The sequence below is a fragment of the Carcharodon carcharias genome, chromosome 9, assembly GCF_017639515.1.
Source record: "Carcharodon carcharias isolate sCarCar2 chromosome 9, sCarCar2.pri, whole genome shotgun sequence".
Taxonomy (NCBI): domain Eukaryota; kingdom Metazoa; phylum Chordata; class Chondrichthyes; order Lamniformes; family Lamnidae; genus Carcharodon; species Carcharodon carcharias.
In genome coordinates this window covers 130,781,834-130,926,012 of record NC_054475.1, presented here as the reverse complement: position 1 = coordinate 130,926,012, position 144,179 = coordinate 130,781,834, and the positions used below count along the sequence as shown (strand labels likewise).

General features: G+C 42.8%; 1 protein-coding gene across 1 annotated transcript; it reads left to right on the top strand.

Moving 5' to 3' along the window:
- The first annotated feature begins 31,483 nt into the window (after positions 1–31,483).
- On the top strand, positions 31,484–140,382 carry stard8 (StAR-related lipid transfer (START) domain containing 8). Its single transcript, XM_041195250.1, has 14 exons — positions 31,484–31,856; positions 89,141–89,212; positions 92,424–92,505; positions 97,403–97,466; positions 100,284–101,611; positions 111,760–111,933; positions 114,384–114,543; positions 116,358–116,556; positions 119,708–119,918; positions 121,746–121,860; positions 123,025–123,246; positions 125,234–125,451; positions 132,457–132,633; positions 134,305–140,382. Exons 1-14 carry the CDS (start codon positions 31,754–31,756, stop codon positions 134,420–134,422), a joined length of 3,243 nt encoding a protein of 1,080 aa, XP_041051184.1. The 5' UTR covers positions 31,484–31,753; the 3' UTR covers positions 134,423–140,382.
- Positions 140,383–144,179: the final 3,797 nt, after the last annotated feature.

Sequence of the window (144,179 nt, the reverse complement as noted above, 5' to 3'; positions counted from 1 at the left end):
TTCAAGAAAGGTGCGGCTTTTGAATGTGTTTGGTTTTCGGATTAACAGATAAAGGATACTTGACCCGTATAATCATATCATGTCTTGCTATCATCTCTAAAACCTAAGTACTTGTATTGCCTCATACCAGATAACATCAAAATCAATCAACATTATATCCTCTTTAAACTCCAATATCTTTCCTTCTTAGCTTTTGACCTTCCATTTGTTGCTGTACTTCTAAAGCTATTGATCTGCTCAAGCACTTGTGCACTTCTAACTCTTATGCCTTTATGTTAAACATTTACTCTTTCCCCCTAGGATAGACATATGTTTTGTTCCCTCAAGTACAAGGCATGCAGACTTGAGTGTATCTGGTGCACAACTGGTTCAGCTAGCCATCACCAGATGTGGCTGGACCACATCAAGCACAATCAGGCCTCACTCCCAAAACTGCCCACTAATTTACAATTATTCTGGACAGAGAAGGTCACTCTGGCTTTTTTCTTCACTTCCAACCATCTCCTTAAACCATTTTTCCTGCCTCCTCCATCCTGCCCTCCAACAAGAGTTGCGATGAGTGCATGGACTTTTTTGTCATTATGATTGAGACCATCTGATCAACTGTCTCAGCTGTTTTCTCTCCAAAGGAGGATTTCCTCCTCTTCTAATCCTGATCCCATGGCCTGAATTTCACGCTTGGATGTGTGTGCCAAGTCAGCAGGAGCTGAAGCGGATGTGGAATCCGCTCCCGGCAGTGGTCGTGTTGCAAACGGGATTGCACACTGGATGGCCAATTAAGGTCTGCCCAGCGGAAATGTCTTCTCAATGGATGGAAAGGGTTGGGCAGGGACGGGAGCCTGCTGAGTGACAAGTCCAATGGCGACCCGATGGGTGCTTAAAAACCGGCAGAGGCAGCTCCCTGAAGGCTGCCAGGGGAGAATCTTTGCAATCTGTCCAGGAAACCATTTCATTTGAACAATGGCCTCACCAGCAGCAGGAGATGTCAGGCGGGACGGCAAGTTGAGTGGGCACTCGGCCCCCCGTTTCTTGGACGAGGAGGTCGGTGTCAGGCGGGGCACTCTATTGCTCAGGGATGGCAGGAGGAGGCCACAGCACCTGACCAACAAATCCTGGGAGGAGGTGGCAGCCAAGGCTAACAGCCATGACTTTGTGCGGTGCATATGGGTGCAGTGCCGTAAATGGTTCAATGATTTGCTGCACTCAGCAAGGGTGAGTACCAAGTTAGCATTGATCAGTGTGGTGAAGTGTTAAAGGCTGGCCGTCCTCCCATTGAGCTCAGGGGTGTTAGAGTCTGAGTGCCAACTATCACTGACACTGGTGCCAGCCAAGGGAGTGAATCCTGGCTGCTTGGCCTCAGTGTCTTGTGGGTTGAGGGCCACGACTTGGATGTGCCCTGCAAGAGTGGGGGGGGGGGGCTTTGCCAGGCTGCAATGGTGCTGCAGGTAGAAAGTGGACAAATCCATGCCCCTCTGTCATTTCAGGAGAAGGGAAGCTATAACAACAGAGAGAGATCAAGGGCATGTGGATGTCCCCTCAAATCTCCTCAGTCTGACGAGGTACGAGATGGATACCTTGGATCTGGAGTGCTGCCACCCACCTTTGTCAGCTGGTCATGGAGATGCAGGGTCTCTGACGAAGGTAAGAGAGATGAGAGTGCTGGATTGTGCAAACATTCCTGTGTAGTCTCATCTTTAATGGGAGCCTCAAACCTGGAGTTCCCATTGATCATTGGAAGATGATGGCACCATGATGCAGATCTCTATTGTCTTACCAGGGCGCCTGGCATGCTCAGTGACAGTGTGATGACTTTAACTAATGACATGTCCTTGTTCTGTCTTAGAATTGCCAACTCGTCCATAAGCATAGGGACCCGAAGATCCACCTTTGGCGCCAAAGGCCACGGGGCTTTAAATGCACCTGTGTCACACCCCTTCTCTGAACCAGGCACCAGCGCAGATACGAGCACCTCAGTGGGCATTAGATCATCGGCTAGAAAGTCGGTGCACAGCAGTGAGGGCACTTCACACTTGCTTGAGGAGCAGGTGGAGGCAGAGAAAGCCCAGGGTGCTGGCAGTCGGAGGACGGCTAGAGACCAAGCGATGCTGATTCGAAGGCAGGTAATGAGCCTCTGGAGTTGTCCATTAGGCTGCAGATGCTGGATGTCCAGCAGGATGTGAGGGAGGATCTGGCAGAGATCCATGAGCGTATGCGTGTCATGGTCTCTGTTGTGGAGGAGTCCGTATGCAGCACGAGCATGGCATTGACCCTGATCACCAAGTGCACTGCCTCCTCCATTGAGAGAGTGGCGACTCTCATGGAGAGGCAACTCTAGGAACAGAATCAGATGTTCCTAGGGTTGCGCTCGGACCTGCAAGCCCTCACACAGGCGCTGACCTCACGAGGTCAGTGCCAGTATGGGAGCTGGATGAGGCACCCAGTATCCCAGCTAGGTGCCTGCCCGTCAATGGCAAGCAGGGAGGTCTGGAGTGACTCATATTGGCACATGAGCTGATTGTCGCTTCTGCGGGCTCCTCTCAGGGCGCTCTGGATGATGGCAATAGCTCCTCCACCCCTCTGTCAGTGATCGTGTCATCTTATGAGGTTGCGGTGGCTGGGGAGATGCCAACTGTGGCACTGGCCACTCCCTCCCAGGTGGGGCCAGCGCAGGCTCCACTGGCCAGAGGACGACTGCCAAGGTCATCAAGGCCAACAGGACAGCGCAGTGAGAAACTTGCCTCCAATGCTGCTGCCAGCGAGGGGTGGGGGGGCAACAAGATGCAGCACTTGCAAACCTAAGTTGAAGGCACCATGAGCACAAGAGGGACTGGTCACGAGTGATCTTCTATTCTGCCATGTTATGTTAATATGTTTACTGGTGTGACCATTAACACCATACGTTGTTATGTTTATTGAATTGAATGTCCACATGATACAAATTTGCTTTTGTCTTAGTGGCCTGAGTACGTTTCACTTGTTTTGTAGGAGCAGGGCACACCAGTGTCTCATACTGAACATGAGTGACTCTAAACTTTATTGCACAGGCACTGGGTGCACTTTGGGTTCAAATGAAAGGGTCATTTCAGACATCCGGGATGGAGGTGGCAGCCCTGGCATGAGGTAGCAGCAGATCTTTGGCAGCCTAGCTGAAGGAGTGTTGGATCAAGGCATCCCTGCCTCCCTGAAGGATCCAGAGGCCTGCCTCCACGTCCTTGCCATGCTCCTCATTATGCTCCTCTACTGACTCACCATTGGATTCATCATCTGTGGCCTGTCGAGCTGCCTCAGGATCCTGTTCCTCCATTGGGTCCCCCCTTGCCAGTGCCAGATTGTGAAGAGCGCAGCATGCGACAACTAACAGTGACACCTGCTCTGGGGAGTATTGTAGTGCACCCACTAAACGGTCCAGGCATTGGAAGCGTGTCTTGAGAAGACCCATGGTTCTTTCTATCACCACCTTTGTGGAGACATGACTCGTATTGTAACGCTCTGCCTCTGTTCTTGGGTGGCGGAGAGGCGTCACAAGCCACCTTTTCAACAAATAGGCCTTGTCACCCAGCAGCCATCCATCCAGTTGAGCTGGAGCAGTAAATGGCCTTGGCACCTGTGAGTACCTGAGGATGTAAGTGTCATGGGAGCTGCACAGACTGCAGAATCTGCGTCTTGTTGTCACACACTATCTGGACGTTCATCGAGTGGAAGCCCTTCCTGTTGACGAAGGCACCCGGCTGACCCGCTGGTGCTTTGATTGCCACATGTGTGCAGTCTATTGCACCCTGGATGCGGGGCAACCCAGAATCCTTTGGCTCGCTCAGCCTGGCTGGCCTTGTCCATACGAAAATGAATAAATGTCATTACCCGCCTGTTCAGAGCATCAGTCACCAGCTAGATGCAACTGTGGACAGCTGATTGGGACATTCCACTGACCCCTGGAAAGAGCCAGAGGCACAGACTTTGAGGGCCATTGTGACCTTCAGAGCCACTGACATTGGCTGTCTACCCACACAGTTGGAGGTGATCTCAGGCCCAATCATCTGAGAAATGGAGGTCACTGTCTCCCTGAAGGAGGGGACCCTCCTTCGGCATTGCCTCGGACACATTGAGGTAGCTGCATCACTGCCTGTAGACCCTGGCAGTAGGATAGTGGCATCTTCTGCGGCCCTTTCCGCCTTGGAGTACCTGCTGGCCCTGCGACCCTTGGGCCAGCACCTCTCCTCCCATAGGTTGAACCCCTGGAGGTTGCACTGGGACACCTGGCCTCCCCCTCCATTTTGCCCCTCTCTTCCTCCTCACAGGAGGTGCCATCAGTGGAGAGCAGAATCTCCATTACCAGGATAACAGAAGGCTGTCTGATACCTGGAAGGGTCCATATGGTCAAAACCCCCACGGGCCTTGGAGGCACCAATGAGTCCTGAACTGAAGCCTAGAAATACTAATACTGAAGATCAGAACAGAGACGAAGCTGTCAAGTTCAAATAAGCAGCCATCAGCAAACTTTCTCCTAAACTCCTCTCTACTCACAATGGCAATGCTGCTGACCCTTTTTATCTTGCTCTTGGATGAGGTTTCATTAAAAGTTGGCTGCCTGCCTGTCTGTTTTGCCCGTGTGACGAGTATGCTGACTTGAAGATTGCTCGCATGCAGGATGACATTGGGACACTTGCCCGACCTCATCTCGCGCTATTTCATGTCCGTTTGGGCCGGGCACACACCTGCCTGGGAGATGTAAAATTCTGGCCTATGTCTTTCTTTAGTTTCTCTCCTGTCTCCTCATGTCCTTTCCTCGCTTATCTTATCCATGAGACCCATCTCCTGCTCCCTTCACCACATTCCCACTAAACTCATGATCACCTAACTTCCATTCCCAATGCCCCCACCCCGGTGGCTGACATTGTAAATAGCACTCTCTCCTCAGGGCCTTCTTAGAGTTACAGGGACTAGTGTAGGATATATCAATATTGCAGTCTGGGATATTCTCCCCCCTATACATAAATAACTGAATAACTGAAATATATTCATTTTAAAATTATATTTCCTTAATATGTTACCTGTTTTATTTGTATTAATTAACTACATTTTTTTTTCAGATGCTGCCATGGATAGTGAATAGAATTAGATCTGGTAAGCATCTTTCACAGCTATTACACAGTGTGTTCCATTAAACTGCATGGTAGTAGCCAGCTTTGTTACTGATGAACTGTGGACCTGTCAGCGAGATCTGTACATGTTGTTGGAATTTCTACATGGTGTTAGTAAGATATTTGTAGTTCTGGTGAGTTGTTTTAGTGTCGGCAGTGTTCAATATTTCTAAGCATTGTACCTTTGAATGGATGGTTGGCATTGCAGCTCAGCACCATAAAAGGGGCACGTGAATATTAAATTCTGTGAAATTTATAAAGCAAGACAGAGATATGTGGACCTAGATATCAACACCAGAACAATTGCCCCCACCCCAACTTTGCTTCTCCGTCTCCTGAAAGTTGCTGGATTGCACAGACACCAACATCTCTGCCTCATATAATCTTAGTATACAGAATTTAGATGTTATAGCTGCACTCCTCCACTTATGACCTATTTAGCAAATGTAGATGTCAGGTGAGGACAAGATCAGCAACAACTATGATTGCCAAATGGTAGAATACCCTGCTAATATTTGCTGTCTAAATTTATAAATAAAAAATGGCCACTTAAGTGGGCTATTGGAAGGCACCTGATCAGTGTGATACCTGACCTCAGCGTGAGCCGGTGTGCTCAGAAGACGGGGAGCAGGAAAATTGACTGAAAAAGGAGGAAAGACAAAGAGGTCAGGTGCTTACACAACTAGAGATAGAGGGAAAGGAGTGGGTGGAGAGACATTTATGACTATATTACTACTCAATCTCCCACGATGTTTCACAAAGTGACTCAAGTCCAAATATAATCTACAGGTGAAGTAGGACTAGAGGCTGGAGTTTAATGGGACCGGAGTGTGTAAACATAATTCAGTTTCCTGTCTTCCTTTTTTCAAAGATGTTTGGATTTCATGTTGTCATTCATAATTCTAGCAACTGTTACAGGAATTTGTGAAGCAGAGTCAGTTGAGCTGTAAGGGTTTCTCTACAGTACAGTGCTACTGTAAGTGATTAGGTGCAATTACAGTATGACAAGTTATATAGGAAGATTCCATTATTAATGTAGATATAGAAATTTATTGTGGGAAAACTTGCATGCAAGTGAGAGGTTTAAATATTATTGGTTGATCTCCCATGGTGCTGCACATTGTGAGTCGAGACCAAATATGGTCTTCAGTAGAAGTGGGGTAGGCCAGAGGAGAGTGCTCAAATGTTAGACTTTTAATATATTTTAAAAACATGGAACATCATCTTAATTGTGGCTGTCCAAGATGGATTTCAAGCAATGTATTCAACAAAAGTTTCCAATGTTCAGTGATATTCTGTCTAATCCATGGCGAGAGAATGTTCTTTCATCCAATGGGATATAGTACTTGAAACCCTCCTTGTGCAAAACAGAACAGTAATTTCTATTTACAGTCCTCACTATAAGGAGCATTCATGCTTACCACAGGCGCTGTCTATATTGTGCAAATAACACTAAACATTTGCCAGCACCATAGGATTCAGTTACAAAGGCGCTGCTTATAAACATGCCAGATTTTTAGACAATTCAGTAAGTATTTAGTCTGTACTTAACTGATCTAAAAGGCTTTGTTGATTTCAGGAAAGGTTGGGTCTCAAAGTGGTTCAATTAGCTTTTTGCTTCTGGTTAAATAGTAATTACCTTAATGATGAGATTTTGGGTACAATTGCTAACAAGTAGGAAAGGTGATTGCTCAGTGAGATTTTCGGTTCTTTAAAACTATGTTAGTTATTCACCTTTTTGGAAATCACATTGCACCAAAGTGTTGATTTAAATGTTGGGGAGTGTATAGTGAAGCAAATTGAATTGGGTGTAGTGAAAACAGAAAATGCTGGAAAAACCCAGCAGGTCTGGCAGCACCTGTGGAGAGAAATACAGAGTAAACATTTTGAGTCCAATATGACTCTTCCCTTCAATTGGCCAAAGATTGGCATCTGTGATGCTGGGCAGGGCTGAGAAGAGAAATCATGGGCTTTGGTGCTTCTCCTGTTCTGGGCACCTTATCCCGCCCCGCCCACCCTTTAACCTTCCCTGTCACAGCCTTTGAGTGTCCAGATTTGGGAACCATAGTTACAGTCAAACTGTTTGATATAGATTTAGCAAAATTTCTAGGGAAGAATTTTCCCCCGTCGGGGGGGGGGTTTGTGCAGGGGAGGCCCCCGATCAGGTCCGCAACGCTATTTTACATGGTGGGCCAATTAAGGCCCGCCCAATGTGATGCACCAAGCGCTGTGCGCTCCCTGTGCGGGTGAGGGGGATTCCCTGAGTCAGAGCCTGTGGTCTTTAGCGCGTGCGTGTGAAAGAGCCCAGAAATCTCCATGAGGCATCTCTGTGCCTCAGGGAGATCAGTTCAAGTTCAGAAAAATTTAATAAAGGAAAAAGAATATTAAGGACATGTCCCCTCATGTGAAACTGTCACATGACTGGGACATGTCCATTAATTTTTCCAAATTTTTTAATTTAATTAATAAACCCTTCATGAAACCTCATCCTGCCCGTGGCTGAGATTTCATGAAAAATGTGAAGGCCGCCTGGGCTCTTTGCCTGCCCGCCAACCTTAAAAGTTGGATGGGCAGCTTTCTTAACAACTTTAATTACTTTCTTAATGGCCTTAATAGGCCCCTGACAGTTCATGCTGGGCATTTGTAAATGTGGTTAGCTTCAGTTTAAAATGAGAAAATATTTATCACTCAGTGCAAAGTGTAATTTTTCCTTTAACCAAGTCCACTTGTGTGACAATCTAAATGTCACCCCGCGTAATTTTACACATCGGTGAGTGGGCCCCGCCCCTGCTTGCCAACCGGAAAATTCTCCTACTAGGTCTTTGTACTTCAAGTCTCCATTCATAAAGCTTATCAAAAACTCAGGTTTCAGTATGATACACTTTATAACGATGGTTTTGTCAGATAATTACACACAATTTGGTTGTTCATTTTATGCAACCAGCTCTGCTTTTATGAACTAGGCCTTATGCAATATCCGGATAGCAACATCCAAAAGACTTCAACCTCAAGCACCGCAAACAACAATCCTATATACAGATGAGAATATATTGAGTTAACAGTGACATATTCTATTGGCGCATGGTTCCTGGTTTAACTTCCAAATTTAGAAATAGCAAATCTTCCAGTAAATTAGCATAAACCTATTCACCTACAATCTTGTGCTATTTCTATCCACGCAAGTGGGCTTTGTTAAAGGAAAGATTACACTTTGCACTGAGTGATACATATTTTCTCATTTTAAATTGAAGCTAACCATGTTTACAAATGCCCAGCATACAGCATATGAGAGCAAAATACCGCAGATGCTGGAAATGTGAAATATAAACAGAAAAGGCTGGAAATACTCAGCAGGCCATGTTGCATCTGTGGAGAGAGAAACAGAGTCAATGCTTCAGATCCACAATCTGCACTTGTTCTGATGAAGTGTCACTGACCTCTGTTTCTCTCTGCACAGACGCTACCAGACTTACTGAGCATTTCTAACACTTCACGTTTCTATTTGAGTAAAAATAACCCCTTTTGCTAGCCCTCCAAAAAAGCAGTTGGACTTCTTGTGAGCCTCTCATTCCTCTTCAGCAAGAAACCCAGCAGCAGCTGCCTGAGATCTGGTTTGGCACGACATTAAACATGAATTTTAAAAAAAAATTAAGGCATGAGGATAACATAACAATATAAAAGCAATAAATTGATCATTTAAAAAAATGAATAATTAATATAAATGACCTCCAAAAGTGCCAAACAGAAAAGCTAATGAATAAAACATTTTTTGCTTTTTCATTAAGAAGCAGAGCTAGTGACAGTTAAGCCCCAAGTCCTGGTCACCAGGGAAGGGGGCGGAGACTGGGTCTGAACTAAGGATTTGGGTTTCACTAACATCGACCTTGCATTCACCACTGGTAGCACATACTCCGAGCTGGCCTCGGTGGAATTCTTATGAAAGTGGGGCCGGAAGCGGGTTGTCCTAGAGTCTGGGTTTTCCTCCTTGCCTGGCCCAATGGGTGGATAGGTTTTTGGGGACAGAGGAAGAGGAGGTGGGGGAATGGAGTGGGAGAGGGCGTGTATGCGTCCCCGCACCGAGCAGTGTGTTTGTGTTGGTATGTGTATCTGGATCACTCTCTCACACACACACTCTCTCACTCACACTCTCTCTCACTCTCTCATGCATGCACACTCAGTCACTCACTGCTACTCTCTCTCTCTCTCTCTCTCTCTCTCTCTATATCTCTCTCGCTCACGCATAGGACAGAATTTTCCCCCTATTGGAGGTGGGGGGAGCGTGGTTTCAGGAGCGGGCATGTGCAGGCACACCTCCGATTGGCGCCCCCAATTGGGGCCTTGCTGCCATTTTATGTGGGCGGGCCAATTAAGGCTAAGTGCTGCCTCAGGGAGATCGATGCCAAATTCAAAAATGTTACAAATAGAAAAATAAAATTTCCCTGACATGTCCCCTCATATGACACTTTTATTAAATTTTTAAAAACCTACATGAAACCTCATCCTGCCCGTGGATGAGGTTTCATTCTTTTTCTGAAGCCCGCCACGGCTCCTGGCCTGCCTGCCAACATTAGGGTTGGACGGGCAGGTCTTTTAACTAGTGCAATTATTTTTTAAATGGCCTCAATTGGCCCTTGACAGGTCAGCGGGTGCACAGCTGATCCAGCTGTAGCCCCGCCAACCTGAAAATTGAAATGAGGCGGGGTGACATCGGAGGTTTTGCTCGACATCATCCTGCGTCATTTTACACATCAGCGAGCGGGTCCTGCCCCCGCACACCAACCGGGAAATCCTGCCCATAATCTCTCTCGCCCACACTCATTCTCTCTCTCTTCCACACTCATTCTCTCTCTCTTCCACATTCATTCTCTCTCTCGCAAACAGTCTCTCTTGCTCACACCCACACTCATTCTTTCTCGCCCACACTCATTCTCTCTCACACACACACACACACTCACTCACTAACTCACTTGCTCACTCTCACACACATACTCACTCTCACTCTTACTCATTCTTAGAAGTTTTAGTGAAAAAAATCCAAACTTCCCAAGTTTCTCTTCCTCGCTTTGCTTTCTCATCCTTCATAATATCTTGGTGAATCTACAATACCCCTTTTCTATTACTTTTACATCCTTTCTATTTAAGGGTGTTCAACACTACCCAGGCTATGTCCTGCTACAGTCTTTCACAACTGGCACTTACTCATCCCCCCGTCCTGGAGGTTTGGAAATTTTCTCGTTGAGGTGGTGTTCAGGATGGCTGTGAGGATGGCAAGATGCACTTCCTCTCGGCCCTGACTAACACTCCAGCTGCTCTGGGTCTCAGTGTTGCTGGAACTGCCGCTCCTTCTGGCCTCCCCGGCCCGCTCGGGCCATCTTTACGCTTGCAGTCCTTTAGTGGGCTGGCGCCTGCGTGGGAAGGTAAGAACATGGCCAAGGTTAGACTACATCACCCAGAGTGCAACCTGGCTGTAAAAAAATGGCCGCATTACCTTGGGCTTTTGCTCCAATAACCACTTCTTCAACAAAGCTTTGTCTTAGAGCGGAGTGCCTACCATGTACTTGTCTACGCAGGCAGGTGGCCACTTGAGAGATGGGATGATGCTGTCTGAGCCTGAGCCCTCTGATGGCACAAGCCCCAGTGATTAGCACTGTGTGCACCCTCCTTTCCTGGGGTCTGATGCTTGGGACCTCAGGAGAAGGCCGAGATGGATCATCCATTTGACACTTCTGGCTGAAGATAGTTGTAAATGCTTCAGCAATCAAGAATAAAATACTTCACATGCTAGAAATCGTATATGAAAATCGAAAATGCTGTAAATGACGGCATCTATGGAGAGAAACAGGGGGTGGAATTTAATGCCCTCCCCCAGTTTAATGTCCATCACCGGGTTTGGTGGTGGGGGAAATTTAATTGAGCGGGAAGGTGCTGGGTGAGGAGCCACCTTCCCACTTCTACCGCAATTAAATTTGGGGCAGGAAGGCCCATGGACAGCCTTCCTGCCCTGCTGCCAATTGAGGCCCTTAAATGGGCAATTAATACCCTCTTAAGGTTCTTATCCTGCTGTGGCTGGAATTCATCCAGTACTCATCCGGGGTCTCACTATGTAGAAAGCCTGAAAAGCAAACCCTGTCAGGGTTGCTTGCTGCTTTTCCGGGGTGGGGTGGGGGCGGGGGCGGGGGAGGGGGTTGGTAGGTTGGGGGGTGGGGGGGTGGGGGGGGTGGCGGGGGGGGGGGGGGGGGGGGTTGGTGGGGGATGGGGTGGGGGGGGTGGGTGGGTGATGGGTGTGGTTGGTGGGGGATGGGGGGGGTCCCTCGTTAAAAGGTGTTCAGTGTCTGATGGAGGGACCAGCATCTGAAATGGGTGGGCCCACTGAGAGCACACCCTGTGCCCTTGCTGCTGACCCACCTTCCCTGTGACCCCCACCTCATGGCCCCCATCTTACCTTATCTCACCTGTGGCCTGGGTCCCTTGGCAACTCTAGGCCTCTGGTGTGTGTATTGCTGGCAGTAGTCACAGCTCCTCCAGTGGTGTTGCCTGTTTTGATAGCTGCTGGCTGCTGATGTCATCTCTTGAGGGTGGTGGGGAGGGGGGCAGGATGTTCACCCCAGGGTCCTTGATCTCAGGGAAGGCCTGTTGAAGCCCAGTTAAGTGCCTGATAGGCACTTAATTCAGTGGGCTTTCCCAAAAGTAGGCCACACCAGGCTCTCACCGGCTCTCCACCTTCATTAAATACTGTCAGAGTTAACATTTCAGGTCCTGTTTCTCACTCCACAGATGCTGCTGGACCTTATGTATTTCAAGCATTATCTATTTTTATTGCAAATGATTCATTTGCATTGATGTGCTAGGTTCCCCCATCATTTAGGATGGCGATATTTGTGAATTCTCCCCTTCTGGTTAGTTGTTTAATTGTCCACCATCATTCATGACTTGACATGGCAGAGTTTTGATCTGATCCATTGGATGTGGGATTGCTTAGCTCTGTCTATTGCATGCTGCTTTTGCTGTTTGGCATGCATGTAGTCCTATCCTGTAGCTTCACCAGGTTTGCACCTCATTTTTAGTTGTGCCGGTTGCGCTTCTGGCAAGTTTTCCTGAACTTCTCGATGAAGCAGGGTTGATCCCTGGCTTAATGGTAATGGTACAGTGGGGATACACAGGGTCTTGACGTTACAGATTGTGGTTGAATATAATTTTACTGCTGCTGGTGGCCCACAGTGCCTCATGGAAATCCAGTTTTGAATTGCTACATCTGTTCATAAGATCCCAAGAAATAGGAGCAGGAGTAGGCCATTCAATAAGATCATGGCTGATCTGATTGTTACCTTAACTCAAATTTCCCACCTGTCCCCCATAACCTTTGACTCCCTGGTTGATCAAAAATCTGTCTAACTCAGCCTTGAATATGTTTAATAACCCAACCTCCACTGCTCTATGGAAGAGAATTCCAAAGATGAATGACCCGCTGAGAGAAGAAAATCCTCCTTATCTCTGTCTTTAAAGGGAAACCCCTTATTTTTAAACTGTGTCCTCTAGTTCTAGAGTCCCCCACGAGAAGAAACATCTTCTCAGTTGTTCTGAATCCATCCCATTTAGCACTGTGGTAGTGCCACACAACATGATGGATGATACAAAAACAAAAATAGCTGGAAAAACTCAGCAGGTCTAACAGCATCTGTGGAGAGGAAGACAGAGTTAACGTTTCGAGTCCGTATGACTCTATCAGAACTGAAGAGAATTAGAAATGAGGTGAAATATAAGCTGTTTAAGGGGGATGGGACAGGTAAAGCTGGATAGAGGGCCAGTGATATGTGGAGGCAAAGGAGAGATTGCCAAAAATGTCATAGACAGAAGGGCAAAGGGATATTGACAGTGCTGACATTAGCTAAAGGAGGTGCTAATGGTGACATTATGGGTAGAAAGCAGGACAAGCAAGTGACAGATGGCCCTAGTGGAGGTGGAGTGGGGGGAAGGGATCAAAATTGGCTAAAAGGTGGAGATAAAACAATGGATGGAAATAAATTTAAAAATAATAATAGAAATAGGTGGGAAAAGAAAAATATATTTTAAAAAATATATAATAATTATTAGAAAAAAGGGGATTGGAAAGGGGATAGGGATGGAGGATAGAGTTCATGATCGGAATTTGTTGAACTCAATGTTAAGTCCAGAAGGCTGTAAAGTGCCTAATTGGAAAATGAGGTGCTGATCCTCCAGTTTGCGTTGAGCTTCACTGGAACATTGCAGCAGGCCAAGGATGAACATGTGGGCATGAAAGCAGGGTGGTGTGTTGAAATGGCAAGCGACAGGAAGGTCTGGGTCATGCTTGCGGACAGACCGAAGGTGTTCCGCAAAATGGTTACTCAGTCTGTGTTTGGTCTCTCCAGTGTAGAGGAGATTGCATTGGCAGCAGCGAATGCAGTAGACTAAATTGAGGGAAGTGCAAATGAAGTGATGCTTCACTTGAAAGAGAGTGTTTGGGCCCTTGGACAGTGAGGAGGGTGAAGTAAAGGGGCAGGTGTTGCACCTTCTGTGTTTGCATGGGAAGGTGCCGTGGGAGGGGGTTGTGCTGTAGGGAGTGATGGAGGAGTGGACCAGGGTGTCCCGGAGGGAACAGTCCCTACGGAAAGCCAACAAGGGGTGAAGGGAAGATATGATTGGTGGTGGCATCATGCTGGAATTGGAAGAAATGGCGGAGGATGATCCTTTGAATGCGGAGGCTGGTGGGGTGATAAGTGAGGACAAGGTGATTCTATCATGGTTCTGGGAGGGGGGGGGGGGCGGGGGGGGGGGTGGGGGGGGTTGGGGGGGAGAGGAAAGTGTGAGGATGGATGCACAGGAGTTGGGCCGGACACAGGGGTTGAGGGCCCTGTCAACCACCGTGGATGGAAAACCTTGGTTAAGGAAGAAGGAAGACATGTCAGAAGAACTGCTTTGGAAAGTGGCATCATCAGAACAGATGTGATGGAGGCAAAGGAACTGAGAGAATGGGATGGAGTCCTTATAGGAAGCAGGGTGTGAGTTGTAGGGCGATTGGATGTCCATGGTTAAGAGGAGGCAGTTGGGGCCAGGGAACTGGAAATTGTTGATATGATGTAGGGTGTCAGAGGAATCATGGATGTAGGTGGCAAGAGACTGGACAAGGGGAGAGAGAATGGAGTCAAGATAGCAAGAAATTAGTTCCGTGGGGCAGGAATAGGCTGACACGATCGGTCTGCTGGGACAGTCCTGTTTGTGGATTTTGGGTAGGAGGTAGATGCGGGCCATCCGAGGTTGGGAGACCGAGGTTGGAAGCTGTGGAGGGAAGACCTCCAGAAGAGATGAGGTCAGTGACAGTCCTGGAAACAATGGCTTGATGTTCAGTGTGGGGTCATGGTCCAGGGGGAGGTAGGAGGAACTGACTGCGAGCTGGCACTCAGCCTCTGCGAGGTAGAGGTCAGTGCACCAGACAACAACAGCACCACCCTTGTCAGCAGGTTTGATGACAAAGTCAAGGTTGGACCTGAGAGAACAGAGTGCGGCAAGTTCAGAAAGAGACAGGTTGGAGTGAGAGGAGCAGAGAAATTGAGACGACTGATGTCACACTGACAGTTCTGAATGAAAAGATCAAGAGCAGGTAAGAATCCAGAGGGAGGGGTCCAGATGGAGGGAAAATATTGGAGGTGGGTAAAAGGATTCATTGAATGGGGGGAGGACTCCTGCCCAAAGAAGTGAGCACGGAGACGAAGATGGCAGAAGAAGAGTTCAGCATCGTGCCGAGCCCGGATGGATGGTATCCTCAGTGTGAAGATTAGGTCTTCACAAGGACTGTGTCACTTCTACCAATACTGTCATGGACAGATACATCTGCGACAGGTAAATTGCTGAGCGAAAGGTCAACTACATGTTTCCCTCTTGTTGGGCCCCTCACCACCAGCAGCAGGCCCAGTTTGGCAGATATTTCCTTCAGGACTCAGTCAGCTCGGTCAGTAATGCTGCTACCAAACCACTCTTAGTAATGAACATTGAAGTCACCAACCCAAAGTACGTTCTGTGCTCCTGCTCCCCTTGGTACTTCTTCCAAATGGTGTTCAACATGGAGGCTGAGGGAGTGTTGCAGATGGTAATTAGCAGGGGGTTTCCTTGCCAATGTTTGACCTGATGCCATGGGATTCATGGGGTCCGGAGTCAATGTTGTGGACATCTAGGGCAACTCCCTCCTCACTGTACACCACTGTGCTGCCACCTCTGCTAAGTCTGACCTACCATACCCAGGGATGGTGATGACACGTCTGAGTCATTGGCTGTAAGGTAAGATTTAGTGACTACCGTTATATCAGGCTGGCTGTGGGGCTGCTCTCCCAGTTTTGGCACAAGCCCCCAGATATTAGTAATGAGGATTTTGCAGAGTCAACAGAGCTGTGTATGCCATTGTCGTTTCCGGTGCCAGATCAATGCCAGGTGGTCCATCAGTTTTTATTCCGAAAAATGTGAAAATGAAGCATAGACATCGGTATAGAACTGTTGGATTGAATGGCCTGTTTCTGTGCTGTAAAACTTCATGAATTTACATAATCCTCTTCCTTCTTAGGGAATTTAACCTGTTCATTGGCAAACATTTGCATTGCATAAGGACAATTATAGTTGGATTTTCATCAGCTATATTGACCAGCTGTAACAAAATGAAATAGAGAAGTCTGCTGCTCAACTTCCACCCAGTAAGCACCACCAGAAAGCTTTCTCCCCCCCACGGCTGCTAGCTGAGAACTCAGCTTCTTGGTCAATGATCACCCTGTCACACTTAAATGACAGCTGGGAAGACTGTGGGTTTAGGAAAACTCGCTTATTTCCCCACTTCCTGCTTGAAGTACTGACAACCATACTTTCAGATGATGGGAGTACATTGGTGGGACAGCAACAGTTTGCCTCTTAATTTCCCATTGGAGGAAGAGGGTCGATTAATGGACTCTTCTCCCTCACTGCCACACCCTTTTGGATGTTGCTATTCTTTCTGGCACTGTGGTGAATGTTCCACTGCAGTGTTTTGCTCACTCAGCATGGTGGTGAGGCTCTTGGTATCTCTCCCTATAGTAAATAAGCTATAACCCAGGAAGCTGGGTCAGGGTCATAGTGGGGTTGGAGTAGTGAGTAGAACACACCGTGGAAGAAAATCCAGCCATGAGCATTATATATCTAGTGTCTGCATCTTTGAAGTGCCAGAAGAATTGGCCTGAGTTCCCATGCTCCTTCCGAAATGGTTCCAATGAAGTTATTCAAATAGTTAAAAGGAATGAAAAAGAAAGGAACAGCAGGAAATTAAATCAAAGCCTATTTCTCTCTTACTGCAGTGTGTTAGGATAGGATGGAAAAGATATGTTGAGAAATGGCAAGACAAGACAGGAAATGATAGACAGAGTTTGGGAAACTACAGGAACCTAACATAATATGAGAATACTATAGCAAGAATCTAAAGTCGACTGGTATAATGGGCATTCCAACAGATACAAACCAGCAAAAGGCATAGTGCATTACATCTTAATTTACATAAACTAAATGCATACTCATTGACACATAATAAAATACCAACATGACTGTGAGCCCACAATATATCTTTGCCTAAAAGTACAACAAGCTTGCTCTGTTGGATTATTCTTAGGCAAGTAACCATATTATTTCATAAAACATATGTTACTTCAGCTGGGAATCCCATCAATAACAGAAATTCACCTAGCATCAAACACATCGGGAGACTTCATCAGGAAAAGAGGTGAAGTCGAGGTGTTGGAGGGAGTGCCCAAACCCCCAAACAACTCATCTACCCAACACTTGAAGCACCACCTGCATGTGGCAGAGTTTGTAGATCATGGATTGGACTTATCAGTTATTTCAGAACCTATTGAATCTGAGTAGAAACAGGTCATCCTCGATCCCAAGGAAATGCCTAAGAAGAAGGACCATATTATTTTACAAAACATTTATTACTTCAACTACGAATCCCATCAATAACCGGAATTCATCTGTCAGAGACAGCATAATCCTATAGAATTTAACTGAATCGGAGTGGAAACAGGTCATCCTTGATCCCGAGAAACTGCCTAAGAAGAAGGACCGTATTATTTCACAGAACATATATTACTTCAGCTGTGAATCCCATCAATAACAGGAATTCAACTGACTGATCAACATAGTGCTGTAGAATTTAACTGAAGCAAAATGCAACTTTAAAGTACAACAAAATAATGAGCCATTGGCTTGCGACCACACCTGAGATTTCAGCAACTTGCTGTAATTTGTTTTTTTAAACTTTTCGATAATCTTCTCGCATGCTAAAGAAATAAATGATGATTATCCATGTAATCCTCCCTCAGAATGCTACATAAGTATTAGGTTGGAGTCTGCTTTTGTTCAGTATTGACTTTTATTGTGCTGATTGATGTCCCTGGTGTCAAGTAGGATTTCTCTGTCTTACATTTCCTGTTTGCAACTCTCCCTCTCTACCAATGAGTTAACCAGACAAGACAACCAAGAACACTTCGCTGGTGATGTAATAAATTGTAAAATTGAACCCAAATCTCACAAAATGATGTCAGCTCTACAACACAAGGGCGGCAATTTTCTGGCCCCGTTGGCATCAGGCGTCATGGCAGGTGGGAGGGGACAATATGGCAAGAAGGCCAAAAATTGGTTTCACACCATCTTGAAACCTGTTTTCAATCATTCGCTCCACCCATCAATGGCAGGTTGCCTTTTCTGTCGCAGCACGTTGGGAACCTAATTTCAATACTTTAGCATCTCATTATAAGCTCTGCTTGCCGGAATCATCCTCCCCACGTTGGATCATCCAGGCAAGTGCCGACTTTGCTCGGGACTTTGAGGTTTGTTTTCCTATCTCGCTTTAGGAGCACTCATGGTCATCAGCGCCAAGCTTTGTAGGCAGCACCACATCACGGGGTTCACGGGCAGGTCACTACCTACCAAACCAACTGTAAGCTGGGGGTGGCTTTTCAATGGTTGTAGGGCTAGGGTTTGCTGGGGGAAGGGGGAGAAGTGGCCTCAGGCAAGGGAAGAGGCTGCAGGGCGAGGCTGTACTGGGAAATGACGGTATCCCAGGGTGTGTGTGGGGCCACATGTTGATCTGTGCAATTGGCCTCAAGGTGATGAGGGGTAAGGAGGCAGTCTCCAGAGGAGATGAGGTCTGATGGAGATGTGAGCGTGTGTGTGAAAGAGTGAGTGGTTATGTCCCTTGAGCTGGTAATGAGTGAGATACCAGTGTATGTGTGATGGCCTTGTGAGTGTGAGAGTTTAGAGTGATGAGGTGGTTGCCTAACCCTGGTGACACGGATGAGCTCATTCATCCTCTTTTTGCACTGGATGGCCAATCTCTTCTGTGCAGCATTGGCACTGATCACCACTGCCACTGCCTCTCAAGCCGGAGTGGTGAGATTGCTGGAGCTCCTATGGCCAGAGTGGGTTGTGATCTGTGCTAACAGCAGGTAATGGGTTTTAAACTTGGGTTTTCTTGTGGTGGTGCACTTACCAGTGAGCCAATTTGGGGGTTATCCATGGTCTGTCATTTAGAAGAGTAATATTCCCTTCCACCAATGCATAACATCAGTTATTGTCTCTCAAGAAATTAAACATATGTTTTAGCAGAAGGCAAGTGCTCTTCTCCATGGACTTCACACAGATTTGTCTACATAACAACAGTCACTGCATTTCAAAGTAATTCAATTAGTATGAAGTGATGCTTTGAGATTTTTCTGAAGGACCTGCTAAAGTGCTAAATGAAAGTAAATCGTCTGATGATGTGATAATGTCGATATACTAATGATTTTAGAATTCCAATGTATTTGCAAACAGAAATTACACGTAAATCACAATGAAAAGAAACCCAGAATTGGGGCACTACTCCAACTTAGTTCTTCCTGCTATCTCAAACCCATGGAACTCTTTCCACATGGAGTAAATATCTGGATGGGAAGATGAATTAAGTTGAAAAGTGTTCATCGTGATGCTATTATTTAAACTATAGGATTTTCTTTTTAGGGCTATGAATAAAGATAGGAGAAGTGCCCTTCATTTTCTGGATTTATCTTGTGGCTTCTGTTACACTGCTCTTCCTGCTACAATTTATAGCTTTTCAAAATCCAGCCATTAATAAACACTGCTTCTTGAATCACCTTATTTTCGCTTTCATCCTTTTAACTTTGATCATGGCTTGCTCTTTACAATTGAAAAACACATCCACCAAACCAATGATTCCCTCCTTGGCTTGACATGGTTAAATCCAGAGTTACCCCCCAGCAAAAAATGTGAAAAACACAGCATTATAATAATGTGTGGTCTGTCTGGAGGCTGGAAGGAAGGAGACAGGAATGATAAGTATTGCAGGAAGTGTGTGCAGTTTCATGTAACAGTCCTTTCATTTGTGGCCTCTGGAAATCTCAATGATGGCTTATGGATGCTACCTGACTTCAGACTGCTGGGAAATAACTTGCAATTTTGTGACATGGACGCCGCAGTTAACCAATGAATAAGGTCACTGAGTGGATGGAGTTCAGTAGCCATGAGTGAAATGCTATCTTCTTGCCAGAGTTACCAAGAATCCCTCGTGCTCTGTTCACTTAGTTGATGCTTACTAGGGAGTTAAATTGAACAAAATCAATGCCCAGATTTGAGAAAAAAGTCAATTTGTGCAGGCTTCCACTGAACAGCCCAATGCAGTGAAGGCCCAGTTACCTTATACACTAAAATATGATCTTAGTGTATAACACAAAGACCCCAATTTTAATTCCTTCACCCTGCATGGCAGAAATCGGGCAGAGAGACAGTTATGGACAGCAACTTATTCCTGTGATCCTACTGCCTTTCTTATGGGCCCAAAATTAATCTGTTCTTTTGAGCAGGCGAGCAGTACACCTGCAAGAAGGTAAAGTGGTCCTGCTTTAAATATGGCAATTGGGGACTGATGTTGCCATTGTGGCCCTAATGGCAACTTTATTCCATGACCTGAACAGAGGGTTAAGGGAAGGTTTTTCCATCAGGCAAAACCTCTCAGGAGATGATTCCTGGGCAAAAAGAGGTCTAGAAAAGTAAGTTTAAAACTTTAAAAAAAATCTTCTTTGTGAGCCATGAGGGCTCCTCCAGGCCTCACAAGGAAACCTTGAGTCTCCCTTGCGTTGGGTTTCTCCTGGCCTCTCCCGATTGCCGTCTATCACCTACCTGACTGACAGGGAACTTACCCGTGCAGCCCAGGCAGTGGCCTCCTGCCAGCCAAATTCCCACTCCTGCCCACTTGTCAGGTTTGAATGGAAGCCCAGCTAAAGTCATGGAAATGAGCTCCAGCCATCTCCATGGTTTCTAGGGACCTGCCTACTTGAAGGCTCATGTGCACCATTCACATCTCCCCCCGCACCCCCCCCCCCCCAATTAAAATTGGGGTGATATTGTCTCTGATTAGTATTTAGGAACATAGAAATTTCCAATTGAGAAAAAGACTGAGATCTTGGTAGATACTTGATACAACAATAATAGAGTTGCTGACTAATCATAGCAATGGATTTCTATCAATTAATCTACAACACACCTAGAAATGAGGCAATGAAAACTTCAGTGGTGGAAAGCTGTAGGAACCAGTGATCCAAAGTCACCTGTTCCTCTAAGTCTTGCTACATTTACCATTATCATTCTTCACACTACTCATACACTGTATCCCAAAATACTATTTTCTGAAGGAAATTTATCTAATTCACATTTGAATGAATCAATACTGTCTGATTCTGCCTCTTCTATCACTATCAATGGTTTCTCTTCCTGCCTCTGGTGTCCCCCAAGGATCTATCCTTGTCCCTTCTCTTATTTTTCAACTATATCCTGCCACTTGGCGACATCATCTGAAAAGATAACATCAGTTTCTGCATGTACATTGGCAATACCAGCTCTGTCTTACTATACCTCCCTTGACTCTTTCACTATCTCTCAATTATCAGATTTTCTGACATCCAGTACTGGATGGATAGAAATTTCCCTCAATTCAACATCGGGAAGACTGAAACTATTGTTTTCAGTCCCCACCACAAACTCCATTCCCTCACCATTAATTCCATCTGTCTGAGGCTGAACCAGACAATTTGCAACCTGGGTGTCATATTTGATCCTGAGATAAGCTTTCAACCAGATATCTGTGCCATCACTAAGACCACCTGTTTCCACTTCTGCAATATCACTTGTCTCCACCCCTGCCTCAACTCTTCTGTTGCTGCTGAAACCTTAACCCTTGCCTATGTTACCTCCAGACTTGGCTGTTCTAATGCACTCCTCACTGGCCCTCTCTAAACTTCAGGCCATCCAGAACTCTGCTGCCTGTGTCCTAACTTGCACCAAGTGCAGGTCACCCATGACCCTTGTGCTCACTGGCCTGCACTGGTTCCCAATTAAACAATTCCTCAATTTTTAAAACTCTCATCCTTGTTTTCAAATCCATTCATATACTGGCCCCTCTCTGTGTAATCTCTTCCAGCCCTACAACCTTCCAGGGTACTGGCACATTTCTAATTCTGGCTCCTTGACCATCTCTGGGCCTGAATTTTACACTTGTTGGGCACGTGCAATCGGCAGGCCTGGGAGCGGATGGGAAATGGGCCCCCGACTACAATCGGCTCCCAACCGCGATTTCACATTGGCCGGCCAATTAACAACCAGCCGGCATGAAACATGTGCTGAGAAAGGCTCAGCACTGCTGATGGGGGCGGGAAGACGGCAGACGCCGATGTCACCACAGGTGCTGGTGAACGCTTCCAGTGAGCTCCCTGAAGGCAGACAGCTGCCCCAGGAAGCTGCAGACCTCCACAGAATAAACGAAACAGCAAAAATGCAGAAAAATATGTCCATGCAGCGCAATCAAGCACCTGAAAGCGTATCGTAATTAAAAAAGACCCTCCCCAGATATCTCTTTTTATTTTATTTCCCCATGGAGATGTCACCTGCCCTGGATCGAGGTTCCAGTAAAAATATAAAGGCCGCCTGGCTGATTGGCACATGCGCCAACCGTAAAAGTGGATGGGCCATGAAAAATCGCTTTCAATTGCCTGCAATGTGAGAGCCACATCGACTACTAAATTATCATTGCTTATTACTCCTTCATGATGCAATATTATAGACAAAATAAAATCACATATTATACTGAAAAATAAAAACATGTGTAAATTAAAAAAATACAGCATTTAAGAAATAATAACCGGATAAAAATATAAGGAATTAAAAATATACCTATGCAAAATACTTTTTAAAAGCTGAATAATGCAAAGCTTACTTAAGTTGCAATATTGTACATTGCTAAATTCCTGCGTTTGGTTAATTAAATAACTTTTATAATTTCAAACTTACTTTATTTTAAAAGAAAAATGTAACTTTCTACTTGTTACCTCCTGCCTGCCACCAATCCTGCACCCTCATCCTCCTGCTCCCTGAACCTCCTGCTCCCTGAACCTCCTGCTTCCTGACCCTCCTGCTCCGTGATCCTCCTGCTTCCTGAATCTCCTGCTTCTTGATCCTCCTGCTTCCTGAACCTCCTGCTCCCTCATCCTCCTTGTCACTGCAGACCCTCCTCCTCCGCAACCCTCAGCATTGTGGTCTCTCCCCCTTCCCGGCCTTCGAGGTGTTGCCTCTTACCCCTCTCTGACCCATCCTCTCTCAGAACCTCCCACTACCTGACTCACCCTTTTGCCACTTCCCTCTCCTGGACCTGGGTTCCCATTCAAGATCCCACTGCAACTGGGAGGTCGGGGAGCAGCGAGAGACTGTTGCAAAGTGGCACCAGGCCAGTCATATGGGAAAAGATCTTAAAACAAATATCGCGATGCTCAATGAGATTACAGGAAAAGGAGGGTTGGGGAGCCGCACTTATTGAGGATGGGAGCCGCCACTGGCTCGAGGCCTTGCAACAAAGAACACTGATCCAGTTCCTTTAGAATCCTAAAAACAGCAATTATCTCACCACTCAATCACTTCCTTTCCAGTGAGCAAATTACACAATTGTAATTATAATTTAATCGCTCAATTCCCTCAATCATTCTGCTTGCAGTCTTCTGTTTTCTTTCAATAGTGCCAATATTCTTGTTGTAATGTTGTAATCAGAAATGTGCAGAATATTTTAAATGTACTTGCTCCAGCTGACATCTATGTTTCTGAATAGGGAGGGGAAAACAATCCCAGCTTCAAAGTGTATAAAAATGGACACACTGAGCTGAATTTTACACTCCCCACCCACGGGTTTGACAGTGGTGGGGAGCAGGGATGTGGGCATGTAAAATCCAGTCGGTGGACTTCCCATTGCCTACCAGCCCGACCCAAGCTGCTTGCCTGCTCGTCCTTGTGTCTATTGAGACTCTTAAGTGGTCAATTAATCACAATTGAGGGCCCCAATCTGCTGCTGGTATTTTACCTGTGGCAGGGGGGGCCAGTGCCATGTGGAAGCCCAGCAGTGTTAGCCTCACTGGCTGTTGGGCAAAGGAGGAGGAACTATTTTGCAGGGCTCCCGGACTTATTGGAGGCAACCCCCACCCCCACCAAGGTAAAACCCCCTTTAACTCACCTCATTGGCCTCTTGAAACTGGTTCCCAGCCCCCTCGCCCGGATCCCAAACCCTGGACTTACCTGTGCTCCTTGATGTGGTAGGACTGCCTGTAGCCCCAGACATGGCCATCTGATTATCTGGACGCTATCTAAGGCAGAACTTCCTCCTGAGAATGGGAGCAGAGATCTCACCTTAAAGCAATTAACACTGCTCCTGGAGTTAAATTTCTGTGGCGCAGCCATTGGGATCATGGGCAGGCTCCCCGCTGACTTTTTAGCCTGGAGCAGGAGGGTGGGGACCGCAGCGCCCCTTAAAATCCAGCCCCATGTGAAGACAGATGAAGACTATAGGCTTGTTCTGAGTGTTCCTCATGGTTGAATAGCCTCCTGGCATTCACTGCAAGGCTCATGCAGGAAGACCAGACACTTGAATCAGGGACCATTAGGCTGCCAGCTTCAATAAAACAAAACCGCATCAACAGTCAACACCTTCAGGGTGAAAACAGCTAAGAAATTAACCAAAAACACCACTCTAAGGAGCCTTGGACACTCATATTGTTATTGTTCATGAGTTGCTGGCTCCATTTATATAGTGTGCTGGAACCTAAACAGTACATGATTGGCAAAAGAACCAAAGGCAACATAAGGAATCACCTTTAAAAGTGGCAAGTGTTTATAATCTGGAAAGGGCGGTGGAGGCAGATTCAACCATGGCTTTCTAAAGGGAATTAGTAAATGAAGAAAAAATATTTGCTGGGCTGAAAGACAGGATGAGTGTGACTAGCTGGATTGTTTTTTTGCAGAGAACTGGCTTGGGCTTGATGGGCTGAATGGTCTCTTTCTGTGCTGTAAGCATTCCAAGTGATCCAGAAGCAGCGCAGGCTTGTGGAACATCTGCACCAGTTGTATGCTAGGCTCATTAAAGTCTCAATTATGAAATAAATGGTGCAAGTTGAGATCCCAACACTTCAGTGGCTCAGTGTTGATAAAAAATGCTCGCTGTAAGGAAGGCCTCTTCCCTTCAGAGGCCCTTGGTTTGAAAGCTATATGATCCATTTTGGTGTATCAGTTTGCAAGTCACTATTTCTCAGTTTTATGGTGCTATTGGAGAAAGAAAGGCATTAAAACTCCTTGTAGTGTTCTGGATAGCTTCTTAAAGATGTACTGCAGCTGCAAAAAATGCCTGTTTATCCAATGAATTAATTTGCTTACTTGTGAGGATCTATGGGTACCAAGGTGAACATTCTCGTATTTTGTAGGAGCAAGTGGAGACAATCAGAGGAGCCATGATAAATATCTAAAGAAGCACCGACAGGACTCATTGACACCCCTTCAACTGTGTGTACAATGCCAGCCTTTCATATCTTGAAATGTGCTAAAATGCTTGCATTTTCTTTTATTCTTTCATGGGATTTGAACATTGCTGGCTAGGCTAGCATTTATTGCCCATCCCTAATTGCTCTTGAGAAGATGGTGGTGAGCTGCCTTCTTGAACTGCTGCAGTCCATGTGGTGTAGGTACATCCACAGTGTTGTTAGGGTGGGAGTTCCAGGATTTTGACCCAGTGATAGTGAAGGACCAGTGATACCGTTCCAAGTCAGGATGGTACATGGCTTGAAGGGAAACTTGCAGGTGGTGGTGTTCCCATGCACCTGCTGCTCTTGTGGTTCTAGGTGGTAGAGATTGTGGGTTTGGAAGGTGCTGCCTAAGGAGCCTTGATGAGTTGCTGCAGTGCATCTTGTAGATGGTACACACTGCTGCTACTATGCTTCGGTGGTAGAGGGAGTGGGTGCTGATGGTGGTGGATGGGGTGCCAGTCAAGAGGGCTGCTTTATCTTGGATGGTGTTGAGCTTCTTGAGTGTTGTTGGAGCTGCACTCATCCAGACAAGTGGAGAGTATTCCATCACACTCCCCAGCTTGTGCCTTGTAGATGGTGAACAGGCTTTGGGGAGTCAGGAGGTGAGTTACTCGCCGCAGAATTCCCAGCCTCTGGCCTGCCTTTGTAGCCACAATATTTATATGCTTGTCCAGTTCAGTTTCTGGTCAATGGTAACCCCCCAGGATGCTGATAGTGGGGGATTCAGTGATGGTAATGCCATTGAATGTCCAGCAAGATGTTTAAATTCTCTGTTACATATGAACAAACATACAAGCATACGAATTAGGAGTAGTAGGCCACTCAGCCCCTTGAGCCTGCTCCTCCATTGAATAAGATCATGGCTGATCTGACTGTAACCTCCCACCTACCCACAAAAACCTTTCCCCCCTTGCTTATCAAAAACCTATCTATCTCTGCCTTGAAAACATTCAAAGGCTCTGCCTTTTGAGGGAGGGAGTTCCAAAGACTCACTGCCCTCTTACAGAAAAAAAAATCTTCTCATCTCTGTCTTAAATGGGTAACCCCTAGTTCTAGATTCACCCACAAGAGGAAACATCCTCTCCACATCTACCCTGTCAAGACCCCACAGGATCTTTTCTGTTTCATTCAAGTCACCGCTTACTCTTCTAAACTCCAGCGAATACAAGCCTAGCCTATCCAATTTTTCCTCACAAGACAACCTGCCCATTCCTGGTATTAGTTTAGTAAACCACCTCTGAACTGCTTATAATGGTGTGGTCTCACCAATGCTCTGTATAACTGAAGGATAACCCCCTACTTTTATATTCAATTCCCCTCATAATAAACAATAACATTCTATTAGCTTTCCTAATTACTTGCTATACCTGCATATTAGCCTTTTGTGATTTATGCACTAGGACACCTACATCCCACTGAATCTCAGAGCTCTACAATCTCTCACCATTTAGTTAATATGCTTCTTTTTTTATTCTTCCTGCCAAAATGGACAATTATCACACTTTCATCTCTGGCACTTGTGTGGCACGAATGTTGCTTGCTACTTATCAGCCCAAGCCTGTGTGTTGCATATAGGTACAGACTGTTTCAGTATCTGAGGAGTTGCGAATGGTGCTGAACATTATGCAAACATCCCCACTTCTGACCTGTTGATGGAGGGAAGGTCATTGAAGATGTTTGGGCCTAGGACACTATCCTGAGGAACTCCTGCAGCGATGTCCTGTGATTGAGACGATTGACCTCGAACAACTGTAACCATCTTTCTTCGTGCTAGGAATGACAAACTGGAGATTAAGAGATTTGGAGATTAAGATTCCTGAAGAAGGCCAGAAAATGAATTATTCATATTCCTGCAACTTCCTCACTTTAGTTGTGGCCATTTCTTTAACTAGTAGTTCCAAGCATTCTGTGGAAGTACTGCATTGTTGGAGGTGCTATCCTGTGCGTCATATAATACAATGAGGCCCCATCTGGTGGTTAAAGGTTCTACAGAGCAAGTTAAGAGTATTAGGAAACTCTGGTGTCCTGGCGAGGATTTTTTTTAAGGGTGAACTAATGTACTATATGTTTCCTATTTAAAGTTTCCAGGCCCATTTAAGATCTGTGGCTTCTCTCTGGAATCTTGGTGCCCTCCTCAGTCAGGTTCTTTACAATTGGCAAGACTATTTATGACTCGAGTCACAGGGTCATGACTGTCCACTCAGCATCTGTAGTTTTAATATCTCATTGGCTGATTGGCTGTCCTTTAATCCTGATAAAGATCTTTCAACTAAAAGAAAACTTGTTTAATTAAATTATTAACTGAAAAGAAGAGGAATAATGTAACAGCTTCAGGAATTCTAAATTCCTTAGTTTTGACAGAAACAGGAGGAATGAATTGAAGGGAACAGCTAAAAAACACCATGTTAATCTTAAGTGTTCACTGAGAAAAGGAGAACAAACATGTTTACCTCAAGTACAGGAAGTGCCTGGTTCTAACCTTGTACAAAACACTCCAGAGAGCAATTGAGTTGGTCTGACATGGAAGTTTGAGTTTCTTCAATTTAATTATAGTACCTATCACATGCTGACTTAATCCTTTACATGATATTGCTGAACCACTTACTAATTATCGTGAACAATTTGAAGAGAGAGTAAATGCATCAGATGCTGTAGGATTGATTAATACAAAATAGTTTTATCCTTGGTCTGAGCTAATTTAGTTGATCTCACTTGGGGCATAACAATTGCCCAAAGCACCTATGGACGAAAGAGGGGAAAAGCAGCCAGTATTCCCACATTAATGCTAGAAAGGGGCATATATCTCAACATTGGGTGAGGGCAGAATTGGATTCAACTATAATGGCCTCCATTGGCAACTAGGCTGCCAACAGTCACTGCCAAGATTGCCACAAGAAGAAAATGAGATTGGAGGGCTGGCAGAGTTCTTATTGAATCAGTTCCTTAAGGAATGGAGAGGCTAAGTAAATTCCTTTCAATACAGAAATTCAAAAGGGCCCAGTTGGCCAATATGACTGTTAAATATTGGGAAGGAGGTAAATGCAGATTGCAAGTGTAAGATTTCTCTTCGAGTATTGCTGGAATTCATACCATTTTCTCACACCTCAGTTGAGTCTAGTTTGACTGCTTTGCTTCCTGTTAGCCGTCAACACACTGGAAATGATACAGTTTTTAGGAAGAAATGCTGCATATTTTAATTAGTTAGTGAAATCAAACCTGGGTCATTAACTGTGGCAAATGGAGTGAAGACTAAACAAAACACTAAAGAACAGTGGGGACTTCACCTACTGAGTGAGAGTGAATTAATTCACCCAGTGCACTGTTTAGCTTTTCAGAGGACTTTTCCTTTGTGCTTTTATTGACCTTTGCAAGGATTGGCTTGTGTTTCTGTCAAAACTAAGGAATTTAGAATTCCTGAAGCTGTTACATTATTCCTCTTCTTTTCAGTTAATAATTTAATTAAACAAGTTTTCTTTTAGTTGAAAGATCTTTATCAGGATTAAAGGACAGCCAATCAGCCAATGAGATATTAAAACTACAGATGCTGAGTGGACAGTCATGACCCTGTGACTCGAGTCATAAAGAGCTTGTTGAAGCACGTTCTAAATTGAAACTTGAAAATTTACAAAACATTTTTGAAATTTTCCTCTCTGGCAAGCTGCACTTATAACCATGCCTTGTGTTCATGCACTTGCCATCAATATCACTGTGAATCTGGCCAACAGGCAGTATAATTCAGGTAAGATGGAAGTCCATTTCTTATTGAAGTAATGACTTAATATGTTGCTGCCAGAGCGAGCAAGAGTTTGCTTAGAAAGAAATGAAGAAGGCCTCCTTTTGATGAAAGCCACTGAAAACTAATGGCTTCATTAGCACTGTTAAGGGGCTGGTCAGAACTCAGTGGCTTCACATCTTGTGCTTCATTTGGAGACCTGATTGGCAATTGATGAGAATATGCCAGTGCATAAACAATCAGTTGAGCCAGTGCTGGGATTTAAACTTGTGAACCTCTGTTGTGGATTGCCAAAGGGCCCCAAAAGAAAATGTTGTAACACTGATTTCTGCTTCCTGGAGCCTCTCTTATGACAATGAAAGAAGCTTGGAAGAGATTGCTAAAAGACCCTTACAATTGCAGAAATTTTGAAGACCCACATGCTGGGCAAAAGATAACAGTAATAACATAGAAGGCAGGAGGATGGCATTATGTGAATTGCTCATTCAGAGAGTTGGTGCCGATACAATTGGCTGAATGGCCTTCTGCACTATAAAAATTTTCCGATTCTAGTGGTTTAAACTCAATGCATTCACCTTTTGTCACTGAAGCTACCCAGCTGCAGTGCCATTAGTAACTGATGTAACTTATCTAGCTTTCCCATATGCAGTTAAGGGGAAGTTAGATAAGTGCATGAGGGAAAAAGCAGTAGAAGGATATGCTGATAGAATTAGATAAAAAGGGGTGGGAGGAGGTTTGGACAGTGCAAAAATGTTGGCATAGGCCACTTGGGCCAAATGATCTGTTTCTGTCCTGTTGACTCATTACTTAGAATTAGTTATATTTGTTCCTTTGAAATGGTGAAATACCCTGATGCAGATTTATGAGCCATGTTAGTGCCAATGGATCAGTGGGCTATGCACAATTGGTGTGATATTGAAGACAGAAAGTCTAATAGATCTCATTCCTGATTTGTCTGGAGTTACAACATCTCTGTTGGAACAGTAAGGAAGTGTCAGCTGGAGTATTTGATTGCAATCTATTCTAGTGAGTTCTATTGGAGGGAGTTGAGGTAATGGTGGTGAGGGAGGCAAATCGAGCAAATTAACTTTTAAACACAAGCTTTTTTTTTATGAAAAAAATACTGGACAGTTTTGTAGGGAGAGGAATCATATGTCACCTTCATGACAATGGCATTTTGTGCAAATGACATGATGAAGAGTTTGGTGCATCATTGAAATAATGTTTGCAAACACCTGAATAATTATTTATCAAATATTTTTTCTTGGTGAATATATGCATTAATAATTCCATAAATGAATGCATCACAGTGCAATACTGAAGCATATGGATAAGGTTCAATCTCTATTGTCTGCTAAATTAGCCAATCAAATCCAGGGGTTCAGTAAATATGTTACAAATTGGTTAGTGGGCTGAAGAGGAGTAAAAATCAGTCTGTGTTTGGATTGCTATCAACTGGAGGGTTTAGTGAACACAATGAGTTCAGGTGTGATTTTTTTTTTCCATATATTGAATAACCTGCCATTATTTACTATCTAGATGCGGTTATGAAGATTGGGTCAGCTTTTTGGTGACTAAGGATGTACTCCTTAGCAATTGATGGGGGAAGGAAGAAAACTGTATTCAAAAAAAATATTATTTGATGACATGTGGGCATTGCTGGCTAGGCCAGCATTTGTTGCCCATCCCTAATTGCCCTTGAGAAGGTGGTGGTAATCCACCTTCTTGAAACCACTGCAGTCTATGTGGTGCAGGTATACTCACAGTGCTGTTAGGGAGGGATACAAAATTAAAAAAAACTAATAAAGTTTGTTCACTCCAGATTACTGTGTCAGACACTGGGTTCTTTGAATTTGAGATAAAAACCCAGAGTACAAACATTAGTGATATATAATATGTAGTAAAATGTCGATCTTAAGACAGGCAATATGGCAAACACATGATTTGAAAGTTGCCACATATCTGATTTGATGTAGGCTTTGGATGTTACTTGAGATTAGGGCACAGTCCAATAATGGTTAATGAAATTGAATTAAAGTTGACTCTGTGGCCCTGGGTTAGAGGGGGAACGATTAATTAAGACTTTCATTTTTAATTACTACTCAATAATTATTGCTAGACTTTGTGGATGTCAGAATTGAACTCGCTGTGATGTTCCTCCCATGGTAGAATATCCTAATGACGACCATATCTAGGCCCCCATGTGAAGAATGGTCACTTGGTTGAGACATTGCAGTGCTGTTGACACTCGGGGAACCCATAAAACAGAATTTGGAGGAAAGTGAGGGATAATACCACAATTTAATTAGAAGATAGCTCATGCCAAAATAAGCAGTGAGCATGGGGTGATTGCTTTTATGCAGAGTATTAAGTTTCGATGGATTTCTGTCCCAAAGGAATCCACATCTTCAGGATAGTAGGAGGAAAATGTTTTAAAAGACTCACTGTGGAAAGAAATTTAAATAGTGAAATAGGGCAAGAGTGGGTGTGAGAATAATGGGACAGCAGTTTCAAAGAGCCGGCATAGACGCCATAGGTCGAACAGCTTCCTTTCTGTGCTATACGAATCTATTGGATAGATGATAACGTCGGGACAGATGGGTACAGTAATTCGTTTTGGTAATCCCGCCCCCCGCTCAGGGATGTGTAGGAGGCTAAGGTTGATAAATAATCCATGATCTCATTTGTGACTGACTTCAAACCTGTGGCTTTGCTGCAAACTTCCCGCAGCTGCAGGGGGAAAAAAACCCCGTTTGTGCCAATAAGAGTGAAGTGAGCAGGACAGAGTGAGTAGACCACAGTGACTCAGCCCCTCCCCGCCAACCCACCTCGTGATTGAGAGAAATCCTCGCTCTGTGCCCAGGGTTCCTGGGCTCGGAGGATGCCAAGCGCTGCCCTTGGCAGGGGATTCGCACGTACACCAGGCACACGTCCCACTCGCAGCCGACTCGGAGGTTGTGATCTCGGCGACGATGGATGGTTGCGAGCCGCCGATTGTCCCCAAGAGGTCACGGAGCTTCCACTTTAAGAGCTTCAGGACATTCCTCAATAAAATGAGCGACCGACGGGCAATAGGTGAGAACAGATATATTTCTTCCTAAAACTTGTTTTTGTTATAAAACGAACCGATTGGGTATATGTAACACACGCAATTATATATAATATACACAATAGTAAGTCTCAGGGAATTATGTATTGGATAGGAGTATATATGTGAATTTTTAGGTGTTTCTGAGTATCTTTTTCTGGGTGGAACGTTATGTTGTATGTGGAGAGTTAGATATAAATAAGGCACATCCGATGCTTTAGTCCCACGTCCTCAGCCAAACCCCACGAATTTCTACATTTACTATATACAATGCTGCTCGAATATTGTAATCTTGCACAAATAGTTCTGAGGGCAGTGAACAGCCAGCTTCTGTGCGTACCTGACAACATCACTGTATAAAACATGCAGGGCTGTGATATTAGCAACAAATCTCTTTATAAGATGGTAAATCAGTGCCAATTTTGCCATATGGTGGTGGCACATGATTATTTCCCAACACATACCCCATCTTTCCATTCATGCTTTTTAAAGTATTTTTTAAAAATTCAAATTTGTAAACTAGAATAATCTTAAGTGAAACTGAGCGGCTTTGTAAAAATGAGCGTGATTTGAAATGTACCCTCTGAGTGCCTGCACAAGCAGAGATTTCTCACAATGAAAGTTCAATTAATCGTATTTTCATTTTCATTGATCACTTATTGTCGAGCATTCACAAAATGGAGAGTGCCACTGAGCTGAAAACTGCTTGCATGATGTTCACTGCAGATATTATAAAAATAATAAAATGTTTGAAACATTTTGAATGTTCTCAAACGAATTTTCTGTTGGGCTGACTGGCCTCACATAGGGCAGCACCTTGACTGTTGCATTTGGCTTAGGCAGCCCTATAGGGAGGGGAAAATCAACCACAGTGGATCATCATCTGGTGACCCCCTCAGAGATTTGTAATGATGTTGCCTACCTCATGGACATCCGATGACGTGGACATTCTATGTTGAATATTCTACCTACACTATATCTTTACTCGCATGTGAATAATTGCAAGCATTGGGTATCTGAACCACATCTTTTATTTCTGTATTAATGCCACATATTACTCTAGAAAATCATTGAATCATTACGGCACAGAAGGAGGCCATTCAACTCATCAAGTCCATGCCAGCAGTAAATTTGACCATTTAAGAATTAGTGTGGTGTCAGTTTTCACATTAGATGACATTAGGACACATTCCAAATGTCTGGTGAGTTAATGTGCATGTGGAACAAGATATAGTTCTTTTTTCCAATGGGTCAGACAGGACGTTAACATTATCTGTTTTTCTGAGAATAACACAATGAATATTGCTGAAAAGAGAGACATGTTGCTGAAGCTTTTCATCTTTCATGCATCAGGACAAATGCAAGAATGCCAAATTTCAAATCATCAAAGCAATTTATACTCCAGGAGAAAAATGTGCTGATTGGTTGGCAAGTTGATTCCGATTGGCCAAGGCATTGCCATGGAGAAAGCAGCAAGGAACTGTAGACTCCCCATGCTGCTGGGTAATTCAAAATAGGCCTATGGGTCACTAAGTTGTGTGTTCAAGCTCCACATCATAGACCTGAGCACAAAATCAAGGCTGACACTAGTGCAGAGCTGAAGGAATGCTGCATTGTAGGAAGTGCTGTCTTATAGATACGTTAAACTGAGACCTCTCTGCTTTCTAAAGTGAAAGTAAAAAATTCCCATGACACTATTTCAAAGAAGAGTAATGGAGTATCCCTAGTATCCTGGCCAATATTTATCCCTCAATCAATATAATGAAAACAGATTACGTTACTGTTGGAGAAGTTTGCGGTGTCAAATTGGCTGCTGCATTTCCTACATTACAGCAGTGACTATACTTCAATGGTTCTAAAGTGTTTTGGGATGTTCCAAGGTTGTGAAAGGTGCTGCATAAATGCAAGTCTTTGATGATCAGGTTCACTTTGAAACATAAATACTGAAGGGGAGAAGGGGTGGCGAGGTGCGAGAGATACAGGCCTGGATATTCTCTCCATCCCATCTACAAGTGAATGGTCAAGTTTTAAGTGTGGGCAGAGAGTGGATTGGTCTTGTACTACACTGAGTCTCTGGCCAAACATTGACTTGTTGAATTTTACTGGCTTCTGGGAAGAGTGCTACTATTTCCCAAGATTTACCAGAAATAAAGCAGAGAAGATGCAAATGAATGGTAGGATATTGTTGTGACTTCATTTCATGCTATTTCTCACTATCCCACCCCAAACTTCTTTACAGAGCATCCTAATGTGGAAAAACCAGACCAAATCTCAGAATTTAAATTTCAATGGAAGATGTTAGTGACAAACTTAAATGTTTATGTTAGTGAGGTTATTGACCTATCTCAAGAAGAGGATTTATCTGGGGAGATATTTTATTGCTCCTGATATTTAAGCACTTTATCTTGTGCCTCATTAATACTGAGACCTAAAACTGTGCATTCAGGGTGGAAAGTTTTTAAATTAGTTTCCACTGTCTCATTAAGAAAATGCTTCTTTGAGTTGCCAGCAAGCATTATATTATCCTTGGGCAGTTCTCTGTATATGGCCTCTTTCATCATAATGAGGAGGAGCAATAGGGCCAGAGAAGATTCTGACAATATCAAAGGGGATTGAGGAGGGTAAAGTGTTATCTAGCCTGTATAGAGCACAGAACTCCTGTCCTCCAGCTGTATGAGAACAATGCTGAGGAGATTCAAATGCTCAAAGGTGTGCTTCAAGAATTATGCAGATCTGAAGCTATCTTCCAGGAATTCTATTGTTTTTTACATGACGATGAAATTTTACATAACAGGATCCTTCCTGTCCAATGCAGGAGATCTCTGCAACATTGCAGTCTGTGGTCCACCATTGCAATTGGCAGGTGACTGATACACACTTCATCTCAATCTCCATGGATGCTGTTATCACTGTACAGTAAAATACTTTTTCAAAGAAGTAGGATTTCAAAAATGGAAGGCAGTGTGGACAGCACACATGGCTATCAAATCACAAATAAAAGATACATTGACTTACATCAATAGGAAGGAATACCAGTCTCTAAATATACAGCTAGTTTGTAACCACAGGCAAATTATCCTATGTGTCATCATGAGGCACTCTGGCAGTTACAGTGATGTATTTATGTTGAGTCAGCCCTCTGTGCTGGTTCTTTTTCCCAATCAAAAGAAGATCAACAGATGGCTTCAGAATGATAAGGAGCATCCTCTGCAAACCTGGTTCAAAATTTTTTGCAGTAACACTGAAAGCACAATTCCCATCTGGATTAAGTCTGATGGTGCTGCACAGTATACTCCAGCATTAGTATCAATGATAGGTATTGCCTTCTGTATCTGGTATCCAGCAGGTTGAGGTGCATAATCTATTGCAGGAAAGGGAGGAAAATGGGGCAGTGGATGTTTTTTGAACATAATGAGAACAATCCAAAGGACTTTCCAGTGCTTGTCCCAAGAAGTGTCAGAAGTACTCTTTTAAAAGTGCAATTTCATGAAAATAAGTATTGAATATTCATGGATATATCCACACCCCAATATCAATACTTGACTCCGTGTCTCTACAACATTGAAAAGGTCAACTTTTTGTGGAATTTCCTGGCATTACATCATCATCCTTTTTCAGAATACTCAATGTTGTTAAGAAGTTGAAGTGGAAAAATTATTTCCTTAACTCCCCAGTCTGCTCTATGCTACTTCCCCTTTCTGCCTCCAGATGGCTCAAAAACATTCACTGACTGTCAACTTCTTGTAGTTGTCACTTGAGTGACTGAAATGGACAGGATGACCAGCTGTTCTTTGTGCATCTAACCCTTATGGGACTGAAGTGGATGATTTGGGAGCCTCTGTCTTGAGAAGGACAAACTGCTGGTTCCATCTCCAAATCAGACAAGGGGTGCAACTGGATCATGCTGTTGCCACGTAGCATCAGGAGACTTTACAGTGACTTGATGGATTTGAATTTTTGGCAGGCTACTAATGGTTAAGTTCTCCAGCAGAGGTGTGATTGCCAGAAGGCAGACTGAGTAGCCTGAATTGAGCAACCTTCACCAATATTCTTTGTAATGTGAGCACCCAAGGCCTCCATGATATCAGTATGAGCTACATTGCTGGAAGCAGACATTGTCCCAGGGGCCTTCTTCATGGGGCAACCTCTGCAGATCTTTGAGCTGTCACCCTTGCCAGGGATTAAGGACATAGCATGTCAGTCAGATTCTCTGTGATTGCATATGGGTTCAATGCTCTCGAAGTATTCTTTATTTAAAAGCACAGCCCAGAAAATCAATGTCCTATAGCTTCTCAGCCAAGCTCTGATGCTTCCAGTCAAAGGCGCCACCATTTTTTCTCTTTTCTCCTCCTCTCTGTTTTTTCCTGTCCAATTGTGAATTATGCATCACATTTTGTGTTTCTTTCCTCCTCACTAGTTTAAAAGCCCCTGGTGCTTGCACCTTGCACTTGAAAGCAATGGAATGAATGGTAATGTGGCTCATTGTGTTCTGATAGGTTGGTAGCTAGAGGTGGGAGTGCTTCACATCATCAGCCACACATGGACACATTTTATCAATGCAGTACAATCAGAGTATGCTGGCAGAAGGCACATTTTGTCTGCTGAAGGTTTAGAGAGCAGAAATGTTTCATCTATGCACAAACATGTTTCTAACACTGGTCTTTTTTATTTGCTCATGGGATGTGGATATTTCTGGTAAAATCACCTTTTATTTTAATCATCCTTGATAAGGTGGCGGTGAGCTGTCTTCTTGAACCGCTGCAGTCCATGTCATGTAGGTATACTCACAGTGCTGTTAGATAGGGAGTACCAGACTTGGAGATATGGTTTTCTATTTCATCATTTGGGTCATTAGTAAGTATGGTGAATATTTTAGGTCCCAATGCACCACCAGTCATATCCTGCCAATTAGAGTGGTCGCCCATTATCCATACTCTCTGTCTTCTGCTGTTCAGCCAATTTTCTAACCTGGTCAATAATTTGTCCTCAATTCCGTGAACTTCTATGTCAGCTAAACAGTCTCTTATGAGGCCCTTGTCTTTATAGGTAGTAGAGGTCCCAGGTTTGGGAGCTTTTGAAGAAGTTTTGAGAGTTATTGCAGTGTATTTCGTATATGGTACATGCTGCAGCCACAGTGCCTCAGTAGTGAAGGGAGTGAATGTTTAAGGTGGCAGATGTGATGCCAATCAAGTGGGCTGATTTGTCCTGGATTGTGTTGAACTTCTTGAGTATTGTTGGAGCTGCACTCATTCATTGGTTCTGGTCAATGGTAACCCCAGGATCTTGATTGTGGATAATTCCACAAAGATAATATTGTTAATGGTTAAGTGGAGGTGTTTAGATCCTCTTATTGGAGATAGTTATTGCCTGTGGCTTGTGTGGCATAAATGTTACCTGCCAATCCTCAGCCCAAACCTGAGCATTGTTCAGGCCTTACATGTGAGCATAGGCTGTTTCATTATCTAGTAGTTACAAATGGAATTCAATGCTGCAATCATAAATGAACATCCCCATTTCCTCATACTGGAAGAAAGCCCTTGGATGTAGCAGCTGAAGATAGTTTGACTTAGGACACTGTTTTGAGGAACTCCAGCAGCAATGCACCTGGGCTGAGATGATGATTGGTGCGCAACAACCACAACCACTGTTCTTTGTGCCAGCTATGACACCAGCCAATGGAGAGTTTTCCCTCTGATTTCCATTGACTTCAATTTTACTAGGTCTCCTTGTTGTCACACCTGGTCAAATGCTAACTTGATGTTAAGGGCAGTCACTCTCACTTCTGCCCATTCAGCTCTTTTCTCCATGTTTCAACAGAGATTGTAATGAGGTCTAGAGCCGAATAGTCCTAGCGGAACCCTAATTGAGCAGATTATTGCTGGATACCTCTTGATAACACTGTCAAAGACACCTTCCATCACTCTGCTGATGATTGGGAGTAGGCTGTTGGGGTGGTAATTGGCCGGATTGAAATTGTCCTGCATTTTGTGGATCAACCTTTTCAACCTCTTTGTCTCCAACTCTGGTCAATGGATTTCTTATGATGATAAGTCCCTTCACCTCACTGGGTCAACTTCTCAAAATTCCTATGGATTAATTTTGCATTATTTGGTGACTTCTCCTGCAACACAAATATAGCCTAAGTTATAAGGTACTCTCATTCATCTCATCGGAATTTTGAAAGATACCCATTGACTATATGTAAACTTCAAGCCTGTGATCGTGATACTCATAGGGCCCAGAATGGTAGTTTAATGTGTGAAAGTGTGTCGGATGCTGGTGGTTATGCATTATCCAGCTGGGATGAATCTTGGTGTTTTATTACTGGCAGCACATGTAACACTGACACTGTGCTAAGATGCCAATGTACAAGAGCTGTTTGGACTACCTTTTTAATGAGATGGGTCATGCATCTACTTTGCCTATTCTAGGTAAGCAATTACTTTTTTGGTACTGAGTCGTTGATTTTGGTTGTGGAGGTGACACACTGCTTCTTTTTCCAATATGTCCACACTGTGTCTCTTGCCCTATGTGCCAAAAAAACTGTACCTGCCTTTTCCTCATTGCTTGTTTGTTATGTTAGTGAGGTTCATTGCTCTATTCTCTACAGGTTTTACCATCACTTTTCACCTGCCGTCCCTTCTGTAAGTTATCAAAGGCCTATAAAACTTGTAGCAACATCTGAGCCCCCACTGCCACTGAGGGAGCCTTCTAGTATTTATATCGTAGCACTGAACCTGGGAAATGTGCTAATGTCAGTGATGTGATCAATTACATGCACATGCACATAGGTTGTACTGATGGAATAGGGAATTGAGAAATTGAAGTCATAGTGCTTATGTGACTGCAAAACAGAACAAAATTGAATTCATTGCTACAAATATGCTTTTCTCAAGTTATACCATGGGTGCATTTTGACTCTGAAGTGGGTTTCTGGTGAGTTGATTTTCCATCTAGTAGAGGCAACAGGAGTTCAGTGATTTTAATTGCCAGCTATTCCTAATTCTCCTGGTCCCACAAAGGGAAGTTTTATACTTATCAATAAGGCCTCTTCTGTCTTTGCACCAGCTGCAGATCTGCATTCCCTAGCAGGAAAGCCACTTTCTCTTTGAAGCCCTGGTTAAAGTTGCATTGTGGTATTGATATAATAGGACCCCAATTTTCATAAATTTATGAGGTCTCATCTGCTTCAGGCATGTGGCTCATCTGCCTGCAAAAAATCTGCATGTTAAAATGGTCCAGATATGAGTGGGTAAGTAGCCTTTTTTTAGCTCCCAACTGTCAGGTAGGTTGAAAATTGACTTCTAATGCAGTCCATTATAACACTCTGTTATACCTGCCACCTTATTGCAGAATCCAGTTAAGGCACCTTTGTTACACCCATCCTCATTGTAAATCTGTCACTTATAACACTCTCTCCGTTATGTACTCCACCCTTATTATTTGCCTGTCAGTTGTAATTATTTTGTTAAATCCACACTCATAGGCTTATGACTTATGCCTCATTCTATTGTTGTCATTATAAGACTCTCAGTTTTTGCATTTGTACCTCACTCTATCAGGCTGTCGGTTCTGCCAATTTTTGTCATAATACCCTCAATATAATACTCTTCAGTTACATGGTACCCACCATATAAGGCTGCCTGTTGTGACACTCTTCATGCTACTCTCCAAAACAGTTTCACCATTATAAAGTTATTAGGCATTGGCTGCTTTTTCAGGTTCTATTAATGTTCACTTACCAGATCTGATCAAATAGATGAGTGATTTTTTTTTGTGATTGTTGAAACCCAGATTCTAAAGGTGAACAGTCAGCATTGTAAGTTCACCGACTGGACCATCTAGTCCCATTGTAAAATGTTATAGAAATAGCTTGCTTTCTATCCATTCTTCTCTGTTTCTTTTTTGATTAGGAATGGAAACATTTGGGAATTTTTCTTTTTGCACAGAATATTTTTTAATGGCTCCTTCTGATGACCTCATCTGTGGTGACAGCAGTAACTGAGATGTGGGGCAAAGTTTTAGCTCACTCAAAACCATAAATTTACGCATAGTTAAATTCAGTTCCCTAGAGACACACTAAAATGCACAAATCTGAAGCAATGGCAGGCCTAAAGCAGACTAGTGAATGTTTCATAATTCACTGTGGACTGTGCTATATCCTGTGTGCAAGTATGTTTCCTATTATGATGCATGACGAGCACCACACCTGTTTTTCAGCATCCAGTCTTTTATATATTCACACACGAAAGACTTAACTAAAATCGTAGACTTCAAGGGCTGGATATTCGCTACTGAGATGAGTACCTTGTGTCAGGGAAATTTCCCACCTTGGTGAACCTCTCTTGGGAAAAAGTGCCCCCAATGTGTGGTGTTTGCTCTGGGGAAGCAGGTGCCGAGTACTGAGATGGGCTGTTTAAAAGCCCACCTCCATTCTCTGGGACTTCACCCCAATTGTTTTGTTAAATATTAGGCCCCCTAGCCCTCACCCCTCCACTCCCCCACTAACTTCCCATACCATTCCCATGCCCTCCATGCCAACTCATGCTCCACACCCATCCCCCATGGCCCTTGTAGCCTCCATGCCAACTCATAACAGTGACCCACCCCCATGCCCTCTTTCAGCTCCATTCCAACTTAATGCCAACCCATGCCCCCTTCACTTCATCCTTTGTCCTTGGACCCACCATGACAACTCATCCAGTATCCACCATGGGCTGACGTCAGCAGCCAAGTTGAGATGAAATAAAATTAAGATCTCAATATCTATTACAGCTTTTACAACAATAAAAAACTCCTATTCATGAAAGTGCATTAAAAACTTTAAAAGCCCCTCAAGTGTTTAATCTCCTATTAAAACAAACAGGCTTGTATTCATGATCCTAAACCAAAGACAGCTAATCATTTAAAAGCCTCTGTTGAGTTTTCAATCAAACTGTGAATTTACAACTCTTCTGGGATAAATGTAAGTTGTAGAAAGCAGTCAACTATTAATAAGATACAATTATAGTCCTTGGGATAATGTCAACAAACAGCTATTGTAACTGCTAGACCAGGTTTTTCAATTCTTATTAACACAGGCAGGCTGTTTTTTATTTTTAAAGGAGTGGGGATTTAAATAACTTGACAACTGGACAGTTCTACATATTTTATCTGCCCTTCATGAGCATTTATGTCTCTTCCATAACTTCCTGACTTCCACCCTGTGCAATGAAGCCCTTGCTACAGTGAAAATGGGATCTGCTTGAACTCAGCACTAAGTTCAAATTACCCTGCTGAGTTTGGTTTTCCCTCATGAGTAAATTATGTCTGCCCCCAATCCCCTACTGGCAAAAATGGGACTTGTCAGAAATGGGGATGGGACTTCCAGCTCTGGGTTCTGTGTTCCATTTTTAAAGGGCCACGGAGCTTCCATGAATTCACAAAAATCCAGTCCCAAGTTTCTGTGATGGTTCAGCTAGTAAATATACCTAGGCAAAATTTTACAGTCCCCCAAAGGCAGATTTGCAGGCTGCGGGGGTCTGTAAAATTCCCTTGGTGGCCTTCCTGCCAGATTTTAAGGCTGGTGAGAGGGGGAAGGGGGAGGGAGGCAAAGCCAGGCAGGTTAACTTGCTTAGCCCTCAGGTTGGAAGGTGGCGAATCTCCCTCAAGGGCCCACTTTCCACATCAAGTGCTGCCTCAAGGTCTGCCCTCCCTGGTGTGCCCTCCTCCCCAGCCTCTCCATTAAGATCCCCACCCCTTCTGAGCCTCACCTCCCCTTCCCACTGTGAGATCCCTTGCACTTACCTGGTCCTGAACTCAGATTTAGACTCTGGGGATTGCTTGTAGTCCCAGATGTGGCCACTGCTCCAGGTGGCACTTTTGTGATTACAGAATGGCTGGCCATTCAAATTGACTGGAGCTCTCTGAGACGAGACATCCGCCCAAGTGAGGGGCTGAAGTCTTGCATCAGCCAGTTAATGCTTCATGGAGTGCTGAGTCTGGAAACCCCGCCACCTGTTAAATTCTGCCCCTAGTGAGACACTGATTAATTATGAGCAGGGAAGATTCCAAATTTGAGATCTTAATTTGTGCTGAGTTGCATGGTTGCATGATACAGTTGGCCTCAGTGCCCTTTGGTGAGGGATAGAAAGAAAAAGTAGCTGTGGTCCCTGCTCTTGATCAGTCTCCAGTACTTCCTTTTAAAAGCAGGAGTCATGTTTTCCACTATAGGGCTTGCTGTAATTCTACCCAGGTATAATTCCTGCTGATACTCACTGGTAAGAATGACCATTTTGCTGAACTAGCATAGAGCTGTTACGCCCAGTTGAAATATATCCTAGCAAGAGCCAGGATCTTTAAGAGAAAATTGAGAAAAAGTGCAGAGCCAGTTCTTTATTTTCTCCCTCACCACGAGTTGTTCTTCCCCTTTAAGTAGAAAACAATGTGAGTGATATAGTCCCTGATCAGTTCCCTTTTAATGTTTAGTTTCAGTTCTTTTAGCTACGTTTGGTGTTTTGGTTTCAGTAATCTGATAACTGCCAGGCCAGACTCTGATTATGTCCAATGGTTTCAGTCAAAGCCTTACTCAAATCAAACATTAACCTTTCACACGGTGGATGTTTTTATCTCTCACTTGATCTGGAAGGATAAGTAGTAAATAGAGATTAGAAAACACACACAACTATCTTGAAAGAAAGTGGATAGATGTTGGTCTGCATTTCTTAGACTCTTTAAATAATGCACTGCTATGGTGGGGAAATTTTTGGACATGCTCCGTTCTCCTGAAGTAGTCTGCTGCCAAAACTCTCCTGCAACACTGATGTGTTAGTTTTTTGGGCTTAGTGTCAGGACAGCAAGGATACTTCTTTCAAAAACTTTTCATCATGATATGCCACACAATTAAAAAGACTCCAACCCTTCCTTCCCTCCTTGTCCCTTTATCCTTTATCGTATTACATCTGTAATTTCAGCCTTTTGATCCCATTGATCATCTCATTCAGCACCTTCCCTCCATTTTCAAGCTCAGTGAGACTATCCTCACTTGGTTTCATTTTTATCTACTGTATTCAATTGTAACCATAGGATCTCCAGGAATGGCTTCTCTTCCTGTCCTATAACATAAACTCTGGAGTTTCCCAAAGATATATCTTTGGCTCCCTCCTGTTCCTTAACTACATGCACCCCTTGGCAACACCATCCGTAGATATGGGGTCAGCTTTCACATGTTTGCCAACAACATCCTGCTTTACCTTTCTCAACCCCTTCACTTCCTGCCAGCTGTCTGACTACTTGCCTGTCCTGGATGACACAAAGATAGGTAGGAAAGTAAGTTGTGAAGAGGATGTAAGGTGGCAACAAAGTGACATTGATAGGTGGTGAGTGGGCAAAGATTTGGCAAATGGAGCATACAAATTGTCCATTTTCGCCGGAAGAATAAAAAAGAAGCATATTATTATCTAAATGGTGAGAGGTTGCAGAGCTCTGAGAAACAGAGGGATCTGGGTGCCTTAAGGCATGCATCACAAAAAGGCTAGTATAAAGGTACAGCTAGTAACTAGGAAAGCTAATAGAATGTGACAGTTGATTCTGAGGGGAATTGATCCCAAAAGTTGGGAGAATATGCTTCAGTCATACAGAGCACTGGTGAGACTGCATCTGGAGTACTGTGTATAGTACTGGTCTCTATTTAAAGAAGGATGTAAATTCATTCGAAGCAGCTCAGAGAATGTTTGCTAGACTATTAGCTGGAATGGGCAGGTTGTCTAATGAAGATAGGCTGGACAGGTTAGGCTTGTATCCACTGGAGTTTAGAAGAGTAAGAGGTGACTTGATTGAAACCTTTTAGATCCTGAGGGGCCTTGATGGGGTGGATGTACAGAGGATGTTTCCTCTTGTGGGGGAATCTAAAACTAGGGGTCACTGCTGTTCATTTAAGACAGAGATGAGGGGAAATTTTTTTTTCTCAGAGGGTCTTGAATCTTTGGAACTCTCTTTCTCAAAAGGCAGAGAAGCAGAGTTTTTGAACATTTTTAAGGCAGAGCTAGATAGGTTCTTGATAAACAAGGGAATGAAAGTTATTGAGGGTAGGTGGGAATGTGGAGTTGAGGTTACAATCAGATGAGCCATGATTCTTATTGAATAGCGGAGCAGGCTTGAGGGGCTGAGTGGCCTACTCCTGCTCCTAAATTTGTATGTTTGTATGAGCCACAGTTTATTCTTGGGATGACTGAAGTTATCATCTTTGGTTTTGAAGAAGAGTCTTATTGGACTTGAAACTTTAACTCTGTTTCTCTCTCCACAGATGCTGCCAGACTGGCCGAGTTTTTCCAGCACTTTCTGTTTTTGTTTTTGATCTCCAGCATCCATAGTATTTTGCTTTTAATATCATCTTTGGACACAACTTCTGTACCTTTACCATTGAATCTATTCCCCTAACTAGCCACAGTTTTAGGTTAGGGCAGACTGTTTCACACTAAGATTAGCTCCCAACTCTATATTCCCTCCATCACAAACATAATGTATACTTCTACTGATGCAACACAGCTTGCATCAGCTCCTGCCTTAGCCCATCTGCTATTGAATCATTTTCCAAGCCTTTGCCTCTTTCATACTAAGCTATTCCAATGTTCTCCTGAACAGCATTCCATCCTTCAGGTCTGTTATCTTCGACTCAACCACTTTCAACTAAGTTGAAGCTGACGGAATGGGAGGGCCAATGTGCAATTGTTTAAAAAATTGGCTTAAGGACAGAAAGGAGCAAGTCATGGTAGAGGGTTGTTTTTCACACTGGAGGTGGTAGACAGTGGTGTTACCCAAGGGACAGTGCTGGGACCACTATTTTTTGGCTATAAAAATAAATGACTTGGATCTTGGATATGGAGTAAAATTTCAAAATTTGCCGATGAAACCAAATTTGGAGGAGTGGCAAACAGTGAGGATGATAAGAATTGTCAGCAACAGGCCATAGATAGGCTAGCAGAATGGGCAAACAATTGGCAGATGAAATCTAATACAGAGAACTGTGAGAGGATGCATTTTGGCAGAAGGGATAGAGAGAGGTAATATAGAGTTAATGACACAATTCTAAAAAGTGCACAAGAACAGAGGGACCTGGGAATGCATATACATCAATCTTTGAAGGTGGCAGGACATATTGAGAGAGTGGATAGCAAAGCATATGGGATCTTGGGCTTCATAAATAGAAGCATTCAGTACAAAAGCAGGGAAGTTATGCTGAACCTTTTATATTGTTCTGGTTAGGCTCCAGCTAGAGTATTGCATCCAGTTCTGGTCACTGCACTTTAGAAACATATGAAGATACTTAAGAGGGTGAAGAAGAGATTTACCAGAATGGTTCCAGAAATGGGTGATTTTTAGTTACAAAGTTAGGTTGAAATAACTGACTCATTTCGGGGATGAGGGGCTTATCTTATGAAGAAAGGTTGAGCGTATACCCATTGGAGTTTAGAAGAATGAGCAGTTATCTCATTGAAACATCTAAGATCCTGAGGGGATTTGATAGGGTAGATACCAGGAGGGACACTAGAACTAGGAGACATAATTTAAGAATAAGAGGTCTCCTTTTTAAGACAAAGATTAGGACAAATGTTTTCTCTCAGACGGTGGTTATTCTGTGGAATTCTCTTCCCCGGAAAGCAGTAGAGGCTGGTCATTACATCTATTCAAGGCTGAGTTGGATAGACTTTTGACAAACAAGGGAGTCAAGGGTTATGAGGATAAGACAGGAGAATGAAGTTGAGACTGCAATCAGGTTAGCCATAATTTTCTTGATTGGTGGAGCAGACTCGAAGGGCCAAATGGCCTAATCCTGCTCCTATGCCCAATGTTGTTCTGCTTGGAGCAAAGGAGATTGAGGGGAGATTTGAAAGAAGTGTACAAGATTACGATAGACTTAGATAAGGCAGACAAGGAAAAACTCTTCCCATTAGCTGATAGTACAAGGACTAGGGGACATTCATTTAAGATTCTGGGCAAGAGATGCAGGGGGAATGTGAGGAAGAGCTTTTTTACACAGTGAGTGGTCATGACCCAGAACTCGTTGCCCATGAGGGTGGTGGATGCAAAAACAATCAATGATTTCAAAAGGAAATTGAATGGGCATTTGAAGGGAATATGCTTGCATGGCTATAGGGACTGAGTGGAGGAGTGAGACTGACTGGATTGCTCCATGGGGAGCCGGGATGGACTCAATGGAAAGAAAGGTCTCTTTCTGTGCCATAAGTGACTCTATGACTCATTCTGTCTCCTGCCAAATCCTACTCATTCATAATTCCTTTCTTTTTGACCAGCATTTAGCTCCTTATCTTACAATGTATCCAGTTTAAAATTCTCATCCTCATGCTTAAATCCCCTCAGGGTAAGGGAAGTACCAGGGAATCAAACACTTTCCCTTTTGGACAGTGGGGTGCACTGTTAACTAACTCACCTGTCAGGAAGCAATTGGCATTAGGTTTTGCATTCTACATAATTTCACTCTCCAGTGAACTCAACGGAGAGAACTATTGGGTGGGATTTGAATCTGGCATTCCATCCAATCCTGTAGTTTCTTGCCTGGTTAGTTAAATTAAAATTGCTCCCCTAGTGTCAGCAAGAAACACAGAACATGTTTAGCATGGAGTGTATGCAGAGTAAAGCTCCTTCTATACTTTGCCATCAAGCACTTTGTCAGACTAGGTACCATTTAGAGGCTCCACTGTGCCAGTTTTTCCTTAGAAAAGCATCCCATTCTGCAAGGTAGCTGTATACTTCGGGACTATGGCACCTTGGAATGCATTGAGACTGCCCAACATCCATTTTCCATTATATTCTTTGATCTAGCAGAGAGGGAAAACTTCCTGTCTGGGCTGGATTCAAGGTCCCAGAAAGGATAAGAAATAGCCCATCTCATCCTCCAGTTTTCACTGAATAAGTTGTAAATTTATAAGTTATTGGATCCAATGGGCCTTTTTTAAAAAAATTCCATTCTTTACTCTGTTTAGTATGTACTAATTCCACCCTTAACAAATAACCACTGCTGCCCAGTTGCACCCCCAAGTGGCTGGAGGTGACTTTTGGTAGGTGCTAAGAGTTTGATTCCTATACATCCAGTTCTTTAGAATAACATTATAAATAGAGATGCTTCCTTATGGGTTGCTTAATTGCAAGAAGAAAGTAGCTTAATTTTGTGAACCTTTGACCAACGTTTCATGAAAAATAGGTTAAAATATCAAAAATAGGTTAACCTAAGAAGGTTGTAGTGCACAGTAGTTGGTAGATGAGCATGTCACAGACAAGTATGTTCCTGCTCTGGGTGTATTTCATTACTTGCAATGAAGCACTTGACTTGAGGTTATGCCATTGGAAAATGTACTGCAATGTAAGCTATAAAAATACATTGCACATGAGGTGGGCTGAGGGAAGGCAGAGGTGAAGTTGGTCTCCTCTCAAGAAGTCATACGGACTTCAAATGTAAACTCTGTTTCTCTCTGCACAGATGCTGCTAGACCTGCTGAGTTTTTCCAGCATTTTCTGTTTTTATTTCAGATTTCCAGCATCCGCAGTATTTTGCCTTTATTTTGATCTCCTCTTTGTTTTTCCTTAAGACTTTATGGATGCTTCTGTCACCCTGGCCTGCTTATACATGCGCGTGCGCGCACACACACACACAAGCACAACTGACAACCTTAAGAAAATAGACATTTTAATGTAAATTTTGTGTTCACCAATGTGATATTTGGGTGTGTAAACAGGATCTGTTCTGTTTTGAGCATCCATTGTCAACATCACGCACATTGAGGTACAACATGGGCTAGAGTTGCTTCTTTTCGAAGAATATGCCTCAGCCTCCATTTCTGAAGAGCACCTACTATTCCATCATAAAACAAAAACAGAATTACTTGGAAAAACTCAGCAGGTCTGGCAGCATCGGCGGAGAAGAAAAGAGTTGATGTTTCGAGTCCTCATGCCCCTTCGACAGAACTTGAGTTCGAGTCCAAGAAATGTCGAAGGGTCATGAGGACTCGAAACGTCAACTCTTTTCTTCTCTGCTGATGCTGCCAGACCTGCTGAGTTTTTCCAGGTAATTCTGTTTTTGTTTTATGATGGAATAGTAGGTGCTCTTCAGAAATGGAGGCTGAGGCATATTCTTCGAAAAGAAGCAACTCTAGCCCATGTTGTACTATTCCATCATGTCTATTTCCAGCACCAGTCATTTTGGTGCCTGCTTGAGTGAGGTATCAAATTAAGAATAGGTTTGCACTGTGAGCCCGTGCCCATGTTGACAATTTGTTGAGAATGTCTAAACTCATTTCACATGGAATTTTTAAGGCCAAAAGAAAATTGAATGGCTGTGATGAGGAGGGGTTGGATTCCCATAAGATACTTGCAAAAAAATTTCCCTATCTGAGAATGAGGGAGGCTTTAAATCTAGACAGCTACAGCTGTCTGCTTTAGTTGAGGACCATAGCCTCGATGAATTTAACCTGACTCATAGTCAAATTTGATTTGAATTGTGATTTTTTTTTTGTCCAATTATTCTCCTTTTTTCTGAAGATGTTGACCTTTATTAGGTTCCGGCCAACCTCCTGCACCTCAACCAAGTGGGCAGTTTTTCATATGTGAGTGTAGATGGACTATCCAAATTTAGGAAACATCACAGCTGAGCCCAATTCTGTTCACAAGCAAGATTCACATGCACCTCCAGCAGGGATAGCAACTGGGAGCAATAAGCATGGCTAATTTTCAATATACTAGTGCAGATGAGCAAGTAGTACTCATGCTGATACAGCTGTGCTCTGACTTTGACCATAAATTGAACTTAAGACATTCTTAATATATTAATACTACACTGGGTGGTCTCTGAGCAATTGGGTAAGTATTCAGCTTTAACGTGAATCAGTATCAAATGAGTAGGAGAGGGGAAAGTGCGTTGCATGTTTTCTTTTTGAGTCAATCACAGAACAGAACCCTTCCTCTCTCTTGCTCCATCAAATTGGCATGTCCTTTACTCTGTGCTAGGGCTGTGCCCAACAATGAGGCTCTCAGATTGAAGGAATGAGCAGGCGGTCGTCATCTTTGGCTTCGCACACTGTGGCCCCTGTTCCGGGATTCTGTCGATATTCAATTCACAGGCTGTCTCTTTCCAATTTCCTGTGAGAAGTTTAGCTCATGAGTGGGCTCTTTGATTTCAATTTCTTTGCAGTCAAAAGGTCGCCAGAAGAGAATGCTATTTACGCCTGCATGAAAGAGAGACAGCAATATATTTAAAAAAAAAACTATTTGACCAATGTTCACTGTTTCACAATAACTAGCTTGCAATCTGTGATGTCATTACTTGTTTCTTGAAAGTACTTACAATAAGCCACTAATTTGAATGAAATAAATTAATCTGGCAGTGTGGGTGAAGGATTTTGGCTCATTTCCTATCTGATATTAATTGTATGATCTATTACTCTAAGGGCCTTTGAATCATTGCAAGGTCTACCATATGGTTAAAAATGAGCCTGTTCCTCCATTTTGCCAGCAATTTTTTTGCCTTGATTCTCCCCAGTACTAAAATTCTTGTCATTCAGCTGCTTGAGTGCTGACATTGTTCTTTGATAGAAATTACTCCTAATTATGTTATTGAGAAAGGTTTCTACCATAGAGATGAGTAGTTGACCAATTACTTTACAGACTAGTAGTTGACCTATTGTAAACTGTGGTGTCATTGCAAGGCACAAGGGAATGAATGTCTCTTTTGATAAAAATTTGAAATTACACATTTGCATCATTTTTGTGTAAATATATATATATATATAAAATATCTCCATATTGAAGAGTTGTCAAAGGATTAACCTTTTGAAAATAATGTTTTTATTGTCCATGACAGTGAAAGTGATTATATTTTACTATTACGGTATTATAGAATGACAGGCAATGAAATTGCTTTTATTTAAAACCATTTTATGGTCTCTGTTTTAAAATATTAATTGATAGGATTGGGTGTTGCTGTCTAGGCCAGCATTTATTGCCCACCCCTAATTGCCCTTGAAAAGGTGGTGGTGAGCTGCCTTCTTGAACCGCTGCAGTGCACATGGTATAGGTACACCCACAGTGTTGTCAGCCTCTGACTTGCTCTTGTAGCCACAGTATTTATATAGCTAGTCCAGTTCAGGTTCTAGTCAATGGTAACCACCAAAATGTTGATTGTGGGGGATTCAGTGATGGTAATGCCATTGAATGTAAAGGTGCGATGGTTAGATCCTCTCTTGTTGGAGATGGCCATTGCCTGGCACTTGTGCAGTGCGAATGTCACTTGTCACCCAAGCCTGGATATTGCCCAGTTCTTGCTGCATTTAGACATGGACTGCTTCAGTATTTAATGAGTCACAAATGGTGCTGAACATTGTGCAATCTTCAGCAAGCATGCTCGCTTCTGACCTTATGATGGAAGGAAGGTCATTGATGCAGTTAAAAATGGTTAGGCTGAGGACACTACCCTGAGGAACTCCTGAAGTGATGTCCTGGAACTGAAATTATTGACCTGCAACAACCACAACCATCTTCCTTTGTGCTAGGTATGATTCCAACCAGCAGAGTTTTCCCCTGGTTTCCCATTGACTCTAGTTTTGCTAGGGTTTGTTGATGCCACACTGGGTCAAATGCTGCCTTGATGTCAAGGGCAGTCACTCTCATCTCACCTCGGGAGTTCAGCTCTTTTGTCCTTGTTTGACCCAAGGCTGTAATGAGGTCAGAAGCTGAGTGACCCTGGCAGAACCCAAATTGAGCGTCAGTGAGCAGGTTATTCTTAAACAAATGCCGCTTGACAGCACTGTTGATGACCCCTTCCATTACTTTATTGATGATCGAGAGTAGGCTGATGGGGTGGTAATTGGCCGGGTTGGATTTTTCCTTTTTGTGTATAGGACATACCTGGACAATTTCCTACATTGCTATATAGGTGACAGTGTTTTAGCTGTACTGACAGCTTGGCTCGGGGCATGGCAAGTTCTGAACCACAAGTCTTAAGTACTATTGCTGAAATATTGTCAGGGCCGATAGCCTATGCAGCATCCAGTGCCTTCAGTCATTTCTTGATATCACGTGGACTGAATCAAAATGGCTGAATACTGGCATCTGTGATGCTAGGGACCTCCAGAGGAGGCTGAGATGGATCATCCACTCGGCATTTCTGGCCGAAGATTATAGCAAATGCTTCAGCCTTATCTTTTACAGTGATGTGCTGGGCTCCTCCATCATTGAAGATGGGGGATATACGTGGAGCCGCCTCCTCCAGTGAGTTGTTTAATTGTCCACCACCGTTCACAGCTAGATGTGGCAGGACTGCAGAGCTTAGATCTGATTCGTCGGTTGTGGAATCACTTTACTGTCTATCACTTTCTGCTTATGCTACTTGGTGTGCAAGTAGTCCTGTGTAATAGCTTCACTGGGTTGACACCTGATTTTTAGCTATGCCTGGTGCTGCTCCTGGCATGCCCTCCTGCACTCTTCATTGAACCAGGGTTGATCCCCTGGCTTGACGGTAATGATAGAGTGGGGGATATGCCAGGCCATGAGGTTACAGATTGTGGTTGTGTACGATCCTGCTGCTCCTGATGGCTCACAGCACCTCATGGATGCCCAGTCTTGATTTGCTACATCTGTTTGAAATCTATCCCATTTAGCATGGTGGTAGTGCCTCACAACATGATGGGGGGTATCCTCAATGTGAAGGCAGGACTTTGTCTCCACAATGACTGCGGTGGTCACTCCTACTGACACTGTCATGGACAGATGCATCTGCGGCAGGCAGGTTGGTAAGGATGAGGTCAAGCAAATTTTAACCTTGTGTTGGTTCCCTCACCACCTGCCACTGTCCCAGTCTAGCAGCTATGTCATTTAGGACTCGGCCAGCTCGTTCAGTAGTGGTGCTACCGAGCCACCTTTGGTGATGGACATTGAAGTCCCCCACCCAGAGTACTTTCTGTGCCCTTGCCACCCACAGTGCTTCCTCCAAGTGGTGTTCAATCTGGAGGAGCACTGATTTATCAGCTGAGGTGGGTTGGGGCTGTGGTGGTTTGGGGGTGGGGCGTGGTAATGAGCAGAAGGTTTCCTTGCCCATGTTTGACCTGATGTCATGAGACTTCATGGGGGCTGGAGTCGATGTTGGGGACTCCCAAAGCAACTCCCTCCTGACTGTATACCATTGAGCCGCCACCTCATCTGGTTCTGTCCTACCGGTGTGGCAGGACATACCCTGGGATGGTGGTGTTGGTGTCTGGGACATGATCTGTAAGGTATGATTCTGTGAGTATGACTATGTAAGGCTGTTGCTTGACTATCCTCTGAGACAGCTCTCCCAATTTTGGTACAAGCTCCCAGTTGTTAGTAAGGATGACTTTGCAGGGTCAACAGGGCTGGTTTTGCCGTTGTTGTTTCCAGTACCTAGGTCAATGCTGCGTGGTGTCCAGTTTCTTTCCTTTTTATTGACTTTTTAGCAGTTTGATACAACTGAGTGGCTTGCTAGGCCATTTCAGAGGGCAGTTACTGCAGATCTGGAGTCGCATGTAGGCCAGACCAAGTGAGGACAGCAGATTTCCTTCCCTAAAGGGCATCAGTGAACCAGATTTTTTAATATGACAATCAAAAATGGTGTCATGGTCATCATTTAAATATTTTAATTCTTTTGAATTCAAAAGGACCAGATGTTGTGGTGAGATTCGAATACAGGTCCCTGGATTATCAGTCCAGTGACAATGCCACTTTGCCACCACATATTATGCTTTCAGTTTGTGAATTCTCTTTTCCATCTCTTATCCATTCTGCTGGTATGGTTGCCAGCTCCCTCAAAGAGAAATCTGTCAATTTTATGACTTGCTTTTCTCATTGTTATTCTCAATGATCCGGCAAAGAATTTCCTTTCATAGAGTCGTTCAGTTTAGCCAACCTCAAGATTTATTACAGTCATGTTTGTTGGACTCTGCGTTATGCATGTCAATGAGACTTATGGTTTTGATCGTATTCCTTTTATCATTGTTGAGGTGTTTTCTTATAAGTCTACTTATTTATTTGCTGTATTTTCAATTTCTCTTATACCTTAGTGCATTTTTCCTCCTCCTTGGATATTTGCTTGTGTTTACCAAACCCCTGTTGCTCTATTTCCATTGTATGGCTACATTCTAAATCTGTGTGAAGCGCTGCTAACTCTTAAGATATCTTGAAGTTTTAACTTTTGGGCCTACACAAGGAGATGCAAAAGGGGACTTGAAGTGAAAAAAAGCAATGAACATATCTATCAGAAGTTGCCCGTATTGAGAGAGAGTTTGCTGACAAAATGAAGAATAGCTGCCAGATATATTTTGACTGGCGTCAAGATTAGTTATCAGCTATATGGAATGCTGACATGGCCTCAAAGTAATTTTTATTGAATTCAAAAGGCTTTCTTGTTTAGATTTTGCTGAGAGACGACTTTTATGATTGGAAATTATTGCCCAATGGATGAGGTGGTGCTAGGCTCTAAGGTAGGAAATTGGAGGAAGTGGGAACACTTTTTAAAGTTCAAGTTAACATTACACAATCATGCCAGTTTTACTATCCAGAGTAAAAGAGTTTTTAGAAAATATATTTTAATTAAAAGACAAAATACTGGTTAATCAAACTTTGAATTGTAGTTTGCATGTGTTTTTCCTTTTGCATTGATCGTTTTTGGTATGTATTTAGGGTTTTTACTGCTCTAGATACATTAATTAGTATTCACAAATACTGTACGCTGACTGTTGACTTCAATTTTTTAGAAAACTCAGCAGACTTTGGGGTTAATTACTTGTCTGGGACAGTGTTTCCTTTGTATTGAACTCCCAGTGTTTTTATTTATTTTTATTTACTCTCTCTAAGGGTTGATTTCCGAGCTTAGAGCATGGACTGGGGTTGCAAGTGGCCTTAGGATGTGTTACCGCCCTTTAGCAACTGCAGATTGTGTATTTATAGATTGGTTTTTGTTTCAAGCTGTACAAAGTTTTTAGTTTGTTGTATTGTTAAATTTCCATTGAAGTTGGTTTCATGACAATATTGGCTGGTGCAGCCCTGTAAATTACATGATTTACACCAACTATATTACTTATGATAACTTTGACATTTAAAAAATGCTTATCAAGGCAAGAGTGTTCAACACCAACAAAGACTCCAGGTCAAATGCAGGATGGGTTGGGTTCAATGTAAAGTTCTCCCTATACTGTCCCCTTGAACATTGACTGCTCTTGTGATGAGTTACATGTGGAGGGTTCTTTTACATTACCATGCCAATGTACCTAAACCCAAGGCTAAAAATACACCCTTTCACACAGCACCAATATGATATTTCAATTTCTCACACTAGTCATTACTATCCAAGATTTCCAGGTTAGTATTAATCAATGCAAAATGATGTGATCTTATACCCATCCAGGAACTGGGCAAAATTGAACCAAAAAATATTTCGTTTGAGTTAGCAGAGAGAGGAATAAGCCTGTCTCCAATAAATTCCACCACTGAGTCTGAACAATTCCTTCCTCTGCCATTTGCTCTAGGGGGACAGAAATCTGCAGCGCACCATGGCCTGCCCGGTCACCACCAATTCAATCCAACGCTAATTAATAACACTAACTAATCACTATACCAGCATCTGGCCAGTCTCAGCCGAGCCTAACCTTGCCTCATAATCAATGTCCTTTCCTCCAGCTCTGCAGCCCGAGGTGATATTGCCTCCCCTGGTTGGAGCACTGGTCATGTGGTCTGTAGGCCGATATGATATTTCTGTCATGTGGCCTCTGCTGATGCTCAGTCAGGCTTTTCCATGGCTGGGGGATCAGGTTCCTGGCATAGGGAAGGTCAGATGGTGTCTGAATGAGGGCTGTGATTGGCTGACAGCTGTTCCCTAACATTGGGAGTATCAGGTGGTAACCAAACACAAGCTGTGATTGGCTAGCAGTCAGTCTTGGCCATCTGGAGGGTCAGGTAGCACCTGAGCATGGGCTGTGACTGGCTGGCAGCCAGTCCTTGCTGCCACTGCTGAGAGCTGACATGCTCCCAGAATGCTTTGTTTGGCCACCAGGAGATTAAGGCCATTCCAGGCGGGTTGACAACCCTCATAGTATGGAATGGTGACAGTGGACACCAGATTGTCGCAGAGTCAGGCGGTGGGTGGGACCTGGATTGAGAAGTTTCCCCCCATTTCTTACCGTTTCCATTTTTGTCGACAAGTTAAGGGGGTGGGGTGTGAATCACACAAGCAGAAAACCTGAACTCAGCAAGACTATTTAAAGTCAGTGTTGAGTTCAAAGAGACCCTTTTTTTTTTGCTATTCCAAGGGCCTTGACCTGCAGCATGGGAATTAAAAATTTATGAAGTATATGTAAATGCTCTTGAAAGGTAGATAATTTCTGTTTAAATGTCATGATCTGAAATTATTTAAATCACCATTGCTTTAAAAATGAAAAGAAAAGCTCAGGTTGAAGCTGTTAGAGTTACAAAAAACCCCAGATGGTGGACTGCTTTGAATGACAGACTACCTTGATGTAATTTAGAAAAAAACATTGCCATCTGTTCCTGCAGTTGCAATAGAGTTCACTGCTGATGTTTCCCAAGAACCGTTATTACAGCTGAGGTTATTAGGAATGCTTAGCTGAGTTTCAAAAGCTCCAAAAGCACGGATCTCAGTGGCAGGGGCTGAGTTCACACTTTGATAGTTTAAAGAGGCTATTCAAGAATTTATGGTCTTTGATGTGCTACTGAATAGAAGTTTGTTTTTGAATCACATCAAACACTTGAGAGGATTTAAAATTTTTGAATGGGTTTCATGAATGAGAATTTTTTCCTGTATCAAGTATATATGAACTTTAGATAGTAAAAAATTTAATTTTTTTTCATCTCCATGTGGCTACTTAGGTCTGCCTATGGTGGATACTGAGTGGGTGGCAATGGAAATGGCTTGGTGGCATGGAGGGGGCATTTGGTGTGGGGGCTGAGGACTATATGGCCTAACTGCTTTGAATACAACTGGGAAATGGTCCTAAAAAACCGAGGTGAGGCTTCTAATCAGCCTGCCTTGGCAATAGCCTGCTCCATGACCACTATGAGCTGCTTCTGGGGTTAGTGGGCTGACTTAATACTTGGAGCAAAACTTTAGTGTAACCGGGTCCTTTTAACCAAGGTGTGTCCTGACTCGAGGTACCCACACCAGTGGTGAACATCCAGCCCTGGATCTCCTAAAGGGTATTTATATTTAACTGATATTTATAGGACTTAGATTTGTTTAAGCCCTGGATGTTTAGTGGTGACAGTTAGTTTCCAGATTCTATCAGAGCTTTCTGGTAGAAAGTCTAATCTGTTTCCCTCTCATTATGGATGCTGAGAGATAACAAAATGGCAGAGCCCATTTCTAGCTGTCTTCTCCACTTGAAGGTCCCTGATACAAATTGTGGGTCCATGCTCAGTTGGCTGATTGGAAGGAGTGGCAGTTGGGGGATAACAGTTGTCCTGAATGCAGCAAGACTAGAAATACTGAGAGCGAAATTCGGTTTTGTTGTTGGCTGAAAAAAATCAATAGCAGGTTGTTTACCTGATTTTTTTCCTTTCATTGACTGATGAAGTTGAATCTATCCCCCTCGCTATCTCTGTTCTTGATCTACATTAGAAACATAGGGGTGCTGATTCCAAAATAGTACATGTCCCGAAATGCCTGCATGATTCTTTGACTGGAACTGAATGATTGCTTGATAGGGGATTTAATATGCCTTATTCAACTTTTTGGAAATATGTAGGCGATGGCTATTTTCTTCCAATTCTTGATTGGACAAAGACTATCCTGAGACAGGATACAATTACACACCTAGAAATATAATGGCAGATTATTGGCAGGATTTAGCACCGAGGTGGGTGAAGATGAAAATTTGGGCAGCCAAATTTGCCGGCACCATCCCACCTCCAGGCCATTTTCTCAGAGGTGGGATGAGGGGCAGCAGGGCTATCCACCAAGTGGTGGGTAGCCAATTAAGGGGCTAAAGTGGCCACTTAAGGCTTTGTCAGAGACCAACTGGCATTTTCCAGTTAGTCTCCAGACCCCCTGAGGCCTTGGGTATTAGGCCATTTGCCAATCTCCACAATGGTGACCTGGCTGCTGAGGAGATTTTTAATTAAAAGGTTCAAAATGCTGAAGAGAGAGCACTTCAAAATGGAGGTATCCATTATCTCTGTTACCTGAGCTGCAGATTTCACCTTCTCAAGTGCTTGGGGGCCTCCCATTGGACCTCCATCTTTTCGAGCCCACCCATTGTGCCTAATTAGCCAATTTGAGGAAAATCACTGCTGGGTGACTGTTCCCCACACATTGCTGGTTTATGACCCCCATTTGACCATGACGTTGAGGTCACCACCCAAAAGTCCAAATCCTTACTGAGATGTTTAAATGGTGAATCTCTTTCCAGGGACAGAATATGGGCACCATATTGTTTTTAATTTGCTTTATATATCCGTGGCTGCTGTACTGTGAACCTCCATAACATTAACTTTTCCAGAATTCAAGAGAAAATAATTTTAAACATATGAGTCAATTTTAAAAAATCATCTCCTGGAGTGTGCAGTGGTGTCCTGTTGGATGAAGCTAAATTACCTGCAGAAATCATACTATAAGTGGCTTATTATATCAATAAATTTCTGTGATTGCTTTACTGGAAAAAGAGCCAAAAGAGAGATGAGAATTTATTTTATGCCTAGAGTTGTTGTGTTCTGGAATGGAATTGGATAATTATTTGAAAAGAGACACATTTGCAGAGCAAGGGGTAAAATGTAGGGGAGCAGGATTAGCTGGATAATTCTGTCAAAGTGCCAGCACAGACATGATGGGCCAAATAACCTCCTTCTCTGCTGTAAGATTCTATAATTCTAAGTCACATTTATAATTTATTTGGGGTCAGTAAGAGTTCTTTCCTCTTTAAGGGGAGTTATCCCTAAAATCTCATAGCTATTAATTTATATGGACATGGATGAAGTTTTCTGTGTGTATTTGAATCTGTATTGTCAGTGCAGAAGCAATAGAATAAGATTACATAGAAGTTGAACTGTCTTAACTGGGTGCTATGCAAGTATGAGTTCTGAAAACTAGACTACTTCCCTTCAACCACCCAGTATGTATGATCTCATGGAATTCAGCTTAGCCTCAACCATAGCCAATTCTGCAATAGAACAGGTTGCTGTTTATACACTAAGATTAGGGTTACTCACCTGTAACTGAATTCAACATAGTAAAGTCTACCTTCTCTCCAATTATGCAGAATGGCCATTCAGTCAGCAGGGTAAGGATTATTTACCGTGTAATGGAAATGTTATTGAGCAAGGTAACGGTTGTTCATTGTGTAACTGTATAAAGCTGTTGTTCAGAATGACGGCTGGCCACTAACTGTTCACAGTTGTTGCTAAAAGGATGATTGGCCTTGTGGCTACATGGCATTATTCAGTATTTATTCAACAGGGTAAGGGTTCATGTGAATTTGTACTGGGCGTTATTAGAAAGGGAATCTTTTCATTAAAGGTCCTTTTGGAGTTTGTTGCATATTAACCTAACTCTTTCAAACTTCAATGTTTCTTATTTTCAAATGATAGCCTCTCTGCTAATCCCTGCATTCCATTAGTAATTAATAAGTTATGTATTCCAACTAAAAATGAGAGTCATTGAACTCAGTTGGGTGCCCAGTGTAACTAGTGATCTTGTATTAAACTGGGGGAAAAAAGTTAATCCTCATTAGTCAGATCCTAAGTTTCTAATAGTACATACAGCTTTGTCCAGACGTCTTTGATATGTACAGTGCTGTCTAGACTGTTAGTTCTCCTGACTCATATGGTACTGTTCCAATACTTGTATTCAGTGTATGCTTGAATTAAATTGTTGAGCTGGTTCATGAATTGGAACTATTGGTATAAACCCAGTGGGTGTCAGGTACTCCAGTTATAAAAACTAGTAACCATCAATTCACTGCTTTTCAGAATCTGCAACTGGAAATAGAACACATTCCGGATTTCCATTTCAACCACTTACCCCAGAATTTTCGAGATTTTGTCAGAGTTGCTTGTGCGATTAGCAAAGTAGATTGAAACCATTTTTGTTGTGGAAATAGATCATAGTTCATCCACAAAATGTATGCATGAGTATAAATTGACTTGAACATCCTCTGTAATCTAGGAGAGAGCCAAATAACTTGGGTAATCCCTTTCACATTTAGTCTTTCCATTATCTCTCTAGCTTCCCTTTACTCCCCTCCCTCCCCTCTGTCACAGCCATAACAACACAGAAGGAGGCTATTTGACCCAGCAAGTCCATGCTGGCTTTCTGTTGAGCAATCCACTCAGTCCCATTCCCTCACTTTTTCCCTGTAGCTCTGCAAGCTTATTTTCCTCAAGTGCCTATCCAGTTTAGTTTTGAAATCATTGTTTCCACTTCCACCACCCTCATAAATAGATAGTACCAGGTCATTATCACTGCACGCAATTCCTCACATTCCCCCTGCATCTTTTGCCCAAAACCTTAAATCTGCGACATTAGTCCTTGTACCATTGCCTAATAGCTTTTTTCTCTTTTCTTTTACCTTCTCCCATTTTAATTGGCATCGTCACAATGCTGGTTGATCACTCTTCTCCAACTCCTCTGGTCAGTCACCCATTCCGCATCCAATCTCACTGTTTTAATGTCTCTCACCACCATATCTTTCCATCTGATCTTAGGCCTTCGTCTTCTTCTTCTTCCTGGCAGTCCCATCCCCACCACTTGCCTCATCACAGTTCCCCTCTCTCTCTCTGCAACAGATGACCATACCATTCCAATCTCTTCTCAGCTACTTGCTTTGAAGCTCCCATAATCTTCACTGACCCCCTGATGTGCTGGTTTCTGATTTTTCTCCTTTCTCTTTACTCCAAACATCTATTTCAGCATCCGCAACTTATTAGTACCCTGTTGTGCCCAAATTATTGCACTCTATAACAAGGCTGGTCTCATAACTGTCTTGTAGATTCTTCCTTTCAGTTTTGGCGATACTTTTCTATCACACGACGCTCTACTGCACTTCTTCCAATTGCTCCAACCAGAGCTAATCCATTGCTTAATTTCAATTTCCATATTTCCATCTTCTGCCACCACTGACCCCAGGTACTTCAAACTTCTCACTTTCTCCAAGTCATGATCCATAATCTTCACACCTTCACTTTGATCCTCTTCCCTAGGCTCAAACTGTCAGTCCACAAATTGTGTCTTTGGTCTACTGATCTTCATATCCCTGTCTTCCAGTGCATTTCTCTAGTTGTCTAGATACTCAATCATATTCTCATCATCCCAACTATATAGGTTAGTGACATATGCAAATATCACTGACCATGGCACTTTCTGTCTCACTTGCTCAGTTAGAGCATCCATGAAAATCAAAAAGAGGAAGGGACTCAGTGCCAATCCTTGTGCAATCCAATTTTGGTTTCAAAACACAGCTTTTCACTCTTGTTTGGCATTCCTGTACATGTCCTCTAATAGTCGTACGTACTTCTCAGGGACTACATGAATTCTTGCAAATTCCATTCATCCCCCCCGGACACCCGGTCATAAGCCTTCTCTAGATCGATGAATACAACTTTCAGGCGTTTCTTTGGCAACCTTATCTAAACCTGCCTTGTATGCATCTATCAAATATCCTCTCAATCTTCATTACTCTAAAGAGAACAACCCTAGTTTCTTCAATCTAACCTTGCAGCTAAAATCCCTCATACCTGGAACCATTCTAGTAAACTTCCTCTGCATTGTCTCAAGGACCCTTACATCCTTCTGAAAGTGTGGTGACCAGAACGGGAGGCAATACTCTAGTTGTGGCCTTTTCTATTTCTTCTCCTTCCTGTTTTTTTTTTTCCTCTCTCCTTTTTAGCTCTGTGTTGAGACATTGCACAGCTGAAGTAGCTCAGACAACCACTGAATGTGGACCATGAAAAGAACCTGGAGGAAAAAAAGAAAGGAGTAAAAAGATTAGTGAAGACAGATATAGGTCCCTTGCAGTCTGAAACAGGTGAATTTATAATAGAGAACAAGGAAATGGCAGAGCAATTTAACAGCTACTTTAGTTCTGTCTTCACAGAAGAAGACATAAATAACTCCCCAGAAGTACTATGGAACCAAGAGTTTAGTGAGAAGGAGGAATTGAAGGAAATTAATATTACTAAAACAATAGTGCTGGAGAAATTAATGGGACTGAAAGCAGGGTACTAAAGGAGGTGGCCATGGACACAGTGGATTCTGTAGACTCTGGAAAAGTTCTGGCAGATTGGAGAGAGACAAATGTAACCCTAATATTTAAAAAAGGAGGGAGGAAACAGTGAATCACATGCTGGTTAGCCTAACATGAGTAGTAGGGAAAATGCTAGAGTCTATTGTAAAGGATGTGATAACAGGACATTTAGAAAAAAATCATTGGGATTAGAAAAAGTCAATATGGGCTTATGAAAGAGAAATCATGTTTGACAAACCTAATGGAGTTTTTTGAGGATGTAACGAGCAGAATAGATAAGGGAGACCCATTGGATGTGATGTATTTGGATTTTCAGAAAGCTTTTGATAAAGTCCTACATAAGAGGTTAGTGTGTAAAATTAAAGCATGTGGGATTGGAGGTAATATATTGGCATGGATTGAGAATTGGTTAGCAGGCAGGAAACAGAAAGGAATAAACAGGTCTTTTTCGGAGTGGCAGGCAGTGACTAGTGGGGTACCTCAGGGCTCCCTGCTTGGGCCCCAGCCTTTCACAATATGTATCAATGATTTGGATGAGGGAACCAAATTTAAATATTTCCAAGTTTGCCGATGACAGGAAACTTGGCGGGAATGTGAATGGCAACGAGGGTATTAAGAGGCTTCAAGGCGATTTTAGACAGGTTGAATGAGTGGGCAAATACAGTATTAAGTGGATAAGTCTGAAGTTATCCACTTTGGTAGGAAAAACAGAATGGAAGAGTATTATTTAAATGGTGATAGATTGGGAAGTGTTGATGTACAAAGGGACCTGGGTGTCCTTGTACACCGATCACTGAAAACAAGCATGCAGGTGCAGCAAGCAGTTAAGAAGGCAAATGGTATGTTGGCCTTCATTGTGAGAGGACTTGAGTATAGGAGCAAGGATGTCTTACTGCAGCTGTATAGGGCCTTGGTGAGACCACATCGGGAGTGTTGCGTGCAGTTTTAGTTTCCTTACCTAAGAGAAGATATACTTGCCATAGAGGGAGTGCAGCGAAATTTCACCAGACTGATTGTTTTTTGAGGAGAGATTGGGCCGACTAGGCTTGTATTCACTGGCGTTTAGAAGAATGAGAGGGGATCTCATTGAAACGTATAAAATTCTGACAGGGCTGGGCAGGCTAGATGGAGAGATAATGTTTCCTCTGGCTGGGGGATTTAGAGCAAGGTGTCACAGGATATGGGGTAGGCCATTTAGGTCTGAGATTAGGAGAAATTTCTTCACTCAGAGGATGGTGAACCTGTGGAATTCTCTACCACAGAAGGCTGTGGAGGCCAAGTTAGTGAATATATTTAAAAAGGGTTTAGATAGATTTCTGGACTTTAAAGGCATCAAGGGCTATGGGGAGGGAGTATGGTGTTGAGATAGAGGAACAGCCATGATCATATTGAATGGTGGAGCAGGCTTGAAGGGCCTAATGACCTACTCCTGTGCCTATTTTCTATGTTTCTAGGAGAAAGAGTGGACAAGGCCACTAAAACATTAAGTGTGAAGGATCCGGCAGGGACCTTGACAGTAACAAATGTATGTAGCCCTGGCTGAACTTTTCCGGTTGGAAATAGCCAACAGACTCACATCACTTTGTGGGGGAAAGGGACTTGCTTTGGCAGATACAAATTGCAATTCAGTTGAAAGAATTCCACAAGCCCCAGCCTCCCCAAAATTCAAGTTACTTGTTTATTCTTAATGTGCATTTGTCATATTTGTAAACTTTGCATTGCAACTTACAACAGCATGAGATTGAACCTGGGTCACTCTGGTTTATATGGGAATGACCCAGAATGGTGAATTGCATTGCAATAACTATGTGATAATTTGACCCCATGATAGAGCAGCCCTGTTGAATGATATATTGCATGCACATACAAGCAGAACTAAAATATTCAAAATCAATTTCACACCTTTGATAAGATCTTATTTCCTTTGCTGCCCATGCATTCTGTAGTAAGGCTGCTGATTGTGAGTAAACACCACACACACTAGGTTTTCTCCATTTCTACACAATGACTGTTGGTCCTTCTCTCTTTTTCTGTTCAGGAGGTATTTTATATGCCATAATAAAATTTGTGACTTATGTCCTGTACCCCACACTATCAGCCATTGTCAATTGGGTAAAATTCCATTTTCATTACATAAGGAGTAATCTGGACGAGCAGATTCTCCTCCCTATTATAAAATCCACCCAATTATCATTCCATTGATCAGATAGAATGGTTGAAGTGACATTGTGGGGTCTGTATGATCTTTGATCTACTGTCTAGCCAATGTTGTTTCTCTGCTAAAAAAGTAATTGGATTCAAAATAAACTCAATGCAGTCTTCAAGTGCTTGGAATACAATTAATGCATTGAAATGCCGTGATATTATGTAGGCAATCACATCAAAAGAGTAATTCCAAGTTGCTGCACATAACTAAAGAGTTAAATTCTGATTATGCTTTGAAAAAGCCCTTCTTCCCAGGACAGTTTCCTATTTACAAAGCTTTGTCTGCAGTATACATGGGCCAGGGACCCATGATTCACAGAACAGTTAACTTGAACATAATTGCCAAAAATATTCTGACCTGTTTCCTCCCCTACCCCCTACCCACCCTTGTCCTGGCCTACTGAGGGAGCAAGGAAGGAAGCTGCCTGGGAAGGCTTGTCCGTTCTGGTAGAATATCAAGATTTTTTTTTCCCCTACTTTTTATTTTTTAAAAGGACAGTTTTGCATTCCATTGGTTACTGTCGCGGTCCCTGTCGGATCCCCTTCATACTTAAAAATATGTTAGAGGCCTTGTCCACTCTTTCTTCTCCTCTACTTCAGTTTCTGGCCAGTGGTAACCCCACCATCGACATCCGTCCGTTAATGGGTTACCATTAATCAAAACTGAACTGGAATGATCATGTAAATACTATGGCTTCAAGAGCAGGTCAGAGACTTGGAATCTTGTGGCGAGTAACTCAACTTCTGACTCCCCAAAGCCTGTCCATCATCTACAAGGCACAAGTCAGGAGTGTGATGGAATACTCTCTACTTGCCTGGATGAGTGCAGCTCCCACAACACTCATTGCTGTGGACAATGCAACGCTCTTGATTGGCACCCGATCCACAAATATTCACTTCCTTCACCACCAACGCACAGTAGCAGCAATTTGTACCATCTACAAGATGCACTGCAGGAACTCACCAAGGCTCCTTAGACAGCACCTTCCAAACCCACGACCACTACCATCTAGATAGATGGGAAAAACACCACCAGCTGGAGGTTCCCCTCCAAGCCACTCACTATCCTGACTTGGAAATATATTGCTGTTCCTTCACTGTTGCTGGGTCAAAATCCCGGAACTCCCCCCCCGAACAGCACTGTGGGTGTCCTTAACTACATGAACTGCAGCGGTACAAAAAGGCAGCTCACCACCACCTTCTCAAGGGCAATTAAGGATGGGCAATAAATGTTAGCCTAGCAAGCAACGCCCACATCCCACGAATGAATTTAAAAAAAAAAACACCTCCTTTCGTAAGGAGTTTTCCATCTGTTTCAGTTCTTTGAATAGTATGTTCCATTTGGAAGCATCTAACTTTTTGTACGCTGATGTCTAAATACCAATAAAAAATGTCACACGGACATGACTGTTTTGGTAGCTCACATAAACGTTAAAGATTCTGTGGTATTTTTCAAAGATGTGTGGGGAATTCTGTTGATGTGCTGAACAATATTCTTCCCTTAAATAACCTAATTGAAAACAGATTACCATAGCCAGTGGATGCATTGGTGATTATCTTTCAAAATTCTATAGATTCTGGAAAGATTCCTGCAGATTGGAAAGGAGCAAATGTAGCCCCAATATTTAAGAAGGGATGTGGAGAGAAAACTGAGAACTATAGACTTGTTAGTTTGACGTCAGTAGTAGGGAAAATGGTAGAATCTATCATAAGTTATGTGATGACTAGACACGGGAAATAATATGATTGGGCAGAGTCAACATGGATTTATGAAAGGGAAGTCATGTTTCTCAAACCTGTTAGAGATTTTGTGGATATCTTGTAGCATTGGTGAAGGAGAACCAGTAGAGGTGATGTATTTGGATTTTCAGAAGTCTTTTGATAGGGTCCCACATGGGAGGTTAGTAAACAAAATTAGAGCACGTGGGATTGTGGGTAATATATACTGGTATGGATTGAGAATTAGTTAACACAGACATAAAACAGAGTAGGAATAAATGGGTCATTCTCAGGAGGGTAAGCTGTTACTAGTGGGGTAGCATCAGTGCTGGGGCCACAGCTGTTCACAATCTATATAAATGATTTGGACGCTGATGACACAAAACTAGGTGGAAATGTAAATTGTGAGGAGGTTGCAAGGAGGCTTCAAGAGTATTTGGACAGGCCAAGGGAATGGACAAAAACATTGCAGCTAGTATATAATGGGAAGAAATGTGAAGCCATCCACTGGTAGAAAAAACAGCAAGGCAGGATATTTCTTAGATGGTAAGATGTTAGGAAGTGTTGTTGTCCAAAGGAGCCTGGGTGTCCTTGTTCATGAATCACTAAAAGTTAGCATGCAAGTGCAACAAGCAATTAAGAAGTCAAATGGTATGTTGGCCTTCATCGCAAGGAGATTTGAATACAGGAGTAAAGATGTCTTGCTGCAATTGTACAGCATCTTGTTGAGGCCGCACCTGGAGTATTATGTACAGTTTTGGTCTCCTTATCTAAGGAAGGGTATGCTTGCCATAGAGGGAGTGCAACAGAGGTTCACCACACTAATCCCTGGGGCGGCAGGATTGTTTTATGAGGAGAGATTGAGGAAACTAGGCCTGTATTCTCTAGAGTTTCTTAGAACAAGAGGTGATCTCATCAAGACTTACAAAATTCTTACAGGTGTGATAGGGTAGATGTAGGATGTTTCCCCTGGCTGGTGAGTTTACAACTAGGGAACACAGTTTCAGAATAAGGGGCAGGCCATTTAGGACGGAGACGAGGAGGGCCCTTCACTCAGAGGGTGGTGAATCCTTGGAATTCTCTACTCCAGAGGGTTGTGGAAGCTCAGTCATTGAGCATGTTCAAGACAGAAATCAATAGATTTCTGGATGCTCCCATAGCATTCCTTGGATCTGTGGAATACTAGTCCAGTGACAATACCACTATGCCACTGCCTCCGGGGAAGACCCACCCTACCATGATGCCACCACAGAGAAGAGAATCCAGCCCAAAGTGATAGCAGGATCAGAATTAACTGTAATGCTCTCATTAACCCATAATTAACCCATTGACACTCATCAACTAGGCTCGCACATGAAAAATTACCACTTTGTTGAGGTTTTGGAGGGTAAACACTAGTAATTGAATCAGGGCCCAACTGGAGTCAACCTGCTGTTAGAGGAGGGGTTGATAAAAGGCAATTAAATGTGTTTCTTAGATAGAAAGGATTGAGATGGGAGGGTGGGGGGGAGTTGATCTTCCAGAATGAAGGATTGTTGGGTCTATTAGTCTTTTTTCCTGTTCCTAAAAATTCCTCTGTTCTTACGTGTGTGCAGAGCGGCTGCTGCCTATCTAAATTTAAACTCTAGGTCACTGCTTGCTTTGGGCTGGGTTTCAGCTCTGGCGCCAGGATGGCCCAAGTAATTAGAAACAAGCTGTATGAAAAAAGACTCAATGACTACGTTGTCGTAAAAACTTTTTTTTCCTCCCGCTCCCCACGAGTGAGGTCATTCCCTAAGCTTTGGGGAAGAAACAAAACAAACCTCTTGATTAAATGGAGCAGCTGGTGGGTCTCACTTCTTGAGGAATGAATACTGAGTTTCATTAAGGCATCTGGATGGAATTCTGGGTGGAGCTTCTATGGAAAACAGCCTGTGGAGTGCCTACAATTCCAAGGATTGTTCAAAGGGCTCAGAGATGCTACTTAAAAGTTACTTTTCATACTAATGTTGAAATTTTTGAAAAGAATTGCTAATTCAGTCAGTTCTCACTTGTAAATGTGTGTGCATTTGGATTTTGTTACAGTGGTGTAAAATGATAGAAGGTACTTGTTTAATTTATTTGTATCTAGCCCAGTGAGGGAATAGATAATGGCCCAGAATTTGCTGCCACACTAATAGCTAGTTTAATGGGTACGTCGTTATTAATGTGCAAATTGTGCAGCAACTTGTGGTGACAAAGAGATACTTTGTGAATTGTGAATCACCACAAATTGCTGGACGAAATGAACTGCTCTGCCGTTAGCTGTACAAAATGGCATATCAATTCTATTTTATTCTTTTTCATGGGATGTGGGTGTTGCTGGCAAGGTATTTGTTGCCTATCCATAATTGTGACAACTGAATGGCTTGCAAGGCCATTTTGGAGGGCAGTTAAGAATCAACCACATTCCTCTGGCTCTGCAGTCACATGTAGGTCAGACCTGGTAAGGGCAGTAGGTACCCTTCCCTAAAGGGCATTAGGAATGAGATGAGTTTTTATGACAATCAGTGATAATTTCATTGTCATTATTATGAAGAGTAGCTTTCAATTCCAGATTTTTTATTAATATAATTTAAGTTCCACCAGCTGCCATAGTGGGATTTGAACCTATGTTGCCCAAGCATTAGTGTGGGCCCCTGGCTTACCAGTCTAGGTTAAAGTTCTCTCTGTATTACTCCCAAAGAAGCATCTGGACTTGCCCTCAAAAGAATGCCCCATTTGCACAATATAGTCATTTCCATTTCTACACCATTCTTGTGGCTGCTTGTGTGAAATTGGACATTTTATACCAGTCAGTGCCCAATTATTGTCAGTTTTATACTGTGGACATGTGCTTAATAGAAATTGGACTGAGATTGTCCTAAAGTCTTTTGATATAGAACCTTTACCGCTGACAAGTGGTCAGTTTGAAATGGCTTGCTAACTACTGATTAACCCATCCTATCTGAATTATTCATTGTAATGCCAAATTTCTGTAGAGTTTAGAGTTAGATTAGATCAGACATATTAGATTAATGTTTGCATGTAATCCTATTAGGAATGGGTTGAAGCTGTACTCATTTCTAAACTCTGACCTTTCACTCAAATAAGCCGAGCCTCTGTTCAGTTTTGTGATGCCTGTTCTGTAGAACGCTAATGCTTGAGATAATTAATAGATGAGTTTCAACTAAAACACACTTTCCATCAGGTACCACTGGAGAGAAATTAGGTATTGTCAACACTGGCAGACTTTTTTCCACCTAATCCCAGACAGTGTGGCCAATTGTAGTGCCTGAACTACTGCCATAATTGAGATCAGTTAACTCTGCACTATTTGCAGATCAAACCTAGGACTTTATCTGCATCCTACAGCAGCAGATACTTGGGAATGTTTGAAAATCTCCAGTGTAATCGAGGCAGACAGAAGCCTTACAATCAGCTATAGCTTTCCTCTTGTGGCTTGCAGCATTCCTATGCACATTGATGCCTGGAAGTCACTTCTGCCGTCGTCCTGCTTTTGTCCCATTGTTCTTGTGTGTCATTTCTCTACTGAGGAAGCTGTTGGAGTACATAAGGATCACAGAATCACTGAATTTTTACAGCGCAGAAGGAAGCCATTAGGCCTATCATGTTCACACTGGCTCACTAAGCAATTTATCTAATGCCATTTCCCCCGTCTTTTCCCCATAATCCTGCACAGTTCTTCCTTTTCAGATGACAGTCTAATTCCCTTTTGAATATCTTGACTGAACTGCCTCCATCACATTCTAAGGCAGTGCATTCCAGAGCCCAAACACTTGGGACAGAATTTTTAGCTTAGCGTGCGGGTGCACACCCGACCAGCTTGAGCGTAAAATAGCATGTGATGACGTCGGGTGAGCAAGCGTCCTGATGTCATCCTGCGCTCACGTGATATTTCAGTTAGCGGGCACGCGCGAAAGTTGGAAGTGCGCCTGCCGATGATTAAGAGGGCAATTAAGCCCATTAAAGTTCCAGTTAATTCTGATTTTTCATGGTCTGTCCAAGCTAAGGTTGGCGGACGGGCAAATCTGCCAGGTGGACTTTGCATTTTTGATGAAACCTCATCCAAGGATGGGATGAGGTTTCCATTATTAAATTTAAAAAAAAAAATATGGACAGAATCTTCATCATGTATATGTTCAGGTGACTGATTCTGACATGTGGACATTTTTTTTCCGGAGTTTGAAATCTTTCTTTCTTGCTTTTAAATTTTTCAGCTCCCTGAGGCAGCTGTCTGCTTTCAGGGAGCTTTCATTCTGCGCTCCCCTGTGCCTGCGCTTATGTCAGCGCCTTCCTCTTCCTGCCCCCACCCCGGCAGCGCTGACTATTTCAGCGCACTTTTCACATTGGCTGGGGTGGCAGAATGTTTCCCGGCTGCTCCTGGGCCCACCGACCGCGCCCGCAAGCCCTTGCCGTGTGAAAAGCTTTCCCTCATGTCCCTTCTTGCTTTTTTTGTTAATTACTTTATAAACCTGTGTCCTCTCGTTCTCGATCCTTTCACAGATTGGAACAATTGCTCCCTATGCACTCTGTCCAGGCCCCTCATGATTTTGAATACCTTTATAAAATCTCCTCTCAGCCTTCTCTTCAAGGAAAACAGTTCCAACTTCTCCTATCTATCTTCATAACTGAAGTTCCTGATTCCTGGAACAAGTCTCGTGAATCTTTCCTGCACTCCAAAGTGTTCACATCCTTCCTAAAGAGCAACACCCAAAACTGGACACAATACTCTAGCTAAGACCAAATTAGTGTCTTATGCAAGTAACCTCCTTGCTCTTGTACCCTATTAATAGAGCCCAGGATACTATATTATTTATTAACCGCTCTTTCAACCTGTCCTGCCACCATCAATGACTTATGCGGACATACACCCAGGTCCCGCTGCCCCTTTCAGAGTTGTACCCCCTATTTTATATTGTCTATCCTTGTTCTTCCAACCAAAACGAGTCACTTCACATTTCTCCACATTGAATGTTATCTGCCACTTGTCTGCCCATTTGAATATTCTCCTCACAGTTCATGATGCTTCCAAGTTTCGTATTAGCTGCAAATTTTGAAATTGTTCCCTGTACACCAAAGTCTATGTCATGAATATATATCAGGAAGAGCAAGGGATCCCAACACTGACCGCTGGGGAACTCCACTACAAACCTTCCTCCTGCCTGAAAAATATCCATTAACCACTACACTCTCTCTCCTGTCACACAATTTCATATCCATGTTGCTACTTTCCCTTTCATTCCATGAGCTATAACTTTTCTCACAAGTCTATTGTGTAGCACTGTAACAAATGCCTTTTGGAAGCCCATGTACATCAATCAACATCATTATCCTCATCAACCCTCTCTGTTGCCTCTTCAAAAAACTCCAAGTTAGTTAAACACAGTTTTCCCTTAAAAAAAATCCCTGCTGGCTTCCCTAAATTAACCCACCAGAGTTGTGAGGCCATTGAATGGCCTGTCAGAATAAAAGTGGCACAGAGTCCATAGTTGCTTTTAAAGGGAAATGGATAAATATTTGGAAAAATAATTTATTTGGAAAAGGGCTGGGGGAAAACTGGTCTTTTGACATAGACGTGATGAAATAGGCAGCCTCCCCTGTGCTGGAAAACGCCATCATTTTATCATTAAATAAAGCAGAAAACAACAGGAATGGATGGGAAAGTAAATTGAATTTCTTTTCGTAAAGGACGGATGACAAAAATAACCTTCAACTCAACTTGAATCATTTAGATCTTCAAATTCCCACCTCATCTTGAAAACAAAAACGTTTTCAAATGAAAGTGAACTCCACTGAAGCAGAATTTGAGATGCAAGGTCTCGAAGCGTTTCCTTACCCTCCCCTCTTGTTGGTACTGGCCTGGGGCACTTGCTGAGACATTTTCTGTGTATTGATGTCAGCTGGGCTACTGGGGAGAATGGACTTGGTTCGGTGCGGGTGTGTGAGAAAGATTTAAGCTGCTGTAGGTCACTCCCACTGCTGTTACTGAACCCATTGGCATTCCCTGAAGTCGCTTTTCTCTCCAAGTCATGGAATTTTTCAGAGTGCTTATCTAACGGGATTAAAAGATTGGAGCCAAGAGGGGGTTCTGACTCGCTTACACTCAGGGCTGTTCCTCGAAGAACTTGCATAGTGGGATGATTTTGACGAGCTACGGTAAGTCCGATCTGAGTTCACTCCAGAGCTGTCCTTTTAAAAGATTTTACCAGGATTAAGAGTCGGCAAATAGAATAAGAGTAAAATCTTCCTCATTAAGTGGCGGAAACTTCACGCTTCATGATTTGACACCATCGTCAATATAGAAAACGGTGTAACTCTTTCGAGTACAAACCCGTTCCCATCTGTTTCAGATGAAGTTACATTGTTTCCCATTGTGAGATTTGAACTCTTAATCTTGGGGTTACAAACCCAGTACCATAACCACTTGGCTATTTAGGCCAAGCTAGAAAACGGTGTAGCTGCGTGACCCGGGGTGGGGGGTACACGTGTCAATAATTCAAATGGATAACAAGTGCAATATCTTCATGCAGTAAATTCCTGTTACCTTTTGAATGGGATTTGGTTTAAAATACTTGTATTGGTGGCAGCTGGGAATTGAATGCTGCGGCACAGATTTGCAGCTATCCCTCCCTTACACTCCGACCTGAACCTGGCCTTTCCAGCAGGGTCACTGGTGGGTGATCAGAAGTGGAAATCCTGGCTGAACGTCTCCCTATCTAGACCAGAGTACTGAGGCCAATGATAGTCTCCGAGTGTGTCCCTGAACGAGTATTTGGCTCAGCGCGGACATGGACCGTGTTCATCATCATTTGCATTGTGCGCTTTTCTACTGGGGTGGAGCATCTTTTCACTCAGCCACCGAGCGAGCAGCATACTTCTTGATGAATCATGATGCCTGCGCTGAGACATTTGACGGGCAAACAATTAAAGTAACAAAACGCACCTTGTTCTGGATGTGGCTAAACAGATCTTTGTGACATCTTCTGAAGATCAGATAGTAATGGTTATAAATAGGAATCTACACCGGCAGGCAGACTGCGGTTTACAAAATTACTGTATCAAGCCATCACCTTCAGACGCTGGAATAAAAATAGGAAAGGTTGGAAATATGGAGCAGACTTGTCTGCTCTTGAAATCTGAAATAAAAACACAAAATGCTGGACATGCTGACCAGGCCTGGCAGCATCTGTGGAGAGAGAAAAATGGTTAATGTTTCAGAGTGATGTCCTCTCGGAAATATCTTTGTCTTCTACTCATTGGTCCCCTTTGTAAGGAGGAAGGGTGGAGGGAGGTAGTGGTAGTGAGCAAAAATACAAAGTCACTTAAATTTTCAGGTACCAAGGCTTGAGAGTTGGGCCTAGCCCTCACATGTGCCAATGACATGGCTGGCATGCATCCTACGCCTCAGTCTTTGAAGATCCACCCGACTTGTGTAAGGGTGACATCGACAAGACTTCAATGTATGGAGAATATCAGGTCTTTCAGCTTTATGGTGGCAGTATACTCCTAGATCTTAAAAATGTCATCTTTTTGTTGCAGGAAATGCCTTGGGTATCTGGCATGCAATTAAAAATCTGATGTGGAATTTCCTTCAAGTTGGCAATCCCAATAGTACACACCTAATAAATGACTAATGTTGGTTTAATGCTCATGATTTAGGCTGAGCAGTCACAACATAGAGGGGGAACAATTTTTTTAAAAAAGTGGGAGGAGCAGAAATTAGAACAGTCCTATATTTAATGTTGAAACTAGGAGCAGTTGCAAGGATGTTAAATGTTAATCTCAGCAGTATTGAGAATTAAACCAGCTATCTGAACAGGATGTGTTATTTTTGATTTAAAGGGCCAATAATTCAGTAGGTTGGTATGAAGGAGTTGTGATGCTCTGTAAAGCAGCTAACATAGTAGAGAAAAGCCCTGGTCTTTGGTAATATATCCTGCTTGCTCTTAAAGGGATGGAATGCTTCCTGAAATCTCTTAATAGTCTGTATAAATTGAAACTGTCTGCACAGTGCATCATTGATTGAAGCTTCACACTTTGTTTCTCACTCTGGAATTCTCTCCCAAGACAGATTACCCTAGAACCTATTGCCTAGTACACAGAATTTTAATGAGGATATTAAATAATATATGAATGCAATGCAAAAGGTGATTACAGGGATAGATGTAGACTAAGTTAATGAAGTTGTCTACAGGCTTCAGTGGTCCCTGTGCTGCCTGGACTGATGAAGCATGTTGCTTGGAGGCAAGAATTCAATAATGCAGAGAAGGGTAGATAAATATTCTGTAGTTTTGCTTAAGGATCTTTTATGGAATATTTATGCAGAACTTTCACTCAGAAAATTAAGTGGATGGGGTGAAATCCATGATTGGTTGCACATAATCTGTGGAAAGAGCGGGACTGGTGAGCTGAGTCACCATTATTTCTATTTTTTCTTTTTATTTGTTTGTTGAACTAAGTTTGCTGGACTGTGCCTTAAGCTTTGGGTAATCTAAATTGTTGGTCCAAAATACAATTTACCCTGGGTTATTCTGTGTTCACAGCGGCTTCCAGGGTCAGATTTGATGGGCGCTAATCCTTGTTATAGTGCACTCTGGCTGCAGATATTCTACTGAAGTACAAATCCCAGTTTTGTTCATAGCCCGAACCTCCCTCTCAGGACTCTTATCAATTCTACAACATTCTCATATTTAGCAGGTGTGGGAGACTGTGTGAGGTTGCCATCTGCCTTCCTCCTGCTGCTGGCTATGTATGGATGAGCTGATATTCCCAGCATTAGAGAAACAAACTAACTCTTTGGTGATAGTGAAAGGGGTCCATTAAAATGAAAGATAGTATAATTTTCATAGAGGCCTTTTACTATCCACATGGATTCTGGGATATCCCTATCTCCATAAGCATTTTCTTGATTTCCCTTAGTCTCCAAGAAGAATAATCAATTCCATAGCTGGGTGAGTGTGGGGAGAAACGTAAAGTGAATAGAAGGAGAATAAGTATTGAATGACAAGGATAAGAAAGAGAAAAGAAGAATGCATTAAAATATCAGATGCAATTATGTTTTGGTGTCATGTGACATCCTGTATATGTAGCTTATGATTGAAAATGTCAGCCTACTATTTATCCATTGTTGGGAGCTCAGTGTTGTATGTAACTATTATCTAATACATGTATGTGGACCACTATTGCCGTTAGTAGCACAGCAGTAATTTTATTTATTCTAAAGAATTTTGGGGATACAGTTCCAATAGGAATCCAATAATTGTTCTCTGAATCACAGAATCACACAGTGCAGAAGAGGCCCTTCGGCTCATTGAGTCTGCACCGACAAGTGAGAAACACCTGACCTACCTTCTGAATCCCATTTACCAGCACTTGGCCCAAAGCCTTGAATGTTCTGACGTGCCAAGTGCTCATCCAGGTACTTTTTAAAGGATGTGAGGCAACCCGCCTCCACCACCCTCACAGGCAGCGCATTCCAGACTGTCACCAACCTCTAGGTAAAAAAGTTTTTCCTCACATCCTCCCTAAACCTCCTGCCTCTCACCTTGAACTTGTGTCCCCTCGTGACTGACCCTTCAACTAAGGGGAACAGCTGCTCCCTATCCACCCTGTCCATGCCCCTCATAATCTTGTACACCTCGATCAGGTCGCCCGTCAGTCTTCTCTGCTCCAACGAAAACAACCCAAGTCTATCCAACCTCTCTTCATAACTTAAATGTTTCATCTCAGGCAACATCCTTGTGAATCTCCTCTGCATCCCCTCCAGTGCAATCACATCCTTCCTATAATGTGGCGACCAAAAATGCACACAGTACTCCAGCTGTGGCCTCACCAAGGTTCTATACAACTCCAACATGACCTCCCTACTTTTGTAATCTATGCCTCGATTGATAAAGGCAAGTGTCCCATATGCCTTTTTCACCATCCCACTAACATGCCCCTCCACCTTCAGAGGTCTATGGATATACACGCCAAGGTCCCTTTGTTCCTCAGAACTTCCTAGTGTCATGCCGTTCATTGAATACTTCCTTGTTAAATTATTCCTACCAAAATGTATCACCTCACACTTTTCAGGTTTAAATTCCATCTGCCACTTATCTGCTCATTTGACCATCCGCAAACTTACTAATCCTACCCCGCACATAGTCATCTATGTCATTTATATAAATGACGAATAATGGGGACCCAGCACAGATCCTTGTGGTATGCCATGGGGCATTGGCTTCTAGTCACTAAAGCAACCATCTGTCATCACCATCTGTCTCCTACAACTAAGCCAATTTTGAATCCACCTTAACAAATTACCCTGTATCCCATGTGCATTTGCCTTCTTTATAAGTCTCCCATGTGGGAGTTTGTCAAAAGCTTTGCTGAAATCATTTTCTCATTCTAGCTGCCGCAGATGGAACAACTTTTACTGTAATTGTGTGCTAGGAAAGAGGCTAGAAAAGAAGGATTTCAGAATAGGAAACTGATAATAGTAAAGATTTGCAAGCCTATTGCTGTACTGTTCCCTGCTGTTGTGGAATGTTGGGATTTCACAACCTGGAAGTATATTAAATAGCAGTGTGGTGTCCTCAGCTGCCTCCAACCATCCTTTGATAAAGGTTTACATCCTTTTATAATCTTTAAAAAAAAAACATGTGTGGCTTCCTTTCCCACGACATCTGTTTCTTGAATGTTTGACTTGAAGTGGGGGAGGCAGGAAACCAGCTCCTACTCCTGCTTTTGTAACACAAAAAAACCCTTAAAATATAGGTGGCCATTGTTCGCTCATAACGAGTTAATTTAAGCCTGTTCCTGCTTAAGTGCATTGATTGTGTTCATTGTTTTGATACTATTTGTTTTCTCTACATCATTTCCAAAGGCCCTTGCAGTGGCACCCCAATACCTCACCAGCTAGTGATTCTTTATTTGCGAGCATGAAGAACAAGGACTAGATTTTTTAATTCATGCTCTGTTTTCCAATCTGTGTTACTAACACCAGTGTTAAAATTATCACTGACTGGAAAATCTGGGCTGAGTTTCAGCAGAATGTTGGATTGCAACAAGCAGCATAGCTAAACCCAGTTATGTCCTCACCCAACATTCATTCATGTATAATTCAGCACTGAATGATGATCAGGCATAGCTTTGCCCCCCGCACCCCACCCGCTCCCCGCCTTAACCTAGGATGCATATATCAAGGACATTGTCCCTATGGTTGCCCTATTGACGTTAGCTAACTTAAGACAAACTAGGCATCAAATTTGGAACTTTCCTGGCTTGTATGGCTCAGTACCTCTTCTGGAAACATATTTACTAATTGAACTACATATCTTTCTGATAACGTTTATTTCCTGGGGCTGGGTAATGATGGGCTGTTTTCCAGACTGTTGTGAAGTTCCACCCTTCCATTGTATTCAGTGGGGCCTTTCCATCGATAAGCTGCTAGACTGGGTCTGCAGCAGGTGGTGAGGAAACCAACAAGAGGGGAAAACATACTTGACCTCATCCTCACCAACCTGCCTGCTGCAGATGCATCTGTCCATGACAGTGTTGGTAGGATTGACCACTGCACATGCGTTGTGGAGACAAAGTCCTGCCTTCACATTGAGGGTACCCTCCATGTTATCTGGCACTACCGTCATGCTAAATGGGATAGGTTTCGAACAGATCTAGCAACTCAAGACTGGGCATCCACGAGGCACCGTGGGCCATCAGCAGCAAAATTGTACTCAACCACAATCTGTAACCTCATGGCCTGGTATATCCCCCACTCCAAACCATTACCATCAAGCCAGGGGATCAACCCTGGTTCAATGAAGAGTGCAAGGAGGGCAAGCCAGGAGCAGCACCAGGCATACCTTAAAAATGAGGTGTCAACCTGGTGAAACTGTAACACAGGACTACTTGTGTGCCAAACAGCATAAGCAGAAAGTGATAGACAGACAGAGCTAAGCGATCCCACAACCAGGGGATCAGATCTAAGCTCTGCAGTCCAGCCACATCCAGTCATGAACGGTGGTGGACAACTAAACAACTCACCGGAGGATAAGGTTCCACAAATATCCCCATCCACAATGATTGGGGAACCCAGCAAATTAGTGCAAAAGATAAGGCTAAAGCATTTGCTACAATCTTTAGCCAGAAGTGCCGAGCGGATGATCCATCTCGGCCTCCTCCGGAGGTCCCCAGCATCACAGATGCCAGTCTTCAGCTAATTTAATTCACTCATGTGATATCAAGAAATGACTGAAGGAACTGGATAGTGCAAAAGCTATGGGCCCTAACAATATTCCAGCAATATTACTGAAGACGTGCTCCAGAACTTGCTGCGCTCCTAGCCAAGCTGTTCCAGTACAGTTACAACACTGGCATCTACCCGGCTGTATGGAAAATTGCCAGGTATGTCCTGTACACAAAAAGCAGGACAAATCCACCCCAGCCAATTACCACCCCATCAGTCTACTCTCGATCATCAGTAAAGTAATGGAAGGGGCCATCAACAGTGCTATCAAGCAGCACTTGCTTAGCAATAACCTGCTCACTGATGCCCAGTTTGAGTCCTGCCAGAGCCACTCAGCTTCTGACCTAATTACAGCCTTTGTTTAAACACGGACAAAAGAGCTGAACTGGTGAGGTGAGAGTGACTGCCCTTGACATCAAGGCAGCATTTGACTGAGTGTGGCATCAAGGAGCCTGAGCAAAACTGAAGTCAATGGGAATTGGGGGAAACTCTCTGCTGGTTGGATTCATACCTAGCACAAAGGAAAATGGTTGCAGCTGTTGGAGATCAGTCATTTCAGCTCCAGGGCATCAGTGCAGGAGTTCCTCAGGGTAGTTCCACGGCCCAACTATCTTCAGCTGCTTCATCAATGACCTTCCTTGCATCATGAGGTTAGAAGTGGGGATGTTCATTGATGATTGCACAATGTATAACCATCGCCCCTTGATGTTCAATGGCATTTCCATCACTGAATCCCCCACTATCAACATCTGGGGTTACCACTGACCAGAAACTGAACTGGACTAGACATACAAATACTGTGGTTACAAGAACACTTCAGAGACTAGGAATCCTGTGACGAGTAACTCACCTGACTTCCCAAATCCTGTCCACCATCTACAAGACACAAGTCAGGAGTTTGATGGAATACTCCCCATTTGCTTGGACAAGTGCAGCTCCCACAACACTCAAGAAGCTTGACAACGTCGAGGACAAAGCACCACATTCACAAACATTCACTCCCTCCACCACTGACGCAGAGTAGCAGCAGTGTGTACCATCTACAAGATGCACTGCAGGAACTCACCAAGGCTCCTTAGACAGCACCTTCCAAACCCATGACCACGAGCATCTAGAAGGACAAGGGCAGCAGATAGAAGAGAACACCACCACCTGGAAGTTCCCCTTCAAGCTACTCACCATCCTGACTTGGAAATATATTGCTATTCCTTCACCGTCACTTGGTCAAAATCCTGGAACTCCCTCCCTAACAACACCTGGACAGCAGTGGTTCAGGAAGGCAGCTCACCACGACCTTCTCAAGGGCAACTAGTGATGTCAATAAATGCTGGCCCAACCAGCGAAGCCCACATCCCATGAATGAATAAAAATAACAAAAAACCCAGCACAGTTATAGGGGACACTACCAATGTTAACTTATCCACAGTGAAAGCCTGCATCCAAAAGGTAATTGATGTCATATTTGCCAAGGCTGCTGCACAGCTCATCAGCTTTAGAATAGCCTCCTAGCAGCAGCAGGACAGTAAGACATTGGTTCATTTCTCCAATGTGCAGGAAGTTGTAGGTGGCATCTTGGTGATCCTTTGTCGATTTCATCCGCAACTCAGTCTATGCGCATTCAAATCATTTGCAACCATTCAGCAAGACACCCCTGTTTAATCTTCTTTAGGCTGCCATGGTGCCTCTATTTTAATGCTGATAACTACCAGCAGTGCTTCATCCGGATAAGCTTTTCTTGATGTAGCTATTTGGTGCCAAAGGATACCTCAAGAAACCTGCACGTATGTTTGCCACACTTGTCCATGCTTCTACTCGAATTCCCATCAAACCCACAATTGCTTCAGGTGCTTGGATCATTTTGGATTGGAGAGCCTCTTCAGTCCAGACAGTCTTAATGACAGTGGCTACGTGCTCCAAGCTGCGCAGTTTCTCCCTCCTAAAGGCCTTATGTTGTGGAAACCCTCATGTAGGAAGGTGCACCAGTTGTGCTAGACCACACCAACAACAGCACAATGCAGAGCTGGAGGATTATCTGTTACAGATTGCAAGACATAGATAATTAGTGAGACCTTCTCCGGTGACTAAAACTTTTAAATTCCAGACAGATGAATTTTATGGATGGATCCTAAAATGGTCACAGGCGGCACTTTTCAATGTTGAAATGAGGCTTGTACTTGTTTTTTTAAAAAAAAAGGCCCTGATAAATTTAACAGTGGCATAGGTTCACGTGCAAATCAGGCATGGATCTTGATATTACCAAATTTGACATTAGCCCTTTTACGAACATTAAGCCGTACAATGATGTTGAGTCTCTTCCTTGGTGCCTACGTATTATGCCTGTTATTGGTTATATGAAGAAAGCAGCACACTTGCTTCTGCATTTGTTGGAACCCCATCCAGATAGGAGTTCTAGGGAATTGTAATTTTTACATTATTTTTGCCTAGCTGGAGTTGAGTGTACTTGTGCAGTGAGAAGGGGAAGGGAATTGGATGAATGACTGCATTCTTGGCTGAGATGAGGTAAGCTGTTAGTTTTTCCAAATTCCACACACAAAGCAATGAATCCCCTTTCCACAAAATCCTTTCCAAGAGAAACCTGGGTTTCCTTTTTAAAAAAAAAAATGCCATCTGGCTGATGCCATTTATTGATATTAACTGCAGCCCTAGTAGTGTGAATGCTTAAACTAATGGGAAAATATACTATTCTGGGCTCCTTCAAATCTGCAGATCCGGTTATCCATCTCCTCAGAAATGTACCATAGCTAGAGAATAGTTCAGGATGACTTACTAACTCATCCACTTGGTGATGTTTTCTGACCTGATTGCACATTTCAGTGGGTTGCAGGGGTGAAATGGGAAAGGACTTGCAAATACTGGGAATGATATTGGTCTGGAGCTTGGGGTTGAGGTACAACTGCTGTAAGAAATTTAAGTTAGATAATGGGATGGGTCAGTTGGAGAGAAATGTGACCCTGGTATAAGTACATTGTACATGTCAGAGCTGTAACAAAGCAGTTGTTTTAGTGTTATTTAGCATGCTAACCCACTTAAATAGGTTAATACCCATCTTAAAATAAGGCTGTCAGAATGTTTCCTTTAAATAATGCCTTAAGCATCTTCATCAAAATGGACAATTTCATTTAGAACGAGGATAAGTCCACAAGGGGTTAATATATCCCTTTATGGGCTATTAGCAATGAATGGGTCATTGGATGGAAGGGCTGGGTTACTGTTCTCTAAGATGTGATATTGGATGTTGACATCAAGTTCCAGTTCAGCACATGGTTTACTGCACCTGAAAACATATAGCCAGAACTATGAGTTTTGTGTTTTATGGCTTTCATTAGTATATTATTTAGAAATTTAAGCAAGAACAGTAATGCTCCTTGCTTCGTCTTGTCTTGTTAGGTGAGGTAGTAATGCCTAAAATATTATGAATTTCCTTGCATATTCCCCCCAACCTCCCTCACTGCCCCCCCATCACCCCCTCCAAATCTGGATGTGGTACTTTCTTATAATAGATTTTTCAGATAGTTCAAATGAATGAAAACCAGGCCATTAGTGCCTGTTTGTCAGGCTGTGTTTTATCACCTTTCAATCTCTCAACACAAGTTAACACTGCATTCTAACCTCATTTCCTCTTCCCCCATGTCTTCATTGTCTTGTAATCTTGTTGCCCAGGAGGACATGGGTTCAAATCCCACCATGGTAGCTGGTGAGATTTAAATTCAATTAATAAAAAATCTGGAATTGAAAGCTAGCCTCAGTAATCGATTGTCATAAAAACCCATCTGGTTCACTGCCCTTTAGGGATGGAAATCTGCCAACCTTATCTGATCTGGCTCTCATGTGACCCCAGATGCACAACAATGTGGTTGACTCTTGATTGCCCTCTGAAATGACCTAGCAAGCCACTCAGTTCAAGGACACTCGGGGATGGGGAAACAGATGCTGGCCTTGCCAGCAACACCCACATCCCATCAAAGAATAAAAAAACTCCTCCTTTTTGCTCTCCATCTCAAATAAAATCCCACTCACAGCAGTCTGCCTGTTCAGTTAATTGAAAGACATCTGAAACCCGTTTGCTTCTGAAACTCATAGTAAACAGGAAACCCACGGAGATTATAGGCAGTGAGGCTGAAGTCGGGGAGAATTCACTTCTTTTCTTGCAAAGCAAACTGAAGGACTTCAAAGTTAGCTAAATAAATTATACTTGACAGTCACCTTAAGGTTATGAGTGGCACATGCAAATGGAAAAAAACACCTTTAGCTTCAAAAACTGTTTAACTTTTGTAATGCAAACCAAAAAGGCATCCTGTGCAATGCACTGTTGGTCTGTACAGCAGCCTGTGTAGTATTCTAAATTAAACAAAACTAACTGAACAGGCAGACTTCTGTGAGTGGGATTTTATTCGAGATGGAGAGCAAAAAGGAGGGTTTTTTTTAATTCTTTGATGGGATGTGGGTGTTGCTGGCAAGGCCAGCATTTGTTTCCCCATCCCCGAGTGTCCTTGAACTGAGTGGCTTGCTAGGCAATTTCAGAGGGCAATCAAGAGTCAACCACATTGTTGTGCATCTGGGGTCACATGAGAGCCAGATCAGATAAGGATGGCAGATTTCCATCCCTAAAGGGCAGTGAACCAGATGGGTTTTTACGACAATCGATTACTGAGGCTAGCTTTCAATTCCAGATTTTTTATTAATTGAATTTAAATCTCACCAGCTACCACGGTGGGATTTGAACCCATGTCCTCCTGGGCAACAAGATTACAAGACAATGAAGACATGGGGGAAGAGGAAATGAGATTAGAATGCAGTGTTAACTTGTGTTGAAAGATTGAGAGGTGATAAAACACAGCCTGACAAACAGGCACTAATGGCCTGGTTTTCATTCATTTGAACTATCTGAAAAATCTATTATAAGAAAGTACCACATCCAGATTTGGACGGGGTGATGGGGGGGCAGTGAGGGAGGTTGGGGGGAATATGCAAGGAAATTCATAATATTTTAGGCATTGCTACCTCACCTAACAAGACAAGACGAAGCAAGGAGAATCACTGTGTTCTTGCTTAAATTCTAAATAATATACTAATAGAAGCCTTAAAGCACAAAACTCATAGTTCTGGCTATATGTTTTCAGGTGCAGTGAACCATGTGCTGAACTGGAACTTGATGTCAACATCCAATATCACATCTTAGAGAACAGTAACCCAGCCCTTCCATCCAATGACCCATTCATTGCTAATAGCCTATAAAGGGATATATTAACCCCTTGTGGACTTATCCTCGTTCTAAATGAAATTGTCCATTTTGATGAAGATGCTTAAGGCATTATTTAAAGGAAACATTCTGACAGCCTTATTTTAAGATGGGTAATAACCTATTTAATTTAAGTGGGTTAGCATGTTAAATAACACTAAAACAACTGCTTTGTTACAGCTCTGGCTTGTACAATGTATATACTGGGGTCACATTTCTCTCCAACTGACCCATCCCATCATCTAACTTAAATTTCTTACAGCAGTTGTACCTCAACCCCATGCTCCAGACCAATACCAATGTCTGCTGGCCTGGCAGTAGTTTTAGAGAGAGAAACAGAGTTAACGGGCTGAATTTTACACTCCCCCGCTGGTAGGTTTGAAGGTGAGGTTGGGGGGGCGGCGGGGGGGGATGTAAAATCTAACAGGCAGCCTACTTACCCACCCCTGCCTCCACCACAGTTTTACCAGGGGTGGTATCAGGTGGCCCACTCACTGGTGACCCAGTTGAGACCCTTAAGTGGACAATTAATGCCGATGTAAGTGCCTCACCCGCCATTGCCGGGATTTCACCAGCAGTGGGAGAGACCCAGGCCAGGTGGTCAGCTCAGCAGGTAGCGGTTAGGGGTATCCCTTCTCAAGAACCCCTTCAGTCCGTCAGAGGCTCCCCACCCCCACAAACAAAGTGTTACTCTCCCCTGGTTCCCCTCCTTCTATCGCCTCTCGAACCTTGATCCCCCACTGTGGTCTGGCAGGGTCCAGCAAGATTCCCAAACACAAAGTTGCAATCCAATGCAGCTTGCCTCCTCAAGTTCCAGGTGCAGTACTAGCAGAGGCCACCACCCCTGCTGGCACTGCCTATACAGGAAAGCTGCTGGCCTCTGATTGGCTGTCAGCTCTCTTGAAGCAGGACTTCTGCCCATGAGGGACAGGAAATCCCATCTCCAGCCTATTATTGGTATTTGGCCTTTGGATGGATGTGGGGCAGCCATTCTTTTGGCTCCTCATCCCGTAGTAACCCCCACGCCACCCCGACTTGTTATCGGGAGGTGGAGACCACGACATCCTGTAAGATCCAGCCCAAAGTTTCAGGTTGATGGTCTTCCATCAGAACTGAAAGGAAATAGAAAGCAGTGAAGATGAACAGGGTAGAAGAGACTAATGGAAATCCTTTCAAAGAGAAGAGCAGAACTTCATCAAGCTAGGCATTCCTGGAAAAGAAGTGGCAGTGGATTAAACATTAATACAAAAGCAAAGTATTGCAGATGCTGGAAATCTGAAATAAAAACAGAAAATGCTGGAATTACTGTAGAGGGAGAAAGAGTTAAGGAACTCAATTTTATTTTTCTCGGCAGGGTGAGGGAAGTGGAACAGAAACTGAATGATTCACTTTCTAGTCCCCACCATCTCTGCTAGTCCAGTCAAGCATCGGATGGCCAATTATTGGCCATCTGGCAGGAAGGAGGCCAATCAAAGGAGCAAAGTGCAGCTCCGCACCCAATTGGCACTGTAGTCTGGGACATCATGCAGCAGAGGGGTAATGCTGCGAGCTGGCAATCGGTCACAGCTAGAGTTGTAATGGCTCTCAGAATCATTATTTATTTTGTATTGAAGGGTGAAAAAAGATTTAAAAATGACTTTAAAAAAAACATAAATGCTGTCACCTTCGCCAGCAAATTTTGCTGGTACATTCAATCATGGTCTCAGTGACAGGCCTTTGCTTCCACCCTTGTACTGCCTCGACATAGCTTCTGTACATCACACTCAAACCTTTTCATGTCCAATAACTGAAAATGCAGTGGGCAATGAAAAATTGCCGATGATTGCTTAGAGCGGGTGAGGATGTGGGTGGTGGTGGGGGGGTTGGTGGTGGGGGGGGGGTGGTTGTGAGGGCACAATGTGCCTGATTTGCAAACATAAAATCCAACCCAAGATTTCAGATCAATGACCTAAATTTCATAAATGTTTGGCTTATATTATACTGGTAGCAGCTGTTCAACATGAGAGAACTTTGCCAGTGTAATGATTGCATATTTGCATGTCTTTATTTCAGCCTTAAATGAGCTGAAGCCATTGATCCATTTTCAGGGGTAGTTCAGATCCTCTACGAAGTAAGTACTGGTTCTATATGTTGCACTTTATAGTCTGAGCTCAGTCCGGCACAGTGGAAGTGGTTTTATCTAATGGGTCAATTTGTGACATTAGTTGAGGGTGGGCTTAATGTGGGTAAGGTTATCCTTATCTCTCTGTCATAGTGATGGATCAAACAACTCTCTGAGACTTGAGAGAAAACAAGTTAATTGCAAGTACCTACATTCATGGTGATTTGATTCTGTTTCCAGCTTAAATATTGGACATGCACTGAGCATAGGCCCTTGAGATATTGATGTTCTCAATGCTTTTAGAGCAGGTAGAGAAAGATTGGTTAAAAAAACTTTAATATGTAATGCTCAGTCTTCTTACCACATACACATACTTTGAACAGATTTTGAACAGATCGAGCAACTCAAGACTGGGCACCATGAGGCACTGTGGGCCATCAGCAGCAGCAGAATTGTACTCAAACACAATCTGTAACCTCATGGCCCAGCATATCCCCACTCTACCACTACCATCAAGCCAGTGGATCAATCCTGGTTCAAAGAAGAGTGCAGAAGGGCATGCCAGGAGCAGCACCAGGCACACCTAAAAATGAGGTGTCAACTGGTGATGCTATAAAACAGGATTAATTGTGTGCCAAACAGCATAAGCAGAAAGTGATAGAGTTAAGCGATCCCACAACCAACAGATCAGATCTAAGCTCTGCAGTCCTGCTACACCCTGTCGCGAATGGTGGTGGACAATTAAACAACTCACTGGAGGAGGTGGCTCCAGAAATATCCCCATCCTCAATGATGGAGGAGCCCAGCACATCAGTGCAAAAGATAAGGCTGAAGCATTCGCAACAATCTTCAGCCAGAAGTGCTGAGTGGATGATCCATCTTGGCCTCCTCCGGAGGTCCCCAGCATCACAGATGCCAGTCTTTAGTCAATTCGATTCACTGCATGTGATATCAAGAAATGGCTGAAGGCACTGGATACTGCAAGGGCTGTGGACCCTGACAACATTCTGGCAATAGTACTGAAGACTTGTGCTCCAGAACTTGCCATGCCCTCTAGCCAAGCTGTTCCAGTACAGCTACAACACTGGCATCTACCCGGCTATGTGGAAAACTGCCCAGGTATGTCCTGTACACAAAATGCAGGACAAATCCAACTCGGCCAATTACTATTCCATAAGCCTACTCTCCATCATCAGTAAATTAATGGAAGGGGTCATCAACAGTGCTATCAAGCGGCACTTGCTTAGCAATAACCTGCTCACTTATGCCCAGTTTGGTTCCGCCAGGGTCACTCAGCTTCTGACCTCATTACAGCCTTGGTTCAAACATGGACAAAAGAGCTGAACTCCCGAGGTGAGGTGAGAGTAACTGCCCTTGACATCAAGGCAGCATTTGACTGAGTGTGGCATCAAGGAGCCCTAGTAAAACTGGAGTCAATGGGAATCAGGAAAACTGTCCGCTGGTTGGGGTTATATCTAGCACAAAGGAAAATGGTTGTGGTTGTTGGAGGTCAGTCATCTCAGCTCCAGGACATCACTGCAGGAGCTCCTCAGGATAGTGTCCTAGGCCCAACTATCTTCAGTTGCTCCATCAATGACTTTCCTTCCATCATAAGGTCAGAAGTGGGGATGTTCAGCACCATTTGCGACACTGAAGCAGTCCATGTCCAAATGCAGCAAGACCTGGACAATATCCAGGCTTGGGCTGAAAAGTGGCAAGCAACATTCGCGCCACACAAGTGTCAGACAATAACCATTTCCAACAAGAGAGAATCCAACCATCGCCCCTTGATGTTCAATGCATTACCATCACTGAATCCCCCTCCCCCACTATCGACATCCTGGGGGTTACTATTGACCAGACACTGAACTGGACTAGCCATATAAAAACTGTGGCTACAAGAGCAGATCAGAGGCTAGGAATCGTGTGATGTGTGACTCGCCTCCTGACTCCCAAAGCCTGTCCATCTACAAGGCACAAGTTAGGATTGTGATGGAATATTTCCCACTTGCCTGGATGAGTGGAGCTCCAATAACACTGAAGAAGCTGGGCACCGTCCAGGACAAAGCAGTCTGCTTGATTGGCACCACAGGCTTTGGGGAGTCAGGAGGTGAGTTACTCATTGCACGATTCCTAGCCTCTGACCTGCTCTTGTAGCCACAGTATTTATACAGCTAATCCAGTTCAGTTTCTGGTCAATGGTAACATCCAGGATGTTGATAGTGGGGGATTCAGTGAAGGTAATGCCATTGAACATCAAGGGGCGATGGTTGGATTCTCTCTTGTTGGAGACAGTCATTGCCTGACAGTTGTGTGGTGCGAATGTTACTTGCCACTTGCGACAAACATTCACTCCCTCTACCACCGACGCACAGTAGCAGCAGTGTGTACCATCTGCAAGATGCACTGCAGGAATTCACCAGGGCTCCTTTGGTAGCACCTTCCAAACCCACGACCACTACCATCTAGAAGGATAAGGGCAGCAGATAGATGGGAACACTGTCACCTGGAAGCTGCCTGCTAAGTCACTCACCATCTGACTTGGAAATATATCGCCGTTCCTTCACTGTCGTTGGGTCAAAATCCTGGAACTTCCTTCCTAACAGCACTCTGGGTGCACCTACACCACATGGACTGCAGCGGTTCAAGAAGGCAGCTCACCATCACCTTCTCAAGGGCAACTAGGAATGGGCAATAAATGCTGGCCCAGCCAGTGAAGCCCACATCCTGTGAATGAATAAAAAAAGACAAATACTTTTCACAAATGAACTTTTGTGAACATAAAGTGAGTGAATACAAAATATGTCAGAGAAAAGAGAATTAGTATGATGAAACATTTCAAAGGAATGCAACCAAGGAAAAGAAGCTTCTTCAGTGATGCAGTGCATGTATGCAAGGAAGAGCTGAGCTGCATGTCACAGAAGACCTTGTTTTGGATTCCTACTCTGACCTTAACCAGGGTGGTATTTAAGCTATACTATTTGCTTTTCTGTCCTTGGTCTAGGGAAGGAAGATCGATCATAAATCATCAAAATTCAGTGAATCTTGTTGGGAAGTGAAGATTTATGACTGTCGTTCGATGGTTGAATACTCAACTGACACTACTTAGACTAATGCTGAAGAATGCCTGCTGTATTTGTAACTATATCTAGTATCAGTCTGCACCTTCAGGAGAGGAGAAACTGACAAAATGTTAAGAATGTCCATACACCACTGTCCAAGCTATGGCATCTGCCTGTACAGCATTGTCTCGATTGTGGTACCTGTACCTGGTTTGCTTCTGTGCATACAACATTCTCCATACTGGAGTGACTCTGCCTCTTACCATTGTGCAGATACTAATTTCACTAACCGTTTCAGTGCTGTCAAATTCGTAGACATTGAGAAGACAGTTCTATTTATTGTGCATGTTCGCAATGTTGAAACTTATAGTAATCAATAGATTTCTTACCTCACTGGATAAGGATGATGCACAATAGCTAAAGCTTTATTCTGCTCTAACTGGTGCTCTACCTGATCCTTTGAGAACTTGATGGGGTTATGTAAAGGGAACTCCAGCTGATACTGGACAGAAAGGGCTCTGTTCCCCAGAAATGAAATTGCTTACTTTGAGAAGAACCATTTTTTTTTCTTTTTGCTGAGAAACCAAGGGTGGAGAGCAAGGCAAGAGACCATCAATATTGAAAAGAGGAGAGAAAATGAGATAAATAAGAAAATAATGACAAAATGAGTCCAGGTTTTGTTTTTAAAAATGTGTAGATTATCCAGATAGAATAAATTTGAGAGGCAATTCTTCAGGTCCTGGGAAAGAAGGCATTAGAGTGAGAAGTAATACAATGATTTCAGCATTTTGTAAGAGGAAGAAGACATTTTTGGAGGAAAGCAAAAAAAGCAATGATTAGAAGACTGACCACAATCATGCCAATCCCTCCTTAATAAATATAAGGAGGTTATAACTATCCAAAAAGATTGAACAGCTTGGGGCTCTTCTGTTGAAAAGAGAAGGCTTAGAGGTGACTAGTTAGGAATCTTTAAAATGAAGAAGAGGATTTGAAAGGGTAGACATAAAGATGATTCCACTTGGAGGGGATTCAAAAATCACTGGCCATCAACATAAGATAGTTACTAATAAATCGAAAAGGGAATTCCAGGGAGACACTCTGCACCCAAAGAGTGTTGAGAGTATGGAATATACAATGACAAGGAATCAAATAGCATAGATGCATTTAAGGGTAATATAGATAAGCATATGATGGAAACAAATAGAAAACTCTGCTGTTGTGTTATGTGAAGGAAGTTGCTAGGTGGCTCATGTAGAGCATACAAGTCAGCATAGACAGAGGGCCAAATGACCTGTTCTGTGCTGCAGGCCTCTTGTAACTTGATGTAAAAACTATTGTTCTTTTTGTTTTGCTGTTTTCACATTATTAAGAGCAATTTGCAACTTTGTGGCTAAGCAATTTACTGAACTTTTGTCATTTTTTTAGAACTGGAGGCTAAGGAGGTGTGCAATTGGCTGCGGGCAGCAGGATTTCCTCAGTATGCACAGCTCTATGAAGGTGGGTGTGGCCTTTGTGCCTTATTTATTTATTGGTTTAATTTGGTTTTTAAAAAGAATGTGGGAGGAGAGGCCAATCAGGAAACTCTGGCTGTAGAACTCTGAGAAATCTGTTTTAAATCTGCCATGTGCAGATACAATTTGGGATGCAGACTTGATTTTGTTGTGCCCCTAAATTAGTTGTAAACAAGATCTTTCTCCTTGGCAGTCTTTCTTTTATTTTTCCCTAAGAGAAATTTCCTCAAGATGAACACAAGATATTTATTTGAATTTTGTTCACAAGGCCTTCAAGTAATTGTGGATGAGGAAGATGATTTAACCCCTCTTACTTTTTCTGTCCAAATACTTGCTAACACAAACCCCCCTGGCCCTTATCCACTGCTCGTTTTAGCAGCAATTCGAAGATTTTTGCCTCCATTTGGAACATTATCCCACATGTTGATTTACACTGTTTGTGAAGAAGAGTTTCCTGATAATCCCTAAAGTTACATTTTACTAGTTTGAACAGTGTCCTTTTGTTATGTTCCACAATTTAATTTAGAATAATATTCTGGCTTAACCTTTTATATACTGTTAACAATCTTGGATAAAATTTATAGGAACAGCTCTGAGACATCTTCTTCCTACGCTGAAAATCCCATGGTTCTCCAGTCTCATACTGGACTTCTCATGGAATTTGAGTAGCATTTTGGGAATTTCCTCAAGATTGACCACTCGAATTTTGGAATCTGCAAACACCCTAGAAAGATGTGCAAACAGGGTTTCTGATTTTCCACTGAAATTATGGCAACTGATTGGGAAGTCTGCTGCATTAGCCTTCATATGGATTTTTGTGAAAAGCATGTTGTAAATCTAGGTACACATTGTAGGGTTTCCTACAGTCCACTTTGGTTGTTACTTCCTATAACAAGTTGAGATACTTGTTGGGCAGGATCTTTCTCTTCTGAATCCATCTTAACTTCTATTTTAGCATTTTGCCAGCCTACAGCTACTTCCGCAATGTCAATCATGACCAAACCATATTTGCTGTGATTAAAAACAGAAAATGCTGGAAAAATTCAGCAGACCTCGCAGCATCTGTGGGGAAAAAGAGTAAACGTTTCGAATCCATGTGACTCCTCTTAACTTCATTTCTCTATGCACAGATGCTGCCAGCATTTCCAGCATTTTCTGTTTTATTTCAGATTTCCAGCATTCTGCAGCATTTTGCTTTTATCTTATTTGCTGTAACCTGACTGAAACCTGGAAGATAAGCACCTTTCACTGAACTCCTCAACCATCTGTTCCCAGTACCAAAGGGGATGTTGCCAGAAAGTCTTTGTGCACCCAGGGGAGGATCCAGAACTTCCTCCTTCTGTTTACCACCCAGACTAAGGTCTCCTGGGTGGCATTGGAGGACGTTGGGGCAGTTCTGATCTGCAGTTCTTGCAATCACTGTTCTCTGTAGCAATTGTGTACCTCCTCTTTGAGAGGCACAGCCTGCATCTCTTAAGTGGCTTTTGAGACACTTGATTTCCTGCCCCCACCACTCATTACACCACCCCACCACCCCCATCAAACTACCTGCACTCCCCAAAAAGGTGTGTCCCATTGTATTAAGATCACAGTACCAATATCACTTGGGCACAGGGGCCACCTGAACAGGCCCATCTGCCCCATGTTCTCATTTTTGGAATTTATAACTTATCAATAAAACTGTCTGAGTTTACAGAAGTTTAATTTTTACAACTACTTTCACTTTAAATGTTTATTATCCACTGCAATGGAGCTTCCTGTTTTAAAGTTCTGTACAAAATCTCCCTAAATGAATACCTTGTATATTTAATTAAAGCAAAACTTTTAAGTGCCAATAAAAGTTTGACCGTAACTTTAAATGACCCTGGAAGGGTTGGTAGGGAACAGTTACTGGAAGTAGAGCATATTGGGCAATGATCTTCAGCCAAATCACCTCTTCATTAATTAATTTTTACCTTCAGGCTAACAGCTCGAGCTTTGCTGAAAGCGTATATTACTGCTTCCTTTAGGAAAATTGATTGCATCCCAGAAAAATCCCAAACTTTGCCTGGCGTTGTTGCGATTCCTCTGAATAAATTTCCTCTTTGAACTGACTTGGAGTCACTGTAGGGAGCACCGAAAGCTCTGAAGTTATGTTTTGTTTACATTGGCCTTTGGTTTTCCTCATTTCCCATCATTCCCTGCCATACAGAGTGATCTTATATTGTTTATGGTTATGCTGTAATGCTGTACCTTAGAATTCTGATACTATTCCCTCAGCTCATCGACCTGAGCTGAGCCTACACCTGCAATGCACCATAGCACTAGAAGAGACTGGTTTAGGTGGTTTCAGTGTTACCAGTGCAGCCATGATTTTCTCTTTTATTTACCACTTTTACATCATCTTAGAATTTGAATGATAGTTCTATAACTGACTGATCCCACAATGTGCAGCTTTGTGCAACTAACTGACCGACATTAGCTCTGTCATTATAAACAGAAATGCTGGAGGTACTCAACAGGTCAGGCAGCATCTGTGGAGAGAAACCGAGTTAACGTTTCTGTTTCTCTCCAAAAATGCTGCCCGAACTACTGAGTATTCCCAGCACTTTCTATTTTTGTTTCAGATTTGCAGTGTCTGCAGTACTTTGCTTGACTCACCTCATCATAACAGAACTCTGTCGTGTGTTCTTCAATGTTTCTGTAACCTGTAACGTTCGTTTCGGGTAATTTCATGACTTTGCATCACACTTACCAGAAATGAATATTGGATCTTTAGGTGTAGTTGTGGATGATTTTCTGACCATTTATTTATGCAGTTGGAAGATCATGCATAGCATGCGTGTCTAGATTTTCAGTATTGCCTCCCAATATAAGACATTCCTTGTGGGAGTGCAAATTTGGAAAATTGTCACCATTATCTGGGTTTAAATATGAAAGATGGCCACTTAAACGAGCTGCTGGAAGGTTTCTGATGATGATGGAACTCTATCCTGGTGTGATTCAGCACTTGAAGAAAGGGCAAAATAAAGGCAAAAAATTCTGGACACATCCAGCAGATCAGGTAGAAATTGTGAAGGAAAGACAAAGGTTGGGTTAATGTTTCAGATCTGCGATCTTTCATTAGAATCTGGAGATAAAAGTTGGTATGAGAAAAAATATGATTAACTTTCAGCAATAAACAGATATATTAATGTGTTTGTTTTTTTGCATTGTAGACTCCCAGTTCCCTATCGACATTGCAGCTGTCAAGAAGGATCACTATTTTCTCGACAATGATTCTTTGAAATCTCTATGCAGGTAGTTTTTTTTTTTATTGAGCCTTTTTAATTTTGTCCCCACCCCTTTCCCTCAAGGTGCCAACTCTTGCTTTGGTATGTTTCCAGGAGTGCAGTTAAATGGGGACAGTCATGTTCAGATTTGTCTTATGCCAATCATGAGCTGGCTTGGCTGGATTACAGGGAAATAATATCCAGATCATTCAGAGCCAGTAATGCCTGTTTGACTCAGGACAGCAATAGCGAAGAACAGTCATATTGGATTCAAAAGTTAGCTGTCTCTCCTTCCACAGATGCTGCCAGACCTGCTGAGTTTTTCCAGCACTTTGTCTTTAGAGTAACTTGTCTGGGTCAGTAAGTGAATATTGGAATTGACATCAGTAACTGAGCACCTAGAGCGATGCACAGATTGCTCTTGGGGCATTGTTATGAGACTTTCTGCTGCAGATAGCTCTAGAGCTCCCATATGTCTCAGGGTGGGTGAAGCTTTGCAAAGTCATCTGTCACATTAACATACCAGTGTGGTAGATGACTTCTCCATCTGCAGCAGATGGTCCCCAGAGTACTTGATGCATTCTTCTTTAAAAACAGAGAGTTGGTCCATGGGCCCTTCAGCTGCAGGGTGTTATCTCCTGGTCCTCAATGCCTTCACCCTTAGGGTCCAGCCCCTCCAAGTGCTCCTGAACAATTGAGCACAGTGGATCACTCAATGCACTCCCATCTGATGTAGATGTGCTTAAAACAGGCAATTAGGAGTTTATAGAGTGAGTATGCTGCAAATTGTTGGCTAGGCCAGGTAAAGTGGGCTTGGTTTTTCTTCCTTTTCTGATGCATCTAGAGGAGGAAATGAGGAAGTTAGGTTAGACTTGGTTGAGGAACAGTGTTCATTAGAGCTGAAAGTCACATTTGATGTGGTGGGATGGATTTCACAATATAATTTGCTGACAGCTTATGTACAAAGCAAAACGTAATCAGGAACTTGTAATTTGCAGCTGCTCTAGCACTTCCCAATTTCTACCCTTGTGTATGACCTCCTTCCTAAGTATCAGCAGAGCTTCCTCCTCACTGGAGAAGGGAGGGCAGAAATTTGTTCTCTTTCTGGTATTGTGGCTTGTCTTCTACATAACGAGAAAAAATGAGAATGACCTTTGATCATCATGAGATGGCAATAATCCTCAGCTGTTGTCTGATTCCTGTAATAGCTGCATTGAGGTATATCCGCCATGTAGTTAAATTCCGACTGACACCTTTAGTAGGATGATTTTAACATAAGGCTGTGAATAAAGGAGCACTTCCAGGTGAAAGTTGAGAGCATGGTGCTGCCTCCAGTGTATTGAGGGGAAGCACATCAACATAATGGTGGGTGCAAATCACTAATTATAAGACATTCTTATTCCAAGTATGCTCTAGAAAGATGTGTCTAACTCCTCTTACCTTGCCTGTTCTGGTCAGGTCATTAAATTATTTCGTGCACTGAGTTGTTGGGGTAGTTGACTGCCCTGGCCATTTCCTGCTGCTGAATTGCTCTCCTGTGAGTCATTGATGCTACATTGCCAAACCTTGCTTCTATCCTTTGTCTAAGTCCATGCAAAAAGAACTTCTATAACATTCATTGGTGAATCTGAAGTCCAAGGGCCCTCTTCCAAAATCAAATACTCTTGAAATGATTGTGTCTTCAAAATTGTATTTATATTTTCCTGGCAGAGTTATGCCAATGATCAGCCCTATGGGGCTCTGCCAGTGAAAATCACAAGCTCCTGACTGATTTTAATTTTCTGGGCTCAGGCTCGTTTGCATTTGTTTATTGGGCTCCTTATGGTATACTCATTGCCCTCGTATGGGGCTGCAATTAAAACAAAAAAGATTTTTTTTTTAATAATGAGTAGGTGCCTGTAACCAATCCTTTGTGGCTTTTGACCAATTAAAATCAATTGCATCAGATCATAATATCATTGGTCTTGGTTTACATGCATTGATGAGGCACCTGCTTGTCTTCAGCTGAGACTCAGCCACTTATTTGAAGTGGTGAGTTGAAATGATGGTCAGTTGGAATGGGGTGATATACTGACTCAATCATTGACTGGGTTTCTCGCACCATTAACTGAGCCAACCCAATTTTTCTTCCATTTATTTAATGGAATGAGTACCAGGCAGGCTCCTGTTTGACATGTGATGCTCCCAGCCTAACTTTTGCTTTTACACCCATTCCAGGTAATCATTAATGCCCAGGCAGTAAAGACTAGAATCTACCCCTGTCTCTACAACATGAATCATCCTGTCCATATAGTCCTTAGATTGTAATTCCTATATTGTAACAGACGTAAACATTGTGCACATCATTGATGATGCTTTTAGTTTCCACAAGATAATTTATAATTTTTATTCCTCTGGTATCTCTCAGTAGTTGCTTGTGTGTCCAGAAGACTACATTTTGAACTTTAACTAAACATAACTCACTTCCTGCAATGTGCTGTGGTATTTTGTCATGTGAGGCATTTTCTGTGGTGCTGTTGCAGTCAGCAAGAGCTTAACATTAATTATTTCAAAACCAAGTATCATCCACTTTATAGTGATCTCGTGTTTCAAATTTTATTAAAGGCTAGTCTTAACCCCATACTTTCCAAGTCTGATTGACTCAAAGGAAAAAACTGATTAATGGTCACCAGTGCTTGTGTGTGACTCTGTTGAGAAATAATCTGTTCTTCGCCTATCTTCCCCTTGAGATTTTGGAAATATCTGTTAGGTGCAGGAGTACTTAAACTTGTGTTTCAAAGAGTTGATATAGCCATCAGTACTGTGATGAATTGGAGATCATCCTTCTCATCATTTGATAAAACCCTAGGGTTAACTCTGTGCTCTTGACTGGCAGCTTCACCAGTCAGGAGCACATATAGAATGTCAGTGTGTGCTTTAGGCAACTTACTGGCTGTTTTAATGGTCAGAAAATCATGTGCAATATATGCTCCATTTTCTGTTCTCTGCCAGAAGTGTGAAGTGATAAATGATTCTTCATGGGGACAATATTTTGATGGGCTCACTCCAGCAGTGGAGCAAAATTCTCACCTACCCAAAGCAAAGGCCACATGCTGTGCCTCAGATCCCTGAGCTGGGGTCATTTACATGGGCACAGTGTGCTACCTGCATTTGTAAGGTACACCTACTTCTGTGATGCCCAATCCAGACCACTGAGGAATTTTGGAGTGGCCAAATCCTATCCTCTGATGGGAAGACCCAGACAAAGATATTGGTTTTGCCGTTGTAAGTTCTAAGGCCTTTCCAATGAATGCAGTAGGGCTCCTCCCAGCTCTTAGCTGCTGAAAGTTCCACTGATGCTTTATAAGGGCATATTGGATGGAATTCCTGAGTTTGCCAGGGAACTTCTCCAGAGACCCTCCTTTACTATGGGAGGGAGGTGGATGGCAAAATTATTGAGGACGTAATTTGTGGGGTGAAGTTCCAGTAGAACCAATTCCATCCAGAATTGTAGCTTCTGTCAGGCGATCTGCTAAACTGCACACTCTGGCACCAGATCAGAATGTTGGTGTTGTTTGAACTACTCATTGAGCGAGGTGCAATATTTGAGGCAAGCAACTGAGTTTTAGCTGTGGACCCTGCAACAATGCAATTATGATAAAGGATCTACTTCTGAAATGTTAACTTGTCCATTCTCTCCACAAATACTGTGTTCCCAGCACTTTCTGTATTTGACATCTTTAAACAGAAAGTAACACATTGCTTATCATGCCCTCCAGGTTTGCCAGTATCAGTTCTCCAGAATTTTAAAATTATTTGTAGTCGGTTGTTAAGAGACGCGTTAACTAATATGATCCCCTGAAGTCCGAGGATTTTTCACAACTCTTGAGAGAAGTGTTTTTGGGCTTTTTTTGGTGCATTTACTGAGATTTCTCATCCATCTATCTCCAGTATCAAATTAAATAAAATAATGTTTGGGGGGAAGTTGGGATGAGGTGGGGAGGAGGAGAACAATAAATGAGTAAATAATAGAGTAATTTTTAGGGAGATTTAGTTTTAATATGAGACCAATTAATGTAAATAAAGGTCAGGGTTGGGAGTATCAAAAGGGGGGAGTCTGTGCAGGCAAATAAGAATATGGTTGGCTGGGGATAGAGATGGAAACTGTAAGAGAAACAGTCCTTAGTAAAGTTTGTATTCTGTTTCTGAGGACATAGAGATGTTCAGGATATTCAGCCCCCTAAGCAAAGTTAAAATCAACATTTGATTTCTACTTTCCAGTGGGGGTTTTCCCTAGTAAATGTGTCATTCACTTTATCCACCAGGAATTAAATTTTGAAAACAAACTTGACCGATTCCTGCAATATTGAGGAAAGAATATTCATAGTATTAGAGAATACAGACGGTTGAAGGGGTAAATGCAATGCCTAGTTTTGTGCTGTGAGATGCAGGGAGAAAAGGTACTAAATTTGATCCTTGGTCTGTGCAGAGTTATCTGATCTCAGGAGTGCCAGAATTGCTCCTTGGCTAGACAGGGACCAGCACAACTCCAGTTCATATTTCTGATCAGCGAGTCATGATGGGAAGTGAATGCCAGGTATAGTCAGTGGGTTTTAGCTGTGATGGACCTTAAGAGTGATCCATCAATAAAGATTGGGGATTTGAACAAGGTACTGGGGGACATCCTATGGTGTGGAATTGTACAACAGTGTATGTCAACACCATTAGGAGATGAGGGAAGAAATTTAATGGGGGAGTATGGGAAGTATCATGCAGGAGATGCCTGAGTGTTACAGGAGTGAGGCTGCTGAATGACATCACATCTTTATCCTGCAAAGTCCCAATTTAAAGAGGTTTCGCAGATGAGATCTTACTGTGAGTAATTTCTGTAAATCAGTCATGTGGATAAAACATTGTAGCTTTAATTTGATTTTGTTTCTCCTCAGGCGGCTGATGATCTTGAATAAATATGCCTCTATAAAGCTTGATGTCAACACTAACAGGAAGTTGGTAAGCACCCTTGGAGAATTGTACCAGTCATTTATTTCTAGCAACTACTTTCCTACAGTGCTTTTAAGGTCAAAGGCTTAGCTATCAGTTCCAAAGCTGTTTTAGCACATGAGGAAACATCTTTTTCTTCAATGTTTTGGCATGATTTGGAATAGCTGCATTGGCTAATTGTTTTTTTTTAAAAAGGATAGTTTTGACAATCAAACTGATGGGAACAGAGTCTAGTGTGATGTAGCTATGTCCAAGATAGAATCTGTAGCGTAATTAGTCACAAGAGCTTAGAGATCAACTGTTCTGTTCTGTGGGTTCTGTACCATTACACACAATCCTGATCTACCCCCTGGGCCTTATACCAGTATAAGAGGCTCCCTGCTCCACCTCCTGAGTTCTGTACTAGTACAGAGAGTTGCTGTTCCATCATTAATTCTGTACCAGGATAAAGGTGCCCCCCCACCCCGCCCCCCCCCCCCCCCCCCGCCTCTGGATTTTACACCAATACAGACACACTGACCTGGATTTTCATCCTTGAGGCGGGTAGTGGGAGTCGGGAAAATTCCTGGCTCAGCCTGCCTGCCTTGGGAGAAATTGCCTGCAAAGGTGTGTTTTACATTGTCAAGAGCCGGGTGTGGGCTGGAGTGAGGCCAGCCAACCTTGGAAGAAGTTTGGATTCAGCCATGGGCTGCCGTGTGTGGAGGCAGGCTGTTGAGGCCTGCTTTGGTGCAGTGGGACTTCGTCCCAATTAAAATAAGAACACACAGGCCCTCCAGCCTTCACCCCTCACACCCTCTCACCCCCTCACACTCCCCATACCTCATGCCACTTCATGCCCCCCACCCACCTATGGCCTCTCATGCCATCTATGCCAAGCTCTGCCATTCCTTCAGCCTCCCATGGCCCTCATTATACCCTCAAACCTCATTATGTATGTTTGGCTGAGAGCCCAGACAACCATTAGAATATTAAAACACCTGCTGTGGAGGGAAAACATTGTCTGATTGACAGTTCAGGCTCTCTGATCTCTGCTGTCAATTTCATAATGTTTATTTCCATGAGTTAAATGGTTTCAAGGGTTTTTTTTTTGTTATTTATACTTTAGAAGGTCTGGTTGACACTTTTATTAGCTTGTGGTGAAACAATGTTTTTTCAGCCAAGGAGAAAGTTATGAATGAATTACTTTTTTTCCAAAGTTTTTTTAATCACACGTACCACTACACATTATATGGTTCATTGGTTCTAGGTAGTGTATAGTGGATCAGTGGTCATGGATAGGGGGCATGAGGGGCCATTGAAGTGGGTGGAAGGACAGAGCTTGGTATAGAGGGCAAAAGAAGGAGCTATTGAACTTAGCTTTTAAAAAGTCCTCTCATGCAGGTAAGGGCTCATGACTCCTCTGAGGGCCTGTGAGCCACGACTCTTTATAATTTGGCCTGTCTCTATGAAAATTGCAGAGGAGTAGGAGATATTGACCTCTGCAATGGAACTGGTCAAGTTGAGAGTGCTGGATGCAAGCTTTTAACAGGAATCAGCCTGCACACTTTTAAAGGCACTCCTGAAAATCAGACAGTCAGGGCATGGGGTTGGGAATCCCTGAATTGGGACAAGGCCACCATTTTAAAGGGCTCCTGAATCATTCCGATTTGGTGAAAATCCAGATCACACTGTCCACCTGCAGATCATTAAGAATTCCTCCATTCAGAGTATTACATAGGACAGAGATTCCCTGTTCAACTCTAGCTTTGACATATAGTGTAATTGTCAACTATGTAGCCTAATATATGCTTTTTGCCACTGGTGGAGGACCTGAAAGTGGGGTAAGATATTTGGAAGGCTTGCTGTTAATTTTATTGTTTGTCTTCTGCAGCCTTAATCAAATCTTCCTTTAGTTTGCTGGGATGCTTTCAACATTAGTACGCAGCATCCAAGAGCTCTCTAGGTGCCTCAGTAGCCTGCTTTACAGTGAGTTGATAAGAAGATGGCACTGCCATACCAAGCAGTGGGTTGAGACACAGGAAAACCTCATGTGGGTGTGGTGTAATGGCATGAAAAAAGGAGGAAGGTGTTGTTTTAACTGACGCTTCGCTTTATTCATGGTGTGATGGTAGTCTGGGGGAGGGGGAATTCTGCTCTCTGGTTTGGAAAGTTTTTTTGGCAGCTTAGGAAAGGGGGAGGTGAATGACTTTAGCAGCTGTATTGAGAGCTTGTGGTTGTTTCCTATATGTGGCTCCCAGTAAGCAATATTGAAAAAAGAGGTGGGGTGCAGAATAGCAAAGTACTAAATATGACCGCTATCACTAACTTCAAATGAGTAACAATATTCTGCAACACCTATATTACCAAAAAAAGCCATTTTTAATTCTGAGAAAAAAATAACATTTATTTAGTCCTTATGACCTCAGGATGTCCTAAAGAGTTTCATAGCCAATGAAGTACAAAAAAATTAAAAACAGCAGATTTTCTGTACTGTACTAGTCTGTCCCTTAAGCCAGTTAGCATAAAATGGAACTCTAGGATCATTGGTGCCAGATTTTTCAGGGAGTACTTTACACTTGTTACTATTAGAGGAAATCTATGTGCAAAGGCCTCTAATATTCATATGAAGGTAAGTTACATTGCTGCTCTCTCCAAGAAGAGTCAAGTACAGATACCAGAAAAGCTATAAGAGACGATTGTGTAGAGTGTTGTTCAAGAGCAAAGGAATAGCATCACTTTTCAGGTGGTATTTAGGAGCAGGGAAGAACACAATCAGTGGCAGTGTTCCCAGTTGTCCTTTTCTCATGATGCAACCCTATTGTAATCATGGTGCCATTATTATTCCAGGGTGACGATTCTGAAGAAGACGACCTCTGTGCTATCAGTGATCGCTGGGCGTTCCAGCGAGAGAGCAAAAGATGGTCTCGGCTGACAACCGTTGACTTCCTGTCGAACCGTACTGAGATCCTAAACTCAACAATGAAGGATTCAGCCAGTCGTGAGAGTGTGCTCTCTGACCTCAGTGATCCTGAGGCCAGTTCTGTGCGGAGCAGCAGCAGTGCTGGGAGCGTCCAAGAGGTGTTGGTAGCTCAATGTTCAGGTGGTCAGCTGGAATCAAAGGAAAATCCAAGGAGTGTCATGATGGTTCATCCCCAAACAGTGAGAAAGACTGAAAGCTGCTCAAGTGACAACTTTGTTTCCACTGGAACACAAACAACTGCAGACTTCCTGGAGAACCCCAGAAAACACAGGACCAAGAGCTTTCTGAGACGAATTGAGTCCCTTCGATTTAGAACTCTTCGGGGTAAAGGCAAGACTGTTTCAAAGAGCAAAGAGCCAAGAAGTGTCAGGACAGTTTCACAACAGCTGTGTGAACCTTTACAGAATAAGGGTCCTCTGAAAACTGAGAATGAGAGCCCAAAGGGATTAATGAAGGATGTATCTCAATCTGGTGTTGCATCTCTTGCTGACTCTGGATACAGAGAACATTCTAAAGCCTTCAACTCTAGAAGTAGCCACAGCACAATACATTGTGGATTGTACTTGGAGGACTATGAAATGGGGCTTATGGCCTCCAACCATAATAGAAGAGCTGAACCTTGTTTTCATGAAGACTACGTTGTCCGTGTCCCCACAAACCACAAAGTAGGGACCTTCCCCAAAGCCCTCTCAATAGAAAGCCTGTGTCCGGGTGCGGATGACCATCTGGTAAATTGGAGATCAGAAAATCTGTCCCTTGGAATGTCCACCTGCAGTAGCATCAACAATTTTCAATTTGCATTTCAGGGACAAAGGGGTTCATGTAGTTCCACGGGGAGCAAGCAGAGTATTTATGACAACGTGCCTGAGACTCATCCATACAATGACATGCTCGGGTGCGAGGATGTCTTTAAACAACTAGATGATGTTTTGAAGCATGTCAATGGATTACAGCAGTCAGTAGGCCTCTGGTCAAAAATGATAGGCACAGAATTTAATGACACAGAGTCTGATTCTACTGGAGAGACAGTTTTTCCTTTGCCGGGTCTGAATTTTGAAGACCGTTCCATGTCTGATGCGGGGACCTCTGCAAGTGATTTTGACAGTACTGGGAATTCACTAATTGAAACTGAAGAGATAGAAATGAGGGAACGAAGAGATTCTGGAGTAGGGGCTTCACTAACCAGACCAAACAGGTTAGTGACTTGTGACCTTCTGTTGGGAAATAGTCACAGACATCAGTAAAACACCATTTTTCAGGCTGTCTTAATTACTTTGCTCAGTGAATTGTGGAACTGAGTTCTAAAGGTTAGGGAAGTTCCAGCTTGAGTACAGGTTTGTCCTGAATTAGGTAATCTCAGCCAGGGTGACAGTAGGTACTCTACAGTCTGTTACAATGACACTGGTCTAGGCTTCCTACTTCTGATCTCTATCCATTGTAATTGTTACAAGCAAGAGGGGGTTTAATTTAAAAATTCCCTGATTTCTCTACTCACCACCCATCTGTAAACAGGTGTTTTTTTTGCCCCCCCCCACCACCGACTTTATAAGTGGTGGTGTATTTCTCAACCCATTAGTTTTGGCGTGATCCAATTTTTATTAATAACCCCATAACAAACTCGAGATAAGGTGAACTCAGAAGTAATTTATTCCCACATACTCAACATGCGAAAGGCAGGGGTGTCACTATGTAGTCCCCTGTGCATTCCTACAATAAATGAGGGATAGAGGAAGAAAGATTTACAGGGCAAAGGCCACAAGGCAAATAATTATTGTTTCATATGAGTCCAGAATCAAAGTCCCAGGGTGTATTCCTTCACTGAGGTCAGTAGGTTTAAAACTTATGCTGGATAATTCATTTTTCCAGGAGAGATGACTTCTATGATGAGATAGGTATGCAGCGATTAATTAGCTTTGTAGGTGATGGTACAGAAGTTCCAGTAGAAACAGTGTAGATGGGGGCCAGGCATTCAAACCTGGACAGAGCCCTTTTTCTGTGCTGCTGCTTGGTAGATGGAAGATGGCAGACTGATTTGCAGTACAGCAAGACAGTATAACTGTTCTTCCAGCTGGTTAGGGGGGATGTGGGTCATGCCACATGATTCCCACCTCTCCACTTTGATTTTGACAAAGGTGTATATTCCTTTGTCTGGGTTACTGAGATTGTTAATGTTTCAACAATTAAGAATTTGAAAGGAAGGTTGCAGGGCTTCTTTGCCCTACCAGATGACTTGGCTCCAGTTGGCCAGGCTTGGCTTATGAAATGGAGATGCCCCTTGTATAATTCCCTTTGAATTTGCTCTCTGCAGTCCACAAGTCTTGCTTGTAATCATATGTGTGAACGTTGGATAAGGAGAGGATGAAGGAAGCTATGATGTAACCCTTAGTCAGGCAACCACCAGATATCCACTGTTTAAGTTTCCACATGAAGAATGGTTATTTGAATGAGGTACTGCCCTTGCAATTTCACATCATCCATGCCCAGAGGACCTTAATGTAATTGTATGTCCCCTACCATTCATTGCCTGGGCTGAAATTAGATATCTCCAGACAGATGAGGGATCCAAACTATTGGTCAGCTTCTGAAAAACACCAGGGGCAGGATTTTCCCTTTGTTGGGTGGGCATGGCGGACGGACCCGGGTACGGCATCGAAAGGGCCCGCCGCCCGTGATTGGGCCCCGACCGCGATTTCACACTGGCTGCCCAATTAACGGCCAGCCAACATGAAAGGTGTGCTGAAATGCTCAGTGCTGCCGAGGTGGGGGCGGGAGGAGCGTGTGCACTAAAGTCCACGCATACATGGGGGAGTGCACACTGAAAGCTCTCTGAAGACATAGAGCTTCCTCAGGGAGCTGAAGAATTTCACAATTAAAGATAAAGACTTTAAAAATAAGGGGAACATGTCCCCACATGTGACTCAGTCACATGAACAGGGACATATTAAAAATGATGCGTAACATTTTTTATTTTTTTGTTAAATTACTGTTGGAAACCTCATCCCCACCTGCAGATGAGGTTCCCTAAAAAATGCAAAGATCGCCTGGCCTGTTCGCCCACCTGCCACCCGAAAGGTTGGATGGGCAGCGAAAAATAGGATTGAATTAATTGATAAGTATCCTCAATAGGCCTCCTAATTGTCAGCAGGCTTGCTGCCGAATCTTGTGCGCGCCTGCCAACTGAAATATCGTGCGAGTGTATGAAGACATCAGGACGCTCGCCCGATGTCATCACGCACTATTTTACTCCCAATTGGGTCAAGTGCGCGCCTGCCCATGGGACGCAAAATTCTGCCTCGGGGTGTGTTTAACAAACCTTCCCCCTTTCTGGGGAAGGGGCAATTTCAGAAGGGGTGGATATCACACTTATTATGGTATTGTACACGCTGTGCGCAGTGATCTACGTGCTTAGGTTTTCAATTTACTGCCTGAGTAATACACAATGTCAGGGCAGAGTTTGGAAAGGAATACCTGTTGGTGAGTCTTGCAGGACAAAACCTGCCGAAGTTTGCTTTCTTCAAAATGTAAAGATGGAAATCTGCCTTGTGACATCATGTTTTATATCATATACCAAGTGTAACCAAAACAGTTCCCAGTGCAGATGACTGGAGATTGCTATGCTATTTGATAACTTGCTATTTCATTCCTCAGGTAAGATGTTAGACTGAGGTTTGTGGGTCAAGTGACTATTAAAGGGCCCATTTTTGCAGGGAGTTCTGGCCAACATTCCCAATTTATGAAAACTATCAAAAGTGAATTAACTGGATGTTCATTTTAGCTTTGTTTGTGATATATTGCTTTGTGCAAAATGGCTGCTGCATTTGCCTTCATAACAGTAGTCACTTTACTTCAAAGTAATTTCATTTTTGAAGCAGTTTGAAAGGTGTTTGACATGTTTATGATGTGAATGCAAAACTTTCTTCTTGTATCTAATTTTCACATTTGTTTTGAATATTTATGCAGCTGTCTGTAATTGCTCCATTTAATTGCAGTAAGTCAGCAGATGTTTTTGCGAAGGCTTGCTCCTGCCCTGTGCTGAATTGGCTGGTTTGAGTTAACGCAACAGTTATGATACAGCATCTGGCCGCATCTTTCCTGGGCTGGAAGTGGGTGGGGAATTGGGAATGAGGAAATCAGCTGGTGTTCCCATTTATGGTCACTAACTGTTGGAAGTTGCATGTTAGAGGACAATGAGTGAGGGCAAGATTTAAACTTTACTGCAATGTCCCCATGGCCAAATGTCCTGACAACATGCTCAATACAGACTCGCAAATCAAGAATGTGGTTTCTCAGTGACAATCAATGCCCTCAGGAGAACCAGGAGTTAATTGAGAGAAAAAATAGTTAGAACTGAACTGCAACATTCCACTGAATTAAAACAAGCTATTTCATAGTTTATATTATCAATCAGCTCTCCTCTGCTTGGGTTTCAAAAGTTCATTGGTGCCTTTTGAATAAGACATTGTTTTGCAATAGATTTCTGTCTCTGCCTCATCTTCACAAAGGGATGAGAGACTAGCCAGTCCCGTCCAGTGTGTTTATCCAAGAGACTGAATTAAACTGAGCACATCAGTGTCCCACAGAGTACATCCTGTATTTATCAGTGCCCTGTGATCACAAGATGTTATGGAGCGTCTTAACATAAAAAATACGAGCAGGAGAAGGCCATTCGGTCCTTCAGCCTACTCCACTGTTCAATGAATTAATGGCTGATCTCCTATCTCAATTCCATGTTCCCACACTAACCCCATAACCCCTTGTTTCTCTTAGTATCTAAAAAATTATCAATCTCTGTTATGTTCTATGGTTGGGTCGCTTTGTTTGTGAACACGGTTGCAATCCTATCTAATAACTGGTGAGTTGGCAATAATATACTGCAAATGTAGAGTCCAATATAAGATGAAGCACATACTGTTTATTTACACAGATAACAGAGCACTAACATGATGTGTGCGTCTCCAACCAGACCCTACTCTAAATTACCCTTAACATTGTAACCTGTGCTACACAGCAATTGGGTCATACAGTCACATTTCAATCTGCTCACATTCTCTTAAAGGTGTATTGCACCTCAGATTACCACTTCCCTCTCTCTTTACTTGAAAGTACAATTTACAATCTTTACAACATATCAACTATTTGCATTAATGAACTATTTACAAATTCAGTCTCTCAGGAGACTACTTTAAAACATTTTGACTGTCATAGTTCTATGACTTTGGATGGTTTATCTGACGCCTTTCTCTCAGGAGTTATCTGTCCACTAGGCTCTCCAGTAGGAACCTGTAAGTTTGTCTCTTCGAATCTCAGGCTCAACAGGTTCTACAGGTACTTCCACAGCAAGGGGAGTTCCTTCTACCTGCGGTGTAGACTCCAACAGGAATGTTTGGCACATCCTTTCTTGTAGAGTTGTTTCCCTTTTCCTGAGGTGATTTACATGATCTGACCTTCGACTGATATGTGGTAGGACAGGAGTCCTGTTACTGCACTGACTTCACCATTAGCCATTTGGGCCCATCCCCAAAGTTCTTTGCAAAAACTGTGTCTCCAACAGTGAAGTTTCTTTCACAACTGTGGTAATCGTGTCCATTTTTATGGACATTCTGACTTCTCTCTACCCTCCCAGCTAAATTTGGCCTTATAAGACTCAAACGTGTCCTGAGACGTCTCTTCATTAATAACTCTGCGGGGGCAATACCGGTGGTCATTTGTGGAGTAGTCCTATAGCTGAGCAGGAGATGTGATAATCCAGTTACAATGGAGTCTCCATCCAGTTTTTTCATTCCAGACTGGACTGGTCTGGACTGCCTACTTGGCCAAACCATTAGATGCCGGGTGATATGGCAAGGTCTTAACATGTGTAATGCCACTGAGACTTGTAAATTTCTGAAACTCCCCATTGGTGAATGCCATTCCATTATCAGACACTCTTATCTCTGATAAACTGTATATCACAAAATTATGATGCAATCTGTCTATGGTGGAGGCAGATGTGGGTGACCTCACCTCATATACATCTATCCACTTGGAGTGAGTGTCTATCAGCAAGAGGAACATTGTGCCCCAAAAAACACCCCACTATCAACATGGAGGCAGACCCATGGCCTTCCCGGCCATTCCCAGGGATGCAGTGCAGCAGATGGAGGCAATTTCTGTACCTGTTGGCATTAAGTGCAGCTCTTGTTTTCGATTTCTGTATCCATCCCTGGCCATCATAAGTAGCTGCGTGCCAACATTTTCATTCTAGAGATGCCGGGGTGAGCTCTACGCAATTCAGTTAATAATGGTTGTCTTCCTCTTGGAGGCACAATGACTCTCGCTCCCTACAGCAAGATGCCATCCTGGCAGATGAGCTCGTATCCCCTATTAAAATAGGGCTTCATTTCATTCGACTTATTAGACCATCCCTGACGTGAGACAAAACTAGATCGCGGTCTGTCCATTCTCTGATTTGTTCAGCATTTGCTGGTGATGAGTCCAGAAAGTTTAATAACAAGACAAGTTCTTGAGGAATTGGGACGTTCACATTGCTGTCTTTTAGAGGTAATTGGCTCAGTGCGTTGGCATTTGCAATCTGGCTTCCCGGCCAGTGGATGAAAGTATATTCATAAGCAGCTAGAATCAGTGCTCACTTTTGGATGCATGCAGAGGCAATTGGAGTTATTGCCTTGCCTTCCACAAACAAACCTAGTAGTGGCTTGTGATCAGAAGTGGCGACCATGGATGTATTGGTGGAACTTCAGAACACCAAATACAATGGATAAACCTTCTTTCTCTATCTGTAAGTATCTTCGTTTTGCAATGCTGTGTGTTCTTGGGACGTAGCCAATGGGTTGTTCAGAGCCATCCGCCATCCGATGGGAGAGTACTGCCCCTACTCCGTAAGGTGATGCATCGCAGGTTAAAATGAATTCTTTCTTTGGGCCAAAATGTACCAGTGGGGCCGATGAATGTAGCAGCTGCTTTACTGTCATAAAAGCCTGTTGTTGTGGAGTTTGCCAAGTCCACCTGTGGTTTATCTTGAGTAACTTGTATGATGGAGCCAGTACTGTTGACAAATTTGGGAGAAAGCGACCATTTGTAGTTAATCATTCCCAAGAAGAACTTGAGTTCTGTGACATTTCTCGGTGCTGGCGCCTCACGAATAGCTCTCACCTTGTCTTTTACTGGGTGAAGGCCCTGAAAGTCGACCCTATGACCGAGGTAAATCACTTCTTTTGCTTGGAAGATGTTTCTCCCTTTTCAAACGTATTCCAGCTTGTGAGAAACCCTCAATGCCACTTCCAGGTTAGCCAGGTGTTCTTCATCAGTTAGTCCTGTTACTAGGACATCGAGATAAACCACCACATGGGGCAAACATTGAAATAAATTTTCCATAGTCCATTGGAAAATGGCACAAGCCGATCAGACTCTGAAGGGTAACATGGTATAATGGTATAACCCCCTATGTGTGTTGATAGTCACAAAATCCTGAGAGGCCTTTTCTAGCTCCGCTTGCTGGTAAGCGTGGCTCATGTCGAGTTTCATATGTGCAGTTCCCCCTGCCAGCTTGGAGTACAATTCATTAATTTTCGGTATAGGGTGCCTGTCAAGTCTGGCCGCTTTGCTAACGGTCAACTTGTAGTCCTCGCATATTCGCACACTCTGGTCAGGCTTTAGTACTGGAACTGTGGGCGCTGCCCATTTGGAAAATTGTACAGGTAGTAAGACTCCCAATCTTTCCAGCCTGTCCAATTCAATATCAACTTTTTCTCATAATGCATGGGGACAGGCCTTGCCTTCGAGTATCTGGGGGTCTACTCGGGATCCATGTGGATTTTAGCTTGCAGCCCCTGAATCTTCCCAAGCTTTTCCTGAACGTAGAGGCATATTTCTGTAATAAGCCTTGCAGATCTTTAATTCTGAGTCAAAATATCTTAGTCCACTCCAACTTTATTTCCTTAAGCTAGTTCCGACCAAGAAGAGTTAGACCCTCTCCTGTTACTACTATCAGGGGTACATTAGGAGACTGGCTTCAGAAGGGTCAAATGGACTTGAAACGTCAACTCTGTTTCTCTCTCCACAGATGCTGTCAGACCTGCTGAGTTTTCCAGCATTTTCTGTTTCTGGCTTCCTTGCATATACCTCTTACTCATATATCTTCACCGGTATACAACTTTAAATTAGCATCTGAATTTTCCAGATTTAATGAGTGGCCTCCTCCATTCAGATATTTGAACGTATGTTCCCCTATAACTGTCGTATTCACCTCCATTCGGATGGATTTTCCGTTGACTTCCCCTGTCATGTAAATTGGCTGTTTTACCCATTTTTAAGTTGTGTGGTGAGTAAATGTCTGATTCTGTTTCTTCTGGTTCCTCTATTATGTGGCTTTCATGATTTCTGCATTTTAAAAAAAAAAAATGTCTCAATCTGTCTACAATATTGCATAATGTGCCCATTGCAATGGCAGTAAAAGCACACGGTTCTTTTAATTGTCATTTGCTTGCAGGCTGTCTGGTTCCACTTCTGCCATTATTATTGTGGGTTTTCTCCATTAAACCATTGCTTTTTGCTGGTCTGTTAATGGTGGCTGTTTCTTGCTTTTCCGCGGAGCCCTGCGCTTCTGCACCATTTCTAACCAGTGCCTCCCTCCAGATGCGAAGAACGGTGCCATTTTGTTCTCCCTTGTTTGCTTCTGAACCCCTGACTGCACTTTCCATTGCAAGCGCCAACTCCAGTGCCTTGCTGAAGTCTAAATGTATTTCTGACAACAATCTTTTTTGAATGGTGTCTTCGTTAATCCCACACACTAATTGGTCTCTTAACATATTAATCGACGTCCTGAACTCTCGGTTCTATCAATTGTTTTAAGGCTGCTACCTAGCAAGCAACTGTCTCTCCTGGAGTGCACCACCTCAAATTAAATTTAAAATGCGTGTTGCTATCGAGGGTTTCAGCTGAAAATGGCTTTTCATAAGATTTATCAACTCATCAAAGCCCTTGGAATCTGGGGCATTGGGTGCCATTAGACTATAAATTAGGCCGTATGTTTTACTGCCACATGTCGCTAAGAAGATTACCCGCCTTTCCTCCTCCTCTAATATGTCATCGGCCAAAAAGATATGACCAGTCATCAGTGGTCTGATCAAATGGTTCGATGAGGCCAAATTGTGCCATACTGGAAGGAGATAACTTTGACGACTATGGTGAGGGCTGTACTTACAATTGGCCTGCAAGGCACGGCTGATTCACTTCAGTTGAGTTTTCATGGCTTTCCTTGGTTCTGTCGACTGGTCGTGTTTGCTTCGTCGCCAGTTGTTATGTTCTATAGTCTATTTTGCTCGCGAATGCAGTTGCATGCCTATCTAATGGCTGGTGAGTTGGTAACAATATACTGCAGATGCAGAGACCAATATAAGATGAAGCACATGTTGTTTCTTTACACAGGTAGCAGAGCACTAACATGATGTGTGCTTCTCCAACCAGACCCTACTCTAAACTATCCTTAACATTGTAACCCGTGCTACAAGCAACTGAGTCATACAGTCACATGGTCAATCTGCTCACATTCTCTCAAAGATGTAATGCACCTCAGATTACCACAATCTCTGACTTGAATATACTTAACTGAGCACCCACAGCCTATGAATTCTAAAGATTCACAGCCTTTTGCATGGAGAAATTTCTATACATCTCAGTCCTAAATGACCAACCCTTATCCTGAGATTGTGATACCAGGTTCTAGATTCCCCAGCCAGGAGAAACATCCTCCCAGCATCAATCCTGTCAAGTCCCTTAAGAATTTTGTGTTTAGGGAATAAAGGCCTATCTACTCAATCTCTCCACATCTCAGGAATCAGCCTAGTGAACCTTTGTTGCGTTCCCTCTAAGGCAAGTATATCCTTCCTTAAGGGACTAAAACTGTACACAGTACTCCAGGTGTGGTCTCCTGGCCCTAAAGCCCTAAAACTTGCAGTAAGATTTATTTTATCTTATATTCTTAACCCCTTTGTAATATAGGCTAACATATTGTTTGCTTTCCTAACTGGCTGCAGTATCTGCATGCTAACTTTGCAATCATGTACAAGGATGCCTCATTAGTTTCCATCTGCCACCTCCTGCTCACTCACTTAATCTGTTTATACCCTTTTGCCACCTTTTGTATCCCCCTCACAGCATACTTTCCAACCTTGCTTTGTATTGTCAGCAAACTTGGATAATTACTCTTGGCTTCTTCATCTATGTCACTGATATAGATTGTAAATAGCTGAGGCCCAAGCACTAATGTTTACGATAGCCCACTAGTCACACCTGTATAGAGCGAACAGAGTGAAAACTGCATAATTATTGAAACATAGCATTTTTTTTACTTGTATCTCTATTTCTAGCTTTTAAATGGGTGCATGGCACTTTGAAGCAACTCTTTTAGTTTCCCTTTCCTCTGTTCCCAACCCTTGGTCAGTTTTACCATGCAGGTGCCGCATGAGAGACTGACCGGAGGTGAAGTTACTCTCTGGTTATTCAATCCTCCCTGAGGAAGGCAGTTTACCTTCAATTATGCCTCAGCCAGTTTCCCAACAGCTGTGGGCACTTCACTACCTGTGGAATTAGAGGTGTGAACCCCTTCATAATATATAAACTTTGTTGCACCAGGTTTATAAAGAATCACTTAGAACAAAATTAAATATAGGGCCAACTTTCCTGTAAAGACAATGAGGTCCTGAATTCACATGGGGTTTTCCAGAAAAGTCTTGGCTGGGAGCGTGGCAGACGGGTCATGAATTAGGCTGGAGCTTAGGTAAGCCAGATACCGGCCAGCCCTGTGAGTATCTGTGGGTCTTTGGCCAAGACCCCTGAATAACTTATTCAGCTCGTTTAAATACTATTGTACTTGAGCATAATGATAAAATATTTAAATGAAGCACAATAGAATGGGATTGTACAAGTGAAGAAAGAGACACAATAAAAAAATGTAATGTTGAAATAAACAGGTTTGAACATATTGTAATCATGGACAAAGCCTGACAAAAAAAGAGATCCCTTTGCAAGGGAACTGAAAGACCTTCTGGAAATCTATCTTCTGGTTGGGTTTCTGCCAGAAACTGATCAGCTGACTAGTGTGACAAAACCTGCAACCTCTGCTTTGATGGGTATCCGTAATGGCCCAGATGTCCACCTGCAACATTTACATTAGGGAGCTTTCTTCTGTCCCAGCATACGCAGGGCAGAAGTTCCCAGTGGGTGCCTTGTGATACATTTGCTGACATGCTGTCCCTGCTGAGTTTGGCTTCGAGAATCTTGTATGGTGTTGGCATTCTTGGTATTTGGTTTCCTTTAGTTAATAATTATATTTTCTTTCGCCAGGAAGCTGCGCTGGCACAGTTTCCAGAACTCTCACCGTCCAAGCCTGAACTCTGCTTCGTTGGAAATCAATAGACAGTCGGCAGCTCAGCTCAACCTTTTGCAGCGATTCTCCTTACTGCGCCTGACTGCCATCATGGAAAGATACGCCGTCCGCAGCAAACAGGGCTGGAACTGGTCAGTACCTAACATTTCTGTGGGGTGGCCAGGGAACTCACTCACTTTTCTCATTTGCTGTATCTGTCTTGCTTTGAAAACAAACTTCAGAATTTGAACGTGGGCCCCAAGGCCAGCAGAGAAGTTGCACTGTTTATGTCACCGTGGCTCATGCTGCGTGGCAGAGTTAGACCTATAACTAATTCTGATTAGACGTGAAATATATGACATCTGAAGGAAGCCTGGGGAGTGACATGCAGAATTTCCCATACAGGGCAATATTAATAGTCTGTAACAAAATGCAATATGCAGAAAATTGCATGTAAAACAATAGATACCCAGAGTGAGTTACAGGCTGGAATCTAATTGAGGGGTTAAAATGGTTTATATATAGAAAACAAATATCCAGTAGTGACTTGTAGATGGGAATCTAATTGAGGAAATTGGATAATTAATTGGTTCCTGATGATAATCTCGGATGATATGTTATAAGGGCCATCTGAACCCTAAGACATACCCCATCCATGAATTGCAAAAAGTAAACTTTCAAAATTGTATTCAGAGATATCACAAACACACAGTTCTCACAGCAAAGTGATCAGGTGAAGGAGTCCTGGATTATATTTTTCAATTCTACTTCATCACTTGTAGAACTTTCACCATCACCCCTGGTTAGATCAACTCCTTCAATGCAATATAGGAATCAAACCTGAAATCTTTGTGGTTGACTTAGTCCTACTCTGAGTGGGACAACCCACTTGAGCCAACGGAAGATCCTGATTGTTTTGTTGCTCTTTTTATTTTGGAGATCTCATGCTCTGGTCAAGAGGTCAGGTGGAAAATAAACTTCCAGACTTTTTCCTCTAAGGATGTGAATCCAGCCTCCAGGAAATGTATGGGAGAGGTGTAGGGTTGACCCTCCCTCTGATAGGATCTGGACCCATGTTTCATTGCTCCATATTGCAACCTGTATTTGGTGAAATTTGAACTTGTGGCCTCAGAGTTGAAGGAAAATCAGATTGTTATGTTAGTAACTTGCCAAAACATTCCCTTCCTTGTGCATTTGATAATTGAAATCTGTACAGTGGTTTCAGGAGCTGGCCATACACTCAGTGTCACTAGACTGCGTCCTGATGATCGAGAAGATTCATTCTTAATGTTTCCTTGAAGATAAAAAGCATCCGATTGGATATGAGCCCTGCTATTGTCTCTTCATGCTTACTGTAACCAGACAGAGAATGCACAATAACAGGAATCCACAGGACTTGGAGCTGGTCCAACCCTGGCCTTTGACTCTCAGAACATTGCAGATGGTTTCCTTCTTGCATCTGTAGGGAATGGATGTAGGTTATGTCATATCACAGCAGTGAGAGAGGGAGGAAATGTGGAAAATGAGCTTGGTAGTGGGGTTGGGGGGAGCTATGGTTGAATTGTTTAAAAACTCACAAAGGGTGGAAACAGATTGCAATTTTTTGTGTAAAATCAAACCGAGAGAGGTGCACGGCAAAGCAAGGTAAACAATCTGTGAGAAGGGAAGGAATTTGGAAAGCAAACCTAGAAATGGAGGACAGGATACAGAAGTCAAAAGCCTAAAGCAAGATTTAGGGTCTGAAATTCAACTTTGGTGGAACCGGAAAATGGATGATAACGATTCAAATCTATGCCTCCCCCCATTTTTCTTTTCTCTTGAAGTCTGGGAAGAAAAATAGGGCAAAATGGATAGAACTAAATCTTCAACCGGAAGTAGGTGCAGAACCAGTGTTCAGTTGTTCGTGAAGTGGGATGGGATGTTCACAGCCTCCCACTTCAATTCCCTCTAGTTGCAGACACCCGGATGCAAGTAGCTGGTGTTGAGCAATACACTGGGAGTTTCAGACTCATGCATGTGTCCAGCTGTAGCCACTAGAAGACCCCAAAGGGAGGTGGAGTATTTTTGTTTCAGCACCCATTAGGTTGTAGGGCCTTAGGGTCTCATGGGCCTGCTGTTGTGCTCCACTTTCCCACTTCCACTTGCAGACATAAATCTCTGCTCTATGTGTGTTGTTGGTGCAACTGGGTCTTATATTCTTCACCCCGCTGTAATAAAGGCTAACATGTTGTTTGCTTTCCTAACTGGAAACTAGAATGCTAGACTGCAACAAATCTGGCCGCAACTCCGCCTCAACAGGTGTCTATCCTATGTCTGTCCAGAGTCAGGAGATTTGAACCCAATACATTTGGAGCTTCGGAGGAAAGAGTAATAAACTTTGAGAAAATAAAACTATGCAAGAAAGATTGTGTTGGAGGGAGCTGGGCCAAAGGATAAAGTTCATCTGTTAGATCACAAGGATAAGAGGAAAAAAATAAAAAGAACAACTCTTTAAGGTATTTGGTCAGTAATTAGGGTTACTGAAATTTTATTTGTCTAAATGTTGTCATCAATCCACAGGATTTGGTGCCTTATTAATTCTTGTGCACTCTCTCCCCCACAGGGGCGTTCCTAAGTTCATGAAAAGGAGCAAGGAACCAGATTACAGGAGCAAATATGTGTTTGGTGTACCTCCAATTGTAAATGTCAAGAGGTCAGGGCAGCCTCTACCTCAAAGCATCCAACAGGCCATGCGCTACCTTCGTAGCCAGTGCATGGGCCAGGTACGTTTGAATGTTCTCTGAATCTGAACTAGCTGCAAATCTGAACTAGCTGTAATGTTCCCAAGAAGGATTCTCTTTGGACATCATTAACAGTAGGTGTTATTCAGAACAGGACACAACAAGACTCAACAAGATTTTCATGCTGGGATCCCTGACCCATAGAAGGTCTGTGAAGATATCCTAAATAAAAACAGAAAATGCTGGAAAAACTCAGCAGGTCTGGCAGTACCTTCTGGAGAGAGAAACAGAGTTAACATTTTGAGTCCAATATAACTTGTGTTTGGAGCTGGAGAGAGGTAGAAATGTGATGGGTTTTATGCTGTGTTTTTCCAGCATTTTCGGTTTTTATTTCAGATTCCCAGCATCTGCAGTATCTCGCTTTTGTGTTGCTGGTCTTTCAGCTCATCAGATGCCCTCTGGGCTTTTCTTCATTTGTCGAGTTATTAGCATGTTATTTCTTGCACTGTATGCTTATTGACAATCATTTCCAGGTATCATCGCAGTGTTGTTGTAGATAGTTGACACTGTCCTTTGCAACATAGAACATGAGAATCTTGAGTGTTTCAGTCTGGTGGGATCCCCCAGAGAATCTCAATATTCCTGGAGGGTTGGCAAGGTTATGTCAATGACTGTGGGGAGTTCTGGGAAGTATGTTAAAAGCTACAGGTGTTGCCTCAGAAACATTTGATAACCACTGATATCCTTGCATTGCTGGCACTTTTGTTTGACTCTAAGCCAAACAGGTGATGAAAATTTCTTAGTGGAATTGTACAATGGTGCAACATGTTGCTGTTCCAACGTGTGACACGTTTGGAGGAGTTGGGCATAGCTTTACAGGTATGAATTCCTACTCAATGAGCTGACAGTCTCCATTGTGCTACTCTAGGTAAGCCATGCACTAAGTTTGGAAGAAGGAAAGAAAAGAGTAGGAGATAAAGTCATCACAAGACTAGACTTGTATATCTCCAATTGGCTGAACCATGAATGATACAGACAGAAGTCTGGACAAAGGTCATTCATGTGCATCTTACTGGACCCCAGCTAGTGAATGACTTTCAAAGGCCAGAAGAGGAGCTGGGAGAATTCTTCAACAAAAGTAGGAGGATATAATTCCCTTTCCCCTAAAGAGCAGGCAATCTCCCACTGTTGGATCGACCAGTGTATTGAGATATGTAACTTCAGTACTCACAGCAGCTGTAAAATCACAGAAGTGTCATTACAGAATGAGGCTGACCATCAGTGCATCATGCTTATTGTGGTACCAACTTTCTGACTGGGCTTTTATCCAATCTCATTTCCCCAAGACATTCCCTCACAGTTAAAAAGGAACAGCTAGCAGGAAGCCATTAAAGCAATGGCTAAGATAGAATAAACTAATTACCTCCTACACTCTGCTGTATTTTTCAAAGTCATTTCTCCCCCACTACTTGCAACTTTACACCAGGACTCTAAATTAACCAGTACCCTCTAGGTGCCTTACACATAGGTGCAGTCACTGAAGAGGTTGAAGCAGATGTGCCCAAATCCCTGCTCTTTGCTATGGGGTCTGTCCTTTTATTCCCTGTGACAAATCCTGAAATTGACTCTGATATCCTGCCTAACTCATACATGGCTGGCCCTCTGCAATCTTGCAGCATGTCCTTTCTGTTACAATGACTGGACATCCGCAGCCTCTTTAGAATCGAGTACTGATCTGTGGTGGATGCTGATCAGCTGCCTGTGTTGTATGTTTAGAAAATCTCTCACTGAAAAGTGATTTGAGTTGCTTGGAGTAGAACGATGAGCACATGTTTTTATTTATATTTTATAAGCAGGTTGGCATCTTCAGGAAGTCGGGGGTGAAATCACGAATCCAGGCTCTGAGGCAGATGAATGAAAACAATCCTGACAATGTTAACTACCATGGTCAGTCAGCATTCGATGTAGCCGACATGTTAAAGCAGTATTTCCGGGACCTTCCAGAACCCATCTTTACCAGCAAATTGACAGAAACTTTTCTACAGATCTATCAGTGTGAGTGAAGTATAGAAAATACCTTTTCTTTCCCTTCCATCTTATGAATTATAATGTCATAAATTCTAGCCTTAAGTTCTGAATATCTTAAACCTAGTGAGATGTTCTCTTTGTAACAAGGCTGAGCCTTGTTACCCCATTTATCAAGGTGAGGGTTATCAAACTGCACAGGAAGGTGCAGAGTATAACTCCCTTTACTCTGAAGCAACAATATGCCTATTGTGCCAAAGTGAGATTTCCCTTTCCAACACCTGCTACTCTATGAAAGAAATTGTCGACTTAGTGCCAATTTTTGCAGTGGGGCCATGCCCACAAGGATCTAGATTGAGATTATTGCACACTCAATTCATGTAGAAAACATATATCCAACAAACAAGAGAATTCTATTCTCTATCAGTTCAGCTGGCTACCTTTCATGGCCCAGAGATGACATGTGTCAGACTTGGTGCAGTTGTTAGCACACTCACTTCTGAGTCACAGGAGTTCAAGTCCCAATCGGGGATTGAGGAATTCTGTAGTGCCAGAGATGGTGTATATCAGATGTGACATTAAACCAAGGCCATCAAACTTTGTCCTGGCCAATATTTAACCCTCAATCAATATCAAAAAATAGATTATCTGGTCAGTATTAGATTGCTGTTTGTTGGAACTTGGTGTGTGCAAATTTGCCTAATTTCCTACATTGCAAAAGGAACTACACTCAAGTACTTATTTGGCTCTAAAGCCCTTTGGGACATGAAAAGTGCTATAATAATGATCTAATTGGGCATAGTCTACATGGATTTGTGAATGGGAAACCATGTTTGATGAACCTGTTGGACTTTTTTGAGGATGTTATTAACAGAATTGATAAAGGTGGATGTAGTGTACTTGGATTTTCAGAAGGCTTTTGATAAAGTCTCCCAAAGGAGGTTGGTTAGCAAATTTAAAGCACGTGGGAAAGGAGGTAATATACTGGCTTGGATTAAGGATTGGTTAACAGGCATAAAACAGAGAGTAGAAATAAATGGGTCATTCTCAGGTTGGCAGGCTGTGACTAATGGGGTACCTCAAGGATCAGTACTTGTACCCCAGCTATTCACAATATATATCAATGATTTTGATGTGGGGACCAAATGTAATATTTCCAAGTTTGTGGATGACACAAAGCTAGGTGGGAATGTGTGTTGAGGAAGATGCAAAGCAGCTTCAAGTGGATTTGGACAGATTTAGTGAGCGGGCAGGAACATGGCAGACGGGAAATAATATGGAAAAATGTGAGGTTTCCCACTTTGGTAGGAAAAGCAGATGTGCAGAGTATTTCTTAAATGATGAGAGATTAGAAAGTGTAGATGTACAAAGGGACTAAGAGCTAACATGCAGGTGCAGCAAGCAATTAGGAAGGCTTTATTAGCCTTTATTGCAAAAGGATTTGAGTACAGCAATAGTGAAGTCTTCCTTCAATTGTATAGAACCTTGGTTAGACCGCACCTGGAATACCGTGTGCAGTTTTGGTCCCCTTACCTTAGGAAGGATATTATTGCCATACAGGGACTGCAGCAAAGGTTCACCAGGCTTGTTCCCAGATGATGGAACTGAAGAGGGACTGGGGAAATGGCCTGTATTCTTTAGAGTTTTGAAGAATGAAAGGTAATCTCAATGAAACCGACAAAATACTTAAAGGGGTAGACAGGGTAGATGCAGGTAAGATGTTTCTCCTGGCTGGGGAGTCTAAAACCGGGAACACAATTTCAAAGTACAGGGGAAGCCACGTAGGACTGAGATGAGGAGAGATTTCTTTAGTCAAAGGGTTGTGAATCTTTGGAATTCCCTACCTCAGAAGGCTGTGGAAGCTCAGTCATTGAGTATGTTTAAAGCAGAGATTGACAGATTTCTAAATACCAATGACATAAAGGGATATGGGGATAATGTGGGGAAAAGGCATTGAAGTGGATGATCAGTCATGATCGTGTTGAATGATGGAGTGGGCTGAATGGCCTTTTCCTGCACCTATGTTCCTATATAAATGCAAATTTGTCTTTTTTTGTAATGCCAGTGTATAATTCATTAAGCTACCCAATTCCCTGAAGTTGAGCTTGTTTATGATGCTGAGACCAAAGAATCTGTGACTCTCAAAGATGAATCGTTCACAGATTAGCTCTTCAACCAGATTTTCCACCACCATGATCTGAACAATAGTTGTTTTGAGCCTCAGGAGTTTCACATTTAATGTGATTTTCACAATTATTCTGATGATATCTGAAGCAGTCAGATATTTTTGTTCATTCATTGGATATGGTGTCGCTGGCAAGGTTAGTATTCGTTGTTCATCCCTAATTGCCCTTGAAGATGGTGGGGAGCAGCCTTCTTAAACCACAGCAGTCTGTGCAGTGAAGGTGCTCTCACAGCTCTGTTAGGTAGAGAGTTCCAAGCTTTTGACCCAATGATGACAAAGAAACATTCTAAGTTAGGATAGCATATGACTTATAGAGGAGCCAGGAGGTAGTGACGTTCTCATAAGTCTGTAGCTCTTGGACTTTTAATAGAGATCATGGGTTTGGGAAGTACTGTCGCAGAAACCTTGGCAAGCTGCTACAGTGCATCTTGTGGTTACTGGACTACTGATCTGGAGACACGGACTACTGATCTGGAGACACGGACTACTGATCTGGAGACACGGACTACTGATCTGGAGACACGGACTACTGATCCTGGGGAATTTAAATTCAGTTATTGAAGTAAATCTAAATTAAATAAATAACAGGTATCAGTATTTGGTGATCATGAAACTACTGGATTGTTGTAAAAAGCCATCTGGTTCTCTAATGTCCTTTAAGGGAAAAAATCTTCCACCCTTACCTGGCATTTTCTATATGTGATTCCAGATTTACAGCAATGTGGATGACTCATAGCTGGCCTCTGAAATGGCTTACTAAGTTACTTAGTTGTATTTCAAGGCACTTATGGGTGGACAATAAATTCTGGCCTTGTCAGCGACACCCTCATCCCATGAATAAATATAAAATGAATGTTATGCCTATGTCCCATACTTGAAGGTACTGTTTTTGTAATTAAGTCTGCAGTGGGGTTTTGGTTTGGTAGAATTCCTTGAATGTTAAAGTGGTAAGAATGCAAAGTTCCATGTGTGTGAATCCTTCTTTTTGTGTCTCAGATGTGCCAAAGGATCAACGACTCCAAGCTCTTCAGGCTGCCATTGTATTGATGCCAGATGAGAATCGTGAGGTACTTCAGTCGCTGTTGTACTTCTTGAGTGACATTGCATCAGTACAGCAGAACCAAATGACTGCTGGAAACCTGGCTGTCTGCCTTGCACCATCTCTGTTCCATCTGAATGTGCCAAAAAAAGAAGCCTCCTCGCCAAGGTGAGCTCTGCGGTTCACAGGAACTCTGTTGTTGATAGTTTTCTTTGGGGGTGGAGGAAAGACTGACTTGCCAATGACCTGATGATGGCATCAGATATCACTGTTTTTCTTTTTTTATTAAGAAAGCTTGGCGCTAGGTCAAAGTCCACCCTACGATGCATTACCAGTGTTCAAAGAGACGAGTGAAAATGAAGTAATTTGAAATAAAGTAATTAGCTGACAACACACTAGGGCTTTAGAAGCTGGTAGAATTTAAGAGGAAAAGAAGAAAGATGGAAGTAAAGAGTTTCACAGTTTAAAGATTTTGGGATAGTCAATAGGAGATGGTGTGGTGAGTAAGTCTTGAGTAAGTAATAAGTAAGTCAAGTAGGTCTTGATTTGCTTACCCTCTTCCCTCCTTTCATTCAAAGAACATGTTAGGCAGTGTGTTTGGTTAAGGGATGATATAGTAGTTATAACTTCAGTAATGGTTTCTACATATTGGCCAAGTAGCTGGCTGGAAACCATGAGGAATAGTTAACAATATGTTTGGACTGAAATTCCTATCTTCACCATTTCTTGTAGAAAAAATAGATAGGAGCAAAAGGTAGTATTCAAAATTAGTGGGACAATAATTTTGGGTTTTAAAACCAGATCCTTGAAATAAAAAGGGCATCAATTTACACCTAGTTATCTTTCAGAGGGAGGAAATCTTATTTTTCCTTGTCTGGGTTGAATTTAAATCACCCTCCCAATTTAGTTCCAATTTCACCTGATAAAAAAGAAACAGGATGATGTGGAGAAGTCAGAAGGAAGAGAGGAAAAAGATTGAAAAAAGTCAGACCAAAAAAAGGAGAACGTAAGCAGATTTCTGGGTACAAGCCCAAGGATCATCATTGGACCATTGCAGATTAACCTAAAAACTAACTTCCCTCCCATGCCTTATGCTGGTATCTGTCCATATTGTGGGACAATGGACTGTGCCCAGGATGTATGTCTCTTCTGTATTGAACATTATCTGTAGTGACTGTGGAGGTTGATTCGTGAGTGGCAGTCCCTTCCGCAGCTGGCACAGATGAATAGCATTGTCCCCAGGTTAGCTGATGCTTTTTCTTTCCAACAGGCCCACATTTCCACCGTCTGGACATTTTGGCCTCTGCTTTTTCCAAGCTCTTCTTGACTGCTTGTCTCTAGGCACTCCGCTCAGCAGCGAGGACTTCCCATGCATCGGCTCCAGTCTCAGTCAAACTGAAGTCTCGCTTGCAGTCGTGGGCAGCCTGTTGGTTCCATGCCAATGGCAACCTCGTCATGCAGCATGCCTTTGGGGATGCAGCTTTCATCCATTCCTAGTCAGTGGAGTTGCCGCTAAGAGCAAACATGCTGTAGATCCCTGCATGCTGATGTACTTTCATTTTCAGCACTCTGTCTTACCAGAAGATGCCCAATATTCATCTGAGGCAGTGGAGGTGGAAACTATTCAGCCACTTTTCTTAATAAGGATGCCTTAAAAGGATGTCTTCCTACTGATTTAGAAAACAATAAGCAACATCACAGCATTAGCATTTTGGAATGCTAAGAGGCAAAAAATGACATCTGCACCACTGTAGAACTAAAAACTCCATCAAAGAGAGCCAACCTTCATCTCCATTGCATAACTGATATGGATACTGATGAAATGTGGAAGATTTGTGTTGTAGCTCAATATTATATCTGTCCAGCTGATTAATGTGGTACCACATGTCAACAGTTTGCATCATAGTAACAGTGATGTCTACTTATGTGCTTGCATGTGTTATGTAACTCTGCCTGGGTTTTTTGATGTCACATTTTACCTGGCTTTATTTGCAGGGTGATGCGAAGGAGGGGTGTACTGAGCAAGCCTGATCAGAGGGACCTCAATGAGAATCTGGCAGCAACTGAGGGATTGGGTCACATGATTGCAGAGTGCAAGAAACTTTTCCAGGTACTATCAAGGGGGAGATGATGGTGTAGTGGTAATGTCATTGAACTAGTAATTCTGAAGCCAGGCTATTGCTTTGGGGACAGGTGTTCTAATCCCTGGCAGCTGGTGGAACTTAAATTCAATTAATAATATCTGGAGTATAAAGTTTGTCTCAGTAATGGAGGCCATGATACTATCATCAATTGTTATAAAAACTCATCTGGTTCACTAATGTCTTTTAGAGAAGGAAATCTGTTGTCCTTACCTCGTCTGGCCTACATGTGACTCCAGACCCACAGCAATGTGGTTGACTCTTAACTGCCCTATATAATGGCCTAGCAGGTCACTCAGTTCAAGGGAAATTAGGGATTGGTAACATTTTCTGGCCTTGCCAGTGATGCCCAAATCCCATGAAAGATTAAGTAATAAAAAAGAAAATTTTGAGGCTCATACTTAGATATTTTTCAACAGCACTTGGCTATTAGTAGTAATGGAGGGTGATGAAAAGGTTAAAATTGCAATGTGTGATATTAGTAATGACTGTGTCAGTGCATTTACATGGCCTGGGTAAGGCCCGTTATGAGCAGCACCCCTTGCCTGCACTGTTCCAAAAGGTTCACCTGCTGCCTGTCCTGGTTCCTTAGGCTCCTGTTGGTGCTGTTCCTCTTCCTCCAATGATTCTTCCATCCTAAGGAGTGAAGCAAAAGCATCATCCATGACAAACAGTGAGTGCTTGATGAAGGGGGGAAGAATCCCTTTAATGAGGGTTGATGAGGGGAAAGAATCAGGAAGAAGGAAATGCGAAGCTCAGAGCTGCCTTTCAGTTCATGTTGCATTGGAATTAAGGCCCTGATATGGTTACCTGTTACTCTGTGAGCTCACTTGCTATCTGTAAAATAAAGCACTTTAAAGAGTTGTAAAGCACTAAGTGTTTCAGCTGCCTTTGTAAAGATTGAAGAAGTGTATATGATGGTTTATATGTAGGTATGTGTGTGTGAGAGACACAATTCCCTGATAAGAAACAGAATTATGCTATTGTATAGTTAGATATTGGAGAGTATGGGCACACTCCTGAATATAAGACAATTGGAGGACTTACAAGAGAGATCAGCACCGTTGTAGCTGAGAAAATACCGAGAGTGGATCTGAAATTTGAAAGCTTTGCATAATTCTTTTTTTTGCCAGATTCCGCATGATATAATGGCGCAGTCCCGAAACTCCTATATTGCAGCTGATGCTCATCCTCTGCCCATGGAAGACTTCAGGAGACATCATGAAGGCAGGGTTAAGGACTATATGAACTACATGGAGGGCACGATCCAGGACCTGCTAAGGGAGGTCGGTGAGAAATTTAAAGGCTGGACCAGCACTGTAGGACCCGTGAACACAGAACTTTCTTACAAGAAGGTATTGGATGAACTTTCACAAGTTGAGGCTCTTGAAATGAATTGCCATATTACAAATGGCCAATGAATCCTTCTTCAAGGTTAAACTTCTGGCCAAATTTTGTTTGTCAAATGGTTCCTCTATTCAGACTGGAGTGGACAATCTGCAAACAAACAAAGTAGATCATTCATATACACTTCAATCATGGCATCATAATATATACACATACATATGCATGTGTAACTTTATTTTGCATGTTTACCATCTGTAGTACTGTTCTGAGAATACAAGCACACTAGATTTACTTTCTTAAAATTTGGTATGAATATTGCAGCTCTAAAACTGTTTCTTGCTTTCCACAGAATAAAAATTGCATGCTACTGTTAATTTAATGTGTAATTTTTGGTTTTGTCCAATCTCTACAATTTGGAACTAAGTGCTAGGATTGCAAACTTTTCTCTGTTCTTCTCCCCTCTGGTCTCCCAAACTTGATTGAGAAGTTGTGCAAGTAGCTCCTGGGCCTTCATCAATGCCACTCCAAACTGGCTGAGATATATCTGGGTCATCCACATTGCATTAATCTCTAATTTTCCCTTCCTGCAGAGGATACCAACTTCCCTGTGCCACAAATTAGAATACTATGCTTCTACTGCAGTAAAATATGGCACCAGCTGTTTTAATCATCTAGATCTTGCTAACTTTCAGTCTTTTTTTACTCCATTTTACCCTTTCTGTTCTGAAGAGCAAAACTCATACTGGAGTACAATTGCTTAGGTGCCAAAAGCATTCAGATGCTTCACCAGATTGTGTGTCAGCGCCTTTTCGAGGGCAATAAGGAATAGGCAGTAAATGCTGACTTTGCCAGCGATGCTCATATCCCTCCAACAAATAAAAATGTAAGGCATTCAGTTGAGGGGGAGGGTCATGGTTGTACTCAATCTTTGTGTCTCTCAACATTACGTTTACCAACTTCAGTAGTAAACCTGGATGATTATTTTTTTCCCTCTTGCTCACAGGGGCTACTCTGACAGTTATTTCAGCTGTCCCGATGGCTAAATATTGAGCAGCTTCTTTAACTCCTGGTCATAAGGATTTCTAATCGCTGGATTTTTGGGGGAAGATTCTGATGACTATATAACTGTCTCAACCAACAACAGAACTTTGGGACAAGTGATTAATATAGAAACTCGTAGAAAAAAGGAAATCACTAAAAGCTCCAGTCTGTTTAACAGATAATAATGTGTTCGGTATTTGTTACTTACTGGATAATTCTATTTTATAAAAGAGTATTTAAACAACTTCCAGTTTTTTTTTATATACATCTTGGCAATCTGTCTGGCCAGACATTGTATGATCGCAGCAACTGTTTTATTTAGGATGTATAACACCAGATAAAATCATGGATTATACCAAAACAAAATGGTTTACAGATATTGTCTACATAAGAATCCAGAATTTTCTCTGCCACTATTGATAATTAGGCTGGAAAAGGATTGTCGGTCTTACTTCAACCAAGCAGAACTATCCCATTGGTATCATAGGTTAAAATATTCCACTGAATCATTATGTGACTGTGACTGGAATGGTTAAGGATGAGAATCATTGGTAACATAGTTGCTTGTGGTTGTGCTTGCCTGTCTTCAGCCACCACAACAAATTTAGCAATTGGCAAAGCTATGTGGTTGATGTCTTCCATCTGGAGTTGTCTTGTACTAGTGCATTAGAGAAAAGTTTTCACTATTGCATGAGCTGGTGCAATGGAGAGTCAGCTAAGCATTAATAGAGCGGGAAAGTTCCATAAACCCTGGAATTAGGCTAGGGATTGGGGTTGAACACTAGTTCCCAAATAGAAATGATCCAGCAAATTTGGCAGATGTTATTTTCTGCAAGGATATTTTATGAAATTCCCTATTTTTCCATAATCTCTGATGAGATGTTTCTGACAAGAGAGAAAAGGTCTTAGTGCAACACCGGTAACATTTGTTTTTGTTCTTCTCTGTACTGGTAGGTTGGTGACGGACATCCCATACGTTTATGGAAAGTGACAACTGAGGTAGAAGTGCCCCCAAACACCGTGTTAAATCGTCTGCTAAGAGAACGCCACCTCTGGGATGATGATATGTTGATAGGAAATGTTGTGGAAAATTTGGATAAAAATATGGAAATCTGCCATTATGTTCTGGACAGCATGGCACCGCATCCTAGGCGAGACTTTGTTGTCCTGAGGTAAGATCAGTTACTGGGTCAGCAACAGTGCATGATAATGTGCCCATGCCAGTAGCATTGTATTGTAATTCATTACTTCTACTGATTTCTGATCGACCATGTTGAGGAACCTTGAGGAAACCCCTCATCTGAACATTATATATCAAATAATTAAATACAATTTTAACTGTGAAATCATGTACAAAAAGCTGAAGCAACTATAGTAGTTGGTGTTTCTTTCCCAGCATATATGTAAGATCTACATCACAGGAAATGGTTGAGTAAACTGTTGAAATGTTTTAGGTTCACTGACTATTTTTGTGGGAATGAATAGTTAGCAATGAGTTCAATAGCCAGAAAGGGCAGTTTGTACATCTTTGCAGATATTTAATTTTGAATGAGAGTAATTAGAATTGGCGACCGAGGCCAAACATGCTATGCAAATGATTTCCTCTGCTCAGTATTTTCTTATTGAGCACATGATTTTAATGGACCGCGTGACCAGAGAAAATCTTCACAAGTATGTTTATGATGTCACTAACACACAGCAATGAGAGGCTATGGCCCCCACTGAATATAAATCAATATGTCCCTAACAATGCAGCGGCTGCCTGAAAGATTTTCTATGAACACCAGATTGAGTGTTCAAATAATCACTCAAAAGCAATTGTTTTAAATGGTCTTGAATAATGTTAGTTTGAATGAACCTTTAACTTTACAGCTTAATTTGCTCATAGAGAACACAAGATTAAACTGTAACTGCTTCAGGTTTTTCATAGGACTCCAGTTATCAGCTACAACACTTCCTTTCCATAGGATCAGTGGTGGTCCTGAGGTTTTTAAATCACACTTCAGTTAAGCTGCCACTCCTTAGCCTTCTAAATTCAAGGGAATATAAACCATGGGCAGAATCATAGGGTCCCACACCAGCAGGTTTGCAGGTGAGTAGGCCTGTAAAATTTCCAGGCCGGCAAGCCCGCCACCCTCCTGCCTCCCCGACCTATCCACAAGTTTACATGGGGCAGGCGGGGCCTAAGCAGGCCTGCTAGCCCTCACCCCAGTTGAGGCCTTTACATGGACAATTAAGAGCCACCTAAGGGCCGCTGCTGACCGAGCTTCAATTTTGAGGTGGGAAGGTGTGGCGGGAGAACCTGGCAGGTTAGCCAGCTCAGGTCTTGAGTGGAAATTGGGAATGCCTCCATCAAGGGCCTCCTAATCTCCACATGAGGCCTCCTCCCGCCATGGTCTGCCCACTGTGGGTGTTCCCTCCATTCCTGGCATCTCCATCAAAACCTCTAATCCTCTGGCCTCACCTCTTTTTGCGTGGTGGGGTGGGAAACACCACCATTTGAAAAGTCCTGCCCCGAATCTAGGATATGCATAATGCTGCTAAAACTGGCAGGATCAGGAATCAATTCTGGTTTAATGGATTGTTGGGGTCTACATCAGTAGATTTTACTACTCAACAGAGTCAGGAAAATATTTCTGATGCTTGAAACCATCTGTTCCTTTACACTGCTGCACACATTCATCTTCAGCTGTGACCATTTCTTGCCGCCTCTCCAAGTGGTTAGCCCCCAAGTGCAGATAAAAATACTGGGCTGGATTTTTTGCATCCCCACTGGCAGGGTCTTATAAAATCCAGCACATAGCCTTCCTACCTCCTACCTGCACACTCCCAACCTATATGAAATTTTACAGGGGCCACTGGAGGCATGGGGCAGCCTGTCTGTCCTTGACCCTATTAAGGCTCTTAAGTGGTCAACTAATGGCCACATAAGGGCCTCATCCCACTCCTCCTGCTATTTTACGCACAGCAGGAGGAGATCTATACCAAGTGGGTGGCCTGGCAGCTTTAGCTATGCAGGCGTCGATAAAGGGCAACCTGATCCTGCCGCGATCCCCCTCACTTACCTTGGTGTCTGGCTCCAGTGTCAATCTCCACTGGGGATTGCCTGTATTGCCAGTAGTGGCCACCATTCCCACCTGGTGCTGTTGGGGCTATAGCGCTGCCAGCCTTCTGATTGGTCAGCAGGTCTTTGAGGTGGGACTTCTTGTGGTTGGGTGGAAATCCTGCCTTCACCCAAATGACAGAAGGGCAGCTGTTCTTTCTGTGGGCAGCCTCCCCACCGACTTTTTATCTGAGGGGGCAGGGGACCACAGTGGCCCATAAAATCCAGCCCACTGTATTATGATCTGAATGGGTAGTGGGACAAGATTCAACAGTAAATTTAAAACAGGGATCAGGTTCTCCTTTAAGTGGAAAAAATTGCAGGACTGTGGGAAATAGCAGCTGAGTGGGACTAATTGCAGAACTCTTTCAAAGCTGGCACATACATGATGGTCTGAATGGCCTCTTTCAATAATTTATGATTCTATCATAAGAGCCCATCTAAACATTTTAAACATGTTTGACCATAGACACTTGCTGGGCTCAATGCCAAGTTAGTTGGGTGGGCTGAAACCTCAAATTATTGGCCTCTGGCCCACTCTGACTATATTTGGATCTCACGTACAATTCAATTGCTGATCACAATTTTTTAAAAATGTAAAACTGCTTGTGCCTCAAACCGTGCCTGACAGTAATATTTTCAGAAGTAATTTTACCTCTGCTCCTAATCTCGACTTTGCTTTTGGTCTTCTTTTGGCCTCAGGTTCCTGCCCCTAGGCCCCTCCCACCCACCCACACCCCGCCGAAAAAAATGGATTGGCCCATGTCCCACTCATTCTTTCACTCCAGCTTCATGCTTGGTTCTGATTTCACCCTGCTGTTCACTCTTCAGCCCCATTTCTGTCACAAAAATTAGAGTTCAAACATCAGTGCTAAAAATAGCCACTTCATCTCCTGCTGTCTCCTTTCCTGGGTGCTGTGACTCCATTTTGGACCCACTTCAACCTCAAAAATATACCATTTCAATTCCTCATTCTACTCCACAACATTTCAACACCTCGCTTTCATCCCTACTCTCGTCCCTCAAATCCTCTGATATTTCTGCTGTGCTCCCTCCCCACTCCCCCCACCAATCTCCTTTTCTTAGATAAAAGCAAAAAACTGCGGATGCTGGAAATCCACAACAAAATTAAAAATACCTGGAAAAACCCAGCAGGTCTGGCAGCATCTGTGGAGAGGAACGCAGTTAACGTTTCAAGGCCATATGACTTTTCAACAGAACTAAGTAAAAATAGAAAAGAGATGAAATATAAGCTGGTTTAAGGGGGGTGGGGAGAGGGTAGAGCTGGGGAGAGGGCCAGTGATAGCTGGAGATAGACAAAAGGACAAAGAGGTGTTGAAGGTGGTGACATTATCTAGGGAATGTGCAACTTATGGGTAGAAAGCAGGGCCAGCAAGGTACAGATAGCTCTAGTGGGGGTGGAGTGAAGGGAAGGGATACACCACTTTTCTCCTTTCTTGCTATACTTGTTCCCAGATGTCTATTTCCAGCGATCTCTTTACTTCTCAACAATAAATGCCACATCTCATTCACTCCTGTTTGTACTTTCTGAAATACCATTCTTACTGATTCTGAAGAACCATTCTGCAGACATTGTTGTTTCTGTATGAGATTATTTTGGATTGCTGAGTATGTCACATTATAAAAGAGAATACCCAAATAAGACCATAAGACATAGGAGCAGAAATTAGGCCATTTGGCCCATCGAGTCTGCTCCGCCATTCAATCATGGCTGATAAGTTTCTCAACCCCATTTTCCCACCTTCTCCCCGTGACCTTTGATCCCCTTACCAATCAAGAACCTATCCATCTTGGTCTTAAATACACTCAATGACCTGGCCTCCACAGCCTTCTGTGGCAAAGAATTCCATAGATTCACCACTCTCTGGCTAAAGAAGTTTCTCCTCATCTCTGTTCTCCCTTTACCCTGAGGCTGTGCCCTCGGGTCCTAGTCTCTCCTACTAATGGAAACATCTTCCCCACATCCACTCTATTCAGGCCTTTCAGTATTCTGTAAGTTTCAATCAGAATCCCCCTCATGCTTCTAAACTCCATCGAGTATAGACCCAGAGTCCTCAAATGTTCCTCATATGTTAAGCCTTTCATTCCTGGGATGGTTCTCGTGAACCTCCTCTGGACCCTCTCCAGGGCCAGAACATCCTTCCTGAGATACGGGGCCCAAAATTGCTCACAATATTCTAAATGTGGTCTGACCAGAGCCTTATAAAGCCTTAGCAGCACATCCCTGCTTTTATATTCTAGTCCTCTCGAAATAACTGCCAACACTGCATTTGCCTTCCTAACTACTGACTCAACCTGCAAGTGAACCTTAAGAGAATCTTGGACTAGGACTCCCAAGTCCCTTTGCACTCCCCATTTCTCTCCCCATTTAAAAAAATAGTCTATGCCTCTATTCTTCCTATCAAAGTGTATGACTTCACACTTTCCCCCATGTTGTATTCCATCTGCCACTTCTTTGCCCATTCTCCTAACCTGTCCAAAACCTTCTGCAGCCTCCCCGCCTCCTCAATACTACTTGTCCATCCACCTATCTTTGTATCATCTGCAAACTTAGCTAGAACGCCCTCAGTTCCTTCATCTAGATCATTAATGTATAAAGTGAAAAGTTGTGGTCCCAACACTGACCCCCGTGGAACTCCACTAGTCACCGGCCGGCATCCTGAGAAGGACACCCTTATCCCCACTCTCTGCCTCCTGCCAGACAGCCAATCTTCTATCCATACTAGTACCTTGCCTCTAACGCCATGGGCTCTTATCTTAATGAGCAACGTCCTGTGCGGCACCTTGTCAAAGGCCTTCTGGAAGTCCAGGTAGATAACATCCATTGGCTCTCCTTTGTCTAACCTACTCATTACCTCCTCAAAGAATTCTAACAGATTTATCAGGCATGACCTCCCCTTGATGAAACCATGCTGACTTTGCCTGATTTTACCATGCACTTCCAAGTATTCTGAAATCTCATCCTTAATAATGGACTCTGAAATCTTACCAACGACCAAAATCAGGCTAATTGGCCTGTAATTTCCTGTCTTATGCCTCACTCCCTTCTTAAACAGGGGGGTTACATTAGCGATTTTTCAGTCCTCTAGGTCCCTCCCTGACTCCAGTGTTTCCTGAAAGGTCACCACTAACGCCTCCACTATCTCTTCAGCTATCTCCTTCAGAACTCTGGGGTGTAATCCATCTGGTCCAGGTGATTTATCCACCTTCAGACCTTTTCAGTTTTCCTAGCACGTTCTCCTTGGTAATGGCCACCATACTCACCTCTGCCCCCCGACTCTCTTGAACTTTAGGGATGTTACTCGTGTCCACTGTGAAGACTGACGCAAAGTACCTATTCAGTTCCTCCGCCATTTCTTTGTTCCCCACTACTACTTCTCCAGCGTCATTTTCCAGCGGCCCAATGTCCACTTTTGCCTCTCTCATACCCTTTATATATCTTAAAAAAAACTCTTGCAATCTTCTTTTATATTACCAGCTAGTTTACCCTCATATTTAATCTTCTCCCTCCTTATTTCTTTTTTAGTTGTCCTCTGTTGGTCTTTGTAGGCTTCCCACTGCTCTTCGCCGCATTGTATGCTTTCTCTTTAGCTTTTATGCTGTCCCTGACTTCCCTTGTCAGCCATGGTTGCCTCGTCCTCCCTATAGAATGCTTCTTCTTCCTAGGGATGAATTTTTGCTGTGTCTCCCAAATTATTCCCAGAAACTCCTGCCATTGCTGTTCCACTGTCTTTCCTGCTAGGCTCATCTCCCAGTCAATTCTGGCCAGCTCCTCCCAAATGTCCTGATAGTGATTGGAATATCAGGCAGACTTAATTTAACATTCACTCCTCCCTGGCTGCGTCTCCAGGGAATTCAATATGTTCAGTGGAGGAACATGAAAATCTGCCCCTTGTATCTCTCATTTATCCAATGGATATCTACTAGTACCGAAAAAATTATCCAGTTACTAAATAAACTGAATGTATATTCTGAGACATTGCAGTCCTCTGTAAATTGATTGCCTGCCTGCAATAACAAATTGAAGTGCACATGCATTTTGCCAATAATTATTCCAACTGCTGTTGACTCAGTCCACACACACTCAGGGTGCAAGTGCAATGTGCCTGACTCTTGCTTATCTAATGATTTCTACCTGTGAGTACATATTGGGCTGCATAATATGGGGGGTGGGGCGGATGACACGCCGACCACCCTGGAAACCATGTTGTTGCAGAGCCAACTTGCCCTGCGGCCATAAAGCGCTGTGGGATGGACTAATGAGGGCCGAGTGAGACTTGGGGCAGAAGTCCCGCCCTCCATCAGTCCCAGCAGCGCCAGGAAGGGATCCATGGCCATTGCTTGGACTACCGGAGAAGAAAAGATCCCAAGGCCTTGGATCCCTGGCGCAGGTAAGTTCAGTATCTTGGGCTGGGAAGATTTGGGTAGCTTAGAGAGAGGGGTAGTGGGGAGGGAGGGTTGGATTTAAGGAAGGGAACAGATAGGAAGGAAGTGGGGAGGGGTTCAACATAAGGGGTCTGACCCGCAAGCAGCAAAGGGTAGCCCCCAAAGAGCAACCCCCACCTTCCTTCCCATCCTTTGAACAGCTAAGGTGAAAAATCAGGCTGCCCACTCCCGCTCTGCTGCCCATACCAAATGTTTTATGGCATGAGCAGCGTATTATTGGGGTCATTTGGTTTGATAACAAGCCCAATTGACCCTTAATAGTTCATTTAAATATGGCGGGAGGGCTGCCAATTTCGACACCTGCCTGCCCCCCTGTATTATGGGGGTGAGCTCAGGGATGGGTGGGAAAGTGGTGGGATGGGTGCCCACCCCACATTTTATGTGCCCCCTTCGCACAGGAAGCACACCCACTGGGAGGACGTAACATTCAGCCCATTGTTTGGTGCCTTGTACAAATTTACGCTAAGCACCAAACTTAATTTGTATAGTCCCTTTACCATCAACAAGCACAGTATACTTTGTGCCTTTAGTCTGTGCTGAGTTTTTAAGGTTGAAAGTCCAGTGTCCAATTCACTGTATCAATGTAATTGTTTTGCTTCTGTTCTAGGACATGGCGGACTGATTTACTGAAGGAATCGTGCATTCTTGTGGCAGTTTCTGTTGAACATGAGTCCGTGCACCTGGAAGGAGGTGTGAGAGCTGTCGTCCTGAACTCGCAATACCTGGTTGAGGCTTGTGGCTCAGGCCGGTCCCGACTCACATATATCTCCAGGACTGACCTGAGGTATGTGTTTCATGTCTTTCACTCTTGCTCTCACCCCCACCCACGGACTCTGTGATTAAAGTGTGATTCTGCATGAATCACAGGAATGTGAACAGTAAGGGAGAGAGAGCTGGCCTGATGACTGGGGTAATGCTCAGGCACTGGGGTCACCCTTCAGTCAGATCCAAGTACATCAGTTGGCTAAGTTTCAGGAGTTCTCATCTAGATTACTAGACAGGGTGAAAGATGCCCCCTCTATAACAACTATTGTGATAATTGAAAACCTCAAAGTCTAGTCTTGAATTAAATAATGAAACGTGTTTTTTTAAAAAAAACTTTTCTCTTTGGATTTTGTGCCCATTAGGATGCTGTATGTTAGTGTTGGAAAATGGAGCAAGCTGGAATGGCATCAAACATTTCCTAGTCAAATGTAACCTTAATCAGGTGCCAAATAAAGCAGCTTCTTCTCTGATCTGACAATGTGTCTCACTCTCAGAAGAGGAGCCCTTTGGCTCCAATGTGATATATTTTTTTCTCACTTGAGACAGCTGAGACTCATTTCATGTTAGACCTTTACTGACATCAAATAGGACTCAAGCTCAGAGTACAAAGACTAGCCCACTGTGTCACCTTGTGCCCAAGGATAAAATACAGAGCAATTGTGTAAATCCATATATTTATTAGAAGGTGGTGAATAGTTGGATTCTTAACAGTGCCAAGAACTGTAAAGACTACCACTGAAAAAGTTCTTAGAATGTCCAGTGTACACACCTTGGATTATGCAACATGTTCTGTGATTGCCATTCAGATCCCTCCTGTGAATAGTATTTTTGAGTTGAATTTTTGCTGGGGTTCTCCTTATTGTTCAATATCACTGCAGCAGAATATCTATGGAAACCCTGGGGGGAATGGTGTAAGTAGTATTCATTCCGCTTCTGAGGTTTCTACAGATCCTGCAGTTACAGCAGACAATTGGGAGAAGTCCTGCAGAAATGCAACCACTTTATTTCTATGTAAGTGTATTAAAATCCATTTTAAACCTTTTTCTGCATGACTGTGTGCCTTCCTTTGTAGATACTGACTTGATTCTTTTGGGAAGAGGGTTAAATCAATAACAACCCACCCTATCCTTCCAAGCTTCCCCCTTCCTGGCCCCCATCTTCTGTGTATATGACAGGGAAATCCAAGAATATATCTTATATATCTTTTTCTATTAAAGAGTGGTTAGTTACAAACTAATCTACATGGCATTTCTTTCAAAGCAGCTCTATTCCCAAGTTCTGATCTTCATATAAAGCATTCCCTGACAGCTGGGCTTTTTGTAGGTGAGATGCTCCTAAATAAATCTTGGATTATTTAAAGCGCTGTGTTCTACAAAGAGGGAGGTTAATGGGAATTGTATCATATAATAGAAATATTAATGGAGTGTAATATTACTTCTAAGCAAGTCAGGTAAGTAGAACCTGAAGACATATCGAAATTAGTGCACACCAATTTTAAAACCGATATTGAGATGGTCCTTCACTCAAACCTTTTAGAATAATCTGCTGATTGGAGTAGCAGTGGCAGAAACATTAGAGATGTTTGAAATGAAGCTGAGCATTACAATGGGAGAGTTAGGGTACTGATGGGATAAATAGTTTTTTCGTCTTGTTGACTTTTCTCGTGTTTCTATTTCTTTTTTTATCTTAGGGGCCGGACTCCAGAATGGTACAACAAGGTCTCCGGCTACCTATGTGCAGTAGAGGTTGCTAGGATACGGGACTCCTTTCTGCCATCAAACCCACGGGGACTAGAGACCAAAATCTGAAATGAATTGAAACTGCAAGCAGGAAAAAGATGTCTTATATGAGTGTGCCCTGTTGGCAACCATCATTAAATGATAATCAGTCTTCTAACTACCCCAGCCAAACAAGATACATCACAAGATAGGTTCAGATGAAGAAGGCTCTTCAGCCCATTTGGTATTATACTTACAGTATACCACCCTTTTTGTCTTCCTCTAATATATCCAAATGACCTTTTAATGTATCCAGTACCCTGGCTGCAACCATCTTTTCAATAAAGAAATCCTTCCTGACATCTGGCTCATAGAGGGACCTTTAAGTGATCGTTATATAATCTTATATTGATAGATTTTGCCAGTAAGGTAATGATGGGTTGGGTGAGATGCCTAAAATAAATTGTTCCTCTGTCCAGTGGTTTTAATTTTATTGCCTGTTTATGTGGCTCTAATCCTTTAACTGCTGTAATATTCTTGCACCCATGCAACTGTGACAAAGAAAGAGACTATCTTAGTTTGTGCTCAAGTTGTTAAAACTTTACTGATCTGACTGTAAATCTGTTCATGGTGATATTCCCAGCAACTTTTTAACTAGTAAAAAAGATAAATGCATGGAAATGCTTTGGAATTCGGGGTGAAGGCCCTTAAACAATGGAATAAGGAAATTTGAGAGGGGTATGGAATGTTAACTTTCAGACAAGTGTTTACTGTGTATGGGGAAGTGCTGGGGGCTGTTGATGAGAGTGTGTGGGAATTGATGGCTGACCTGAAATGGAATGATGTGTTTGGAAAGTTGAGAGTGGGCTGATACTGACTGACCAGCTAATAGGTGTTTTCTGTGGCAAGAGACCTTGTGAGGTTATTCTGTTTAACCGTATTTTTGAATAAGATTCTGCACACATTTCTGTGGAGTACTGCATTAACTTATTATGTTGCACATCCAAGGTGTATAGGGTACCAAGATATAGTCCTCTGTGTACTTGTACATATATAGCATGTATGTAGATTTTTGTACATATTCTGTTTCCTTTTACCTGTTCTCTCTGCACATTGCCTGTACAATACAGAGGCAGGCAAATGATACGCTATAAACCTGGCCATAGTGATTCTGAAACCAAATGCAATGGGATCTCCAATGGTGTTCTTTCCCCTTTCCCTCTTTGGATCAATGCCTGGTGTCTGCAGAGCCCTTAAGCTTGTGTTGTGGGAGAATTGATGTGTACATCCGTTTCACCACTGCAGGGGCTTGGACACTGTTTTGAGGGATTTTATGGATTTAATCCTGATGAAAACTCAAATAATGGTAAAAATACTAGAAACATTCCATGCACGTACAACAAAACTTTGACCCATCGCTGACAGATAAACTTATGTCCTTAATTAGAGATGGCTAGATTCACAGAACGTGATCTGCAAAAGAACACGAGAAATTTGCTGAGAGAAAAGACTGCTGGGCCAATCAAGCTCCCATCTACTGGGGTCCATGTGAGATGTCTCATCCCAGCCATTTTGTGCTTTCCTAAATTAACCTTTACCTCCCTCCCCTGAAAATAAAATCAAGCTGTGTGTTAATATCTCAATAATACCCTCATTCCTCTTTTTCATCAGACATCAGCCAAGCTCACTCTTTCAAAGGCATCACTTAAGCCCAAATCAATTACCTTCTCTGGGAGTCTCTTCCACATGGCAATAATCCTGTGGGTAGAAATGCTTTGTCTAAACTCTAACCTTAATTGGAGCTTGTGAATTTTGGATATGTCCTTTGAAGCTTTGCACATCGACCAAGTTAAATAGCTTAAGCTATTATTGAATTATTAATAATTATTGAAGCCTTTAATTATTTTGAAATGGTGTATGTGTCCCCTTGGCCTTTTTTCTCCAATGAAAATAAATTTAGTTACTCGAACCTTTCTTTGGAACTCAGTCTCCTAAGGCTACAAAACACTCTGGTCACAGGATGGCAACACAGGTTTCTGTGGCTGGTTAACTGAATTATGTTGCATCAAATTTCTGCCCCTGTTACTGAGATTGGGGAATCCTTCTGTGGATAAATAGTGATCCAAGTGGAGCTGTGTGTCCAGGGGAGGGGGGCTCCCACCACACAGAGCATGTACCTAGGATGTCAGCCTCCTGGAGTCGCCAGGAATTGAAGACTGATCTCTGGAACATTGTTGCAAGCAACCCAAAAAGAAAGTAACTAAACAAAATTTTAAAAAAATATTTTCTTTGAACACTTTCATTTATTAGTAATAAAAGCATTGGAGCTGGGAATAGGGGGTAGATTGTTTCACTAACAATCAAGATGAATTCAACTGGATGGCATAGTTTGTTTCCTTTCCAATTGACCTTAGATGGTCTGTGCGGCTGGAGTATAGTGGGAGGTAGTTTGAGGTAGGAGGTCATGTGATGAAACCTCCAGGATCATATCCAACCAGAGTTGACAACTGTAGATGTGCCCCATTTTTTTTTTACAGCAGTGGAATATCTGTTGTTGACTCATACACTGGATGTCTTCCATTACTGGACAGCGTAGATGGAACTTTTGTTCTGATTTCACCCAACTTTAGTTCTCTGTTTTGAATTTGCTATTTTAATTATCTTAGTTTTATTTTGTTTTAACCAGTCTGAATAGGCCATCCCACCCTGCACCTTTAATGGGAAGGTACTTCCATGTGTCCCATGGAGTTGGGTTTAGCAGTCTCACAGTCCCAATCTAAACCTTTAGTGTTATTTTCCTTGATTTTAACCCTAAGATACATCAGTTTTTCTATTACTTTTGTTTTGCTTGAGTCATATTAATACTATACAAAGGGAAGAGGTAGATGTATCTGATTGATAGGATTGGATTTCTAATCCCACAGCCTGTGAGTATTATTGGTTATTTTTACCACTGGCTACCCTGGTTACAATCCTCGATTTTTATTTAATAAAAATACAATTTGATAGATTTAAATAATCCCACCATGGAGTACTTTTGATTTGTTTTAAATGCTGCAGTTTAAAACACACAGAAAAACTTTAATCTGCAAACAAGTCAACACATTTAATTATAAATCATCCATTGGTTCATGTTAGAGTTTTATTCACCATTTTCTGTTGCATTAGTTTGATGCATTTTCAGATAATTAAATGCATTGCACTGGGATTACTTGGTGCTTTGATTTCAGACTAATGTTGCTGCTGGAAAGTGTGTACTAAAAGAGGTAAGATGCCATAATTTGTGAAAGCATTATATGTATGTATAAAATGTGTGGTGTGTAGCTTAGTGCTGCTTGCGATTACCTGTTGCTATGGTTTAGAGTAGTCACTTGGCTTTGGCAACACCTATTAGTCTTATTAAAAACTAATGAAATATCCAGTCTGTGGCAGGGTGGAGTGATAATTTGGTTGTAATGCCAACATTCAGCATAACTGCTAATTGTTACATTAGTCTATTCAGTTTATCTTTAATGTTACAAACATATTGCTGCAGATTAGCCAATAGCAATGAATTTTCTTGATCTTTAAATTCTATTGGCTTTGGTGTATATGACTGAGATTTATATCTCTGTATTATGTAGCTCACTTCTTTTTGCCTGGAGGGACCTAATTTCAGAATCAATGGGGCCTTGTGAACAAGAACAGGTCTTGCTGCAGGAGGCGGGTGAAAAGAAGCTTTACCTTAGCTAGCAGGTGACCTCTCTGAAGCAGCAAAAGTCAGACCCTCTGTTAGAAAACCTCATTTAATAGATCATTACCATACTACCTTTTTAAAGGCTACAAGCGATTTTTCATTCTAGAATTTGAATAGACTCTTACATTTGAATGTTACTGAACTACATGTGAAACAGCTTCATGTTTCAATTTTTAAATGAGAAAGGAAAACTAGACTCCACCGCCCCTCCCCCCGAAATCTTCAATTTATCTTTTTATCTGTTTTATCTTTTGCATTGCCGCCATTACACATTTAATCTTTACATTTCTTCCACTTCCATGGCTATGAAATTTTTATTTGGCTGATCATAAGAATAAAGTTGGTGCCAGATATGAGATTGGATCATAGCCTTTAAAGATAAATACTTCACAGAGCATTTGAAATGTCTGGTCATTATGTAAAGAGCATAAACTTAAAATTCTATGACAGGAAACACAACAGTATAGATTGTGGATGGATAATGGATTCCTGTCATCTTTGATTTTATCACTGTGTCCTTCCTATTGCTATAGTAACAACTTTGGCCGATCTGAAATTGTTAGCAGAAGACTTCTTGCTTGGCTACGAACCTGCAAAGTATCATGCATTCTTTCAGTGAGTAGGCAGCTACAAGTTATAATTGCGCTCTATCCCTTAGGTTCTCTCATCATTGGGAAGATTTATTTTTAATTCAGTCCATTCTAGTTGTCCTGATTTCATCCATTGAATCACAACCAAACCCTCATTCCTTTCTTCTGGCTGGTAGGGGCTAAGGACATGCTTCTCACTGCAGGTGGAAAAAATAATCTACCCTTTAAAGATCAACTTTTGATTTCGATGTGGTTTAGTTCTGTTGCAAGTAAGTATGTTATTTTTAAGCTGAATATGGTCAATCACTAAGGGTAGAAGAAAAATGACTAGTGACCCAGCTTTGTTGTGTCAGAAGACTTGGATGATACTTTTATAGCAATTCCTAAATTCTCTCACTCTTGTGCTGCGTCTGCGAGCCAGTAGATGACCAAACACGCCTCGAGATAGATAGGGTTGAAATTTTGAGTACACTGAAGATAAATTAATCTGGATTGAAAGGTAGATGAAGCTCAGCACTTTAGGAGGATCAGGTGAACTACTGAATGTGGCTGGAAGAGGCAGGATGTAGGAAGGGAGAAAAATAACAAAACAATACATCACAATATGATGTATAAAAGATCTACAACCCATGTGCATTTGAGAGTAACCAGCAACAATAACTATTTTTTCTCTTCATGAATAGAAGTGATGCATGGCTAATTCACTAGTGCGCCCCTTGGTAGAGTCTGGACTGCATCTCAAAATATATACTTTCATCCTTTAATCAAATGTGAAGGAGCATAACAATGGTTTGCAAACTGCTAGAATTGTTGAAATGTCAAGCCAAGAAAAGCAATTATAAAGGATATATGATATTGGATAAATTGTTAAATATTCTGGAGTTCTGACTGATTTACATTTGGGAATCAGAAAGTACTTATATAGATCTTTTCTTCAGGAGATGGAATGGCTGGGACAGATAGTTCATGACAAGAGGTTTTATAAGGTTTGCAAAAGCATTGGTCTTAATGGCAGAATGAACTTTTCTCAGTTTCTGATTCCTTGTATTCCAACCTCCCTTCAGTGACCTCGGAAATCACCAATTATTTCTTGTATCGTGAAGAAGAAACACGAAGAGCGTTGTGTGCAGGGATATTGGAATGTATGTTATTTCACTTACATTTTAGGGCTAACTATACAGAATTGTGCTCTAGACAGAGAACCTCACCCGCCAGGAGAGTATATTTGGAAAAAAGGTGCACTTTGCATGACTTTCCATTCATTACTATTAATGGTTGGAAAGATGTGGAAAGTGTACCCACAATTTGTTTAGCTCCATTATTATTATTACAATTTTGTATTCTCATGAAGGGGAGAAGAAACAGACACGAAGAATGCATTTGTGCAACACGAGTTCTTGTATGTCATATTAATAGATGTTACCTGTGCTCTCTGTATTGAGGAGGAATGTGTGTAATTGAATGCTTATGGATTGGAAGACCTGTAGGGACCTATAATGGCACAGATTCTATTTAATATTAAGAGTATTTTGATCTCAGGTATTTTAACTTGTGTGAGTTTTTTTGCCAATTGTACATATTGTATTCCTGCGAAATTGTGTCCAATGAGAAACATTTGTATGGGAATTTTTAAAATATTATGTCTTGTATTAAAAATTATATTTTTTCCTTAAATCTGCTCAAATGTACAGGTCATTTTAATAAATATTACTTCAGGTTCAAAATGTCTCTGAAATCTTTCTTATTTTAAATGAAGTTCCTGGCATTTTAATAACTTAGTTGGCAAATTTATCAGTCTGTTGCATTGATTTCAGTAATTTCAGTTGGGTGGAGCTAGGGGCATCATGATTAAACTCTGCAACTCTCAAAGGGAAAGAAATCAGCCAAGAATGCAGCTGCCTAGAACTATTTCTCTTCCCTGCATCATTTACTGTGTTAAATTTAAGACATTCACAGCCTACTGCTCTAATTCGTTCCTTCCAGGATCCCTAAACTGTGCAATTTTCCACCTCCTCCAGCGTTGATAATTTTGGTGCGCTGGCGAATGGGAATAGTTTTGCATTTTCACCCATTTTACACTTTTGCAAAGCCTGAATTATCTGCAACCTTTCCTACTACAATGCACAGGCTTTAAAACTCTGTTTGAATTCACAATGAAATTACTTCTTTCTGTCCTGCACTGAGGGCCTTGGCCCTATGATCTCAGTTCCACAATGAAAATAAAACCCAGTCAGCATAGAACATTAAAGTTGAAAAAAAAAGTTTGTAATATGCATTGGAGTTCCCCTGAAAAATTGTGGAGGCCTGGTTGTACTAGGTCTCTGCTCTTTCAGGGGTTTCCAGTTAACCTTATCAGAGGAGGAGCTACTATGTGTCCCTTACAAGTGAAATGGTGGCACACGGGCAAAGCCAGGTGCGGGCACTCTATTTCAGGAACTCCCACTGCTTTAGCTGAGTAAAAAATCCAGAGTTTCAGTGGACAATATTGTACCCAGTGAGGGTCTTCACAGGAGCAAGTGTGAGCCCCCATTGATGATGTTCCTGTGAAATCAGAACTTGAAACTTCTACAGATTTGCTCCTTTACCTGGGGGTGAAAGAGAATCATGACTGTGGTTGGGGGATATACCTGGAAAAATCGCGCAGCTGAGTTCATCTTTAAGGACACCATGTACGCCCAAATAGATGGTGTTGCTGTGGGTTCTCCTCTAGGCCTATCCCTCGCCAACATTTTCATCGGTTTCCATGAGAAACGTGTTTTCCATGTAATGACTCCTAACCTCCTACCTGTAGGGGGTGGTGGTGTGTGTCAGCTGCACCTCTGATTTCTGAGCGGTCCGAATCACTCCCACTCCCTGGGTTCTAGACCTTGGACTTATTTGGGGGTTGTGATAAAGTGCAGCAGACAATTGGTTTTGGTGCAAGAAAAAAACTGGGTTTATTGAAGTCACAAATGAACGTATAACATTAGACTTACACTGAGATTATACAGACCTACAAAATACACAGTTAAAAATGGCATAATGAGGGAAAATCACGCTACTAATCCCCCTTACCCTTGTCCCACCCCAAAACCTAACTAAATTGAACTAGGCGAGGTCAGGGATCATGCTCACCAACCCAGGGTTCCTTGACAGTTTGCAATCCAGCTAAATAATCTGGTTGCAGTTTTGGGGTACGCTCTTTGTGTCCTCTGGGGCCTGCCGTCCCCACGTGGTCCTGGTCTGTGGAATCTGCGAAGGTTCTTCAGTTGGGTGGAGGGCGCGATTGTGGGTGGTTGATCTTCGTGGTGGGCTGCGGTTGTGGCCTTGTTGTCTTTGGTTGAGCCTGCCACCCCTTGCCCCTCACCGTGATGTTGCCTGCGGGCCTGCAAACCTCCAGATCTCCTTCCTCTGCTTGGCTCAGCTCCCTGCTTAAACTCGGCTTCAACCGCTCCAAAAACTGCTCACCCTTCAGATTTGCCCACTCTCCTTTGTAACTGCTGGCCCAATTATACTGTTTTTCGAATTTCTTATCTCAATCCAAATCAAGGTTAGTTCTTTGTCTGATTTTGCTGGGCTTCCCTAGGTGATTGTTGTTTCGTTTTTAATGGGCTCGCGTGATTTTTATCGTTGTCTTCCTGTCCCTGTAACTAGTCTTGAACTGTAAGTCATTGTATATGTGGAGTATTGATGGGTTCGCATAATTGCATTGAATTGTTGCCTTCCTGCCTTAGTAGTTAGTAGCGATTATTTATGCAAGATTTTGATGGGCTTTAGTTTCGTGTAAGATGAAATCTTTCTCTGGGTTGATTGTGTTAAAGGGAAGAATGCGTATTCTGTCTCCTCTCGTTGTCTGATTTTCAGGCAACAATGCACACTGCACTCAACAAGCCCAGACATGTCCAGTCCAAGGCCTTCATGGGCTGCCTCCTGTATGCAGGGCCCTACACTTAACTCAGCAGTCGGCTCCTCTGCCATAAAAGTCCAAAAGTCATATCCTTCTTGATGATATAAAAAATGTGGGAATTTTGAGAACCCTTCATACCCTCTGCATATTTCCGATACATGGATGCTACATTTACTATGTTTGAATCTGCAGCTGTATGAAAGAGTTCCCTTACCTTAATGCGCTCCATCCCTTGTCAAATTCACCTTTGTAATGGAACAGTCTAACGAGTTCCCGTTACTTGACGTGCTAGTTGAGAAATCCATTAATGGATTCTCAACTGCTGTCTATCGCAAGCCTCCCTTCACTGGTCAATATACACATTGGGATTCCTACAGTTACAGCTTCCTTATCAACAACCTCATAAATAGGGCCCAAAACATTTGCTCACCTTGATGCCAAAATAGGGCACAGCAAAGCTATCCTGCAGGAATATATGTAGGTCAGACCGCTGTTCAGATCTGATAATTGCTCGCTGTGCATCATGCATTAGGCATGAAAAATGCTGGTCTACCTCAAACTACCCTGGAAGGGTAAATTACCTCAAAAATTTGAGCAACAGGTTAAGTTAGCTGTTTCAGACTGCTATTATACAGTGGTAGTGTAAGTGGTGTTATCCACTAACAGGATGTTGTTGTCAAGCCACAAAGATGACCTTTCTACCACACAAATGAGTGATGTATATGAATTTCAGTGCCAGTGCCAATACCAGGTATGTTGGGCGTACATACCAATGACTGGTGGATCATATCAAACAGCACGTCTTTTCAGCTGTTCACAATAGGCAGATTACTGACCGTACCCACCCCCCCCATGCTTGCAAAACTCAAAACATGGGCCTGAATCTTCTGGTCATCATGCGGGAGTGGGCCCCGTTTGCCGACGTGTAAAATGATGCACAGTGATATCGGGCATGCGTCCCAATGTCACTGCACGTCATTCTGATCTTCAGTTCAGCGGGCGCGAACCGGTGTCGGCTGCTTGCCCACCGAACTGTCAAAGGCCTATTAAGGACATTAATAATCTAATTAAGTTGGTTGTTTGGGCTGCCCGTCCAACCTTAAGCAAAAAGCCCAGGCAGCCTTTGCATTTATCACGAAACCTCATCCACGGGTGGGATGAGGTTTCATGAAGGCTTTAAAAATTGAATAAAAATTTTTAATAAAATTCATTGACATGTCCCAGCTTGTGTGACACTGTCACATGAGGGGACATGTCTGAGTAATTTTTTTTCTTTAGTTTGATTATGAAATTTTAAAATAATCTCCCTTAGGCAGCTCTTTGCATCCCCAACTGTCGGAGTGCACTCTTTCACACTTGGCACATCTCCCTGAGGCAAAGTGCTGCCTCAGGGAGATCGCTGAAAGGCTGGGAAATATGAAAAGTAGAACAATAGAAAATTCATTAACATGTCCCCCTCATGTAAAAATGTCACACAAGATGGGACATGTAAATGAAATAAACAAAAACTTTACTAAACGTTTTTAAAACTGCTATCAAACCTTATCCCGCCACTGGATGAGGTTTGTAAAAAAAAAATCACCTACCCGCCTGCCCGTTGGGCCTGTGCACTGAGCCGAAGTTCGCACGGGCTCC

What these genes read in the sequence shown, in the direction of transcription:
- stard8 (XM_041195250.1), top strand. Translation starts at nt 31,754, where the DNA reads ATGGATGGTTGCGAGCCGCCGATTGTCCCCAAGAGGTCACGGAGCTTC. An exon ending in GAGCGACCGACGGGCAATAG is followed by an intron (nt 31,857 to 89,140) that starts GTGAGAACAGAT and finishes TCATTTTTTTAG; the next exon opens with AACTGGAGGCTAAGGAGGTG. An exon ending in GTATGCACAGCTCTATGAAG is followed by an intron (nt 89,213 to 92,423) that starts GTGGGTGTGGCC and finishes TTTGCATTGTAG; the next exon opens with ACTCCCAGTTCCCTATCGAC.